General features: G+C 47.9%; 2 protein-coding genes across 5 annotated transcripts; one reads left to right on the top strand and one right to left on the bottom strand.

Annotated features, from left to right (window-relative positions):
• Positions 1 to 44,780: 44,780 nt before the first annotated feature.
• On the bottom strand, positions 44,781 to 109,096 carry HSF2BP (heat shock transcription factor 2 binding protein). Its single transcript, XM_081138040.1, has 8 exons — positions 109,009 to 109,096; positions 107,868 to 108,018; positions 101,499 to 101,602; positions 94,653 to 94,802; positions 92,789 to 92,921; positions 84,908 to 85,025; positions 79,168 to 79,271; positions 44,781 to 45,615 (listed from the first exon to the last, which is right to left on the bottom strand). The coding sequence occupies exons 1-8, from the start codon at positions 109,027 to 109,029 to the stop codon at positions 45,407 to 45,409; spliced, it is 990 nt and encodes a 329-aa protein (XP_080994166.1). The 5' UTR covers positions 109,030 to 109,096; the 3' UTR covers positions 44,781 to 45,406.
• A 1,090-nt stretch (positions 109,097 to 110,186) lies between these two features.
• On the top strand, positions 110,187 to 136,365 carry RRP1B (ribosomal RNA processing 1B). 4 transcript variants are annotated; one of them, XM_081138417.1, is made up of 16 exons: positions 110,187 to 110,437; positions 117,731 to 117,813; positions 119,414 to 119,471; positions 120,681 to 120,766; positions 121,387 to 121,448; positions 121,822 to 121,951; positions 122,804 to 122,868; positions 123,329 to 123,510; positions 125,045 to 125,139; positions 125,751 to 125,848; positions 126,788 to 126,807; positions 127,628 to 127,756; positions 128,323 to 129,026; positions 131,362 to 131,511; positions 132,813 to 132,876; positions 134,451 to 136,365. In XM_081138417.1, the coding sequence occupies exons 1-16, from the start codon at positions 110,320 to 110,322 to the stop codon at positions 134,627 to 134,629; spliced, it is 2,223 nt and encodes a 740-aa protein (XP_080994543.1). In that variant the 5' UTR covers positions 110,187 to 110,319; the 3' UTR covers positions 134,630 to 136,365. The 4 variants fall into 4 exon arrangements, with proteins under 4 accessions (XP_080994543.1, XP_080994542.1, XP_080994544.1 ...); XM_081138416.1 differs by having other exon boundaries at positions 133,676 to 136,365; XM_081138419.1 differs by lacking the exon at positions 119,414 to 119,471 and having other exon boundaries at positions 110,356 to 110,437; positions 133,676 to 136,365.
• Positions 136,366 to 144,179: the final 7,814 nt, after the last annotated feature.

Below are 144,179 nucleotides of genomic sequence, written 5' to 3'. Positions count from 1 at the left end.
CCCGCAAACAATGTGTTAAATGCACAGGGTCTTAGGAAAACTCGAGGGGTTTTCCACACAGGTTTTGCAGGGTGGGGCAGGGGGGCAGGGAAATGTGGTCAGTTTGTCCCATAACTCTGGGAAGATGTCAGGCTGGGTGACACTTCCGTCTGTCCCTGAACACTGGATCCTTATTGGAGCGTCGCCCCGTGAGCCTCACAGCACTGGCTGGGTGGTGGGGGCAGGGGCTCAAATTCCAGCTTTCTGCCAACTGGCCGACCCAGAGCAGGTCAGGCAACCTCGGGGGACCCAGGTGCTCTCCTCCGGGCGGTCCTCTCTCCCAGCTCCAACGCCCACAGACTGGGTGATCAACGGGAAGAAGGCAGCAGGGAGGGAGGCAGAGCACAAGGGGGTCCCCAGGCCAAAAAGCATCACTTCGTGTTAAAGCTTAGGTTGCGCAGGCTCTCGGGCTCAGCAGAGCCCCGGGGGGCCTCGGAAGCAATCACAGGCCGGCTCCGCTCCTCGGTTTCATATGCAAAGGCCTGTCCCGCGATCAGATCTTTGCTGCCAAGTTTAAGTTGTTTCATTTTTTCACATGCAGTAAGTTTTGTGGTCTCTGTGGTGTGTGTGTGTGTGTGTGTGTAGAAGATTATTTCTTCTACATGAGTTTCAATCTAAAGTTCGTGCACATTAATAATTTGGAGCTTTAAAACTTTTTTCCTGATGATAAAGTTAAATCTATGACTTCTGTACTAAATATATATAAGAATAAGAATCTATAAGAAATAATAAACGATAAAGTTAAGATGATCCATAATTCTACCACCCAGACACCACTACTGTTATTATTTTGGTATATTTTTTCCTAGTAATATAAATATATGTAGTAAATCTTTTAAAAATAAAGTTGTATTATATGCCATGAATATGAACAGTTTTATATCTTGTTTTCCTATTTATATAAAGGGAACTTCCTTGTATCATATTTTATTTAAAGACATTGTTATAAATGTTTAATATTCCATTGTCTAACATTTATTTAACATTTCCATTTATTTGACATTTCTGCTATTTTTAGACATTTGTTGTTTTTATACATTTTTATAAACAATGCTGCCATGAGCATCTTTTCCAAATCTCTTCATTCCTATGTGAAATTTTTTGTTAGGATAAAGCCTTAAAAATAAAACTGACAAATGGATAAATCCTCTTATAGCCCTGGATACATGTTGCCAAACGCTAGGAGACTCCTGCCTTTAAACCTTGCCAGCATTTAAGAATTCTCATTTAAAAAGTAATTTGCTAATTGCAGAAGTGGAAATAGTGTCTGCTTTAGTTTCCTGGGGCTGCTACAGCGAAGGTCCACAAAGCAGACGTTCATTCTCCCAGCTCTGCAGGCCAGAAGCCTGAGGTCAAGGCTCCAGGGGAGAGTCCTCCCTGCCTCTTCCAGCTCCTGTCTGTTCTCAGCAATAATTGTCATTCCTTGGCTTAGAGACCCATCACTCCAATCTCTGTCTCCATCACCCCTGGCCATCTTTTCCCTGTGTGTCCCTTCTTCTTACAAGGACACCAATCAGATTGGATAAGGGTCATCCTACTCCAGTTTGGCCTTATCTTAGCTAATTATATCTGCAATGACCCTATTTCCAAGTACAGTCACATTCCAAGGTTCTGGGGTTAGGACTTCAACATAGCTTTGGGGGGACACCATTCATCCCATAACAGTATGTGTTCATTTTACTGTGTGTGTGTGTGTGTGTGTATAGATATATAGATAGATAGATAGATAGATAGATAGATAGATAGATAGATAGATAGATAGATAGATATAGATATATAGATATATATCTTTTTATTGATTTCAGAGAGAGGAAGGGAGAGGGAGAGAGAGAAATATCAATGATGAGAGAGTCATTGATCGGCTGTCTCCTGCACGGCCCCTACTGGGGATCAAGTCCACAACCCGGGCATGTGCCCTGACTAAGCATCGAACTGCGATCTCCTGGATCCTAGGTCAATGCTCAACCACTGAGCCACGCCAGCTGGGTTTACTGTGTAATTCTTGAATGTCCCCACTGAGATTGATCCTTGCTTCTATGTTCATTAGCCATTTGTATTTCTTTTTAGTCCTATTATGCGTGAGTGGGTCTTAGCCAAGGCTCCCTTGGTTGTGAATGACAGAAATGCAGCTGAAAGTGCTTTAAGCTAAAACGGAAAGTTAGTGGTTCAGAGTCCATCAGGCTTGAGGCTGAGCTAGACCTGGGTCCCCAGTGTTTCTCTGTTCTCTTTCATCTTTTCACCAACATTGCTCAGCTCAACTTCCCATGTTGACTTGGTTCTTATGCAGCACATTCCATGTTGCAATAATGATTGCTAATATCTTCCCAGGGTAGCAACCCATGGGAAACGCATGTCTTTTCCCCAGTAGTTCCAGCCAGAGACTCAGGGAGGCCCTTCACTGACCAGGTGTGTGCCACGCGTTTGACCTCTGGAGGTAAACCATTCAAATCTCATGGGCTAAGGGTGGAAGGGGGTGGTTCCTGAGACCCGTGACCAGAGGAAGGCTGAGCCACAGACTCCTCTGGGTAAGTAAAATCAAAAGATGCCTCCTAGTAGGGTAAATGCTTTTCTTATTTATTCTGAGAACTCTTTATATATTAAGGATATTAGTTCCTTACATCTTCCTTACACATATTTTCCTTACGTTTGTCTGTGGGTATGTTTTACCCAGATGCCAAATGCTGCCTTGTGGGCTGTGTCAGTACTGTGTCACCCTTACTATACAGCATGATTGCGTAAGTCAGAGGATTTTTTCAGGCCACATTTTCTGGGTGTGAGCAATGCCATCAAACAGGAGAGGAAAAAAGCTGTGTCTCATACTTCAGTGAACGAATTGGCCTTTAAAAGCTTATCTTCAGTACCACAGACGTCACGGCTGAGTGCGAAGCAAAGCGACTGTTGCTGCGCCTAATAAAAGTGTGACTGTGCCCATAAAAGTCGCTGTGGTTTCGCAATAACCCAGGCTGCCAGGGCTCCTTCTGTACAAGTAGGTCTCAAGTCCTCCCTCAGTCTCAAAACTGTGATAAGGAGTGTAACTTTGAACTCGTTAAGCTGAACTAAAGGTAAATAGGACGGTGGCCTGACCCTCCCCGTGGCTGGCACCGCTTGCCTAGGAGGAGCTCTCAGGCGGGCCCAGGACCGGGCGAGACCCAAGATCGGACTCCTGGCACTTTGTGGCCCTGGCCTGCCCCCTCTCCTCTCCCCGCCCTTCTCCCTTTTCCTGTCCAAGGGGCAGATTCTAAAACTCCAAGGGAGGGTGTCCCTGTTCATCCTTTCGCCGTCAGGACCCCAAGTCACGTCACTGTGCTTAAAGTCACGGGTAACAGCATCTCAGAGGCTCCTGATCATGGGGCTGCAGTCCTGTGGGCCCGGGAGGACGCGTTGCTTTCGCACAGCTGGCAGGAATGAGCGTGCTGGGGGGGCCTGCGGCAGGGAGAGCAGTGAGGGGCTGGGACCCTCACAGGGGGATCTGTGGCCCAAGTTACTGCATGGATCATGCCCCCTCCCCTGCCCAGGAGGAGGTGTCATCAGGGCCACAGAGCAGTACATGGGAGGGGACTTGGAGGGGCAGGGGTGGGGAACAAGGCGTCACCAACTGGGATAGGGTCATGTTAGATGGAAGCACACCTCCCCCCCAAAGCAGGCACTGTATTAGTCAGGGTTTCCAGAGAAACAGAACCAACAGAACCAATTGATAGGAGGGAGGGAGAGAGGGAAGGTTGGATAGATGAGAGCGAGAGAGGTACTGAGATCTGTTGTGAGGAATTGGCTCACATGATTTTGGAGGCTACCAAGTCCTGAAATCTGCTGTCTACAATCTGGAAACTAGGGGGAGTGGGTGGTGGGTTCAGTCCAGGTGTGAGGGCCTGAGACCCAGGAGCGCCCACGTTCTAAGTCCTGGTCTGAGTCCAAGGAGAAGACAGATGTCCCAGCTCAGCCATCAGACAAAGAGCCACTTCCCCCTGCTTACATCTGCAGGGAGGGAGCCCAGCCGGAGCACCCAGCACGGCTTCATCCCACAAAGCCTCCCCTGCTGACCTCAGAGCTGGGGCAGGGCCGGAGAGCAGGGGTCCCTCAGGGGCTGTGCCCCGCCACGCACCCTCCTGCTGCCCCTCCAGGGCTGCTTTGCAGAGTCACCAATTTCTTAGGGGTCTCGGCGTTGACGGGGAGCGTGATGTCTCCCCACTACACCTGTGGTTGTCCTGGGTCCTGCATACCCAGGGAGGGACGCGGCCTGAGCTGTCACAGAGCAGCAGTGCGGGTCTTCACGTTTGTGATTTGGGGACAACTCTACCTTCATGTAATTTCAGTGCATTCAGTACACGTGATTGAATTTTCTTCCTTTATAAACTTCAAATAACTCCACAAATCAGGAAAAGCTTGTAAGCCCTTCAAGGTCATAGGGACCCAGATATGCTCCCAGCACAGACTCCCACTCTCTCCTGCTCACTCACATCCTCACATGTGAACACACAGCTCCCCCGACACACAGAGCCCCCTCCCCCCAGCATCCTTTCCCACTTCCCTTCCCAAACACCTGGCACTGCTGCAGCCTCGAGGCGGCGTGACAGAAGTCGTGCCAGCGTGGGCTTGGCTAACCCGTGTAAACATGCCTGTTGCAATATGGACAGGAGCTGCCTCTCGGGCCTGCTGGACGTGCTTCCTGCCGGGAAGACCGTGGTCCTGGGGCCCATTAGGACAAGTCAATGGCCGTCTGCTGGCTGGCCTGGCATGGTCCCTGGGCTGCAGGAAGCGGGCTGGGGCTGGGGCTGGGGCTGGGGCTGGGGCTGGGGCTGGGGCTGGGGCTGGGGCTGTGCCTGGCGGCCTGCAGGGTGGGGTCTTGGCCATGTAGGTCCCAAAAGGCCAGCAAGGAGCACAGAGGCGTATGTCCAGGCAAAGGCGCCCCACTAGGGATCCAAGGGACCTGAGTGCCCAGGAGGGAGGCACTGGGAGGCCTTAACAGGAAGGCCAAGTCCAGGTCTGGAGGTGAGAAGAGAAACAGGGCTGAGACTGAGCAAGAGCCTACAAAAAGACGGTCGGAGGGAGCTGTAGGAGCTCATGACTCCAGCCCAGGCCTCTCCCTGTCGTGGGCTCTGAGGGCACCTGAGACAGACCCTCAGCCTGACTGACTCCCTGGCCTGACAGATGTAACTGCGGCACAGACAGACTCGTGTGGCAAGTGCCAATTTCTTTTAAACTGACTGGTGTCCTGGGGGGCTGAGGGGAGGGCAGGGCCAGGTCCTTGTGAGGACACTCATCTGCAGGGCAGCCACTGAGGCTGAGGGCTTTGATCCCTTTGTCCAGGCTCCCAGCAGGTGACCAGCCCTCCCCAGGTCCCGGTCTCAGAACCCCAGCTGTGCTCTCCCAGTGCCCCCCTGTGACCGCCACTGCTCAGGTTCCTGCAGGAGCCGTGGAGCAGCAGCTTCTGCAGGGGCCATTTGATCTGTGCTCCTTTCGCACAGGGACAGCCTGTCTCTGGCCTTGTCCCCATTCTGGAGGCACTCACCACACCCTCCCGAATGCCAGCCTTGAACCTGAGTCATAAAAAGCGTGTGTCCAGGGCCCTCCTGTCCCCTGCTCCCAGGTCATGGGCAGGCGGCAGCTACCATGGGCAATAGGTTCACACGTTGGGGTGCCATGAGGTTATTCCCTTTGTGTGTTTTTTTGTTTTTTTAATCTTCACCTGAGGATATTTTTCCATTGCTTTTCAGAGAGTAGAAGGGAGAGAGAGAGAGAAACATCAATGTGAGAGAGACACATCGACTGGTTGCCTCCCACATGCCCCAAATGGAGCCAGGGATCAAGCCTGCAACCAAGGTACATGCCCTTGGCAGGAATCGAACCCAGGACGCTCTAAGCACTGAGCCGAACAAGCCAGGGCGAGGTCCTCCTCTTTGGTCTGTGCCTCCACCCCTGCCTGGGGGCTGTTCAGGGCCAGTCCAAAACCCTAAGAGCAAAGTCTGATGACAGAGGGGAGAGAGGTCGTCATAGAGGCACAGTGAGCCCTTTGTCACAAGGTCCCCACGGGCGTCATAGCACAGGCTCAGCCATCCTTTGACGTCTCCCAGAGTTTATTCCCTCGGGCTCCCACCTTATGTAGATCAGGCTGGAAACAACCTCAGCTGCAACTAATGGCTGATTTAATCAGAGAAAACTGTGGAAGGCGTTGGAACTCCACTGCTGATGCTCTTACTCGCTGCCTGCCCTTGAAAAGCTCAGCAGGGCGGCCCTGCAGGGCCGCAGGGAAACTCCCCACAACTGTGCCTGCCCCTCCCCCAGTGGGACTTTCTGGTGGCTTCCTGGGATCCTTCCTTCAGGAAACCTGATATATTAAAATCCAAACTTAAATAAAATGCAAGTTACTGAGGACTTACTTTCTTTGCAGAGTGGTTCCCAAAGGATTCCTTTAAGTTGGACCTGACCAGCAAATACTCCTTCCAATGCAGCTTTCCCAGAAACAAGTCAGGGCAAGTGGGGGTCCAGGAACATGCCACGTGCCTGCAGGAGAGGAACAGGGCTGGGTGTAGACTGTGTCCTCATGTAGCCATCCCTGTGTGTCACATCTCCCTGTGTCCTCATGTAGCCATCCCTCTGTGTCTGAGGGACACCAGTCCTATCGCGTCAGAGCCACCCTAATGGCCTCACTGTCAAGTAACCATCTCTGCAAAGACCCGTCGCCAAACACAGTCACATTCTGAGGGGCTGGGGGATCAGGGCTTCAACATAGGAATTTAGGGGGACACATAACCCATGACAACATGAAGGACAGATGGACTTCGATAGGGCTGCTGTAGGCGGTGGGAATGGCACCAGGTATTTGTCTGGCGGGGTCACACTGGACCTGGGTTCAGCAACCTCGGTACTTGAGTTCTGGCTAAGAAAGAATTCAGAGCAAAGACTCCAACTATAAAAGAACATTTATTTGTAAAAATCCAGAGATAGAAGAAGTAATTCCTAGAAGAAATGGGCTTAGGAAACAAGTTATAGAGGCAAAGGAAGGGCCTTGAGCTTCAGTGAGGAAGCCAATGTTAAGTCCGGGGGGGGGGGGGGGGGGGGCACAGGCGTTGCTCCTGGAGGGAGAGCGATGGGTCCTCCTAAGGGTTTAAGGGTGGAGCTTTTAGGGGAGGTGCCGGGAGAAGCTCATTATAATTCTCAGCAGCTTCCCAGCTGTGTCCTGTCAGGGCTGTGGTCCCCACTGATTGACTGGTCGGCGCCAGGGCAGGGGGTCATTATCGAAGGCAGCTAGTCCTGAGGTCAGCTGTGGCTGGTTTCTTTGCTTTTCTGGGCCTAGAGCTGAGCTACACCTGAGGCCTAGATGTTATCTCTAGGGAGGAAATGTCAGGGGGTCCAAACCGCATGACAAGTGACGTCCTAGGGGAGGAAAGTTTACCCTGGGGGCGAGGTCCCACCCTACAATTGTCCTTTGCTAGGCACCCAGGGCTTTCCACCCTGGTGACCTTCTGTAAGCGGCAGTCCTCCTTGCTCTGCTCCTGTCTAACTGCCCATCACAGCCCCTCAGAGTATAATCACACATGGACACCCCATCCTGGCGGTCTGCTTGCAGGTTTTGTCATGCAGTAACACCTGTAGACGACAGCACCCAGGGCATCCCCGTGAGCCAGTCAGTTGCCATTGCCCTGGTTCCTGGCAAGGAGAGTAGGTGCCACGGGCCCAAGGGGCAGGGGCTGGACCCCCACGAAGAGCAGAGAGCCTGCACCCCCGCCCCCCAGCCACCTCCCAGGGGTGTGCTTCATCTTCTCTTTGAAAGTGCCTTCTCTGATCATCACGGCAGAACCCATCCCTCTGGGTACAGAGCACTGACTAGGAGTCCTGCCAGGCCTGTGTGCATGTCTTCACATCGAAATTAAAAATACAGTGCAGCCTCTTACCTACCAGCCAGCAGCACCTCTCAGGTTTCCCGCCCTTCCCCGGCTCCCCAGACCTTCCCTCTGAGAAGGGAGGACTTCCTCAGACCTCCAGTCCTCCAGGCCCCATGAGTGAGGGACCATCTGCTTGGGCTTCGTCTGCCAGCACGTCCACTGGACGTCTCTGCTGTCCCAGGGAAGGAGCTCTAGAGTTTTTCAGGGCTCCTGTGACAGTAAGTCTGTGTCTCTATTTTGAAAGCTATTCTTCTGCAGCAGCTTCTTTGAAAATCAATTTGAATGCGACAGTGTGTCAACAGAAGACAGAACTAGGTTGGGCTTGCTGGGGCTGGTGGTGACCATGCCATTGCCAGGCAGGGGGCCAGAGGGGCAGGGCCCTCGCTCCCCAGCTCTGAGGCAGAGCCTGGGAGTGCTCCCAGCTTCCTGTGGACCCCTCCCTGCCCTCCTCCCCACACCCCAGGCCAGTTCCTTGTGCACAGGGGCGAGGAGAAGTACCCAGGGACACAGACAGGCAAGAGTGGGAGGATGAGCTGCGTTTCCGGAAAGTTCTTTCCGAGTGCAGAGTGATATGTGAACCCTGGGGATTTCTCATTGATCACCCTGCTGTCCAGGGCTGATGTCAGCAAGGCCCCTCAGGTTCAGGAGGAGGAATTCAGGCCACCCCTTCCTTTTGGGCTGTTTCTACCAGATTTGAAAAATGACAGAGAAAACCAGTCCCGGGTTTGCATGCACGTCTTCACGAAGGCCCCACCGCAGCTGTGCTGCATGAGCCCGAGGCCTCCAGGCTGGCCCCACCCTCGGTCCTGCCCAGCTCCTGCTGCGTTTCTGCATCTCAGGCTTTGACCTCTGGGCCCCTCCTAGGACTAGCTGATCCCTAGAGAGAGACTCACCCCCTGACCGACCTGCCTTCCATATGCACCAGGGCCAGGTGCCAGACAACCAAAATTGCCCCCTATGCCCCAGTCTGCCAAAATTATGCAAACCAGCCAATCCTAAGCCTGCTGACCCTGCCCTCTTCCTCTGCTCCTAGAAAACACCTAGAAGGCCACCTCGAAGGCTCTGGACCTGGTTCCCCTCTCCTCCTGCCCTGCCCAGGTGCCTCCCCAGCAGGTCCCCTTGAGATCTGCGAGAACCCGGGTCTTTTCAGTGGCAGTTGCCCCCTGATCTGTTGGTCTAACCACACTGGATAATAATAAAACCCACATTTTAAAACACTGCACACACAGGAAGCAGAAGGCCTGGGAATCCCTCACCCCTCACCAAGGGGCAGCCTTCACCTCATTGATGTCCTCGGGAGTGTAGATCCTCTAGTCCCCTTGGTCCCCAATGGACACCGAGGTGTAAGCTACAGAGCCCAGAGGCCACTGCAGACGGGGCAGCATTTCCATCCACGGGGCTTTGTGGGACCTCGTGCCCTTGCTGGGTCCCCTTGCCCTCCCCATCTTCTCATGGGGGGGGGGTGTCAGCCACTATGCAGCAGCCGTCCCCAGAGAGCAGTCAGCTGGGGCCGTGTCATAAACCTCCCTGGGTCTGAGTGCCCCAGATGCCTGCAGAGGGAAGGGGTGTCCAGGGCCCGCCCCCGGACCGGGGACACCGAGTGGCATCCTCTGGGCCGGCCCAGCCCTTCCACCCTCAGCGTCAGAGCCTGAGCCAGGGATGGGCCACTCCACCCTCCCCCCCGCGTGACGCCTCCGCTCCTGCACATTCTGGTGCCTCGGCTGCCGGGGCCACTCAGCCCACGCTTCCGTCCCGCAGGATCCTATGATCCCACCGCATTCCCCTCCACTGCACACCGCCCCTGACCGAGCGCCCTCACCTGTCGTCCTTTCCTGTCACCTCCACCCCCGCGGGCTGTGACTCAGCCGGCTAATCCCCCAGCCCTGCCCCCGGGAGCACGCGGTTCTCCGCGGAGCTGGATCCTCGCGCCTTAGGCGATTCCACTGCGGCTGCTCCTCGCCTCCCACCTCCTGGTCCATGCCCCAGCCAGGGACACTCTGCTGCCTCCAGGAATCCCCAGGGTCTGAAGACGATTCGGCCCCTCTCCTCTCATCCTGCCCTGGCATGCTGGCCCCCCAAGTTGCCCAGCTGCACTCAGGGGCATCTCCAGAACGTGCGAGAGCAGGGAAGGCAGGGGGCACACGTGGAGGCAACAGGAGACCCAAGCGAGGCTGCTCCGGGGGTGGGTGGACGTGGGCATTGAGAACCCACAGCTCAGGCCTCTCAGGGGCAGGGCAAGGACGGGCTGTCTCCCTTCCGGAGGGGCAGACCTAGGGACACCCCTTTCGAAGGATCTTCCAAAGTCCTCCAGAGCAAAGAAGGCCCCTGCCCTGGAGGCGAGGGCTCCGCTGGGAGGGGTCATGTTCTTAGCTGGAGTCACAATTGGGTGAGGAAGGTGCCCACAGTCAGCTGGAGCATGTCCTCCCACCCCCACCCCTCGCTCCTTCCCCAGCCCTCCCTCCGGCCTCCCAGAGGCAGCCTCTACCCTGCAGCTGATGCTTCTCACAGCCCAGCTTTTTACCACGTGTGTACGAACCTCACAATGTCCTGTTCCGTTTTGCTTGATGTGGGCCTTTATACAAGTTGAAGCATGTGGCACGAAGTCTCCTGCAATCAGCTTTTTCACTCAATATTGTTTCTAAGATGACCCATGCTGTCACCTGTAATTACAGGTTACTCTTTTTCACTGCTGTATACTATTCCACACGTGCCTATTGCACAATTACATAGGAAGTTGCTAGTTATGAGCAGAGCATCTGGAACTTTCTTGTCTGTGTGTCCTGGTACCTGTGGGAGGTTTCTCGAGGCTGTAAAGACATCTCTCTCCTGCTTTCACCATTCAACCAAGTGGGCAGAGCCGGTGCCAGGGACAGAGGAGGTAGGGTGTGCTGTGCCTGGCAGGGCACTCCCGGGGGCAACAGGTGGCCATCTCGATGAGTGTTCATACCCCTCGATTATTTATTGGTTTCTCGATTATTATAGCTGCATTCTTAAGACACTGGGCCCTTCCAGGTAGAAGACACCTGTGCTTTGACCGTCTCTCTGAGGCCTGGGGGGCGGGGAGGAGCGCGGTCAAGGACACCGGCAGGGCAGCAAGGCCGGTGGGGCCAGGCGCTCCGCCTCCCCCAGTGTTGAATGGGCGTGGGGACTGGAACTTGGGCACAGGCCCGGTACGTGAGACTCCAGCCGTGCAGGGAAGGGCTCCCTGTGGTTTATCAACCCATTGCAGACCAAGCATCTGCAAAATAAAATAAAAAGAAACAACTAGAAAAATGTAATGAAAAAGCAAAGGAATACAAAATGCAAGGCCAGCGTTTTTACCGCTGCATCCACAAGGAGTCACCTGTCAGATGGCCATCAGTGTCTGATGCCCTGGGTGGCCGTGTTTGTCCTGCCAGGGGCAGTGACAAGCCATTCTGCCTCCGGGCCGCTCGGAGGCCACCTTTGCATAGCTGTGCTGCGCAGGCAGCTGGGAGAATAGGAAGTGCCAAGTGGGCCAGGTGACAGGGACAACCAGGAGTTAAGGGGCAGAGCAGTGGAGGGAGGTGGGGACCGATGACTCAGAGACAGGGAGGTCATGGGATGCTGGAGGGATTATGGGGGAGAGACAGGGCCAGGTGTGAAGGGCCCACCCCCGTGGACGTGTCGCCTCCCCTCAGTAGGCCCAGCTCACCCAGAAACTCTGCTGGGCGACTACCAGCTGAGAACCTGGCACAGTCCTCACCCCTGAGACTCAGTTTCCCCACATGCATGACTGGGGAACAAGGTCCCTGCCTCCGAGTTGTAGTGACAATGAAATGAGCAGGCCCGCTGAGCATTCGCACAGTGCCTGCTTTTACAACAGGGAAGCGACCCAGGCCTGTGGAAGGCCCCTGGGGAGCGGGGCCTGGGCCGGCGGGGGGGGGGGGTTCTGGGGGGGGGGGGGTTCTGTGGGTGGGTCCCCAGCCCAGGTGCAGCCGCGGGCCTTAGAGTCTGCCTGTGATAACCGGCCCGACCCCGACCCGGGGAGCCGGCGCCGCAGCAGCCCCTTATCTCCCGGCCGGATGCCTTTCTAATTCAGGGCTTTCCAAGCAGCCTGGGGCCCTGAAATGGTCAAACGTGGCCTGATTGCGCCAGCCTGGCCGGCAGCTCTGGGTTCAATCGCCTGCCACATGCCGCAGTCCCCCTGGAGCCACCCACAGGTGGGGAGAGTCGCCCCCAGCCCGGGAAGGAAGCTGCTCTCAACCACCCCCGCCAGGGGCCCACACAGCGCCCGCCCGCTGCAGCCATTTGCCCAGCGAGCTTCCCTTTCCGTTTAAAAATCACCTCCACTCCCTGGAAAAGAAGAAACATTTCCGAAATTAAGGAAGATTCTAATTGGAAAAGGCAGGTGATTAATCTCAAGGGCTCCAAGCACAGTGGCGGCAGGTGTTGCCGGTCTGAGGGCGAGGGCCTCGGTCTCGCCCATCGCCCTTGATGCCACCCCGCGTGGCAGCCCTGATTGCAGAAGGGGGAAGGGGCTGGATGCCGCCAGCCAGCGCCCCTCTGTAGGAGCTCAGTCAGTGCCAGCTTCCAGGCAGCTATTTCAGGAGCCTCGGGCTCTGCCACCCGCAGCCCCTCAGTGTGAGGTCTGGGCTGCTGTGGGGACTTGCCCAGCTCCTGCATTCTCCACCCATCAGAGGGGACCTGGGGGGTTCCTTGTGGTGCCGCCGTGGGGATTTGGGGTCCGTTGCTAACTCTGAGTCCCTGTGCTGTGAGTGCCAATCAAGGGTACAACATAGAAGTTTGGGGAGGGCACACAATATTCAGTCCATAATAATCACAAACGCTTGGGGACCACCCTTCCTGAGAACTCACCCTGCAGAGCGGCACCCAAAGTCCTGCCCTCACTGGCCCAAGGCCATCCTGTCCTGACGCAGTCATTAAGCTTCAACATGGCTGGCAGTCCCGTCACAGTGAGCAGACGGCTGCTGTGCACCCATGAGGCACCTTCGGTCCCCAGCCAGCTCTGACCCTCTGCCTACCACTGTCACCCTGATGTTCTCCCACAAGTCACAGTCTTCCCAGGAGCTGCTGGTGTGGCCCTGGAGCCTGGGGACTTTGTCCCCAGTAGGATAGAAATACCCAGGCTACGTGTCCAGAAATTACCTGCCAACAGAGAGTTGGGGACTAATGCCCTCTGACACCCCATCCAAACAAGCCGCCAAGGGAAACCACAAGGGTGACAAGTGTCACAAGGTGTCCCACACACCCTCTTATCTCCCCATAGAGTCCTGGGTTCCCTTCTAATTTCTCCCTCAGACTTGCAAGAAACTCCCCCAAAGGGCATTCCCATGCTGCAGAGGCCTCAAGGGAGTATCCTACAGTCATTTTTCAGAACTGAAAACTCAAGGTCCTAGGAATGCCAGGAATCCCAGATTTTACCCAAAGGGCACACTTCTCACATGTCATTTCAGATCACAAAGCAGAGTCCACGCACGTTGATTTTTGGAAACGCCCGAACACTTGAAGAATGCTGACTGGTGGGTTGCATGAATGTGACCTCAGAGTCCGTAAATCACTCGGTCCCTTGGCGCCTTTGGCAGGCGACTCTGGAAGCAGCCAGGCTGAGGCGATGCGTGACCAGTGGTTTCACCCTGATGGCTTCGGCATTGCGTCTCCATCAGGCTCCAGGGCCAGGGTTTGGTTTCATCGAATCCACCCCAGGTGAGAACACAGTGGGGAGATGACTTCAGGATCCCAGAGAAAGGCCTCCTGGCCCCGCAGCAGCCTGGAAACACAGCAAATCCTCTGGAGCTCCCCTCCCCTGCTCCAGGGCCACCTCCAGCACCTTGAGCCTGCAGAGCTCAGAGTGAGGAACACAGCCCTGTGGTCCCAACCCCTGTTGCAAAGTTTGTCAAATCAGGGTCAGATCACCCAGGGGCCTTAGAGAGTGAGGCCCGCTGAATCAGAGCAAGGTGTTGGGATCTGCACCCGCCAAGCTCCCTGGGACCCTGCTGGGTGACCAGGCCCATCTGTCAATGGACATTATTTGGAAGCAGCTGGACTCCAAGGGAGAGGGCGATCGGGGGACCCCTGTGCTCTGGGAACACTTGGCTCACAGTGGCAATGACCCCTTGGTGCCTACATCTAAGCTGGTGGACAGTGTGTCCACCAAGACCCTGACCACGGGGTGGCTGTGCTCATCGAGGGCCAAGTGGTGCGGCTGGATTTTCAGGCCCTGTTTCAGCTCAGAGTCAGCTTGGTCCCTGGTCAACGATCACAGATCACCATTCAAACAGTGGAGACACCAGGACAAGGTGTGAAAAGTCGGTGACTGCAGGGCCCTGGCAGGAACAGGCGCAACAAGGGGTGGCCCAGTCGAGGGAGGGGTGTCGGGGACCTGGAGGATAGATGTGCCATCTAAACTGAAGCCACATGGGAAGGTGGGCCCAGTGCAGACTGGCTTTTGGGAATGCTGTATTTTTAGGTGATGTTTCCTCTACCTATTTATTTATTTTATTCCTGCATCATTTCTTTTTCCTAGAATCTGAATACAGTTCACTGCAAAAGACAGTGCTCGATACTATTTAAGCCTCACTTTAGGTTCTTAAACTACCTCAGTACTTGTAAACGTGAATTCACATTCGAGTAAGACTGGGAAACTAAAATTTGACATACCAACAAATCGATTCAATTACAAAATTTTATATGTGGCACGTGAACTTTAATATAACAGAATTTGGCCTTTATAAACTAGCTTACACGTAAACAAAGCTACTCTTTGCTTATCTGTCCTAATCTATTTTGTGTTGCACCAACAGACCCCCTCCCATAGCTTTTACTATGTAAACAGACGATGCCTCCCCTTAAGACAAAGTGGAAAAAAACTGAAGTTCCTACTCAGAAAAAACGTCAACAGAATTATCCAAGTCATACTCTTTTTAAATGTAAGCAGTTCATTTCTAAAAGCATTTAAGTGCTGCTGGTTCCCAGCATCAGTGGTGATGCGGCACCAGCCATGTCGGGTCCCGAGTTCTGGTCTCATGCAACTCCCTGGACTTACAGATGAGGAAACTGAGGCTGGGGGGGGGGAGCATGCTCACAGTCACATGGCTGCTTCTGGCAAAGCTGGGCCTGAGGCCCAGGCTGTGCACATCTATGGTCCCACGTCCTCTCCATGACGCTGGTCACCTATGGATTTTAGGAGACAAAATTGAGGGCTGTCTTGCCACACGTTTGTTCAGAACATTAATTTTTTCCCCTAGGAAAGTTAAGGAAACAGGTTTCCTCCCATTGTGCTGGCAATTGGCAGCTCTGCCAAGAGGAAAGCTTGAGTCCGTGCCCAGATCAAGGCCCCCAACCTCAGAGGTTTCCCATGGACGCCATGCCCTTGCCACCCATCTCTAAACGTTTCCATGGTCAGGGAAGGACCCAGTGTGGCTCAGCCAGACCTGCACACACCACCCTCTTGGGCAGCAGAGCAGTACTCTGGTGACAATCCGCTGGGCCACGGCCACGGCCACACCTGAACCCCCCTCCTCCCCAGGTTTATGTGTTTCCCAGTCACATCCCAGGGTCCACGCCTTACCACCCTCTGGAGCTCTGCTTCTGAGTCCCCATCAACACCCCCAACATCTGTTTAGTGTCCCCGATGACAAAGACATCCCAGAGGCTCCCAATAGACCAGCTGGCCGGAGCACAGGGCTTAAGGGCCCGGGTCGCGGGTCCAGACCCCCGTGGACCCACAATGCCAGGCACGCACGAAGCCGTGCAGATGTGACCCGTCTTCCTGCGGCCCCCACCGTGTGGGAAGACTGGCAGGAGTGGGGGGTGGCCACGTAACCTCCAAGCGATTTAGAGTAAAACATACAAAGCCCTGGCCTGTGGCTCAGTGGTTAGAGCCTCAGCCTTCACACCAAAGGGCCTCAGGTTCGATTCCCAGTCAAGGGCACATACCTGGGTCGTGGGTTCGCTCCCCGCCACCCCGGTTGGGGCGCATGCGGGCGGGTTCGCTGTGTTGATTTGTGTCTCACGTGGGTGTTTCTCTCTCTCTCTCTTCTCTCTCCCACACTCCCCTCCTTCCACTCTCTCTGAAAAGCAATGGAAAAAAATTTCCTCAGGTGAGGGTTAGCCAAAAAAACAAAAAGAAAGGAAGGAAGAAAGGAGGGAAGGGAAGAGGGAGGGAGGGAAGGGACTCTCTGGTTCTCTGGCTTCTGGTTTTACGTAAAGTGCAAAATATGGGCTCTAAGGAGACAGTGAGAGGTTGGGGTCAGTAGATTATAGTCACAAAGCAACCACTAAAAAATCCAGAGATGGAGCCAATAGCCAGCAGACTGGTTAGAATGGAACAGGACAAAACACTGAAATACAAAAGCAGGAACAGGGACCGGAGGGACAGAAACCAGAGGGACAAAGGGAAGAGTGACGTGACGGCCAAACCCAGGCGCATCGAGGACACGTTCACGGAAAGCGGCGTGAAATCGCCGCGGCACGTGCAGGGCAGTCTCCGCGGGCGCTAATGGGGGACCCCCGTCTGTGGCGACCCGGCGGCCACGCTACCGGGACGGCGTGAGGCAGAGGCGAGGACAGGTCCCGGCAGGAGCAGGGCCAGAGCGCCAGGGGTGAACTCCGAACGTTAAATCAGGGGACCCGCATGACCTTGGAGCCTCCATCCCGAGACGAGGGTCACGGTGGGCTTCCGGGCCCCCCGAAGACTGGCGGGAGGTGCCGCTCAAACGCCAGTGGGTCTGCTGGCCACCCTCCCCGGGTGCCCCATGGCTCCAGGAGGGCTCCTTCTCACTGTCCTGAGGAGCAGCGTCCTGGGCCCACGTCCCTCTGTGATGGGCAGTTAGACAGGAGCAGAGCAAGGACCAAGGGGCAGGTACTGAAGGTCATCTGGGAGGAAAGCCCCGGGTGCCTAGCAACAGACAATTGTAGGGTGGGACCTGCCCCGCAGGGTGGCCTTTCCTCCCCTAGCATACAGCTGGTCGTGCAGCTTGGACCCCCTGACCTTTCCTCCCCAGAGATAACATCTAGGCCTCAGCCGTATTTCAGCTCCAGGCCCAGAAGAGCAGCAAAACCAGACGAGCGACACCGCGGGCTGACCTCAGGTCCAGCTGCGTTGGATAATGACCCCCGTCCGGGTGCGGAGCAGTCAATCAGTGGAGACCACAGCCCTGAACGGACACACCTGGAAAACTGCTGAATATTCTGTTAAGATCTCCCCTTGGGACCTCCCGTAAAAACTCCACCCTTAAAAGCCTTCGGCCTGAGGACCCAGTGGGCTCTCGCTCCGGGGAACAAGCCCCAGCCCTGCCCTTCCCCCTTCCCCCTTCCCCTCCCCTCCCCCCAGGCGTGTCGGCATTAGCTTCCACTCCCAAGCACCAAGGGCCCTTCCTTTGCCTCTATAACTTGTTTCTAAGCCCATTTCTTCTAGGAATTGCTTCTTCCACCTCTGTGATTTACCAAATAAATGTGCTCTTACAGTTCGGGTCGTGGCTCTGAATTCTTTCTGAGCCAGAACCCAAGTACCGAGGTTGCTGAACCCAAGTCCCGTGTGACCCCTCCCATCTAACACTTGGTGCCGTTCCCACCGCCTACAACACCTCCACTGTGGGGGGACAGGAGTGGGTTCCCACCCACAGGGCTGGAAATCACAGGTGGCGTAGTCTGCTCCGCTGGCCCCAGAGCTTTGTGAGCACCCTCATTTTCTATTCTGAATCATTTTTGGGTCCCCAGAGAAGATTCCTTGTCTGGCCACTCACTGGGGATAAAAATATCCAGACTCCCAGCCACAGAAAGAAAATGGGCTGAGAGGCCCCTGGGGGGTGGGGAGGTCCCTGCCCGCTGCCCCCAGGCTGCCACTTCAGGGCCTCTCAGTGAGCAGGGCTGGATGACCCTTGGCACCACCCTGGGTAAAAATACTGCTCTAAAAAGGGACCACCGGAGACCAGTGGAGCACACACTCCACACCCCACCGGGTCCCCAGAGAGGGGCCAGAAGGGTCAGTGGCCTCACAGGGACACGCAGCAGCTGAGGGCAGGGCGGGGCCGGCTCAGGCAGCCAGGCTGTGCCCCAGGAAGCCAGAAGAGGGGCCCCACTTCCCAGAAAAGAGCCTGTGGCTTAGCAAGATGGAGCTATTTTTATGCATCTGCCTTCCCAGGACAGCCACAGAGGCAAGGGGGTGGGGAAGGAGGGGGCACCATTCAGGTGAAGGCAGAAGGAACAAGGCCAGGGCAGCTCCCCTTAGAGGAACAGAGAACAAAACCAAGCACCGTCCTCCAGGCTCAGTTTCCCCAAAAACTGTGGGGCTCGGGCAGGGTTCTCTGGGGTCTCTGAAAGTGGCAAGGGGGAGAGATGGCCTCGAATGCTCTAGTGTCAGGGGTCTGCGTGGGCGTGGGCGGTGGGCTGCCTGAGTCTGAGGATGCTGTGGGGCTGACACTGGGGTGGGAACAGGTACCACCTGGGTTAAACCCTAGGGTTTCTGGTGGCATCTGAGCCCCCTTCTCCCCTTTTTCTTCCCCCTTTTCTGTCCCCCGCACTCCACTGTCACCGCCTCTGAGGCTCACAGCTGGCCTAGGTACCCCCTGCTCTCCCACCCCGGGTACCAGGGCCAGGGGAGGTGGGCTCAGCTCTGTCCAGAGGAGTTGGGAGATGAGATGGGGGTCTCCGTGAGGCTCTGCGCCCCAGGGTGGGAAACACTATGGAGACTCTTCTGAGATAAGCGGCAGAGGTGGCCTGGGGGATGGGGGGACAGAGAAGGAGGGAGTAGGGGTGGAGACGACCTAACTCCAGAAGGGGCTCCCCGCGGTGGTGGGGCGTGTGTGGGACGGGGTTCTGAGGGCTGCGGCTGTGCTAGGGAGGCCGCGCCCCAGGCCTCCAGCTCTGCCTGAACCGTGCTCGCTCCAACAAGCCCTGGCACCTCCAGGAGCCTCCCTGTGCTCACGGTGGAGCTTGACGAGTAGGGGACCTTCCCGTGGCAACTGCAGTGAGGTGGGTGACGGCTCCCAACACATGCCCACGTCCTGATCCCGGCACCTGTGCAGGTGACCTTATTTGGAAGTAAGTTCTTTGCAGATGTGACTGAATCAGGATCTTGTTGAGATCATCCTGGATTATCGAGAGGCCCCCTAAATCCAGGTGTGAAGTGAGGGGCCAGACGAGGGGCAGGTCCTAGGCCTGCGGGGAGAATGCGCTGATTACCAATATTGATGAAAATAACAATAACAGCTGACACTCATCAAGGGCCTACTGTGTATACCAGTCACTCTACATATTACAATACTTTTATTCTGTAGAAGATTCCTGAAAAATAGAGATAATCTTTACAATTTTACAGGTGAGAAAAGTGATGCACAGAGAACTAAGTGCCAGATCCAGAATTCAAGTCAAAACCTATGCTTGCTCCTGTCTGCCCTTGTAACAGTGGTAACCGTGTGACGATCTACTCGTGACTGTAGCCGGACCAAAGGGGCTGTGGCTGGAGTCTCGGGACGGCGAGTGCTGGTCAGTCACTGGACCACAGTGTGTATCCGAAGGCCGGGTGTCCCCTGCTGTCTCAATCTCTTTGGCTCCTGCGCTCGGGCAGAGAAAGTTCTGATAGCAATCGCTGTAGCAAGGGATCCCACATCATCGGGCCCTTACGTCTGGGACGGACGAAAGCAACAGTGACCGCTGAAGGATTCGCTCCAAAATGATCAGAATGTCCCAGCTCCCGAGTTCAGCCCGCTAGAGGCCAGGCGACGGGAGATACCATCGGCTCGGTTTGCTGGTAGGCCCGCCGCGGGCCCCGCAGGCAATTCAGTGCAGATCGAGGCGGCTCAGCCTGATTCTGACTCACCAGGCGTGCCAGGCTTCGGGAGAAACGCCTGTCACACCTGTGTGTCTGTAAATACACGTTCTGTAAAGTCTGGTGTGTGGAGTAAAAGCTAAAGCAAGGGGTATACAGAGCAATATGTTTTCAAAGATTGATAAAGGCAAGAACCATCACAAAAGCATAAGCCGGGGTAAGACGCAGGAGGAAGGGAAGGATTGGCAGGACCTGGGCATCCGGAAAAGGGGATCGCCAGCCAAGGGGGAAAAGACACCGGTGCGTGCGCGGTGTGTGAGCAGCGAGGGAGGACAGCAGAGCCGGCCCGGCCGTGGGGCTGCTGGGCCAGAGGAGCAGGGCTGGGGCTGGGGGCGAGGGGGGACCTGGAACCTGGAGGCTCGGACACAAGGCCAGCTGCACTGCACGGCTTGGCCTGCCCGGCCGTGGGAGCCCGCGCGGCCTCCGTCTCTGTCCCAGCACTTTCTCTTCTGGGCGGCCCCACCCAGAGTCCCCTTCCTGCTGGAGCCTGGGGCTTTCCGACGGTTACTCACCGCTCTCCCGGCGTTTGTCCCCCAGCCTCCCCCGCCCCGCTACGTTGTTTTGACTTGCCCAGCTTTTCATGTATCTTCATGCCGGTTATATAAGGAGCGCTTTACGTAACCAGCGGCCCCATTGTCCCAGGCCTGGGGGCTGCTCCAGCAACCTCACGCTGGCTGAGGTCCCCAGCACCCAGTAGATACAGTGAGAGCCCAGCCTGCTTACGCCCCCTGATGTCCCCTCTCCCAGCTCTGCCTTCCCACCCCCTGCCTGCAACCCCTAAATCAGAGAGCAAGCAGAGGCTTGGCCAAAAGGCAGGCTCACCTTCTGTCCTGGACAATGATGCTTTGGGGAAAGAAAGAAAGAAAAGAAAGAGAGAAAGAGAGAGAGAAAGAGAGAAAGGAAAGAGAGAAAGGAAAGAGAGAAAAGAAAGAAGAAAGAAAGAAAAAGAAAGAAAGAAAGAAAGAAAGAAAGAAAGAAAGAAAGAAAGAGAGAGAGAGAAAGAAAGAGAAAAGAAAAGAAAGGAAAGAAAGGAAAGAAAGAAAGAGAAAGAGAGAAAGAAAGAGTGAGGGGACCGCTGAGAAGCCAACCAGGGGATGGTGAGGCAAGAGCAGGGGGCTTACTTGGGTGGGTCCCCCAGAAGCAGATGCTGAGACAGGATTCTAGTACAGTTTGCGTGGGAGGTGACCCCTGACACGCCGAGACAGTGCTGGGGGAAGGCAGGAGCCAGCGCAGCCCTGGGGCCTCGGGGACACTGTAGATACACCTCAGGGCTCCCCTCCCCGCTGCAGCCCAGGGAGGAGGGGAGCTGGCCACATCCCCCAGGTGCTCCTGAGCCCTCACCCTCCAGGCATGTCTGGTTCCTATGGCCAGAGGGAGCCTCAGGCAACATCAGTACAAGCCATCAGCCTCGGTGGGACACTGGGTGCCCGGGACCCTGCTGCAGTGTTGGCAACAGGCTGCTTCTGCCCCAAGTGGGAGGGATGGAGGAGGAGAGGGTGTTCCCAGCACCCAAGGCCCAGGGTCACACTGCAGAAGCTCCAGCTGCAGAGAGAGGCAGCGAGAGAGAGGAATTCCCCCGCTTCCCCCTGCCGTCACCCCTAGGCTCCCACCCGAGCATGACATTGGCCAAACATTGAACATGGCATTGGCAAGGCAGGGGAGCTTGGGACCCACAGTCTCCAGGGTCAGGCCTGCCCCAAGAGCCGAGCTCAACAAGGGGGTGTCTAAGGGCTCACGTGCCCAGCAGCCCGTGTGTCTCAAATGAGATGTCAGACAGGAGGCCATGGCCAAGGCCACAGCAGGGAGTGTCAGGCTGACTTGCAGAGCAGGGAGCAGCTAGACACGCTGGGTGGTGGTGGGGACCCTTTGTCAGGGCGAGGCTTCCCAAGCAGCCCCGTGGGAAAGCCTTGCCTGTTCTTCGGGGCCAGGACATCAGCACCGGGGGTGGGAGGCCCTGGCCCCCTGGGTCAGGCCCTGGATGACTTGCTTTCACGGGGGGGGGGGTGTTGCACTCTTATGTGTACACCCAGCTGTGTTCAGGAGCTGTGTCCCCCGTTTGTCTTCTTCTTGGCCGCACCGGAAGCCAGGGCTTTCCCCTTCCTGACCCCTTGGGAGGCTGCATTCTTTCTATTCCCCACACAGGAAGCCTGCAGCCCTCTGGCCCAATACGTGGGGAGCTGACTTCACTTCGGCTGAGCTTAACGGGCAGGAAGTGTCATTATCTAAACGGACCAATGAGCCCAAGGAGAAGGCCACCCACAGGCCTTCCAGAGAACCAGCAGGGAAACAGCATGTGTGGCCGCCAGTAGGGAAGACAGACCACGGGCTCAGTCCCTTCCTGCTGCCCAGCGGCTCTTGTTTCCCTGCCCCCTGCATGTCACTTCTCCAACCTCCTCAGGGCTCCTGGACACACTTCCAAATCTACAAGGGCAGAGAAGTCCCCAGATGTCAGAACAGGGGCCCCTCCCAAAATATTTCCACTTAAAAGCATTAGGGTTGAGCCCAGCGGGTGTGGCTCAGCTGGTTGAAGCGTCGAACCAATGACCTAGGAGGTCAGGGTTCGATTCCTGGTCAGGGCACATGCCCGGGTTTCGGGCTTGAACCCCAGTGGGGGGCATGCAAGAGGCAGCCGATCAATGACTCTCGTTGACCTTTCTCTCCCTCTCCCTCCAACTTGAGGTTCAAGCCCAAGGGGACCTCTGATGGCATTAGTCACACACTGAGACCCTGGCCCCAAGCTCTGGCTGAGCCCAAGGCAGCATCATGTCACATTACTCAGCCTCCTCAGGGCACCAAAGGTAGGTCCCTGGGACACAAGGTGGGGCTGGGGAGCTGGCTCCAGGCCCAGGTCTGCACCAGCCATCCTGTGAACTGTCACCTGCAGGGCCCAGGGCCCTGAGCTGGGGGGCCAGGTGCAGACACTGGTGGTCCTCAGCTCGCATGTCTGAGTGCAGGGCCAGCAGTGTGACCTCGTAGGTCACCCTCTCCAGGGTCAGGCCTGCCACTGTCCCAGCCTAGATTACAAGAGGTGACACAGCTTGCAAGGAGAAAGGACCAGCCTCTGAGCTGGAGCCACCCATACCCAGGCCACTGTGTGCAGGCTCCTCACCCAGGACAGGCCCTGGCCTGCAGAGGGAGGCCCTTCTGCCTCAGGTCTGGGTGGCTTGGGCAACGGGTTTCCCTGGATTAGTCCCACCCTGAGGCTGCCAGTGCTCTGCCGAGGGAGCAGAGGTGAGTTTTTTTGGAGGATTCCCACCCATGCTGCATGCATCACACCCATCACACACATCGGCAGTCTGCCCCCCCCCCCCCCCCCCCCGGCTGCCTGGCAGCAGTCCCTTCCTTTCTTCCTTTGTAGTAGTGAATTCTCTAAAGCAGCCACCCTTCCTCTCATTTCCACCCCCACCCCTGTCTCCTGGCTGACCAGTGCCACCTTCAGTCTACCATGTCCCACTTCCAGAGCCCCTCTGAGCCCTCAGAGCACTTATCTGCCAGGACCAGGGCACTGAGAATCTACACAGATAGGGGCTGGAAGGGGGTGGGCCCTGAATCCTCCCTGCCTCCCCTCCAGAACATAGACTTTCCTGGGGTCGCCTTTGGGTTGGGGGTCCTACCACCAATACTCATGGTTGCCAAAGGGGAGGCAGCTCCAGACCAGCTGCCACTGGAGACACGTGGGGACCAAGTCAGCTTGGTACTAGACTCTCAGGAGTCACCACTGCACAATTCCGGGCATCAGGCAAGCTCCTGCTATATGCCTGCTCCCACTGTGTGCCCCTGCTGTGCACACGCCTCTTCCGTCTGCATGTCCCTGCTGTGTGTGAGCTCCCACTGTGTGCGTGCCCCTGCTATGTGCATGCCCTATTGTGCAGTTGCCCCTCCTGGGTTGTATACTTGCTCCTACTGTGCACATACTCCTGCATGTGTGGTCTGACCATGTGCATGCTTGCTCCTACTGTGCAGGTGGACCCTGAACCCCACACTCTCGAGGCCACACTATACACTCATTTTGGGGCTTTTGCACATGCAGAGGCTAAGAGCTGTGCTCCTCACTGCTGGGCAGAGTGTGACTTGGGCCATCTCATGGATGGCCCCCAGCAGCATCCCATCAACCCGCCTCCCCATGAGAGCCCATGGCATGTGAGAGCGCCCTGTGATGGCCCCTCACCTGAAGGCCTGGAGCCTGCCTCCTCCCTGGGAGGGCCCTGCCCTTCACCACCTACAACCACACTCAGAGAAACACTTCCATCTGCTTCAGTTGGAGACACCCAAAGGCGAGCAGCAGAACTGGAGCCCACGGGGCATTTCATAGGCGCCTCCACACTGTCCTGCCTCGTCCCTCTTGGGGGAGCGGAGGCCTTCCGAGAGGGGCACATTCTGTTCCCTGCAGCCCTGGCTAGAGAACAACCAGCCCAGTGCCTGCTGATTCCGCCCAGAGGGGGACCTAACAGGATGCCTGAGGTCCCCAGCATCTCCAAAGGCCCTTTGGCTGAGCCCAGTGGCCCTGCCTCTTCTGAGACAGACACATTTGCCCCGAGAGGGTTGGGCCCAAGGTGATGGCACACAGGCAGGTGCTGGCAGGCAGTGAGTTTGCCCTGAAGTGATCCCAGGTGTGGCCACCGCTGGGTGGGACATAGGCCCATGCTCACCAGGGGGGTGTCGGTGTGGGGTGAGCCGCTAAGCCTCGGGCCTCAGTTTTCTCTCCTATAAAACAGGGCTGACAATGGTCCTGGGGTCGCAGCTGAGCAGGAGCTGTTATAACAGGAGTGTTTTTCTTTTGGTTTAGGGAATTGTCTCCAGAAAGATCCTGTTAAAATGCAAATGCTGGTTTTAACACCCCACCTCATGTCTATAATTTAAAGAAAAAGCATAAATTGCTGAGTGTCCAGCATTTTGTACTGAAGCGGGTGCATGAGCAAAGCATTGGGTGGCTTCTGGGCCAGAAGACTAGGCCTCAGAGGGGAGGGTGGGGCTGCAATGACCCCAGTATTTTTAGCTCCAGCTGGAGGAGTGGGCAGGACAGAAGGTCCTTCCTTAAAAAGGACCCAGAAAAGGACTTGGGACAAATGGCCAGCCGCCCACAGAGGGCCCGGAAGGGCCAGCCGCCAGTCCAGAGGAGGTACCAGGTGCTCTTCTTGGTGGGCCATGTGCTCACCCTGTAGGTCTCCTGTCCGTAGAGCCCCAGGGGCAGCTCTGGACATGGCCAGGCGAGACAGATGCCACTGGCTAGGACTGACACAGAGTGAGTCGGCTGAGACAGGTGGCCCAGCCTCCTCACCAGACAGTGACCCTCCCATTCTGCCCACTAAACCACAGGAATGTGCTGCCTGCAGCTTCCTTCCGGAGCCACCAAGGCCTCCTCCCTCCCCTGCGGCTGGGACCTCCCCAGGCACTGGCACCGCCTGTCTGGTGCCCCAGGAGACCCAGCCCTCCAAAGGGCCTGCCCCACCACGGAGCCTCCCACGCTTGCCTCCTCGCATTCCTGAGTTTTCTAGGAATGCAGAACCAACAGAGGTTAGTGCAGTTTCACCCCAAGTTCATTACTTTTCCCCGAACTGGCTCTGCAGATTGGTATCTGCACTTCATTGGAGGTCAGTCATGAAGGCATCAGCTTTCTCAACCCACCACCTGCTCTGCCCACCACACCACTCACAGAGCTGAGCTTCTGCTCCCACCCTGCCACGCGTGCACACGCACACACACACACCACATGCACACTCACACATATATACCACACACTCACATACATCACACACACCACACACCACGTGCCACCCAGCAGCCACTCCACACACGCACCACATAGCGTATGCACACACTCTTACAGGGACACACACTCGCACACTCACCCCACCCCCAGGCCCACCGGTTGTGGCCCTGCCCAGCACCCCCACCCCGGGTTTACCCACAGGGCCGCACCTCCAGCCTGGCCCCTGACCCTGTGCCCAGTGATGGGCAGGGGCGGGGCGGGGGGCAGGCGGCACAGAGGGCTCTGCCCTGCGTCTCCTGCTGTCAGCCCAAAAGCATGGAAGGAAGGCCCGAGCAATGCGACAAAATGCGCACGCTGCTCACTCCCGGTGGTAGAAAGGTGGGAGCTGCTACTGTCTTCACTGGACTTCTCTGACTTTACAAACTTCTCAAAATAAACATAAGGAAAGAGCCCAGCTGGCGTGGCTCAGCGGTTCACCGTTGACCTATGATCCAGGAGATCGAGGCTCGATTCCTGGTCAGGGCACATGCCCGGGTTGTGGGCTTGTGCAGGAGGCAGCCGCTCAGTGACTCTCATCATTGATGTTTCTATATCTCTCCCTCTCCCTTCCTCTCTCTGAAATCAATAAAGACATATATATATGTATATAGACAAAGGCAGGGACAAGAATAACAGGCAGGTGCTGGGAGCCCAGGATGGGTGGGAGGTTCAGCCAGGCGCCAGGTGGAGGCCACCTGAAGGACAGACGTGTGTGGGAGCTGGGCCCCGGGGAGGAGGCCACAGCGAGGGAGCATCTAGCCGAGGCTAGGGACTCTTCCTGCCCCTGACCACAATGGCAGGGCTGACTCTGTGACAGTGTGGAAGGTCCTTTGGTCCCCAGTGCCACTGTTCATTGCCTCAGAACCCACTGCCACAATCCCCTCCCCATGTATGTAAACATGATGTATGCACATACATATGTCCAAGCAGGCAAGTACATGGTGCACATGTATGGGCACAGCCTAAATGTGTGCACAGCATGTATGTGCACACGATGCATGCATGTGTGTGTGCAATGCCTGCAAGTTTGCGGCTCTGGGGCCAGAGAATATGGTGGAGGTGGGGGTGGGGAGGTGGGGGTGGGCAGGGGCTGGTGGGATTTTATGGGCAAGGAACCCAGGCCTGGGTCCCCTGCAGGCTCAGAACCCAGACACCAGGGATAGGAGAGAGAGGAACAGGACCTGCCTTTACTGATGAGAAGGGGCCTCAGAAATGGGGGCACACAGCCCAGAGGACTTTGGTGACAGTTACAAAGCCCCCTGAGGTTGGGAGCAGCTGATCGACTCCTGGACCGGCCAGGGGATTAGAGGGCTGGGTGGGAGGCACCCACTGCAAGTCACCTGCACACAGCAAGTCACCTGCACACACGCAGCTCTGTGGCCAGAGAACAGGCCGGCTCTGATGGCAGTGATGTGCATGAAAGCTGCCGGAACACGGTCCCTGAGCATCCACACAAGACATCTGCCAGCTTGAGCATGACGGGCAGCAGGCCAGGGCCTCTGAGGGAGGGATGGCACCTGGGCTGAGTAGCGCTATGCTGGATCCCTGGGCAGGAGCTCACCTGGGCTTCCCTTCCATCTCCTCCGTGTGCAACTAAGGATCAGAGACATTGCAGCTCTAGCCGGGCCAGCAGGAACCCCCCGCAGGCACGACGGGGACCCTGGATCTGTCTGTGCCCACGTGCCATAACTCTGAAGGGCTCCGTACAGGTGGCCAGGCTAGGACACCCAGTATCCCCATTGCCAGGGCTCTGCCCTCTCCGCTGAGCCAGATACAAGTAAGTGCCAGCTTCTTCCTGCAGGCACCCTTTTTCCATAGGGCCCACACCTGGTTCTGCTGGGAGCTCAGAGGACGGCTCAGCAGGTCGCCCTCCTGCTGCCTAGCAGCATGTGACTGGTCAGGGTTCAGGAATTTGCGACGGTCAGTGGGGAGTGTAGTGGAGCCTGGTGCTAGATCATCAGACCTCCTGGGGCAAACAAATCACTCATCCTGCTCCCCTGAATTCCCACCTCTGTCTTGAGTGCTTCTGGAGTGCAGGGGGCTGGGATGGGGAGGACCGGCTGATTCCGGAACCTTCCAAGGGTGTGACCCTGGAACCAAGATATTTTCAAAGAGCAGGAAAACCTTTGCCCGAGGGTGGGGCTTTCCTTGTGGCTGCAAAGGCCTGCTGGCGATGGCGAGGCCAGCCTCAGGACTTATTTGGATGTTCAACGGGGCCTGAGCCTCCTGAGTGGCCAGCACAGCCGCCTGGCTCCTTCCCTTCACAGCCAGAGGCGGGAGGCGCAGGCCTCTGTTCAAGGAACAGCACAAGCAGGTGGCTGTTCCTGACCCCAGAGCCTGTGGGGGGCACATATGCCGGTCAGAGCGACTCAAAATGATTGGCAGTGCCCCTCGGGATGCCCGCCAGGGCCCATCCACCTGAGCTCGTCTGCCAGCTGGCCCACACCACTGTCCAGTGTCCAGACCCCACACTGCCCTTGGCAGACGGCAGGTGGTCTGACTTAAATGCTTCCCTGGTTGAAGCTTCCAGACTTTTCCATGTACCCACAGCACCCCCAACCCGAGCGCCATGTGCCACATACAGAGTTTCAACCCCATTTCCCAGCCGGGCCCACCCCTTGAATGGTTGTTTTACAACAGTCTGGCTGACCCTCAGCAGAGTGACCCTGAGGACAAGGCCCCGTCGACATGACCTGAGCCACAAAATCTCAACCACGCACCCACTCACGAGCACCCCCCCCCCCCCCACACACACAAGCTGAATGCCAGGCAGGTGAGGGCAGAACAGCCCCCATCCCGGCAGCTCCTCCATGGGGGGCAACCTCCTCCCAGCTTAGGACTCACTGGCCCCGGGGATGTCGGGTAGCAACCCACAGCCCCGCCCTGGGGAAACAGTAGCTAGCTGTGTTTTCACCGGAGCAGCTTTCGAATCAGTGGCACGTTTCCTGAGGCAGAGGTGGTCCAACAGGTGAACTCAGGTCTCTGCTAACAGACCCTTCCTCCCGCGGCCTCTGCCCTCTGCCTCCAGGCTATGGATGCGGGGAGGGGTCCTGGGTTGTAAGCTCATTAGGGTGTGAATTCGGCTTCCCCTCCTGGTGTCCAAAGGAGGCGGCGGCAGAACCCAGGACAGCTCCTCCAGGCTCCATGAGCACCAGGAGCTCCGTCAGCAGCAGCAAGCCCTTCCTCAGTATACTGTTGAGGACCTACTGTGCGCAGGGCGCCTGGGCCTGTCTCCAGTGAGCAGCCAGCCAGGGGAGCAGACCTCTGAGGGAAGCGGTGGTTGTGATGCAGAGGCAACGGGCACGGAGGGAGCCTGGGGGAGCCCAAGCTGCCAGCTCCAGGGTTGAGAGCCTGCCCTACCTGGTACAAAGGTGTCTGAGGAAACTGCCTGCCTGGGTGGCTCAGTAGCCAGCCTGGAGAGTGTCCCCTGGTGCCCCAGCTATGAGGCCCCCTGCCGTGGCTAGGGGCCCCCTTCCCCGACTCCAGTGGGGCCTGGCTCAGCGATGCCCTGGGGAGGGGGGGTTGGGCACATGGAATGATTTTCCAGGCTTCCTGAGACCTTACCTCAGCTCATCCCACCCAGCCCTCACCCACACAAACCTGACAAAAGGCTCTGGGTGGTTCCCGTGAGGGTCACCGCAAACTCCCTCCTGCCTTAGGGCCTCCTGCAGGGACAAGCACTGCCGGCTTTGAAAGTAGCCCAAATCCAGGCAAGGGAGGGGAGCTGGGACATTCTGAATCTAACCAGGGACAGCACATCGCACTGAGAGTCCTGATGCCCTGACCACACATCCTCAGGTCTCCAGACAGGCACCCCCACTGTCCGCCAGAAGCACAGGCTCCTCCAGGCGTTTCCCTGGCTGTGACCAACCCCCAACACTGGGTGAGCAGCTCCAGGTCGAGTCCTGTGTGTCTCCTCCCCATCCAGACTGAGGTGGCACATGGGGAGGACATGGAGACAGGATGGGCAGTGTGGCGTCTGCAGGCCGGGAAGAGCGTCCCGCCTGGTGAGAGTGGGTCCAGCGAGATCGCATTTCAGCCTGAGCAGTGGCAATAATGGAGGTGCTGGCCCAGAAATGCCCTTAGAAGGCCAAGGTCTGTTCCCAGGAAGGGGTGGGGGCTGCTCGGCACCAATCAAGGCTGCCTCAGAGGCAGCTGCACTGGTCACTGTGGTGACAGTGTCCATTTATAACTCCTGCCAGGAGCTCCCAGCCCCTAGATGGCAGAGAGCACCACTCTCCCCCACCCTGTCCTCCTACTCTTGGGAGGCTGTGAGGGGGGGAGGGGGGCCTGCGTGTTACAGGACCCTTTTCCCAGGTTCCCCAGTCCAGAACAGACACCTTCACCTGCCACTGACCATACTCCAGGTCACCACTGCCAATCTTGTACCTGAGAGAGGTCACTGCCCTTCCCCATCACTGACCATCTGCTAACAGAGAAATGCGGGCAGTGGTGAGCTCCAACCCCTGTACCAGACCAGGTCCCTTCCAGCCCTGTTGGCCTCTCCAGCTTGTCCCAATGCACCTGGCTTCCTCCTGCCTCAGGGCCTTTGCACTTTCTGTGCCCATTGTCCCAGCTGGCGGGCTCTCTCTCCCCCGTTCTTGCTGGCTGTCCTGTCCCTTGTGACTTTCACCTGGTGACAGTATCTTATTTAGTGACTTGTTCACTTGTTATCTCTATCCCCGTTGGAATCTGCACATACCGGCTCAGGACATGACAGTGTCCACCACGGTTGCCAGGCAGTGACAGGATGGGAGGGGAGAGAGAGAGGGGTTGAAGCAATAGGAAGGCTCCTGCGGAACCAGAGTTCCTGGCTGCTTCATGGAGAGGTGAAGTCTCCCATCCTGACATAGCAGCACCACCACCAAGGGGCAGGGTCGGGGCTGCTTCTTGCATCAGAAAATTCAGATGGGGCAGCACTGCACTCCTGGGGCACCCCTCCCCTCCTCCACCCAGCTCCACCCAGCTCCCTTTCTGTGTAACCTGCACCTATCCTGGGCTGCCCTCAACCTTCATCCAAGTCTAGCTCTCTCCTAAGCCTCAGGCAGGTGGAAACCACCAACCACCAGGCACCCCTCACCTCGCCGCAAGGTCCCACCAACAATGACCAAAAGAGTGTCCACCCGGGGACAACAGGCACCACAGCAAGGACCAAGCTCAGGGTAAATATCTCAAAGCTACCCCTGCACAGCCCCACGCAGGCTGGTGCTATAGGGACCCGCACTACCTCCTGTGCAGGAAGCCTGGGTGCAGCTCCTTTTACACCCACAGCCTGGCTGCCCTGGGGTCCCAGAGCAAGGTGGGATGTGGCTTGGCCTCATCTCACCATGGGTGACAGGCCTGCTGGGGCTGCAGGTCCAGCCTGAGGGTTCTGGCCAGGGGCAGTTGTTCTGACACCCCCCTCCCTTCCTGGGAGAGGATACATCTATCGATCGACCTGCGGCCAGCAGGAGCCTGAATCTGATCCTTCCTTTTGAAACCAACAGATCAGCAAACCATCATGAGCTGGCAATTTCTAAAGAGCTCAGCTTGGCCCCAGGCTAGGCCAATTCCAGGGAGCCTGGTGGTCCCAAGTGGCTCAGTCTTGTCCTGGCATGGAGCGTGGACAGAAACTGCCCTGGGTTGTCGCTCCCCACCACCTGTCCCTGCTCCCATCGCCTCTACTCTGCAAGGCCACAGCCCAGGCTCCCCCAGGTTTGCTTCCAGCCTTGGATCTGGGCTCCCCGGGGCTCAGTGTGTTTCCTGAAGAAGCTTCCTCAGGAAGCAGAGAGCTTCCCCCATTTCCTGTGTTCCCAGAACTGGCAGGGAGCACAGACGAAGTCACAGGCCGTCCAAGCAGCCTGGGCCTCAGGGAGGGCGCAGGGCCCACTGTGACCCTGGGCAAACCCCAGCCCTGCCACACCTCAGTTTCTCCAACCACAAACTGGGATGTTTGTCTCCCTTCCCCTCCTGGACCCTGCCAAGGACCCAAGAACCAGCCTCCACCCCCCACGCCCCTGCCAGCATCCTTCCCTCCCTTGGTCCTAGAACCTTCCAGAGGGAAGAGCTAGCAGAACCTGTGTGGCCCCATAACTCACCACTCTTTTTTTTGGCATATATATATATATAAAATTATTATTATTATTATTATTATTACTATTGATTTCAGAGAGAGGAAGGGAGAGGGAGAGAAACATCCGCTGCCTCCTGCAGGGCCCCGACTGGGGATCTAGCCTGCAACCTGGGCATGTGCCCTGACCAGGAATCGAACTATATGTCCTGGATCCTAGGTCGATGCTCAACCGCTGAGCCACGCCGGCCAGGCCCGCTGCTCTTGTCACAGAGGTTGAGGCGGGTGCCCAGACTGGACTAGGGAAGGAGTAAGTGCAGGGAGCAGGAGGAGGGAGCAGCCTTTCACGGGGGGGTGGGGGGGTGGGGGGGGTGCTGATGCTCCCATGCTGCCAGCTGGCCCTGCAGCTCCCACTGGAAGCATGGGCCCCTGAGAGCATCACCCAGCTGCTAAGAGGACAGAGGATACTTGGTCTGAAGCCTCCTCAGTGCCTGGCTCTGTGGAGATGCTCAGGACTCACAGGCATGGCCACTTACCCCAGGCTACACACCCAGCCGACAGGCTCCAGCCAGAGCCGGGCGCCCACTCCCATCAGGAGTCCCCGGGGGTGGAGGGTGGACAGGACTGTAGGGCCCAGTGTGCCCCTGGGAGATGGAGGCTGGGACTGTGGCATTAAGCAGGCTGTCTGCCCTCACACCTGCAATGGCAGATAAGGGGGAGCTGTGAGGATAGAGGGACAGTGCAGGAAGGCTGCCGGGTCTATGGGGAGCTGTCCTCCCCCCATACCCCCCTTCTCGTCTCTCCCTTTCCCGTGGAACCTAGGGGCACAGACCCTTGCTTCAAGGCACACATTCGCCATTTGTCCATGTAAGGCCGTTACATGGACAGTATTTAATACCTTCCACTTTTGTGAACTAATTTTTAATGATGCGACGAGCACTGTGGATCTCCCCCCAGTGCAAGGACAGAGCAGTAGCTGCCTCCACTCCCACCCCACCGCCTGGCAACCTCTGCCCAGAACGGTGTTCCTCAGCCCCTTTTCTGAGAGCTCGGTCCCATGGCCATTTATGCCGCACAACCTGCGCGAGGCGCTGGAAAGGGGCCCCCTGCGCGGCCTCGGGGCTGCTCTCTCCCTTCAGCCTCCCGCTCCTGAGATGCATCGGTGTGCTGGGCCTGGCTATGGCTCGGTCCCACCCTGTCACTCCCCGGTCTCGCTGGTGGGAGCCCTTGCTCTCCATCCAGCACCGAACAAGGGGCCCAGAGCCCTCACCCAACTGTTGGGTGTCCTGAACCCACAAGCTGGTGGATGCAATGGGCTTTCTCTGTGCAGGAATGAGGGTGACTGTCTTTTCCTAGGTTTATTGGCCAGATGACTGCAAAGTGCCAGCTCGTGACGGGAGCCCATTTTCCATCGGCAGTTGGCCTTTTCCCCTCCGTGTGCAGTTCTTTACTTTTTAGGTTCTGACCCTGTTGCTGTACTGCAAACCCTTCTCCCCAGGGTGCCTCCTATATTTCTTTAAGGTGGTTTTGATAAACATTTTCTTGGCAAACTTTCAGAACGTGTCCATCCTTCCTCTGTGGTTACGGCTCTCCCCCTTGTTGAAGCTCACTGCCTATTTTCTCCGGGAGCCTCGAGAGCAACAGGGCAGCACCTTCTCCTAGGCCTGCAGCTTGGTGGCTTTTCCTTCAGGGCAGAGGGCCACTGGTTCCACTGCTGGCTTCAGGACAGACGAGTTCCATGGGACCCTCCCACCTGGTGACACCACCACCCTGGAAAGGACACCTCTTTGGGTCATCTCACAAAGAGGAGGGGGCCTCAAGGGACCCCAAAACAAATCAAACAAATGTGAGCTGGGCCCCACATGTCCAGGGTTCCCTGGGTGGCCCAGGCTGGACAGTAGCACCCAGGAATTGGGGCCAGTGTACACCAAAGCCTGGTGGTCTGAGGACAGAGGGTGCTATGGCAGGGCCAGAGCTGACCAGCCAGCCACAGCACCCTCAAGGCCAGCTGGCCAAGGTGAATACTGGTCCTGTCTCAGCTCCGACCTGCCTCAGAGGTCAGAGCTGCTTGGAGGTAGGAGATGGCCCCACCTTGTCCTCATAGGCAGGGAAATCACAACCGGAGGAGCAAGGGACCACCCAGAGTGGAGCCTTGAGCCCAGCCTCAGGCACAGCCTGTCTCAGCAGAGGCAGCTGATAAAGCCGGGTAGGGTAGGGTAGGGTAGGGTAGGGTAGGGTAGGGTGGGGTGGGGTGGGGTGGGGAGGGCAGGGCAGGGCCGGGCAGGGCATTTGGCTCTGGGACTCCTAAATGCTGAACAGAGTGATTGGTGCTGCAACTTTAGCTGGGCTCATGGATGGAAATGTGGAATGACCATGGTGTGGCAGGCATGCACAGTTGTACACATTCAGAACAGCAAACATGACTGCAGGAGAGGGTGTCTCTAGGTGCTGCTACCAAAAGACCATGGCTGGTCCCATCCTGGCACACCCGGAGCATGGACAGAAGGTGCCGGAAAATGAGGCAGGCATGCACATAGCCAGTGGGCCTTCCTCCCTCAGCTCCCAGCTGTCCCCACTATAGCCCAGATTGGTCAGACTAGAGGGGCTGACGGGCTGAGTTCCTGGATGGCCGGAGCCCTGCTATGCAGTGATCTGCCCCAGTATTCAGTGTGTGGATGTGTGCCAGGCGCTGTCCTAAGCCAGCACTGTCCTGGGCCAGGACCACAAGTCAGGCCCCCCATGGCCTCCCTCAGCCTCCATCCCAGACGCTCTGAAGGGCCAGGCAGATCTGGACCAGGGAACAGAGGGGGGGCGGGTCAGGATGTGAGCCCTGAAATGCGGCAATAGCTCTTCACTGCCAACTCAGAATGGGTCTGTAAGCCCAGATGTAGAGCCAGATGCCAGGACTGAGTAAACATTTGTGCACACACCCAGGCCTCCTAATGGTTTCCCAAGAAGGGATCTAGCCTGTAGGAAAATTCTAGTAACCAGCCTTCTAGGAAGAGCGGCCTTGGTGACATTAGACTCCAGGAAGGCAGAGCTCAGGGGAAGGTTGGTGGAGGGTAGTGTGGTGCCAGGACCTTCTGCTGCCAGTGAGCGGGCAGATCCGGTGTCTGATAAGGACCCATGTCCTGGTTCATAGATGGCCACATCCTTCTGGCTGTGTCTGCACATGGGAGAGGTGAACATCTCTGTCTTGTCTCTTCTTATAAGGCCACTGCCATTACCAGGGCGTCATCCTCATGACCTCTCACCTTCCACAGGCCACACCCCACCTCCTTACAGGGAATCCATAGCAGCAACTGAGGCTCAGTGCCCTGGGGACCCTCTGAGGACCTGGGGAGAATGCATCCCAGGGTCTTCTGCCCCAGGCTAGAAGTAGGGAGCATGTGCCCTGCCCAGGGGAGTGCTGGCCAGGCAGGCCCAGCAACCCGCTGCCCTGTCCAGGAGACCCGGCGGAGGGTAAAGGACAGGCCACACCAGTAGTCGCTGAAGTGAAGATGAGCAGAGTCCAGGGCTAGACCCTCGCCTCACAAGAGAAAGAGCTGCTCAGGTCACATGGAAAAAGGCTCTGGGCTATAAGGCTCTCCAATTCGAAGCTAGAGACTGCGAAACCCCTGCTGGCCTTTCACCTAATTGGCACCCTCTAGAAGACTGAAGGGCAGGTGGTGGAGCTATCAGAGGGAGGGGCTTGAGGGAGGGGCTTGTGAGATGCTGGGCCGCCATGGAGAGCCAGGTGAATCTCAGATGAGACTATACCACCTGGCACACGCCCAAGGCCAACAGCATGGCCCGGGGGCGGAGGGGGAAACACGATCCTGTCCAGCCTCCTCGGGGACCCTGCCTCAGGACAGGTTCACCCTGGCAGCATCACCTGCCCCCAAGGGTGCACTGTCTGCAGGTCACCTGGAACCCTGGCTGGAGTCTCCTGCCCACCTCGTGTGCTTGGGACATGCTTAGAAAATGCAGACAGATTTTATTGGGAGCTCAAACTCGGTGCAATCAGGGAGAACATGCCAACTGGGGCCAAAACACAGGACCTGTTCCAAAGTCAGAGTGAAAGCTGATTCGGATCGAACTCCCAGTTCACCTCTTCCCCGTGGCCTGCCCCACTCTCGCACTTGAGTGGCTGTCTAAGAATGAGAACTGCCAAGTCATGGATGGAGGAAGGCCCAGGGAGGTCAGTTACTGTGGGACCATGCTCTCTTCTGAGATGAGAGACCAACCCAATACCCCACTTTTCCTGCACGGGTTTGCTCCAGATAGGGCTCTGGGACAGGTAGGAGCCTGGCGAGACTGGTCTGCTTCTGGCCCTGAGGTGAGCTGTGGGGCACTGGCCTGGTCAGCAGCAGCCACTCTGGAGCCACGAGAAAGGCCTTGTTCAGAGACTGTGATAGGTAATTGATCCCTTGGCCTCAAAGACAGTCCATGCAGATTAGCAAAGAACTAGCTGAACTTTGGTTGGTTTACTTTTCTTGATGTGGACTTTCTTTAGGCCCCCAAAGCACGAATGTGGCCCCTTTGCCCAGCCAGGCACCCAGGCCAGGCCCTCCCTCTGGGCACAGGAATGAGCTTCCTTCTGTGACAAAGGCTGCCTCCCCCGAGCAGGGCAGAGCATGGCCCAGCCCAGTGTTCCAGAGACCTTGGAACAGAGGAAGCATGTGCCGAGTAGGGCAGGGGTTGCAAATTACAGGGAAAAGAAGCCACCAGCCGCGTGAGTGCCCGTTGTGCAAGCGCCATCAGCCGGTGGCCTGGGGTTAATATGAGAGGGACAACATCTCTTGGCCCAGGATCAGTGTGACTTAACAGCAGGACAAACAGGAAGGCCGCTCACCTGCCCAGAGCTCGGTCAGGGTTTCCTACGGATAGCATCGGCGGCCCCAGAGTACAAGCAGTTTTGTTCCTGGCTTTGAGTCTCTTATGCTGATGACGTCAACGGGGCATGAGGCAGTGTCCGATCTGGACGGGACCAGGGGAGGAAGCTGGTCAGCAGGCATCAGAGCCTCTGAGGCAGGGAGCCCTCATCCCAAAGCCAGGTCTCTGGCCGGGGACCAAAACTATTCATTTCCCTTGCGATTCCTGCTCCTTTGACCTTAAGATAGTGCTTGTCTCCTGGCCACTTCCAGGAATGAGATCTCTTCCAGCATAGCAGAGAAAGCAAGATTAAGAAAGGGGCCTTAGGTAATAGGAAAGGGAGCTTCTGGTTTGTCCTGCAAGGCTCAGAGATGGCCTCTGTCACCTGCCGCCACCTCCTTAGGCCTGACCAGGTGTCTGAGCACAGTACACTTGGTCTACAGCCAAAACCAGTTAAACAGATATACATCCCCAAATAGAAAATAATCTTCCCAGAAAGGGGAACCCTAGTACACTGCTGGTGGGAATGCAGACTGGTGCAATCACTATGGAAAACAGTATGGAGGTTCCTCAAAAAATTAAAAATGGAGCTGCCTTTTGACCTAGTGATTCCACTCCTAGGAATGTATCCTAAGAATCCTGAAACACTAATCAGAAAGAATATATGTACCCCGATGTTCATAGCAGCACAGTTTACAATAGTTAAGATATGGAAACAGCCCAAGTGCCCATCAGTAGATGAGTGGATAAAAAAGCTGTTGGACATTCACACCATGGAATACTACACAGCTGTAAAGAAGGATCTCGTACCCTTTGGGACAGTATGGATGGACCTGGAGAAAATTATGCTAAGTCAAATAAGCCAGGCAGCGAAAGACAAACATCACATGATCTCACTTATATGTGGAATCTAAAGAACTTAATAAACTCATGAACAGAATAGATTCAATGACATGGAAGCAGAGATCAGACTGACGAATGTCAGAGGGATGGAGGAGGGCGGGTGAGTGGAGGGGGTGAGAGTAACCAAAGAATGTATATGCATATATGCACAACCCAAGGACACAGACAATGGTGGGGAGAGGGACTGCGGAGGGGAATGGGATGGGGTCGAATGGGTCTTGAGGAGAAAAAGGGACATCTATAATATTTTAAACAAAAATAAAATTTAAAAATTAATTAATTAAAAAAGAAAGAAAAAGAAAATAATCTTCCCATTGTGACCATTCAGTCAGGACACAGGTAATGAAGGGCCATCCTCTCGTGTGATGCTCTGCGACCAGCCCTCTTCTGCTCTGTCTGCTTGAGAACATGACTGAGGCCTCTCCCTGGAGGACATTCTCCCAGGACACTGCTGCCTCAGACTTATTCTTTGATGTGCTTCCCTTCTAATCCTGAGAAGAAATCTATACACGGAGACTTGGGTTTTCTTATTTGTGGCCAAATTCCCACCAAGATTTCATGGGCTTGGAGACCAGACATACAGGGTAAGCTGGCTGAACTAGAGCCCAGACACAGGCTTAGCACTGAAGGAAAGTAGGACAGGGCCTCCGAGCAGGCACACAGCCACACCATGCATACATACAGGCACACTCATGCTCACGCACACACAGAGCAGACAAGATCTGTGACTGTACCCACTCACTGTCCTGTCAGGGACATTGTTACAAAGACCTGCACTATGTCCACACCTGATTCAAGCAGAAAGTGTTTGGGGTAGGGGAAGGGTTGTGGGAAACCCTGTGGTAATGCATATGTGCAGAGGGAGGGAAAGAAGAGAGGGGCAGCTCAGCAGCAAACACAGATGCTACAGGAAAGTGTCAGTTGTGGCTTTAGCAAAGGTGCTCTGGCCACCCAGGAACACAGGAACTCCAGAGAAGAAAAAAACCCAGAGCGTAAGGACACCAAGAGCCCAGGGCCTCACCATCAGGCAGGATGGTGCCTGGAAAAAGCCTTTCCCTCCACTCCCAGGGAGCCAGGGCCCTGAAGGAGTCAAGATGGGTGAGAAGTGAGACAGATGGGAGAGAATCAAGGGAGTGCTGGGCCCAGTCAGGGAGGCTAGGGGGCTCCAACAGCTGGCCTGGGTGCTGGTGTCTCTTTAATCCAAGGAAGCCACCAGGGCAGGGCTCCCCCAGAAGCAAGTAGTGTAGGCAGGGGCTCAGCCCTGCTCCCACAGGACCCTCAAGGAGTCCCACGTGGCCACACACACAGTGCGCGCGCGCGCGTGCACACACACACACACACACACACACACACCACCACCCCCCACCCCCCAACCCCCCCTAGCCGCATTGGGCAGGATCATAGCTCAGCTGGGGCATAAAAGCCTCACCACTCCCGCTGCAGGGGCAGAACCAAGCCTGAACCACCTCTGACCAACAGGGACCTGGGCCAACACATGGGCTCCTGTCCCTGTAAACAGGAGGCACACGGAGGCGAGAAACTCATCCCGACAGAGGAACAGCCTCCTCCTCTCATCCTGGAGGAAGTGTGTTCAAATGCCAAAGTGTAGCACCAAGACTCTGGAAAACTCACTTCCCTGATGGGTGGGGGAGGACACTGATTCATCAGGAAGAGACCAATGTGCCAAGTACAGCGCATAAAGGCAGCAAGCACGAGTTTTAGACAGACTGCCGAGGGCACCGATCACCTCAGAAGCAGCTCCGATGCTCGAGGCCAGCTTGAGGGGGTCATCTTTTTGTGACTTTCATGACAAGTCAGGGACTTGCTCCACTCTGCCTTTTGTGACAGCCTCCAAGCTTTAGCTGCCCTACATTTCTCCTCTGTTAGCATTTAAACACCAAAAAGAAAAAGCATGTCCATTCCTGCAGGGGTTGCCTGGGGAGGCTCCTCTCCCTCTGCTCCTCCCTAGAGCCAGCGACTAAGCCAGTTGTCTCTCTCCAGTCCTGCCTGGCCTGGAGCTGGCTTTCTGATCAATAGCAGGTCAGAGAATCTGTCTGCTCCTGGCTATGTTTGTCTAAACGCTTTGGGATCTTAAAGAAAGACTGAAAAAATTATTCCAGGCAAAGGTAAGACAGGTCCTAGTGACCCTGTCAATTAGTTCCCTGAGACAGCAGTAATATTAATTTTGCAAGTTGATCTGCAGATATTGAACAGACCTTTTAAACATCAATATTTTAAATATTATGCATCTCCTCTAAGTGTTATCATATAATCAGGCAGCCACAGAAGTCTGTCATGATCAACACCTGCAGTCTAAATACCACTTGGGGTGGATGTCTGGCCACTGTCCTCTGCCTCCCTGACCTTCCTCTATGACCCCATTGATCTGCTGGTGGCACCCAGGGACATGCTGGCCAAAGAGCGTGCCAGAGGAATTGAAACCACTTGTCACCAGAACTATGAAGACCCAAGAGCAGGACAGACCCTAGTCTGGAGAACAAGTACCCACAGGTGAGGATGGACATGTACCCAGGAGGCGGAGGTGACGCCACACTGTGATTAAGGGCTACTAAAGAGGGACAAGAGTTTGAATCGCAGCTCTGCCACTTGGGTGGGCAGCCTAACATCTCTGGGCTCTTTTGCTCACCTGCAGAAAGTGGCTGTAAGGACTGAGCTGGTACAAAGGCCCTGACCCCTACCAGGCCACCAAACGCTTCCTGTCCAGCTGCAGGGCTGACATTAATGTGGGAGACTGTCCAATGTCATAGAAATCCCAACACCACTAAATGCCTTTCCTGCCAAAACGCCTCTCTATGTGCCTGGCACTGTACCAGGCCATAAGAATTCAGCAAGTGTGATGCTCACATCCAGGGCAAGGAATCCTCACCCCACAATCTCCTAGAAATTGGATAGGAAATGGCGCGTGTGCTTATGTGCATTAAAAAATATATACATTTTGTTTATCCTCACTGGAGATATTTTTTCCATTGTTTGGTTTTTTTTTAGAGAGAGTAAAAGGTGGGGGTTGAGACAGAGAGAAACGTCAATGTGAGAGACTGGTTGCCTCCCGCGTGCACCTAGAACAGGGCTGGGGACCAAACCTGCAACCCAAGTATGTGCCCTTGACCAGTAATCGAACCTGTGACCTTTTGGTGTGCAGCCGATGCTCTATCCACTGAGCCACACCAGCCAGGGCTTATGCGCAGAGAAGTTTATAGGGTTGTCCAAGTGCTCCATGACTGTGCAAGAGCTCAGAACCACTGTTCTCAGGGTTTGCGATCAAGCAAAGAGCAAGGGATTCCAGGATGGCAGCAGAGTAGGTGGAAGCTGCACTCACCTGCTTCCAGTGTTAAACTGGAATCACAGCTGAGTTACAAAGCAATCAGCCTGAATAATCAACTGAAAGCTAGCTGGACTGAAATGCTGTAACCACTTACAGAAGGGTTTACAGAAGCCACATAGAGACTGGTAAGAAGGCTGGTGACGCGGAAAGGGGTGGCCCTGGCTGATAAGCTGGAAGGACATCTTGGCTACAAAACTCCCTCCCCCGAGGAGCATGAGGTGTCAACCCCATGCAAGGATGCCCAGCCCACGGCAATAGAAACGGAAAGGGAGGCCGCATAGCATCTGGTGCTGAAATTCAGTGGGGATTCAGTCCACCTGGGAGAGAATAGTCTGCTAGAGACCCAGATATTACCTTCCCTGGGTCAAGCACTCCTATCGTTACAGCACCAGCCAGGAGAGTGCACTGCATGGTCCTCCAACTACTGATGACACCACTCTACCATGCTAGGGTCCTGCAGAGGGGTCTGCTGTCTGCACCCAGCAGGGACCTATGAGGGCTCTTTTGCTGAAGAAGCTCTTGACGGAGCCTAAGGCAGTGAATGAACTGTGTAGCTTTGGAAAGGGGATCATTCATCCCCACCTCGAGGGCACAGAGTGTGCTGCACCCCCACACACACCTGTTGAATCACTTGGCTTGCCCTTCCACTGCCCATGGCCCTACCCTGCTGAGTTCAGTCCCACAGGGGGATCAGGGTGCCACACAGAACTGGGACTTTTAGAGCATATCATCCAGGGAGGCTTTTGTCTGCAACTCAGAGGGGCTGGTGCTGGGTTGTGTGGCTAGATTGCTGGGGTGGTGGTAGGGGAGGCACCCCTATCTCCAGTGCAAGCTCAGCTGGTGCTATCGGAGGAAGGGTAAGAAGTACCCGCCCCCCTCCTACAGGCTTGCTGGCAACACCCCCAACAGGAGATTGTTTGGATCTGCCCTCAACTCCTGGTAGCCCAGCCCTGCTGAGCTGTTCCGTGGCATGGGGCGGGGAGAGTGTGCTGCTCAGAGCTGGGACATTCAGAGTGTGTCTCCCATGGAGGCTACTGTCAGGGACTGGGATGAAGTGCTTGGCCCCTCTCCTGCAGGCTCAGCCAGCACCGCCTTCAATGGGAGACTCTTTTGATCTGTCCTCTGCAATCCTGGTGGCTCTGCAATGCAAACCTTGCTCCTGTAGAGGGGCTGGCTGGCTGAATGTGCAGTACACACCTCCTGGGGGAGCTAGAGTTGTAGCCACTTTTCCCTCACTGAGTGCCTGACCACGTGGCCCCCAAGTAGGGGACTCACCAGCCCTGCCTCCCGACCCTGGTCACCCTGCCCTAGAGCTCATGACCTGTGGAAGGGTCTGCGGCTCATGGACAGTCTGGGCCAACTCTACAGTCTTTCTCTGGAAGGCTGTGGAGGAAGACAGGCAACCTCAGGGGGAAGTGGAGTAGCTGACAGGTGGAGGCGGACCTCAGGGAGCCTCAGACCTTCTATAGATCTGCCCCTGGATCTAAGCTGGAGGAAGCCAACCCTTGTACACTGACTGGCCCCTCCCATGCACCCAGGCCCAGGAGACACAGCCACAAATAGTGAACAGGTGATAGCTCCAGAGAGGTAGCCCAAGGCCGATTATACACAATGTCTGGCATTGACCTGCACCTGAACCCAGTCCAAGTGGACTCAGAACCAACACAACCAGTGGTGAGCTTCAGAACACACCAGAGCTTGACCCAACTAGCCACACAAGCAGCATACCCAAAAGGGGATTCTGGCAGGTACCAGACACTGCTGGAAACAACTCCGCTTCAGGGGGCAGCCCCTGCACAGCAGCTCATACACAGTGACCAAGGTTTATGCGCACAGTCAGTCAGCCTGATGGATTAACTCTACCCACAAAAGGGCAACAGCATTCAAGATGTGCCCTGTGAAGACGGAGGTATACCAGTCGTCTCTTGCCCTCCCCACCTGAGCCTGGACTTGGAAAGTATCCAAACACTTTTTAAAGGTTTATTCACTCCACCTTCTGAGCTTACACATACCCTACAGGATGCTGTATGCTACACTGTGTCCTATACTATGCCAGGGCTGCCAAGACCCAACACTGGTCAGAGAAGTCCTTCCCCAGTAATCTAAGCACATAAATCAATCTCAATCTCTCTCTCTCTCTCTCTCTCTCATCACACACACACACACACACACACACACACACATGCAAATTCACCTTCAGGGCTTCTTAGGAAATTAGTTAAGTCTATGGAAGTATTTATCAACCATTTCCATTCATATTAATGTCATGGCAACACAGCTACTGGCAGGTCTGGCAGAATCAGTGTAAAGGGCACATTCACACTCATACTGAAACCCTTCCTTGCCCATGGTCTGGCTGCCAGACTCGGGTGCCAATTTTCTCAGGTCCCAGCCTTGCGATGCTTGTTTGGTACTCTAATTGTAAAATTGTCTGGAATAAGTGAAAGACATAAGGGCTATATAAGAATCTGGGATGAGAAGAACTCCTTACAACATTAGGAGTCTCCCAATTCATATCAGCAGCAGACAGGACCAAAGCCACCCACAGTGTCAGCTTCTCCAGACCTCATAGGGAACAGACTCAATGGGGAATAAGAGGCCTGCTCAGGTCACCTGTGAGGGGCAGAGCTAGGAGGGAGTAAAGTCTTGCTGTAGGCCTGGCAGGTCTCATCCCTTTACATAAAACTGAGAGCACCAAGGAGAGAAGAGTTCCTTAACTTAAATATATGAGCAATTCTTTAAAAATTAAATTTTAAAAATACATGGACCATTTTGCTACTTTTGTTTCTGATTTTAAAATTCACCAGAGACCTCAAACACTGTCAAGTACCTGCTTTCATGCATACTTTTTATTTTATTTATTATTATTTTTTAAATATATCTTTATTGATTTCAGAGAAAGGAGAGGGAGAGAGAGAGAGAGAAACATCAATGATGACAGTCATTGATCGGCTGCCTCCTGCATGCCCCCTACTAGGGATCAAGCCCGCAACTGGGCACGTGCCCTGACTGGGAATCGAACCCCGATCACCTGGATCCTAGGTAGATAGATGCTCAACTGCTGAGCCACGCCCAGCAGGGCCATGCATACTTTTTAAACTGCATTTCTTTAGACCTCTAGATGCAAAAAAATTTAAAGAACACATGTTCTCTCCTTGACCTTCACACTAAAACAGGATATTAGAAAGGCTAGGCACTCCTTAAAATTGGCCTTAAGTACTTTTCCTGCGATATACATTCAAACATGTATTCGTCATGTTCCTTCCTGAAGTTTTCAGTAAGAACTCTTGCTGTCCTTGGCACTTCAAAATTAGGAGAGAAAACTCATCCCTCTTAATCATACCCATCCACTAATTAGCTAGACTAGAAACATTCACAGGTTTGGCCCAGTATCATTTCTCTCTATAGCCACTGATCCCACCCTACGTGTCTAGAGGCGGCACAAACTAATTACATTAAGTTAGCTCCTATTAAATTATCAAACAACCAAAACAGAAATCATACCACACTAGGAAAAGTACAAAAACACATCCTCAGTTTCACTTACCAATAATCAGGCCCTCCAGAAGCATGCAGCACAGATGGACCAATTTCTGCCTCCATGAATTTTAGATTGCTTTTTACAACTTTTCTCTGGCTCTGATGAGCTCGTGTTTCACAATATGCTGGCTCGTGAAGTTCAAGCAACTGTGCCTTCCCCTAAGCTCCTTCATTCAGCCTCAGCCACAAACTGCACATTGCCTACAAAAGTCTACTTAAAAGAAAAATGAAGTTATTCTAAAATGCCACACAGCAGAAACCTCCTATCAACATACCTGAGGCTGCCACTGTAAGGGACACCTTCATGCTCTTGCTCTCACGGGAGGCCTGGAGCCCATGGGCCACGGAGTCATGCTGAAGGAGGCAGTGCCAGAAGAAGGGAGCGTATGGGTTCCCTGGTGCTACCTTAGGGGTGATTCAGAGGCACTTCCACTCTCACACCTGGGTGTATGGGAAGTGAAGTGTACTCTCCTCTGTGCTGGCCAGTGGCCTGGATGCAGGTGAGAAGATCTGTGGGGAGGGGACACTGGTACACACCTGTGTACATCATTTAAAGAACTTTAATCCACTACAGGTGCTCTAATCCATGAGGCCCTTTTCATAACATTTGTTCTATGAAAAAGTGGACTTTATTCTGAGTTTATAAAAGGCCCAGAACAATGTGAGTTTTTCTACCAATCATTGTCATGTATAGCTTCCTAATACAAGTTTGCAATATTACAGAAAACAATAGTTGGAGCACATCAATGACTCTTCTGACTTTCTTTATTCAAAAATAAAAGAGGCACAAAAATATAGAACTAAAATGTCCAATGGCATCTGAACTAGCAGGTTCACCAAAAGGTTTAAAGGTAAACTTGCACTTGGGGGATTAATTATAATTACTAGAGAGAATGAATTGTTTTTCAAAGAAATGTACCTTAGGAAAATGCTGACCAATGGGGTAGGTGGTTATTTAATCTCCCATTTTTTGGGGGGAATCCATAGGTCTCAGAAAATCTCCTGAGCAGCAGGAGCTACTCAGCCAGGCCCAGCTGACATGGCCATTGCGACAGGATGGATTCTTTCTCAGGCTCCCCATGGCTTGCAAGATTAATCAACCACCCACGGTACCTTCACTTCCAGGAGGAAGCTGTGTGGATACATATTAATTCATGTCCATCTCTAGTCAAGAACATCTGGCCATCAGTGATGGCTTCAAAACACAGTGTGGGGACCTAGGGAGGGGGGAGGGACATGCCTACGCATCACACTCCAGAGCACGAAGGTCTTCCAGGAGCTCCTGGGCCACGGTCTGCAGGTGGGTGTTGCGGCTCTTGGACATGGCCAGGATGCGCTGCAGGGGCAGGGAGCTCCGGAACTCAGAGGCCGACTTGGAGAAGACTTCTGGTTCCAGAACCACTGACTGGACAAGTCGCAAAACATGAAGACACACCTCTGCGTCGGGATCTGGGGGAAAGAAGTAACACTGGTTAGAATAAACCTCCTACAGGAATCTTGGGGTAGAATCTAACCCTCAAGGGTTTTTTAATTTTCTGAATGACAGATTTGCCAGTTTTGAAGATGACGATGAGTTGACCCAGAAACAGCATCACTCTTTGATGTAAAAGCTTAGCTTATAAGAATAGCAAGACAAAATGCAATCATCATCTATTTAGTAACACCCCGTCTTCAAATATTACTCACAATCACAAAACTTTAAAACACTGAACTAGCCCCACTGGCGTAGCTCAGGGGTTGAGCATCGATCTATGATCCAGGAGATTGAGGTTCGATTCCTGGTCAGGGCACATGCCCGGGTTTCGGGCTCGATCCTCAGCAGGGGGCGTGCAGGAGGCAGCCAATCAATGACTCTCTCTCATCATGTTTCTATCTCTCTCTCCCTCTCCCTTCCTTTCTCTGAAATCAATAAAAATATATTTAATTAAGTAAATAAAAAATAAAATAAAATGCTGAACTGAAGATACGAGGGCTTTTCATGCTGTTGACTGTAATCCTGTACACCTGCAAGACCACCTTCAAAGGTACTCACTTTCACTCTGGCTGCAGCAAATCCCTCAGAAACCACATATGGATGTGGCATCTGTTCGGGACACTGAGTCCCAGAGGCGCAGGCTGCAGCATTCACACCATGTGAGGTACAGAACCTGGTAACCCTGCATATATTGTAGCAACCATTAAAAACAGCTAGACTGAAACAACAGCCAAACACAAAGCTCTACCCTTTAACCAGGTGGGTCCGGCTCTCCTTACCATCTCTCCCTACAAGGAGCATTTAACATAACTTCTTGATTGGATATTGTAACTGGAATCGGGCTCAGAATCAGTACCTCTTTCTTAGCACTATACCTAAGTGAACTGAAAGAGTGGACTGAACAAACCTTCAGTGGGAACTGCCACAATACAAGGTCCACCTGGAGCGTTCCCTGCTGACTCAGAGCCCCCAAGGCATTGTGAGGACTGCTGGCTGGGGCAGGAGAAAAAGAGAACCCTGCTGTACCCTGGGCAGGGGCAGGGATGTCTGGGCCCAGAGCCTTAGAGTCCTCCTGCTCTGGGGGAGGGAAGGAAACTGTCTCTAGTACGATACCTGCCAAAGGCACTGGGGCAGATTGTGGCAGCGACAGGGAGGACAGGACGACTAAAAAGGCCCCACAACCCCGACACAAGCGGACAGGGGTTGACCAGAACAACAGAGATCTGCCCCCATCCTCCACCAGGAGCCCAGCAAACACCCAGCAGCCAGGAAAGCAGTCTACAGCTGGGGGAGGGGGGGGGGGCAAGAGAAGGGAGGCACCCTCTGAGGCACAGACCCAAAGGGAAGGCCAACTGCTGGGGGGCAGCAGGGCAGAGAGAGGCACCAGATCTGGCAACTCAGCCTCCAACCTCAGCACAGGGAAAAGTAGAGGAATTTGTGTTTTTTACAGTAATACCCTAGCTTTATTTTTCTTTATCAAATTTGTTTTATCTATTCTAATTCCTTTGCTTTTTCATATAAATTCTAGAATAACCGTCTCCCACTATTAAAAATTTTCTGGGGATCTGGACTGAAACTGCAGTAAACCAGGACACTAGTTTGGAAAAGAACTGACATCTTCACTATGCTGAGTTTTCCTTTTTTGGTCTATATGTATATTGTTCGTAATGAGCAGTTTTCACTCAACATTATGCTTTAGAGATTCATCTGAATTGATAACAAAGACTGTAGTTCATCCATTTCCCATCCATTCCATTGCATGAATTGATTACAAATTATTGCCCATTCTTCTATTAATGAATATTATTGGGTTTTCTTGACTTATGCTATTATAAATAATGCTTCCATAAAAAATTTTAAAGTACCAACACTGAGATTTTTTTTGACCCACAAATCCCTAGTCTATATATTCTTAATAATGCCTTTAGAAATTATAAAATAAGGCATACACAAAAATAGAGAGAATAATGTAACTGATCTCTATGTGCTCGTTACCCAGCTTCATCATATCTTAGTATTTTTTTCACCCATCCCACCACCACCCTCCCCTTTGGCAACCATCAGCTTGTTCTTTGTATCTATGGGTCTGTTTCTATTATATTTTGTTTATACATTTGGGTTGTTTTTTTTAGATTTCACATATAAGTGAAATCACATGGTGTTTGTCTTCCTCTGACTTACTTCACTTAGCACAATGCCCTCTAGGTCCAACCATGTTGTCATAAATGGCAAAATGTTCTTTTTATTACTAATATTCCATATATATAGAACATACCATTTCATCTTTACCCGTTTATCTATTGATGGGCACTTCGGCTGTTTTCATATCTTGGCTATTGTAAATAATGCCGCAATGAACATAGGGGTGCGTATAGCTTTTCAAAATAGTGTTTTTGTTTTCTTTTTTTTTAAAATATATTTTTATTGATTTCAGAGAGAGGAAAGGAGAGGGAGAGAGAGATAGAAACATCAATGATGAGAGAGTCACTGATCAAGCCCGCAACCAGGCATGTGCCCTGACCGGGAATCGAACCTCGATCACCTGGATCCTAGGCCGAGGCTCAACCGCTGAGCAACACCTGGCTGGGCAGTGTTTTTGTTTTCTTTGAATAAATACCCAGAAATGGAATTGCTGGGTTTATGGCAGTTCTATTTTTAATTTTTTGAGGAACCTCCATACTGTTTTCCACAGTGGCTGCACCAGTCTGCATTCCCACCAGCAGTGCACAAGGTTCCCCTTTCTCCACATCCTTGCCCCCACTTGTTTGATTTTCTGATGACAGCCATTCTGACAGGTATGAGGTGATATTTTATTGTGGTTTTGATTTGCATTTCCCTGATGACTAGTGACATTGAGCATCTTGTCATATGTCTATTATGCATCTGTTATGTCCTCTTTGGGGAAGGGTCTATTCAGGTCCTCTGTCCATCTTTTAATTGGATTTTTTTGGTGTTAAGTTGTATGAGTTCCTAATATCTTGTGGATATTAACCCCTTATTGGATGTATCAATGGAGAATATCTTCTCTCACTGAATAGTTTTTATTTTCAGTTTGTTGATGGCTTCCTTTGCTGTGCAAAAATTTTTTAATTTAATGTAGTCCCATTTAAAAAAAATTTTCTTTTGTTGCCCTTGCCCAAGGACATATATCCAAAAAGATATTACTAAGACTGATATCAAAAAGTTTACTGCCTGTTTCCTTCAAGGAGTTTTATGGCTTCAGGTCTTATATTTAATTCTTTTATCTATTTTGTGTTTATTTTTGTATATGGTGTAAGAAAGTGGTCCAATTTCTTCCTTTTTTTTTTTGCATGATCTGCACCCTCAGCACAAGGAAAGGTTAGAGGAATCTGAATCCAGTGGTACACAGAAGGTAACCACTGCAACAACAAAACCCAAAACCAGCCTAACACCCCAACATACCAACAAGAGGTGTGGCTTTTCCAGGAGTAAACACTGTTTACCTCATTCTCTTCTGCAGAGGTTGGTATGCTATGGATGGCCATGGCCAAATGCAGCCCATGACCTGTTTCTGTACAGGTATGAGCTAAGAGTGATATTTACACTTTAAAAGGTTACTTAAAAAGAAAAACAAACAGGCTAATGTGAAATAAGATAAAATACACATGTGGCCCTCAAAGCTAAAAATATTTACTACCTGGCCCATTACAGGAGAAGTCTGCTGGACACCTACCCACACATACTCTACGACCCTATACACAATGTCCAACATTCAATCAGAAATTACAATGACAAAGCCAGGGAAACAAAAAGCCCACAGTGAAGTGATAAAGTAATCAACAGAGACAGACTGACATGCCCAGATACAGGAACAATCAGAAAAGGAATTTGAAATTAAAATGATAATAACTAGAAAAATACTGTTTTGGGTTCTTATAGTACACCTGAAGCAGTATAATATTAGTTAAAGATTTTTCATTTTTTAGTTAGAAATCTTTAATTAACTGTGATTAATTAAGGACTATAATGTAAACCCTAGGGCAAATACTAAAAAAAATTTCTTAAAGTATAAATGCTAAGCCAACAGTGCAGATAAAATAGAATATTGAAATAATCCAACAGCAGGCAAAAACTAGGAAAAAGGAAACTAGAAATATTTCTATATTTCTTTCTATACACATTAAATGAAAACACACTGATAAAAGACAGAGAAGGCATAAAACAGCAAGACCCAAACTATACATTGTCTACAAGATACCCAAGATAAATGTAGCTTCTTCCTCAGCGCTGCCTACAGAGGTGCCCTCAGACCCCTCCCGTTGCTAGCTATGCCTAAGTCCTTTTGTCCTAGATGTCCACTCTTCCCAGAATGCCCTTCCCCCAATCTTTTTTTTTTTTTTTAAATATATCTTTATTGATTTCAGAGAGAGGAAGGGAGAGAGAGAAAGATAGAAACATCAATGATGAGAGTCATTGATCAGCTGCCTTCTGCATGCCCCTGACTAGGGATCGAGCCAGCAACCTGGTCATGTGCCCTGACAGAGAATCGAACCAAGATCTCCTGGATCTTAGGCTAACGCTCAACCACTGAGCCACTCTGGCCCGGCTTCCCCCAATCTTCATATGCCTTGATCCTTTCAAATTTCAGCTTAGCAGTTTCAACTCCAACATGTAAAGAGCTTGGAAATTGTCACTCCCACTCTTATAACAAGAAGAACAAACTGGAAATCAAAGACTTTTCTTGGACCTATCATTGAAATGAGGTTGGGGAGTAATGACAGGCAAACCTAGAGAGTGACAGCCAAGATCAGTATTCCTGGAACAGAAGCCGCTGGAGCCTAAACTGATAGGAACATGTAAATGATCATTTTGACAAATTGCTGGAAGCTGGGTGTGGACTACCATGAAAGTAAGAAACTCCCGGGGGTGCGGCAATCTTAGGGGGACCCCCACATTCTTGTGGATTTGATCTCCAAGAACCCCACTAGGTTCTCACATGGTCTGGCAGAGGGAGAGGAAGAGTACCCATTTGGAAATACACCTAGGGTGTCTCCCAGGACAAACGCTTTCCTCCAGAAGAGATTTTACAAAGCCTTACCCCACCCTAGGGGAAGGGTACTTCTCTCACTGCAGCCACTTCTTCCATCCCCCTCACTTAAAGAAAGGATGGGGGACTAAAAAACACTTGTGAGGGTCACAGCCCAGGGACACAGGCCACTAAAAGACTAAGATTTAATGATAAGATGATAGAACACTCCTCTTCCTCTCACATACCTTAAATCACACCAATAGGGATTACAATACACAACACACAACAGGAACTACAAACACAAAGGGTCATAGCTGGAAGACTGCAAGACACAGGCTCTATCTATGGAGGAGTTCTTAGAGAAACCCAAAGGTGACAGGGGAAACACTAAGAACAATAGGAATATGAAGCCTCTGGAACCTGCATAGAACACAGCCAAACCCTAGCTCAATTAACATAAAACCACACGCCGAAGCCCTATTTACCCAGTAAATAACATCTGTCCTTCAACCAAAAGTTACAGGGCACACTAAAAGGAAAAATGCACAGCCTGAGGAGACAAACCGAGCATCAAAACCACACTCAGTATGACAGAGATTTCTGAATATCAGACAGGGAATTTTAAATAACTATGATTAAGATGCTAAGGGCTCTGTATTAGTCAGCTCAGGCTGCCAAAACAAAATAGTACAGACGGGGTGGCTTACACCACAGAGATGTATTTTCTCACAATTCTGAAGGCTGACAGTTCAAGATCAGGTGTCAACAGGGTGAGTTTCCCTGAGGCCTTGTCCTGCAGATGGCCTTTTCTCTGTGCTCACACAGGCCTGGTGTCTCTCCTATGTGCTAATCTCTTCTTGTAAGAACACCTGTCAGACTGGATTAGGAGCCACCCTAATGGCCTCATTTTGACTTAATTACTTCTTTAGAGTCCCTATTTCCAAATATAACCACTGAGATACTGGGTAGGTTAGGGCTTTAACATATGAATTTTCAAAAATTCAGCCCATAACAGGCTCTAATGAGAGAACAGAAGGGCAATGTAAACAGAGAGGTAGAAACTGCAAAAAAGAATCCATTTCAGCTTAAATATTCTCTCCTCAGAGAGTCATTCCCTTACCACCAATGTAATTACTCACTCACCCTGTCACCCATCACCCTGTTTTAATTCTCTGAATACCAATTATTCTATGGAGTTATATTCTCTCCTCTCCCATTGAGGAGCTTCAGGAAAGCAAGAACCTTGTCTGTCTTGCCCATCACTGTATCTCCAATACAATAAATATTTGCTGAATGAATGAGAAGACTGTATTTTATGTGGCTAAGGCTGATGTAATACAAGTGCTAAGGAAATTTCAGAACAAATAAAATAACTAGGCAAGCTGCAGAGACAGCAGTGCAGCCCTCAAACAAGAGCAAAGTAGAACAAGCTTCTGGAGGTTATAAGTGAGACACACAGGCAAGTGCAGCCCAACAGGCACAATTTCACGGTGACATCATCATAAAAAAACAGTCAGCTCAGGGACAGTACTGGAAGGGAACACAGACTAAGGGAAAGGCAAATGGCGTATGAGCACCCAAACTGTTCATGGGGGAGAATATCATGGAACTCAGGTCGGTCTGGGCCACAGATAAGCAAATTCTGAGTTATAACTACACAACTTATCTTTTAAAACAATCATAGAAAACCTAATTACTTGATACTGAGAACATCCCCATAGATGGCTCAATTTGGGGTTTAGAAATGGGTGAAGCAACTTGTCTAAGAAAAGGCATTCATTCCCCAACACAGACATGATACAGATGCCAGGGTTACTTGATAGTTTCTAAGCAGCCACCACAAAAGTTAACATGCTGGAAACAAATGAAAAAATAGAAAGTCTCAGCAAAGAAATGGAAGATATGAAGAACAAAATGGAAACATTATAACTGAAAAATACAATAACTGAAATTTAAAACTTGATAGACACAGGATGGAGGGGCCAGAAGAAAGAATCAGGGAAATGGAAGATAGGACAATAGAAATTACCCAACCTGAGTGATGGGAAAAACAGTCTCTGCATCCAGTGTGACTATAACAAAGATCTAACATTCATGTCATTGCAATTTTGGAAAGAGAAGGAAAGTCAGCAAGGCTGGAAAATACTCCAAGAAATAATAGCTGAGATTTTACTCTATTTGGCAAAGACACAAACCTACAGATCCAAGAAGCTGAACAAATGCCAAACAGAGTAGACCTCAAGAAATCTGTGCCAAGACACATCACAGCCAAACTCTGAAAACTAAAGACAAAGACAAAGTCCTGAAAGCAGCAACAGAGAAGTGACACCTCACCTATGGGAAGAAAACAATTCAATGATACTGGATTTCTCATCAGAAACCATGGAGGCCAGAAGGGAGTGACACAGTATTTCCCACATGTTGAAACAAAAGAACTGTCAACTCAGAAACCTTTACCCAGGCAACACGTCCTTCACAAATGAAGGGGAATTCAAGACATTCTCAGTTTAAGGAAAACTAGGAGGAGCTGTAGCAGACCTCCTCTAAAAGAATAGCTAGATCACACAAAAACTTGTACAGGAATGTTCATAAGTGCACTCATTAATCAGTAACAGCCTGCTGTGAGTGTAGCTCAGCTACTCTGTGTTACTGCTGCCTCACGTTCCATTTTGTTTGGCCCAGTGGAGCCCTAAACACTAGCCCATCATGCAAGTCATGGCCTAGATAACAGCCTGGAGTCACAAGTAAATGTAAGTCCTGACACAATTTCTCCAATACTCTGAGATCAGCAGTTTCCCCCTGCCTCCCAGCGCCTTCCCCTATATGCCCCTTAGGTAAGACCCCCTGTGGGGCTTACTCAACCCCCCTCTTCTGGTTGGAACTGACAAATCCAGCCCTAGTCCAGGAACCTCAAAGCACTCTACCCATGGACCCTAATAAAGGCAATGAGCCCCAGGTCCTGTCTCTGTCTGCACTCTACCTTGACTTCCCCGTGTGGCCCTCCTGGGACTGTGAATAATAAATTCTCTATTTCAATTACCCTTGTGGTCTATTGTTGAACCGCAACTCACCATCTAGTCACCTACATTTACCCAAAAGTGGAAACACAAATGTCCAAGTTATGAATGAATAAATAAAACGTGGTATATGCAATGAGAAGGAATGAACGATTCTTGAAAACATGCTGAATGAAAGAAGTCAGACACAAAAAGCTATATATTATAAAACTCCAATTTTATGAATTGCCCAAAATAGGTAAACCCATAGAGGCAGGAAGCAGATTAGTGGTTGCCAGAGGCTGGGAGGAAAGAATGATGACTGAGTGCTAATGGTGTGGGGGTTTCTATGGTAGAGATGAAAATATTCTTAAATTAGATGGTGGCGATGGTTGCACAACTCTGTGAATACACCAAAAACTACTGAGCCGTGTACTGTAAGTAGTTGAATTTTATGGCATTTGTGTTATATCTCAACAAAGCCATTTTTAGACAAAGGAGATCAGTGGGAAAACCGACAACCTTTTCATTAGGGCTGAAGATCCGGTAGTAAGAGTGTGCCGATGTTAATTTCCTACTTCGCTAACTACTCTAGGGTCATGGAAGATGTTAGCAGCGGAAACTAGGTGAGGGGTCCTCTCTGTACAATTGTTGCAACCTTTCTGTAAATCTAAAAGAAGAAACAGAGAGCAGAGCTGGAGAAGTTCTCTAAACAGAAAGGACATGATAAAAGAGTAAGTCTCAGAACATCAAGGAGGAAGGAAGAACAATGGAAAGAATGAAACAAGGGCACACACCAGGCTCTGCCCCTCTCGGCTCTGCACGTTATGCTTGTTGGCTGAGCCAAAGTCAGCCCGGCACCTGGTGTGGTTCTCAGTGTACACGGGGAGCGCTAAGACAGTGTGGGCACAGGGAAAGATAGGGGAGGTGAAGCTGCCACACTGCCCGCGAACTGGAAAAAGGCTGACCAGTAGGCAGGGATTAGTTACTACACAAGGTAAAATTACATGAATACATTTTTCTTGGATGGTTCTTGTCAAAATTAGGTTAAACTTTACATAACCTGCACAAATCTTACATACAATTCAGAAAGTTCTGACAGATGCACAAATGCCTGTAAAACAATCCTAACGAGACAGAGAACACTCCCAGCAGCACAAAGCTCCTCCCGCACCTTCCTGCCAGCCAGTCCTTACCCACAAGCAACTGATGTCCTGATTTCTATCACCACAGATTAGTTCTGCCAGTTCTTTAAAAACATATACATGGAACCACATTTTTTAAAAAAGCACAATTTCACTATTAAAATTCAGGCAAATCAAACCAAATAAAATAATGTTCTGCTTGGTTTTTTCCTACATCCTTACAAATTTAGTCCCCTCTTGACATTTGGGGCTATTCTCACAAAGTGCTGCCAAAAGTCTGCATGGACACAAATCACTGCATCATGTATGTCTCTTCCTAAGTGGCAAACAGATTCCCCTGTGAATGTTTTTATATGTAAGTCATTTGGGAGTGGGGAGAAGATGTGTGGGGAAAAGCTATGTTAGCAGGGCATCTACAATTATAAACCAGTAGTGCAATTTGAACAAGCTCATCAAAGAACTTCTCTGGGTGACATCCTCCATGGCTGTGCACTCTCAGTCACTGGTGTCTATCACGGACAAGCAGGCAGCTCACGTGTCACACTTGTCACAGGCAGCAGCACCTGGAAGGAACCGTGCCTGCAGCTCGGCCTAAATCACTGGACTACGTCCATGCTGAGCAGCCGAGGAGCCACTGGCTCTGCCAGTTGTGCCAGCTCAGTTCACATGTGCCCACAGCAGGCCAGGTGCCAGGATGAAGGGTTTACTGCTGGCTAAGGGCTAGGGCTCACCATCGTTAGTGGCAGGCAACATCTGCTCCCATACTATCTGCAGAGATTTGGGGAAATCCAGATGGGAAGGTTAGGGTAACCATATTTCAATAAAATGATTAGAAACTGGATTAGGCAGTATTTCTTTGAACACAGCAGAACTGAACTATTTTACTGGAAAGCTGGTGTACTCCGACCTAGGTTCCCTAGAAAGAACCTTGACATGCACAGCTCTCCCCCTATGACAAGGAGACAGGTCTAAGGACTCCCTCACCCACCTTCCCTCCCTGCTTCCTATTCTCCAGACACACATTCTTCACCGCCATCGACTTAGCTCCATAGGTCCCAAACTGGGTTCTTGGACACGAGTTCCCAAGATGGTGACAGGTGTTTCCATCTACCCCATATCTCCCCCACTGGGGAGGGGGACAAAGGACAGGAAAAAAAAGGGCCATCTTGGAATTAAGCTGTGGTTAACTAAGGACTAGAAGACAAGGAGATGGCACTGAGTCGTTCCTAACACCACGTACCTGTGACAGCCCTTGTCACAGGCACTGACTCCCCATGCCACATTCTCAAACAGGCACTCACACTGACACAAAGAAAACCTGACAAAGCCCGGCGGATTTCCTGACAGCTGACCTGGCTCCCTAAGGCACAGCTCAGGCACACACTCACACACGCTCACACATGGTCACAGGGCCTTTCTGTTCTCAGTCATGCTTAAAATTAAACAAACAGTCTATCCTTTACTTATCTGGTAACTACCCTTATTTTTCAAAATTCATGCATCAAATGCATGAGCTGAAAAGTGAAGTGACCTGTGAGTTCACCTGGATGACAGAGTATCATACCAGGGTGAAGTGTGTAACCTGAAGTCTCCCCCGTCGCCGTGGCAAAGCCAACCTTTCTCTCTCACCTGTAGACTGGAGGTCTAGTCACCTACATGGTGACTGTGGACTGAATATGGAGACACATGGAAATGCCTCTCAAGACACTTGGTACACGGCTGGCATTCCATGAACAGCAATTTCCAAACCACGCGAAACAAACCGCACCCCGCTCTCTCCACCAGCAGCCCACTCTCACTACACAGACCTTTGCTGCTATTTCTACAGAGCAATCCCCCACCTTGGAATTCTCGCATTGCCCATCCCTCGGGGAAACACACTTCCCCAGAAATCCTGGAGCCAAGGTTCCACTTCCTTCAGTCTTTGTGTGGAGGTCAGCTGCTCAGAGCCTTCCATGAGCACCTTAAAATCAAAACAAAGGCCCGGCTGGCATAGCTCAGAGGTTGAGCATCGACCTATGATCCAGGAGATCACAGTTCGATTCCCAGTAAGGGCACATGCCCGGGTTGCGGGCTCGATCCCCAGCAGGCAGTGTGCAGGAGGCAACCAAACAACGACTCTCTCATCATTGATGTTTCTATCGCACTCTCTCTCTCTCTCCCTTCCTCTCTCTAAAATTAATAAAAACATTTTTTTTTTTTAAATCAAAACAAGGGCAAACACTGCCCTCCTATTCCCCTTCCCTGCCTTTTATCTCAGGGGCACTAAATGTCATAAAACACGCCATATAATTTTGCTCATTTGTTTTCTCTACCATCTCTCTTCAGGCACCAGCTCCATGAAGGTAAGGACCTGGGACTGTTTAGCTCACTGCTGTGTCCCCAATACCAAGAACGGTGTCTGTACGTAGTAGGGGCAAATCAATAAAGAGTTACTGAGTGAATTAACAGTGTCCAGTGACAGAGGACAAAGAAATTACATCATTCAAAAGAAGAAAACACTGCTACCAGGAGTAAATCGAATGAAAGATATTCAAGATCTCTGACCAGAAACAATATATTATTGAGAGAAAGATCTGAACAGTGGAGAGATATATCATGTCATGTACTGAAGTCTCAACACAGTGAAGATGTCAGTTTTCCAAAACTGATTTACAGATTCAATGCAATTTCAATCAAAATCAAACCAGCTTCCTGTGTGGAGTTTCATATACAGATTCTAAAAATCACATGGAAATGAGCCAAGGACAGCAAAGGCATCCTTGACGAAAATAAGACAGGAGGAAGTGTCTGCACTGCAGAGTGACGGAGATAGGCTGGAGAGGCCGGAGCACGTGTGGAATGCTATTCAAGGCCAAAGGCCACTCTGTGGAGCTGTGGGGAAAGGACAGTCCTGCCAATAAATGTTGGCCTGAGGATATCCACATGGAAAGGAAATTAAACTTGATCCCCACCACACAGCATACATACACATCAGGGAGATGGGGTGACTAAATGCGAACAGCAGAAAGAGAAGGCTCCTATATGACAGAGGAGAACATCTGATTTATCAAGACACCATTAAGAGAAATGTAGCAAGACATGAAGTGGTACAATATATGTGCAACTTTTACAAAACGAAGATTGTTTCCAGAATGTAAAAATTAACAAGACCACAGGCAACCTAACAGAAAAATAGGTAGGAGACTAGAATAGGACTTGACAAAAGAGGATATCCAAAAGGCCAAGTAAATACAGGAACTCACCAGAAAATACATGTAAACCACAATGAGGTAACACCCCACGCCAGGGGCTGCTGAGGAAGGAGGCCCACAGCAGCAGAGGTTTATGGGGATGGAAAGTGACCAGAACGCTCCCCTGCTGCTGGTAAAATTTGCGCCTGGTACAACCACTTTGGGAACAGCCCAGCATACGCTACTAGAGTTGAAGACATGCACTTCCATTGATCCCAAACTTCCATTTCTAGTTGGTGTCCCCGAAAACAAAAATACGCACGTTTACCACAGGCAGGCACCAGCCTTTTGGAGCAGCATTATCTGTAAAAGCCAAACTCCAGAAACAATCCAAATCAAATGTGTGATGGGAATGGTAAGTGGTCCAGCTGACATAGTGGAATCCTGTGCAGCAGTGAGTCTCAACTGTGGATGGGCATTTGCCCTCCAGGGGGCATTCTGAATGGGGGAGACATTTCTGGTTGTCATAACTGAGGGGTGCTACTGGCACTAGTGAGTAGAGGCCAGGGCTGCTGCTTACCATCTTGTAGTCCACGTGACAGCCCCACCACAGAGAATGACGCTGCCTGAGTGTCCGCAGCGCTGAGAAAGCCTGCAGTGCAGGAATGAATGCATCTACAGGGACCACAGCATATGAGGAGCCTTGCAAACAAAATGTGAATGAGAAGCATGATTCCACTTATATAACATTCAAGATGGGAAACGGAAGCAATAAGAGGTGATTAGGAGGGTGCAAAGGGTTTCCAGGGTGCTAGCAACTCACCATTTCTCAGTCTAGGTGGTGTTAATAAGTATTCCTTTGTGATAGTTCTCTAGCCTTCACATTTATGTTTTGTATACTTTAAATATGTGCACTCATTAAATTAATTTTTATAACAAAAGGAAGGGGAAAAGGAAGACAGGGGAGAAGGCAGGGAGAGGACAGAAAGAAAAATAACAATTTGCCAAAGCCATTCCAGAGAAGCCCTTCCCACATCTCCAGGCCAACAGAACTCCTGCCGTCCCCAGGCCCGATAGCCTGGCATGGGGGTCAGTCCTCCCAGAGCAACACTGAGAAATCTGGGTCATCATCATGTCATCAAGTCCTGTGTACTGTCTCAAACTAGTTCATTAAGTCTTGCCTTCTGTGATGGTTAATTTCATGTGTCAACTGGATTGGGCTAAGTACAGGGCTGGAAAAACATTATTTCTGGGTGTGTCTGTGAAGGAGAATCCACAGACTGAGTGAAGGTCACCCTCACCAGTGTGGATGACATCATCCAGTCCTTAGAAGCCTGAACAGAACAAGAAGGCAGAGGAAGGGCGCATTGGCTTTCTCTGAGTACAATGTCATCTCCTGCTTCCAGGCACCAGCTCTCCTGGTGCTCAGGCGTTTGGAGTGCGACTGAATGATACCACTGGCTTCCCTGCCTCTCCAGCTTGTAGAAAGCAGACCTGGGGATTTCCTGGCCTTCATAATCACAAGCCAGTTCCTATAATACATCTCCTCTTATATCTGGATGGATGATGGATGGATAGATAGTTAAAGGTAGATAGACAGACAGATCTTATTGGTTCCATTTCTCTGGGGAACTCTGACTAATGTATCTTCCCTGAAAACTTCAAGTTCTTTAACACAGACTACAAGGCAGTAACCTCACAGACCCAGATCAGCACTGTGCACGCACCTGATGCTCAGGTCTTTGCAGAATGCTGATACTGTACCTGTGTCACAGGAAGGTCCACTGTACACAATGTGCATCTGGTCTCCCAGGAAGGCAGGAGAGCTGCTGTTCACATCCTGCAGCAGGAACCTCTGCTCACTCCTGGGGTGTGTCAGACCCAGCTGACTGTCATCTGAGTCTGACCTTGGACAAATTCTGGAAATAATGCCCAACATGCTTTCAAAATAAGCCACACATCACTGCAGCAGCTCACCCAGACATGAAATGAAATATTTACTTGGTTTTCCCTTGTTGCCTGCAGGTCTTTTTTTCTTTAGGTTAAAGAAATAAGTGCCTTGAACATCAAACCATAATGTACAAACATCTCTAAAGTCACCAGAGTGTCCTCAATTAAAATCTAAGTCATCCAGATCCTGCCATGTACACTATTTGTTCCTAGTGACAAGCAAGCATTGAGAAAATCTCCTACTTGGTCATGTTCTTTATGAATCTCTTTAGCTCTCACTGCATTGTCTTCCAGGTGGCAACTGTTCTTGCCTCTATAACGGCATCTGATCGTTTCTCTCAGGTTATTTCCATACCCACCAGCCCCTATGTATAAATGAAATGCATGTTACTCCTGAGAGAAACAACACAAAGTAATTGTCATAGGCAATTACTTCCCCATGACAAAGGAGGAAAAATTCATTAGATCAAGAAAAAAATCCCATTAAAATAAGAACAAAATCCATTTCACAAATCAACCAAAATTGCTGTTCTAAGTGTCTAACCAGGAGATAGTTACTGAGCCGTAAGCATGAAGACAGATCAGTTCACGATATTTTATACTGTCACAGGAGCCCACATGTGAGAGCAGCAGTTTGAGTTAATTCAGCACTAACACAGTTGACAGTGAGCAAATACTTTGTGAGTGCTGCTTAATCCTGCCTGACAATCTCATCCTTTTATGCATGGCCCCTGCAGTGCTCTTGTTGTGCAGGATGCCTGCCCCTGGGGCACCAGCTCTGTACAGTCCAACGCAGTGCCCTGACCTCTCTCAGAGCACACGCTCTCTACACGTCCTTTGAATTGGAACAGGGGTCTCAAACTTCACATGCACCAAACTAAACTCGATCCCTTTATTGCTCCTCCCCAGTATTCCCAACAGCACCTGTCACCCTGGACCTCCTTCCCTCATATGCCTCTCCATAAATCTGGTCACCTTGATCATTGCTGCTACCACCCTGGTCACACTGCCACCACCTTCTCACTTAACCTCCTACAATGGCCTCTGACTCTTCTTGGCCTCCTCACAGCAGCCAGAATGAGCTCAGTAAACAGTCCATCAGCCCACGCCTGCCCCGCTCAGAGCTCTGTCCAGTTTTCTCAGCTGTACACCAGCCCTAAGGGATCCAGGCCTTACTGACTCCTCTCCTGCCACTGCCCACATCCTCCAGCACACTGGCCTTTCCGCTCCCACACTCTCACTGCCCATGGGTGCTGCAGGGTCCTCCCACTGCCTGTCCTTGACCCATGATGCTCTGCTCACAGATCTTTCCATGCTGTCCTTCGCTTCACTCAGGTCTCCACTCAAATACCTAAGGATCAGACTCTAAAGAGTGGTCATTCTTGAGCCCTCATGCCACTCCATCTTTATTTGTATTATATGATATACATCATTCTACCTGTTCACTAGCAAGTCTCTCCACCTGAATATAAGTTCCACAAAGGAAGGACTCTTGCTCACATCTGAACCTCTAGTTCCTAAGACAGGGCTCAGATATCAATGAATACTTGTAATAAATGAGCTGCCCAAGTGCACCCCAAGCCACAGCACATCCTACCTATATCACCAACCACATGGGGAACAGGTAGAGCCTCCCGCTGTCATGGGGACAGGTAAGGCCCCCACAGCTATGGAGTCAGGTAGACTCTCCCTCCATGGGGGGGCGGGGCGGCAAAGAGAACCCACCGCTGCCACAAGGGCAGGTAGAGCCCTCAGCTCAGCAGATTTGTGGAGGGGATGTCAAGCCCCTGCAGTGTACTCTGTGGAAGATAAAAGAAATTCAACATCTAGTCTCTTACCTAGTTAGGGATTTTAAAATAAAATAAAATAGTTCCAGCCATTAACAAGCAACAGATCAGAGAGTGCAAAGATGAGTCAGTTTGCACACTCACCATGGGGCCCTGGAAAGGGATGATCAGACTTGGGGACAGGATGTCTGGAAAGGCTCTAGAGAGAGGTTCCAAGTGGATTCTAAAGGTCTGGGAACATCATGCAGCCAACCATTAGATGACTGTGAGGTGGACTAGTGACACTCTATGGAGTAGTCTATTTTAGGTTTCTAACTTTTTCTTTCCAAAATCCAAAGAGATGTTATTACTCCAACCATTACACATTAAAACTCCCTCGTCTTGGCTTCCTGCATTAGCTCATGTGTTTCTGAATTACACGTTAGCAACAGATTCCTCACTTGCTTCCTTCCAAAATCACTTCTCAACTTTTCAACGCCATACTTAAGACAACAGATCAGACACAGAGGGAAGTGGAAAAGGTGCCACTTAGCCTAGCAAGGAATTTGCTCCTTTTCTGAAATACACTCGTGTGGCAGATGGGTCGGCTCTGGTGTCTGTGCAGAGCCTGAATCACAACCAAACTGGTCCCACTTCAACACATGTCAAAATACATTAAAATAAGCAGATGTCAGTAACCGTACCAGAAATACCACTGGCAGACACAGAATCCTCAGGGTGGTGCATCATGTATTAAATGGAAGCAACGCAAAGCTTTTACATTTCAGATTAAATGTAGGTTTTTTGTTTTTTTAAAAAACATCTTTATTGAGTTCAGAGAGAGGGAGAGGGAGAGAGAAAGAAACATCGATAAGAGGGTCACTGATCAGCTGCCTCCTGCATGTCCCCTACTGAGGATCGAGCCGAAACCTGGGCATGTGCCCTGACTGGGAATCGAACCGCCATCTCCTGGATCCTAGGTCAATGCTCAACCGCTGAATCACGCCAGGCAGACTGTAGGTTTAATTTATAAGTTCAGCATGGCCCAGGAGAAAACACATAAGCTCAGGCGTAGGGCCAGGATATGAACACCAGTTACAGGACTTCTAACTGACTGGCCTTGACAAGTGCAGTGCTCATGTCCTCTGAGGCTCGGTTTCCTCAATAAGCTGGAAGTACACCCATCTGAGAGTCTTGGAGCCTCACAGAGCTTTATCCTAGGTGACGTGTAAGCTTGTGCCAGGAAGAGCTGGTACTCAATAAGTACAGCTATTAGGATTCCTTCAGCCACGAGGATTATCACATACCCATGGCCTGACAATTTAGACATCTGAAAGATCGTTCTAAGAATTTTCTTTTCATTTGGTTTTCTGGAAAGTTTAGTCTATGGGTAGTAAATTTTAAATATGAGAGTTTGTGCCAGCAAACGTTTTTATTTACTGTGATGGGACAATGTGGGGAGAGGCAGGGGAGGGTTGCGAGGAAGGTGATGGGCACATACAATCTGCTCCTAAATGCTTCCTGAGGAGGAGGAGGGCCAGAACCCCATGGAAAGCATGAAACTACCAAATTTCCCCATTCTGTCATTTTCTTCGCTGGACTTTTGCCCTCACAAGAAGAGGAAAAGATTGAAAGAAAAACAGAAAAGCAGAAAGCACCAGTAATCCGTGGTATAATATCAAGCATGTCACTGGAGTCCTAGAAGGAGAGGGGAGAAGACATAAATACATTTTGAAGTAGTAATGGGCATAAATGAGTGACTCTGTGAGTGAGTGAATGCAGGAGGAAACATATCCACCAGACGCCACCTGCTACATCCCTGCATGGGTGAGCACAGCAGGGTGTGATCCCGGCTCCCCCACTTTCTAGCACTGTGACTCCACTTTCTGAGAGCCACTGCTCAACCTGGCAGATTCGGTGAACATGACACATTTCAGCATGCACTGGAAGGGTGAGCCCCATGTGCGGTGGCCAAGGACAGTGAGCAGTCCAGGGGACAAGGGTTCCCCCAGGACCTTGTAAATACCACCACCTTCTCTGAGTGATATGAGGAAATCGCCACTTAGAATGTATAAATTAGGAACCTAAGTGAAAATACAAGTAGAGTTGTGGACCATGATGCAATATCCAGAGACCAGACCTAAGTTCCTTTGTTCATCTGATAAGCCTCAAACTCCAGGTCTTGGCTGAGTATAAACAGGAATTGGTGTCTGCCCTTACAGGGTGTGACTAATGGTGGGCACCCTGGTGAGGCAGGTCATTCAAAAATGGAGAAGCTGGTCAGGCTCCAGCATAGCCTAAGGTCACGCAGAGGCAGTACTGGGGCCCGTCACTGGAGCCAAGCTCCATGCTTAGGGACTGGTGTGACTCCCCAGGCTTCTGGGCACATCTGCCTCTCCATGATCCTTGGAATTTGGATGAACCTACTTAGCTCATGTGTCCACCTCCAGACCAGTGACTGTGGGCAGAAGGATGTCATGAACTGACTGGCTGAAGCCTTGATATGGAAACCAGTCACTGGCACAATGTTAGGATTACCATGACTGCCTCAGCTCCATGTCACACTTGAGAGTCACCTGAAGAGGTGTGAAAACCCCAATGCCTGGGCCCCGCTCCCAATCAATTAGATTACAACCTCTAGAGATGGAGACCCATGCTGGACTATCAGGGCACGTCTTCCCTTCCCTTCCCCTTCCCCTTCCCCTTCCCCTTCCCCTTCCCCTTCCCCTTCCCCTCCCTTCCCTTCCCTCCCTCCCTCCCTGCCTCCCTCCCCTTTCTTTCTTTCTTTCTTTCTTTCTTTCTTTCTTTCTTTCTTTCTTTCTTTCTTTCTTTCTTCTTCTTTCTTTCTCTCTCTCTCTCTCTCTCTCTCTCTCTCTTTCTTTCTTTCTCCTTCCTTCCTCCCTCCCTCCCTTTTCTTCTTTCTTTCTTTTCTTTCTTTCTTTCTTTCTTTCTTTCTTTCTTTCTTTCTTTCTCTCTCTCTCTCTCTCTCTCTCTCTCTCTCTCTCTCTCTCTCTTTCTTTCTCCTTCCTTCCTTCCTCCCTCCCTTTTCTTCTTTCTTTCTTTCTTTCTTTCTTTCTTTCTTTCTTTCTTTCTTTCTTTCTTTCTTTCCCTCCCTCCCTCCCTCCCTTCTTTCTTTCTTTCTTTTTCTTTCTTTCTCTTCACAAAGCCCCCACTAGAGTTTAGAATCTCTTTCCTCAAGTCATATGGTCCATAAAAGGAAGAGTACAGCCCTGAATAGTTAGATACAAGGAAAAGACACAGGGGCTATCCACAGTGTCCAATATACACAGACACAACCAAATAAGTCATGGAAGAAAGGCAGTGTGGTTCCTCATCCAAGCCTCAAAGGGCTTAGGAACTGTATTACCTTCAGCACTGTCTACAGCACAGTTTTGTATCCTGCAAAACAGGAATAGTAATCTCAGAGTGCTATGATCGGATACAACTGTAACAGATGACTCTGAAGAATCATGTAAACTGCACAGAGCTAAGCAGAACTCTAATGGCACCTTCCCAGATTAAATGGGGTGGGGGATGGGGGTCCCTGCCTTCTGCACTGCTCCCAGGTTAAGTCACGGTGGCTGCCTGGTAACTTGGCAATGTCACTGCTCTGCACAAGTCTCTGTGGCCTGGGGGGACCTTCTGGCTGGGAGGGTGATGCAGGCTGTGTATCTTCCAGGTCCAGCTAGGACCTCTTCTGGAAGCATAAGACCTTGGGACATGAAAGTTTTTTTTCTACAGTTTTAGCACTTAAAATTTTCTATTTGTGTCCAAGAAATTAACAACAAATACTTAATAAACACTAACTCCTCAATTTTCACCTTCTAAAGGGTTTCTTTTGACTTCTGTAACTAATGTCATCGACAGAATGTGTTCACAGCTAGAAGGCTTACAAATCCCATGGGAAATTTTATTATCTGAGGCTTAATAGCCTTATAAAGAACAGTAAGCCTAAGCCCCGGATCTTTCATCAGTGAGTTAATGAAAAATACAACCCTTTTTTAAAGAATGCAGAATTTGTAGAGAAAGAATTACTATAACAATTATTCTAATATTAGTGGCCTATATTAAAACAACTACCAGAAATAAAGCGAATACCACATTTTAGTAACTTGGTTTTATGCCAGAAAAAAAGTCACCATTTAAAGATGAACTATGGAGGACATCTGTAATACTTTCAACAATAAAGATAAAATTTTAAAAATAAATAAATAAATGAAATGAAATTAAGATGAACTAGATGCCCTGGCTGGTGTGGCTTAGTAGATAGAACATCAGCCCAAGCACCTAAGGGTGGTGGGTTCGATTCCTGGTCAAGGGCACCTACCTGGGTTGCAGGTTCAGTCCCCAGCCCCTGTAAGGGCAGGTATGGGAGGCAACCAATAGGTGTTTCTCTCTCACATCGATGTTTCTCTCTCTCCCCTCACTCCTTTCCACTTTCTCTAAAAGTCAATGGAAAAAATACCCTCAGGCGACGATAACAACAAAGAAGAACTAGAAGAGAAAATAAATAACTCCTAGTCCAAAACAATTTTAAGGTCACGGTGTATTCTGAAGTAAGGTATATTAATTCTTATTTTCAATTATTTCATTTCAACTTGAAATTGAAAACCTAATAATTAAAATCTGATCAGTGTCTTTTGTTGCTGTTGTTAATCATCACCCGAGGATATTTTTTTCCATTGCTTTTTCAGAGAGTAGAAGGGAGTGAGGGAGGGGGAGAGAAACATCAATGTGAGAGAGACACATCAACCAGCTGCCTCCCCTAGTGGCCCAAATCAGGGGCGGAAAGTGAACCCACAACCCATGTATATGCCCTTGACTAGGAATCGAACCCGCAACCCTTTGGTGTACAGACAATGCTCCAACCACTAAGCAACACCAGCCAGGGCAAGATCTGATTAGTCTTAAACACAAACACACAAGACTCTTTCATTTAAACCCCCGCCTGGGCACCACCCTCACTACTTCTCTCCCATTCCCTCATGAAACCTCCATTGTTCTTAACTCTCTATTCTACCGAAAGTCTTCTCAAAGATCACTGATGATTCTGTTGTCAAAGCCTTTCTTCCATTGCTGTTTTCTTTTCTTTTTTTGAATCCCCACCCGAGGATATTTTTTCCATTGCTCTTCAGAGAGTGGAACCGGGGGGTGAGGGGAAGATGTGAGAGAGACACATCGATTTGTTGCTTCCCGCAGGCACCCCAACCAGGGCTGGGGATCGAGCTGGCAACCTAGGTATGTGCCCTTGGTCGGAACTGAACTTGGGACCCTTCAGTCTGTGGGCTGACACTCTAACCACTGAGTCAAACCAGCCAGGGCCATTCCTGTTTTCTTGATCTTCAAATTCTATCTGACACTGTTAGACTCTCTTCTTCTCAAAGAACTGTTCTCTTATTTTTTTTTTTTAAAAATTATAGGCCGGCCGGGCGTGGCTCAGCGGTTAAGCGTTGACCTAGGATCCAGGCAATCGGGGTTCGGTTCCCGGTCAGGGCACAAGCCCGGGTTGCGGGCTGCAGCCGATCAATGACTCTCTCATCATTGATGTTTCTATCTCTCTCTCTCCCTCTCCCTTCCTCTCTCTGAAATCAATAAAGATTTTTTTTTTTTTAAATTTTAAAAAATTATAAATCACTTTCATTTACCTTTCTATTCAATTCTCATGGCCTCCCTTTGAGGTAGACAGAGACAGTATTTGTATTTCTATTTTGTGGATGGCAAGCCCAAGTACTACAGAATTTAAGGGACTTACCCAGAGCCACAAACTAGGAAACTGCAGGAAAAAGTCCTGCTTCTCGAACTCAGGGTTCCTAGAGACCCCACTCCTCTGCTCAGGCCTCTGTCTCTGGCCCCAGGCAAGCCAGCCTCAGCTGAGTTGCCACTCGAGAAGTTTCCAGTCAGTCACTCTGCTTTGCCCCATCTTTAAGGGTGAGCCCAAACCCATGATTCTGGGCTATCACATGAACTCCAAGTTCCCCGTCTCCAGTAGCCTTTTTGGATAGTTCCTTTTTACTGTCACCACACACTGAGCATGTCCCACACTAAACTCACCTTCTATATAAACTAACTCCCCTTCCTAAACTGTGGTGATGAGTTAATTACACCTGGATTAGACCACAGTAAATCTTATATTGTTGGGGTCCACATATGTAAACCAAATATTTTCTGACATCCTTTAAGATATGAAGTGGTCATTTGACCGCTCAGTTCTATGAACAGCTGAAAACCACCTACTTAGATTATGTTTCTTGTTAAAGTTGTTATGTGAGCCTTTACTGCTTAGAGAGAACAGTCCTACCGCTCCCTGAGGAAAGGCTGGCTTCTTTGTCCTACTGGACCTTCTGAAGGGCAAGTTTCAAGGCAATAACGTTGGAGTTTTTGTTTTCTTATAAGACAAAGACGACATTGTTGTACTAACAGTCTGAACACTGGGCTAGTCTTTGTAAATAAAGACCTTATGTTAAATATTTTGCGTTTTGATCAAGTAGTTATCGTTGTTATTTATGTAATTAGACACAGCTTACAAGAATCATAACACATCTAGTACTCTTTCAATGCCACATATTTGGTAGGAATGCTAAAGTCGTTACTAAGCTTAAAAGCTTTCACCAACAACCAAACCTCTCATCCTTTCTATGCATATAACACAAATATATGTAATCAAATACCATTCATGATAGAACCAAATGCCAAATAATGCTTTTCCTCGCTGTCTGAGATGTGTATAGTTGAACACAAACTGGTCTTCCATTCACTCATTTGAAATGTATTCTGAGCACCTCCGTGTATTAACAGGTTTTTGCGATCCATCCATGAACCAAAGGGTCCTGCCTCCTGGAGCTTTCCTTCTAATATGGAAGACAGAATAAACACCCAATGGGACAAATGGGGAAACTCGGAGTATGTCAGGAGGGGACTGGCGGGTGAAGTGGAACCAATCGTGGGCAGGAGAGGGAGGTACACAGCCTTAACGGAAAAGAAAACGATGCTTAAACTAACTTAAGAAAAACAAGAGGAATTATTCATTAAAGGTGCTAGAGTAACACCTAATTTGAGAAAAAGCTAAATAGCCACGCCCAGGAAGGGACAAGGTGAAGGCCACTGTAAGCGGTAGGATTCCTTTCTGCATCTCGCGTCAGCACTTTCTGACTGGCTCGGTGACTGATACTTCAGAGGCTCTCTGAACACAGTGAGTTTTCCCTGGGCAGCCCTGGAGTCACACCTGATCGTTCTGGCCCAGAGAAGGAGAAAATTCTCTTGTCCACCAGGTCAGAAAACTCCCAGAGGAAGAAGCCTCTGGTCAGGCTCAGCTCCCACGACCCTCACTAGACCAGATTATCGCACACCGACCAGTGGTCGTGGGAGAAGGCCTGCTCCAGGGAAGGAGAGGAGCACGCTGAGTAGGCTGGGGCAACAGCCCCACGGACACTAAGTCAGAGCTAACTTTCCCAGCCGAGTCCAACTCGGGGACTCAAGCTCAGTCTCAGGCAGGTGATCGACCTGAGGCTTCCACCTGGGGAGTGCGTAAAACAGGAAAAGTCTTCAGACAATGTTGGCTAGAGGTGGGGAGCCACTAGCTGTTCGCAGGCTTTGGCAGAGAGACCTGGAGGCTGGGGAAAGGTGCGTGGACTCAGAAGAAGACCCTCAAAGATCCCGTGAGTGTTCAGCTCAGTGAAGAGTGAGGCCGGAGACCCAGAGGAAAGCTAGATGAATGCTGCCCTCAGGGTATCTGTGTCTGAGGGACCCCAGACACTGCCTCCTTCAGGGTGCTAAGTTGCACAGGGCTTGTACACTGAGACTGCAGCAGAGGGGAGCTGGGAGAGGCAGTCTTCTGACAACAGGAATTTCAAAGAAACCTAGGATGTGGTTCCTACCGAAAAAAATATGCAGTCTAGTTGGAGATAACTGGCATTTATGAAACAAGATAACAAAACAAAAAAAAAGTTACATCAAATTGTCTCTAAGTAAAATAGGAAACAAAGGAGAGAGAACTCAATGTGGGCGAGAGCGGCAGAAGTCTTCAAAGATAAGCAGGAACAGGAGAGATGGACAGGCGATGGGGGTATTCACAGTTGTCAAGGTGGGGGCAGAGGCGAAGGGAGCAAAGACATGGGAAGCTGTGAAAATATCTGAGAAAGAGGGGGTGCCCATTAACCCAGTGGCGGCTGCATGCCCACCAGGCCCATACAGGGCACCCTACAGATGAGGGCAGAGAGCTTGACAGTATCTCGCTAAAAGTCCCACAGCTATTAAAGAGCAGGATTCAGATCTGACTGCAGGGCTGCCAGGGCTCATGCCTAAGATCGCACAGTACTGGTCCGGGACTAAGTAGAATGTGTAGCATGGCAAGTCTGACAGCGGGTGCTGGGAGTCAGACAAGCACTGAGATGGGAGTGAGAACAGAAACAGGGGAGGTCAGCTAAGAAGCTGATTTGGTGATCTAGGTACAAGGTGTCAAGGGAGGACAGATCAACACAAGATCTTTCGTTCTATTTTTTTTAATTGTGGTAAAAACACACACACATAATTTACCCTCTTAATTTTTACGTGTACAGTACAGTATTAGTAACCATACGCACACTGCTGTACAACAGATCTCTAGAACTTTCTCATTCTGTATGACTGAAATGCTATATCCATTGAACAACTACTCCCATTTCTCCCTGCCCCAGCCACTGGCAACCACCATTCCATTCTGTTTCTGAGTCTAATTACTTTAGATAAGTGAAACAAATTTGCTGGAAACAAATATAGTTGGAGTGTCCTCTGCACTAAGTAGGACAAACTGGCTAGCTGTGTTTCACAAATCACGCATATCCTTACCAAGACTCCGTGTTTTTTACTTCCCCCTTTATTCCTTTAAATGCTTTAAACATCCCTGTTGTATGTGGTCTGACAGTTATTCTGATGATGAGTGTCTGATGATGGAAAGCTGTTATTCCTTTAGTAATGTTTCCCTTGCATGCTTTTTGTGATTTTTAGCATGTGAGCTCATGTTCTTGGAACCTTACCTGCAAGAATTCTTTAAGATCTTGGTTGAAGTCAAAGAATCCTCCAGAAAGGATTAGCATGGTTCTCTAAATGGGGATAACCCTGGTGGTTTAAATTAAGGCTTCAAAGATGCATGAAAACCAGCCTATGATGATTGATTCTCAAAGATTTTTCCTCCACCCTGCTTGGCTCCAAAGACGAAAACAGGTGATTTTCCAGCAGTCCTCGAGGGTTGGAGGAGTATCTTCAGTTATCTTTACACCGTTGTAAATACCTTTGGGAGTCCTCTATTAGGCTATTCAGCTGGGGTGGAACCTGGGCTTTGCTTCCTGTCCTCACTCCTTGTGAGGCCATGGAAACAAAGTCAGGTCTGATAAATGCCCTCAAAGCAGGAATTAGCTCAATTCTTTGTTAATCTCTCTGGCATCCCACTTTCACTCTGCTTTTATGATCAAGGTACTGCTACTGTTGTAATCAACCTAGTTATTAATAACAGAAGAGGAGCAAAGGGAAGGCCAAATATTATAAGCATGTCCACTGGGCAGCCTCACCAAGAAGCAAAACCTTTACACTCCCCAGGGAGCCACCGGTCTGTTTCCCACAGATCGCTGGGGCCTTTAAGGGACTGGACAGGAAGGAGAATAGACACATGCCCAGTATAGGTGGGGTGATGTCAGGAAGGCACTTGCCTGTCAGTTACACCTGAGAACAAGTCATTGGCCAGAATGGGCGTGGCCACTGTATGGGTACGAAATTTGGGATGTTTAATCCCCTAAACCAAGTTCACTCACTTGGCTGCTCTGAGTTCCTCTTGCCTTGCTGTGCTTGACTCCTGGCTTGTGGGGCTCTCGGGCTCCTGCTCCTGGCACTTGCCCCCACACTAAGGACTAATGGACTGCAGCTGGCCTGATGCTGAACAGGGCCTGGCTGCAACATGGAATGGAAACCTGGACACTGGCTTTGCCTCCAGCGGCACTGAAACCCAGCTACACTTCTGTAACCGGACTGAGGGAGATGGGGCGTTAGAAATGCACAGGTGTCATTCCATGCAAATAAAAATCACTCATCCTCCCACGTGAGTCTCAGAAAATTCTTTTTCTCAAGATGCCGTAAGGACCCCACCCCGGCATCCAGTGGGGAAGAGGACCCCCAATTTCCCAGACAACAGTACAACTTCCTTTCTTTAACCCTCATCCGAGGATATTTTTCCCTTCCTTTTCAGAGAGAGTGGAGGGGGGAAGAGAGAAACATCAACGTGAGCGGGTCACATCGACTGGTACCTCCCACACTCACCCCGACCAGGGCAGGGACGGAGCCTGCAGCCAAGGTATGTGTCATTGGCCGGAATCAAACCCAGGACCGTTCAGTTCATGAGCAGACATTCAACCACTGAGCCAAAGAGGCTAGGGAACAACTACTTTTTTCCTAGCTCAGAGGAACATTTCTTTAGATCTCACCCAGCATGTGGAATGGAGAAGAAACTCCATTTCTTTAACATGACCCTCTCCTTTCTGTCCTTCCACTCCCTTTCTTACTCATTAAGCCCTTAGGACATCAGATTCTGGTCTGCATTGAACTGTCTTAAGAACAAAGCCTCAGGCCTGTTGACTGCAGAAACAGTTTTGGTCAAACTGAAGATAACACCTTGACCTCAGTTGTGTTTCAGCCCCGGGCCCATGAAAACAGAACAACTCTACTGACCACATTCTCACGAAATTAGGCAGGGTGATGCCCATGGCTGACATCATGACCTGATACATTGATCAACTACTCTCCAGCCTGGCCCCAACCAATCAGTAGAGCCCACGACCCCAACTCCCTTCTCATCACCATAATCATTTTTCCTATATATAATCTGTCCCTGTGCAGGCCCTCAGGGAGCCAGGTTTTAGAATACTAGTTCACTTGTGTCTCTGGTTTAGCGCCATTTCCTTAAATAAACCTCTAGTTTCTTTGCTGCAAACTCCAGTTCCATTTTATTGGGTTGTTGTTGGGTTTTTAAAATATATTTTATTGATTTCAGAGAGAGAAAGGGAGAGGGAGAGAGATAGAAACACCAATGATGAGAGTCATTGATGGGCTGCCTCCTGCACGCCCCCTGCTGGGGATTGAGCCCACAACCTAGGCATGTGCCCTGACTGGTGAATCGAACCGCCATCTCCTGCATCATAGGTCGATGCTCAACTGCTGAGCTACGCCAGCCAGGCTTATTGGGCTTTGATGTGCGCAGGGAAACGGACCCCTAGAGTCATACACGTTGGCTGTTTTCAGTAAGGAGAGTTGGTCTGGGATCTATCCCATCATACCCTTGGCTCCCAATTCCTGCCTGCAAGGGTAGACTGTGGGGAGAGCTGTAGGAGGCTCTGAAGTTCTCTGACCAAAGGATAATAGATGGCTCAAAACCAGGTGGCAATGGTGTATGGTGGTCAGATTCTGGATATAACAACAGAGCTGTCAGGATTTTCCAACAGATTGGACGTGTGAGAGAAAAGGAGACAAGAATCACTCCAAGGTTTTTTAAAGGCCTGAGAAATTAGAATAGATTTGCTATCACCTGAGGTTTGGAAAGCTATAGGTAGAGTTTAATGTGGTGCAAGATTAGGAATTTAGTCTAAACACATTGAATTGGAAGGTCTATTAGATAGATGCCCATGTGGAGATGTCAAGTACAGAGTTGGATATGAGTCTAGAGTCCAGGAGAGAAGTCTGGGCTGGAGATACAAATCTGGCAGAACTGATCACTGTTTCATATTACTTAGACAAGCCAAATAAGTGTAAGATGGGATGCAAATGCCTCTGTGCCTAGTTTACACTGTAATCATGGGTAGGAAATGGATCACTACTGTTAAAAGAGTCACGTAACACTGGCTTGCATTAGCAGTTACACAACATGTGGTCATCATCCCAATACACTCTGTCCTCAACAGCTATTTGCTGGAGCTCTTTGCCAGGCATGCGGCTTAAAAGGAATGTGAAGAATTTGGAGAACGCCTGGGAAAGAGCCAGCCACAGAGTTGAATAAAGGGAAGGAAAATTATATCCAGCAAAGGTTAAAAGAAATGAGATTAGTCAGAAATGATTAACAGCAGAGAAGTCCGGATGCTTGAAAGCAACTTGCCACCTTTAGGTCAAATTAAATAAAAGGAAGTGAGCTTTCATTTTGAAATAAAAAACTCTGATTAGAAATAAAAAGGGAAACTAACACTTATTTAACACCTACTACATTAAGTGTTGGCCCAGGTGCTACTGCATTTTAATAAACGTGAAGACTCTTAAGGTAGAAATCTCCACTTACATACACATCAGAAAAGAAGGATCCTAAATGGTTAGGTAAGTTCCAAGGAGAACAGCTGCAGTTTCAGTCTGGGTCTAATAAATCCAAAGTCCAAGCTCTTTAAAATACATCAAATTTCCTAAAGGGAAATTTGATAAAAGTACAAGCTGATTACTGAGAGAAAAAAACTACATCAAATTTCCTAATGGGAAAATTGATAAAAGTAGAAGCTGATTACTGAGAGAAGTAATAAAATCGTTTTTCCTAGATCTTTGTAAATTAGAAGAGATTATTTGTTTAGAATAAGCCAGTTTTCTAATTCTCTCCTAGTCCTAAACAGTTATTATAATCTAAAATTCTAAGATAATCACACCACTGGCACCAAGCAGTACATATTATTTTTCAGGTAACTATTTTTGTTCCTACTTTCCTCTTCTATAGTAAAATACATATTCACCTTCCTAAAATATACACCAAATTCTAAAACAAATTTCAATTTTAAGTTAAGGTAATTCCATACACAATTCAAGGACCAGACATCCTGGACTTAATAGACCTTGTTTTTGTTTGACTGTGAGAATAAATAACTCTAAAGATAACAAGTAACGTGACCTTGAAAAAGATTTATGAGGGTTTGAGCTATGCTCACTATGTCAAAAAACAAAAACAAAAAAACAACAACCAGTCATTGTCTTCATGGACAAGAAAGCCTGATGCCCCAGTGGCAAAATCTGCGCCACCCCCTACTGTACATGATGACCAAGGTTTAATTAGCAGCAATCCAGCTGGTTAGAGAGCACCAGATTAGGTGAGTGTGATGGACACTTGGGATGCTTGCTCCCTAGGGAATGCTGCACAAATTACAATGAAACTCGTAACATTTTTCACTCAGCCTAGGAAAATTTCTAGAGTACAAGAGCTAGAAAGGGCCCTAAGAATATTTAGCCTAAGGCCCTCATGTTTGTTTGTTTTTACTTCATTTTTATTGATGACACTACTACAGATGTCCCCATTCCCTATCCCCTTTGCCTATCCCCTTTGCCCACCTCCACCCAGCACTAGTCCCCCCTTCCCTCTGGCCATCATTACACTGTTGTCTGTGTCTATAGGTTATGCATGTATGTTCTTTGGCTAAGGCCCTCCATTTATGAGAAGGTAAACAACTTGCAGAAGGCAATGAGGACCACTTGGGCTGCAAGCTAGCTGAAAGACAGGGGGATATGGTCTCAGGACATCTATCTCAGAGGCCAAGCCAAGCTGGACCTAGAGGCAAATACAGCTGAGAAATCACCCAGAACTAAGGCTCCCATCTCTGAGGCACTTCCTGCAGAGAAGCAGCCCAGTACTGTGGCTAGAAGATGGGGGCTTCCACCTAGCAGCTGTATAACCTTAAGCAAGTTACAGCACCTCCATGTACTTCAGTTTCTTCATATGTAAAACAGAAATCCTATGTACTCCATAGGGTATTACAGAAGTAAATCTGTGAATATATGCAAAATACTTAAAACAGTGACTGGCACTCAGAAAGTAGATATTCAGGGTGTGGGGGAAGGGGCATAACAGGAAAAGGGGGTTAAAAAGTACAAACTTCCACTTATAAAATAAGTCATGGGGATGTAAGGTACAGAACAAGGAACAGAATCAGCAACATCATGTTAACGAAGTAGTGTATAGTGGCAGGTGGGTACTAGACTTATTGTAGTGATCACTTTATAAGGTACATAAACGTTGAATCACTACGTTGTACACCTGAAACTACTATAAAACTGCATGTCATTTATAATTTAAAATAAATTAATTTTTTTAAAAAGCAGTGTGTATTCTTAATTAATTACTCCCTCCCTCTTATCAGTCCTGTGCCCCCTCCAACTGGTATCGTCTGCTTGCACGTGGCCCATAAGAACCAGCCTGGAAAGTTACCTTATAGGTCAATATGGGTCTCTTAGTTTACATTCTCAAAAGAAATAAGCTGTTTGGTCAAATATTCAACCCTAGTGGTTAGGGGTTACCATGCAATGTAAACACAGCCCCCTCAACCTGCCCTTAAACTATGAAAGGTCTGGGGTTTTACCCTACTTGCAAGCTAACAAGCAAGCATGCTAGTTTCATGGATGCTGGCATAGGACATGAAAGAAAAACTTGATTACTCAACAGCAACAGCCATCTCCAGAGGATCAGCCTTTGTATTGGTTTAACAAGACCCAATTCTACAGGGCCGTGCACATACCATGGGCTGTGTCACAGAAGAGGAACCCCAAGCTCAGGGAGCTCAAATCTTTCATAATGGGTAGTAAATCTGCCTGACCTTTGTCCTGGAGAGGAGCATTATCCTTACTGATGGATGTGAACAAACCCACCCTTTGCTCTGGAGAGAAACAGTATCTTGATCTTCTAAGAGTGTTCACCATACAAGTATCCTTGAAAGGACAGCTGGGAACAAAGGAGGGCAGTTCTTCTGCTCTTAAGAAGTAAAATACATGGCCCGGCCGGGTGTGGCTCAGCGGTTGAGCGTGGACCTAGGATCCAGGCGATCGGGGTTCGATTCCCAGTCAGGGCACATGCCCAGGTTGCGGGCACGATCCCCAGTCGGGACCGTGCAGGAGGCAGCCGATCAATGACTCTCATCATTGATGTTTCTCTCTCTCTCTCTCTCTCCCCCCTCTCCTTTCCTCTCTCTCAAATCAATGAAGATATATTAAAAAAAAAGAAAAAAAAAGAAATAAAATACATGACATCCATCTTCCAAAACATCTAAATATATGGACATATATGCTGTGTTCATGGATTGGATAAGTCATTGTTGCTAAGATGTCAATCCTCCCCAAAATGCACTATTGATTCAACACAATCCCAATAAAAATCCCGAGGAAATTTTTTTGGTAGAAAGTGACAAGTTGATTCTCATATTCATATAAAACTGCAAAAGACTTAGAAACAGCCCAAATAAGTTGAAAAATAAGAACAAGTTGGAAGATTTACACTACCTGACTTTAAGATTTATTATAAAGTATGGTATTGGCATAACAATACAAAAATAGATCAGTGGAACAGACTAGAGTCCTAAAACTACACCCTTACATATGTTGTCATCTGATTTTCAACCAAGGCAATTCAGTGGAGAAAGACTTCATCAAAACAAACAGTGTTAGATCCACTAGAGAGCCATATGCAAAAAAAGAAAAGCAGCTTAGACTCATACCTCTCGCTACATACAAATGTTAACTTGAAATGGGTGATAGACTTAAATGTAAAATGCAAAACAATAAAACTAATGTAAGAAAATGCATTAAAAAAATCTTTATGACTCTGAGTTAGGCAAAGATTTCTACACCAAGCCTGGCCAGGCGTGGCTCAGCGGTTGAGCATCAACCTAGGATCCAGGCGGTCAGGGTTCGAATCCCGGTCAGGGCACATGCCCAGGTTGTGGGCTAGCCGGTCAATGACTCTCTCATCATTGATGTTTCTCTCTCTCTCCCTCTCCTTTCCTCTCTCTGAGATCAATAAAGATATGTTTTTTTAAAAATTTAAAAAAAAAAAAGATTTCTACACCAAAAACATGATTCATAAAACAGGAAGAACAATAAATTAAACTTCATTATCAAAATTTAGAACTTCTTTTCTTCAAAGATGCTCTTAAGAGAAGGAAAAGACAAGCAACAGACGGAGAAAACATTTGCAAACTACACAGAATATAAAAAAAACTCCTTAATGCTCAATAATAAGAAAAAAACCTTTTTTTTAAATGGGCAAAAGAACGGACACTTCATCAGAGAAGACATATGGATGGCAAATAAGCACATGAAAAGATGCTCAACATCATTTATTAGTCATAACAAAAATGCAAATTATGATCACAGTGAAGTACCAATACGGCCCTATTGGAAAGTCTAAAATTAAACAGAATGACCATACCACAGATGATGAGGATATGGAGCAGCCAAAAAAACTAACACACTGCTACGGGGAGAGTGAAATGGTACAACCACTTTCGAAAACTGTTGAACGGGTTCATAAAAACTAACATATACCTACTACATGACCTAGATATTCCACTCCTAGGTATCTACCCAAGAGAAATAAAAACACATGTCCATGCAAAGAAAGACTTATACAAAATGTTCATTTGAAATTTTCTTCTGAAGAAATGGCAAAATGTTCACAGCAGCTTTATTTATAATAGCTAAAATCTGGAGACAACACAAATGCCCATCAATAGCTGACTAAGTAACCAATTGTGGTATATCCGCATAAGAGAATACTATTTAGCATGGACAGATCTCCAAATAATTCTCCTGAGTGAAAGAAACTAGGCAAAAAAAGAATATGAAATGTATGAATCTATTTATGTGAAACTGTAGAAAATAGAAACCAATCAAGAGTACAGAAAGGGGGAAGTGGTTGGGAGCAGGGAGCACAAGGTACCTTTGCGGGGGATGGGTATGCTCACTGTCTTGATTGCAGTGATAATTTTACAGGTGTATATTTATGTCAGAACCTATCAGTTGTTTGCAGTAAATGTGTGCAGTTCACTGCACATCAATTACACCTGAAAACACCTATAACAAAAAATGAATATTTGCTACCAAGTAGAACTGAAGCTCAAATATAAAGATTTATCTAATTAGAAAAAATAAGTATCATCAATTATTTTGCAAACTTCAGTGAAATATGTACCTACTAAATACAGAGTGTTAAAAATTATGATGAACAGATTGCTACAAAAATGTAGGTTAATCAGTGGTGAAGAAGAGGAAGAGAAACAGTAGGGATAGCTTTTATTTCAAAGAAAACAAAAAGAACACATATACATTACCTATAACTATATATTATAGTATGTACATTATGTATGTATATAAGATCTTCAGAGTTGTAGTATCTCTCAGATTTCCTTTTCCCCACATTCCTTTAACACTAGGACTTCTCCTTTACCTGATATTCAGAGTCACAAACACCTATAGCGCTGGACTGTTCTCAGGGGAAGGGACAGGTTAATGACATCTATCAGCTGTTTCATAATTTTTCTTTGTGTCACAGAATCATAAATTAAAAGCAACACTTCAGAATCAGAACTAAACACAGCCTGGCACACACTAACTTTTCTGTCATTTGAAATCTTCTTCTGAAGAAATGGCAATACCTTGGGATGGTCTTTCCTAATTTCTAATAGGTGACAACCTCCCTCAGCCACAGAGGACAAGTATGCAAACTTTACAGGCAGACGTGCAGGTAACCCCCTCCTTACCACTCAGAAGCCACCACAGCAAAGGGATGAACCCTGGGCTCTCGCTGATGTACTTCAAGCCTTTCAAATTGATGCTCACGTTGTACAGGGACATCAGCATCAGCCTGAAATGCAAAGAGAAGGTGGTGAAGTACTGGCCCCTCCACACTGCACTTGAGCATATTTAGGGATTCCTTACATATCAGGTGTCCAACTCTAAAATCTGGACAACAGGAAGAGTAAATGGAAGGCATGAGAAATGGTATTTGTCTCTGGAGGCTACAGAAAAATGGGAGGCTACAGAAAAAGTGCCTATACCACCACCTCTTACAGCTCACAGAACCAAGAGATACAAATGCAGAGAAAACCTGACAAACCACATGTATGGAGTCATCTCTTTTTACCTATCCTGCATTTATATACAGGTAACCCTCAATTCATAAGTATACTGTACTCTGAAAGTTCAATTTCGCTGTCTAAAATTCAATCCTATCTTTTCATTCAGTAATTATCTGTGACCTCTAGGCAGCCAGGCCAGGCCGTACAAGCCTGTTTAACCCACAGTCCCCGGGATGAGGAGTGCCACAACCCAACCATTCCTACCAGCCAACCAAACAGTAAGCAGAGTTAAACAGGATTTTACAAGTGGTCTTGGGAACTGGCCTCAACTGGTAATATAGAGTCTAATGGAAATTAGAAAACTACAAGACTGGTTTCTGACAATACTGCAAAATACAGAGATCCCAAAAACCTCACATGCAAAGCAATAAAAAAAGCTACATTGCCCGGCCGGGCGTGGCTCAGCAGTTGAGCGTCGACCTAGGATCTGGGCGATTGGGGTTCGATTCCCGGTCAGGGCACATGCCCGGTTGCGGGCTTGATCAATGACTCTCTCATCATTGATGTTTCTATTTCTCTCTCCCTCTCCTTTCCTCTCTCTGAAATCAATAAGGATATATTTGGGGGAAAAAAAAGCTACATGGCCCTAGCCAGTTTTGCTCAGTGGTTAGGGCATCGGCTCTTGGCCTGAAGGGTCCTGGGTTCGATTCCAGCTAAGGGCATGTACCTCTGTTGCAGGCTCGATCACATCGATGTTTATCTCTCTCTCTCTCTCTCTCCCTCTCTCACCCCCCTCTCTGAAAAGCAATGGAAAAAATATCCTCTGGTGAGGATTTATAAAAGTAAATTAAAAAAAAGGCTACACAAATATTTCACAAACCCTTAAAAGAATGGATGAGCTTGCAAGAAATGAAGGGAAAACATTTCTGGTCAGGAACTAAGTGAAAACACAAATTTAGGGAGGCAAGTGCTGAAAAGGATGGATTTCGGAAGCACAGAGCTCGAGTATTTCAGTAGTTCATGCCGACCGACAGTCTCAGACGAACTCAAGACAGATTCCGAATACAGGCTCCTGCAGAAAGCCAGGAAGAAATTAACTTGGCATAAGTCCATACATGTTGTATGGTCTGAAAATCCACAAGCCAGTAATTTTAACACAAAGAAATCAGGGATAGGAGTTCCTTCAGCTGCCTGGTCAAAGTAAACCAACATTCTCTTAAAGGACCCTCAACCTAGTCTTCAAAGAATTCCCACAAATACAGCACTAACAAATGTGAGTTCATAACAGAAATCAAAACTGCATGAAAAACAAGGTATTATAAGTAACAGCACAAAGAACGAATGAGAGCCAGAATTTTTTTTTAAAGGCCATATACTAGAAGTATCAATTGCAGAATAAAAAACAATTATGTTTAATAGGTATAAATAATTCAAAAAGAAATTAAAAACATGACCAAGGATCTACTGAGTATTAGAAATGACCAGGCACTTCAAAAGAGAACCTAGTAGAACTTACAAAAATGAGAACTATAATAATCAAACTGTAAAACTCAAGGGCAACTGACACATGGGAAAGGAGAAATACCACACAGAAAACAGAGCTAAGAAATGGCAGCAAACAGCAAAGCTAGGAAGGAGGAAGCCCCACAAGGCCATCCCAGAACAAGGGAAGCACAAAACACAAATCCACCTGGGGCCATGGCCAGCTCCCAACTGCGCCAGCACGAGGCTGACAGCAGGAGCCCAGTGGAGAGGACAGCTGGCACCCCCAGCAACGAGGTGAGGGTTTAGCTGTTGACCACCTCAGGGGAGCCACAGTTGAGAACGGTCCAGCACTATAGGTGTTTGTGGCTCTGAATATCAGGTAAAGGAGAAGTCCTAGTGTTAAAGGAATGTGGGGAAAAGGAAATCTGAGAGATACTACAACCCTGAAGGTCTTAAATACATATGTAATGTGTATACTCTAACATATAGTTATAGGTAACATGTATGTGTTCTTTCTGTGAATGGACAGATGGTGGTACATCCAGACAATGAGATCTTATTCAGAGCTAAAAGATATGATCTATATCAAGCAAATATACAAACATATATGGAGGAACCTTAAATGCATATTACTAAGTGAAAGAAGTCAATCTGAGAAGGCTACATATTCTGTGATTCCAACTATATGACATTCTGGAAAAGGCAAAACTATAGCATGTGGAGGGGTATAGGGGTAGGGGAAATCTCTGTATCTTCCTCTCAATTTGTGAAACTAGAACTGCTCTAAAAAAAACTAAGTCTTTTTTTTTTTTTTAATCCCATCTCTGGGTCTGAGGTACCCAAGCTGCTGAAATGAGTCACCTTTGATCATGGAGGCAACAAAGAAAGCAAAACCCCCAGGAAAGACACACGTTACAGTCAAGAAATGAAGAGGCCAAAAAGAAAAAGAAGCTTACTTATAGTATAAGAAAGGTGCTGGGTCCAGGGGACTCTCAGTTAGGGGCTGGCAGTGAAGAAGAAAGCGAGCCAACGGCAGCCTATAGAAGGCAGCCAAAGACTGTAAAGTGAGAAGACCCGCTTCCTTCTGGTGCATACTGAGATCCCAAGTGGGTCTGAGGCCAGCAGTCTGTACATGGGCTCTGCTCAGTGGTCAGATGGAAGACTGCCAAGAAAGTAAGCAAATCTCTCTGAAGGCAATTCTGACCTCCCAATGCAATGAACAAGAGCTCATTAGGACACAAAGACACGAGCTCCCTGTAGTGGAACCAGAGAGGCCAGAAGAAACCCAGTCCTCACACAAAGCTTTGCCTTGGAAATTGGAGGAGGGGGTTAGATGGGCCCATAAACACTAACCTTATACAGACTACAGAAGCAAAAGAGACAATGGTTTAGTATCCAGAAGACATAAGGAACAACAGCACATCATTAAGAAAAATATAACCCAACAGCAATTGAGCAACAGACATGAACAGATAAATCACCAAAAAAAACCCTCAAATGTTTTGGGCATGAGAAAAGAGTCTCAAATCACTGGTAACCTAAATGTGAAGACGCACAGGCAGACAGATACCAGTAGATAGTGCAGAATCTTTGTAGGGACAGAATAATGAGGTGTTGAGGGTGTGAAAGCGCAGAACACTGTGAACATGTATGCTTCAGTGACCAACTTGGTAGTATCTTATAAAACTGAAAATGCGCATGTCCCACTTCTCAAATATTCCCCTTCTAGGAAAACTCCTAGGGGAAATCTCACTCAAGGTAGCAGGAGATATTTGCTGAAGATGTTTACTGCAGCATTATGTTCGCAGAGTAAAACCTAAAATAACCTAAATGGCCGTAAGTCAGGGAATAAAGTTAACCCAATGTCCCATCCTCTTTGATATAAGATACTTAAAAAGAATTAACTAGATCCATAAACAACTTGTAAAGTCTATACAAAACTATATAACTCATGTTATACAGTTACATGTATTGCTCATGCACACATATTTGTTAGTACAAACACCAAAATGGACTAAAGTCTGGTTCCAGATATGATGGAGTAAACACACCCACTCTCTGGCTTCCACTGAATGTAGCTGAAACACTGAACAGAATACATGGAGCAGCTATGAGAAGCCCTGGAAAGTAAACAGCAGCAGGCAGATTGGGAAGAAGACCAGAAGCATAAGAACCACTGAACTAGCAGTGAGTCGAACGCTCGGCCCCCAAACCCAGGAGTGGCATTGATCCCCACAGAGAAGGGTACCCAAAGACTCTAGTTCAGACTAGAGGAGTAGAAAAGGGGTCTCCTGGCAGTGACCATGCTGGCAGTGGGGGCCCCTGGGCAACTCAAACTCCCTGGGAGGGAAATCTTCCTCACCACGGGAAGGACTGTGATCCTCTGAGCTCCTGCTGCTTGGCCCTGGGCATGAGCACAGCTGCAGAAACATATGACACAGCAGGGCATACAAAACCCCAGCAATCCAGGTAAAGGACTGAAAAGGGAGCCCTGGGGAACCAACAAGTACCAGGGACATCGTGAAGAGTTAAAGCATAGGAAAGTGACCACACAAGATTGTTATTAACTCCTCGCCTCACCCAAACTATGCATGCATTGATCTGATCATAAACAGCACATCCAACATTCTGAGAAGTCAAATGTAAACTGTTATCCAGGTCTTACACTGGCCACAGTTGGTACACACAAGAATCAGACCCAATAGCATTGCAAAGGCTTTTTGAAAATGGAACTGACATTGAAACCACAACACAGAAAAGGCTGGTCAGAACTTGCAACCTGAACTCAAGCAGGTTGACTGCCTGCTAAAAAAAAAAAAAATCAACATTTTCCATAGGATTCCATAAGACCCAGGTTCTCAAAACACAATATTCAAATGTCCAGGAAGCAACCCAAAATTACTCAACATAAAGAAACAGGAAAAATACCAACACATGTGGGAAAAGACAACCAAGAGACATCAAGGCCAAGATGACACAGATATTGGAAATATCTGACAAAGACTGTAAAGAGGCTGTTATAAAAACTACTCCAAGAAAAGCGAACACTCGAAATGAATAGCGCGGTGGGCAGAATCTTACAATGGCCCATGATTTCCTGCTCTAATCCCTGGCACTGTGCACAGACTATCACACTCTGGTAAATTACATGACAGAGCAGCTCTGGATATGCTTAAATTACTAACCTGCTGACTCTGAATTAATCAAAGGGCGTCTATCCAGTTATGCCTAATCTAAACCCATCAAAATCTAAGAAGGATTCAGTGAGCTACTGTGACTTGAAGGTAAGGTGGGGTCATGTGCTAAGGAATTCAGTCAGCTCTGGAAGCTGAAAGTGGCCCCCACCTGACAGCCAGCAAGGAAACAAGGACCTCAGTCCTACAAAGGCAAAAAACTGGATCCCACCAGCAATCTGAATGCACCTGGAAGCATTCTGGCCCTGAGCCTCTAGAACAAAGCCCAGCCCTGGACAATGCCTTGATTTTGGCCCTGTGAGACCCTGACTGGAGACCCAGTCAAGTCCACTCAGACTTCTGACCTACAGAACTGTAAAGGAGATGTTGTTTCAGCCACTAAGTTGGCAGTATTTTGTTACACAACAATAGTAAATGAATACTGATTTTGGTAGCTGGAGGTAAAGTGCTTCCATAACAATTACTTATTTAAGTTCATTTTGAGGTCACTATTATAACCCTCAAGTATCACATGATAGCATTTGGGACTCACTGATTACTCTGACAACATTCCCTTTTATATTATTTTTCTGAAACAGCATTGAATAGACAGCAACCCTGAATTCTCCAGGCAATTTGTTCCTTCTGTATTTTTAGAAATATTGCCAAATTAATTGCGTTTATCTGAAAAAGAGGCCCAACCAACCAGCAAATTCTGACTAATTTGTAAATAAACATTAACTTTTTAATACTGTACACCGTACACTTTGAGTTTGGTGCACTGTCCTGGCTTCAAGTCTCCCAGAAGCTGTAGTATGGTGTCCAAGAGCACCCGGCTGGAGTTAACCAGGAATTCACGACCGCACGCTATGGCAGCAACATCTGCAACAGAAAGACAAAACCAAGTTCAAACTCTCTATAACGTCAACTCTAGAAAAGTTTGTCCATGACAGAGTATTCGTTGCTGTTTTTCTCCTAACACACCTAACGAAAACAAAACAGCCCGAGAGGCATAAAAAAATGGTGTTGTCCACAGTGCTGACAGTCCAGAAAGAAGAACTGACAACCACAACAGTTACTCAGACAGTGAGTAACGTGCTTCGTGATTAGCAAACACCTCAACAGTGGAACAGAGCACTGGAATCTCAGTATGACTGCAGCTGGCCACAGAACAGCAAGTGGACACCATGCTCCAGAACCCTGGGTTGACAGCTCTGGGCAGTCAGGCTCCACACAGAAGCTGAGGCTGATTACTTTATGTGGGACCAAGGACACTAAAATCCACTTTCAATCCTGGGAGTGAAACCCTAATGACTTTGAACCACAACGCCAAAACCAAATCATGAGGTCAAAGAGAGGAGGAAAACTAATTCTGAAAAAAACCTTTTTTCAAACTTTTATATCCTATTGTGGATCAGCACCTATCATGTTTCTTCATGCCTAAGGCCCTGCAGACACCAGACCAAGTGACTCCATGGCTCCCAATGAATACCCCTGCAGCTGATACTGGCTCTTCAACATTCCCCAAACCCCTGGGAGGGCAGATCAACAATCCAAGTATGTGTATGTGCCTGCTGGTGATATTTTTCTTAGCTAAGTCAAACAAGAAATTGTGATTCAAAGTGACCAAAGTTCCTAAATGAAGAGCAGGGAAGCAGCACCCGTTCTCTGACTTGAACGGCAAACTCCCAAGTTATCACAGCTAAGTGTGGCGTCTGATACAGGATTCTGATAGACACCTTTACCAGTTCCAGGATGTTTTCTTCTGTTTTCACTCTGCTCAGAATTATCAAGAATCAAGGATGGACTTTATGGATTACTTGCTCTTTGACAACTGTTCTCAATGGCAGAATATAAAGCTCCATTATGCTACTACATCAGCCTCAGGGAACGAAGCCCTGGATATTCCTACTGACGTTCGCTCCTGACTGAGGAGGATCGCGAGGCAGAAGGCCCCCAACCCTAACCGACCCCCACTTCTGCTTATCTTTCCAGGAGTGTTCGCCTCGTAAGCTGGTGCTGTGTCACCTGGTACGTAATTCACGGCAGCTATGACTTTACTGAAGACAGGACCCTTCACTGACAGGACTCTTCTCCGTTCAATGAATCGAACCTGACAACTGTATTTTCTAGCACAAGACACTCTCTGGTTCTAATAAAAAATATTTGGAGGGGAAATGAAGCTCTAAGCATTTGGCATCATAAACTCATAAAAAGTCATCTTAAAATAGTTTTTCAGGGGAAAACACTCTTCATGTAACTAGAGTTAACCACATACTGGAACCCCGCAGGAAAACACACGCTCTAGCTATGAACTTTGGTAGCTAGTTTGCAGAAATGACTTTCCAACCATGCCTCCAATGAAGACCCCTGGGCTGTCCCTGCCCTGTGACTCAGGTGTAATGAGCAGAATGCAGCGGAACCGATGCTGCGTGACTTTCAAGGCAAGGTAGGAAGGAGCCTGACGGCTTCCACCCTGGTCTCTTGCCACTTGACCTAGGATCCCTGAGTCACCAGGAAAGAACCCTGAAGCTGAGGTGATGCAGAGACCACAGAAAGAGCACACAGTGGAGAAACCCTGGGACTATATGAGGAGGGAGAGACAGATACCCTCTTGCCCCAGTTGTTCTGTCCCTCCGTAATATAAGTCACCCCACCCAAGGCCCTGGATATTGCAGAGCAGCAGCAAGCCAGCCCTGCCCACCCTAAGCAAACTCCAGATTCGTAATCAAAATAAATGAGGCTGCTGTTTAAAGGCTGGAAGTTTGGGGGTGGTCTGTTCCACAGTCATAGATAACAGGAACATCACTAAGACATCACTGAAGAAAAATATCAGAGCAAGGGCTCACTGTATCACAGCCCACAACACCCCACAAAGTACAACCAATGGACTGGTAAATGAAGTCCCACATCATGTATCTGGATTATAACAGCAAATGGCAATACTGCATTCATGGAATATCAATGACTAAACAACAAACTAGGAAATAAAATAAATGTGAAGAAATTCCTACATGGATAGCTCCAGTATTTGTCCATCTGTCTGGGATGCTTATGTGTCAACTCTAGGACTACAAAGGATGGCCAGTGTATTTTCTGTTAAAATGTACTTATTTTTTCTAGGTTCATTTTTCATTAAAATTATTTCTAAAAATTACCACAGTAAGTATATAATTTAAGCAATGAGTCTGGTGTCAATTATGTGTGCTGATAAAAATATAGAGTTGAGATGTATTATGTCTGATACTTTTGCTTTAGGTTGTGATAATTTTGTCTAATTTTCAGCAGTAGAAATAATAACAGGGTACTAACATAATGATACATCAATGGAAGAACAGAGAGTCCAGAAGCAAATCCTCACATTTATAATCAACTGATCTTCAACAAGGGTGTCAAGACAACTGAATGGAGAAAAGATAAGAGAATAATATTTTCAACAAATAGTGCTGGGACAACTGAATATCCACATACAAAGAAATAGATGGACCCCTAAACCCCACACCACATACAAAAACTAACTCAAAATGGATCAAAGACCTAAATGTAAGGGATAAAACTATAAAACTTTAGGAAAAAATATAAAAGTAAATCATGATGTTGGATTAAACAATAGTTTCTTAGATATTACACCAAAAACAAAAGGAACTAAAGAAAAAATATACTGGATATCATCAAAATTTAAAACTTTTGTGCTTCAATGTATGCTATCAAGAAAGTGAAAAGACAGGTGAAAGAAGAAGAGAAGACTTTTGCAGATCATGTATCTGATAAGGGACTGGTATCTAGATTATATACAAAGGACTCTTACAACTCAATAATAAGACAAATAATTTTAAAATGGACAAAGGACTTGAATATACATTTCTCCAAAGAAGATATATAAATGGCCAATAAGCACACACAAAAATGCCATAATTAGTCATCAATTACCAAATATATACTATTTATGCAAACAAAAACCAAGATGAGATGCCACTTCACACCCACTAGGATGGATATAATAGAAAAGACAATTAAAAGGTGTTGCCAAGGAGATGGAGGGGAATGACAGGGTTGGGGAATGACAGCTAAGGTTAGGAGGGTTTGGGGGGAGATGATGAAAATGTTTAAAATTGATTGTGGGGATGAACAACTGTGTAAGTATGCTAAAGCCATTGAATTATATACTTTAAATTGGTGAACTGTATGCTCTATTATATCTCAATAAAACTGTTAGTAAGTTAATAACTAAACTAATAATAGGGTTTCAATTTCCATGTCTAATGGATAACTTAGTTGCTACTGCTCATCCTGAACCTGTTTTCTATAAACCTCTTATCTGCAACACTAACACTGCACCATATATTTTTTAAAGAAACATAAGCAAGTTTCCTCTGATATTAATATTGTGACTGTTTTGTTGTTTGGTTTTTGTTTCTTTGCGTTTGCTGTGGTAGTTTCTCAATTTAACTATTCAGCTGTCAAATATACACTATTTGTGGACCACCCCCCCTTTACAGTTGGAGGGAACGCCCAGTCCCACTGAGAAGTGGTTCCTAGAATTCAGTTTCTCTTCTACTTTGGGTGATATGGCTTCTGCAGTGAGAAGTCAGATTAGAGAGCAGCATCCTGTAACCTGAGGGCTAGCTGAGGGAGATGAGCCTACTGCCCTTCTCTGATTGCCGCTATTAGTCCACACTGTCCAAGTGACTCCTGGGACATGTGCCCATATCGCTTATAATCTGCAGGTGCCTTCGCCTGCAAAATCTGCCTCTACCAGGTTAGATGAGTTTCCACTGTGGAGTGAGCACTGTTAGGAAGCCCAGTCATAGAAAAATCAATGGCCAGACATGGTGACACTGTTTCACTTCCACCCAAATGCTATCACCTGCTGATCCACCATGAAGAAAACAGCTCCAAGCAAAAGTCCCCAGCTTACCTATAGCTCATGCAAAAGGATAGTTCCTGTACTTTCAGCTTGTTCAGAATTTCTGCCTTAGCACTCACTCTATTGCACTCACTCTACTGCAATCTCGGGAAACAAAGACTCCCAGGGTCTTTCATTCCTCCCAGCCTGTAACTGTTACTCTGGGACCATTATCAGAAAGACTTCCTCCTCCTCTGGCACACAACCCCTGCAAAGTTTAATGGATAGAGGTTTATTTTGCAAATGGAACTGAAAATAAAAGGCTCTACAAAAGAGTAATTTTTATGTCCCAGAAAATTCTAAATACAAATTATAGCCAATCTGAATATTAATTTGCCCATACTATGTATGACTCAAGAAATAACCAAAAATTAACCATGGTCCCAGAATCCCTAAGGGAAAAGATTCTATGGACAGAGTCAAATAATTAAAGCAAAAGCCAAAGAGTCCAGATGATTCTCCTAAATCTTTACCCAAACTTCTTCAATATTCTCTAAGCTAAAACACAGGAAGCTGTAGGCCAACTGTGACCAATTTAGTAGAAAAAGGACCAATAATTCCTTGTACCAGTCCCTGCAATCACCTGACATTAGCTGTTAGAGGATATGGAACTTGTCCAAGATCTGTAAACAAGTAACAAATAATTAATCCATTTTTCTGCAGTGTCCAACACAAACATCATCCTCTCTTCATCCCACCTGAAGCCAAAGCCAAATTCCTCACAGGAACAGATTAAGGCTCAGATGTCTTTAGTGTCCCATTCTGTAGGGTTCACCAATTCACTTGCCTTCACCTAGAAAAGTCAACAATTCACCCAGAAAGTTATGTCCCCAGGGATTCACTGAAGTTCCATCCTACTCCTCTCAAGCTTTACTCCCAGATCTTAAGAACGCATGGAGCCTCGTGGGGTCCTTCTGGCCCAATATATACATAACCTCCTCTTATGTTCCATTAATCCGGAAAACTCTAAGGCTGATTATGCTTACTCCTCACCATGCTAAAAAGGACCATGAGCTTCTAAGTTAACACTCCAGTTCATTATCTAGGCCACAATGTCAACTGAAGGAAGGGCAGCATCTAAGGAAAGATTACAAATTATCCAAAATTATCCAAGACCAATCACTGAAAGACAGTTAAGAGAATTTCTGTGATTAACTGAGGCCTCAATTCCCACCCTGTCTTCTTTCCCAAGATCACACTTCTTCCTTGTGTTAGTGGGAATATGTGGAGGAAGGGAACAGGTGGTAGAAGCATTGAGGAGCCAGGAGAAGTGACAATCATGGACACGAGGGTAGTCTATTGACTTTGTGGAACGATTACATCCATGAAAGATAAGCTGGATCCAGTCCTGCTCATACATTATCAACAGTCAAAAAGTAATTTTTATTCTGAAATCATTATCTAATATTGTTTGAATAAACAGACCCAGAATAAAGAGGCAAGCAATGTAATTATGACTTTCAAGTAATCAAAACACAGGAGCAGCAGTTAGAAAAATCAGTTTTCCACGTGCAAGGTAAGCAAGTTAATCTTCCCAGGACTGTGATAATAATTTGCCATCTTCTTTTACATTCTTCATTTTTCCCCTTATACAAATTACTGAAAACAATCACTTCCTTATGTTGAAGAGCAGCTTGGTTTATAATGTGCTATCACCTCCGCAGTTCAGCAGAATATTCACAACAGTGTAAGATCATTAGAGCAGGAGTTACTGTTCCACTTTGCAGATGAGGAGCAGAAATCTGGAGAATTTTCATGCTGGGAAGTGGATTAGTTGTGCCTGAACATCCAGATCCTTCACTATACTAACCTATTACTAAGGACAGTGACTGTGGATGAGTAAGAAATCTAACAACTTCAATGTTTAAACAAACCTTGACTTTCAGTTTTTGTGTAGGATACAGCAAACTGGAAAGAGCTACACCTTGATTCTGTAAAAGGTGGGGGCAGTAATTTGTAAAATCACGACTTCCCTTCAACACATCAGAGAGCTAAGGTCAAAGATCAACCAACTAACCTGAGAAATAAAAAAAGGCAGAGGCTCCATGAAGAGATGTGAAGCAGGCACTTGCTTACCTGGGGCAGACGCTGGATACCAGATAAGCCAGCAAGAAAAATCCAGCTGAGAGTTTTAAGGAAGTGCCAGGTCAGCAGCTGCCTGGGGCTGATGGAAGACAGAGTGGTCAACAACAGAAGGAAGAGATGGGAGATAGGGAGGCGGTTCCAGGAGGTAATGGGGCTATTTCACATCCTAACTGTGGTGGTTACATGACTATATGAATTTGCCAAAACTCAGGAACTGCAAAAAGGCAAGAGGAAAAAGTGTAAAGGATAAGTTTATTGTATGTAAATTTTTTAAAAGAATCCATGTTTTAGAAGGCAGGGATCCATGGGGCAGGGATCTCTGCTGTACTGCCTACTCCCCAAGGAATAGTGTCTTAGTATTTGAGATGCATAAGCCCCCAAGGCTTCTGCAAAACAGCACTTTAATAAAACCACCACAGTAATACTCCCAGTAAAATTCATCAGTGTGGAAGCAAAAAAACATGTAAGTGTCTACTGTACAAACTCTGTGAGGCTTCCTGTGTGAGTCACTCCAAGCAGGGAAAAACAAAGCCAAGTGAGCTCATATGCTGGGCAACAGGCTGGCTCTGCCCACTGGCCAACTGCCTCACCACTACACACCAGCTGGCAATTCAAACAGCTCAAACACACAACTCAGCAGAATGACAAATCACATATGCCATGGACCTTTGGTGTCACTTGCAAATAAAAAAATCTAGTCATCAAATTTACAAATGTCTTCTGTTAAACAAAAAAAATCCCACACAAAACCTTAAAACAATTTTAAAAGATACAGCAATGCTAGCCTCTTCCAGCAGAGGTGCGAGGGTGAGAGTGCGTGATGTCTGTGGTCCTGCAGAGGATGAGGGTGCTGGGTAAACGAGGACTGGCCTACAGACCATGAGCCTCAACATCTCCCCAGAAGGAGCATGAGGAATCATGAAGGGACAACGTCTACACAAGACCTGCCTCATCAGTATTTCAGTAGGTGAAGGATATTGCAGAGAGGAAGAATAAAATGTCCTCGCTCCTTAACGGCAAAGAATTCCCCTAAGATACACAGCAGAGATGAAGAGTAACGTAAAAAATAAGTCCCAGCAATCTATTCACAACTGTTAAACTGACTCCAGAGCAGAGCGCCTCGGTCCTCACTAGTCCACACGCTGAGAGATCGGCTATTGTTGGCTTTCTCCTTCACAGCAATTTTGCCACAGAATTCTGTCATAACTATACTACAATCTTGGGGACAAACTTACTAAAGAGACAGTTTAGGTTTTGGAGTTCCTTAATTACTGTACCACAACAATAGCAATAGTTTAGGCTTTTACTTTACTAAACATTAATAAAGTGAGAATGACTCCAAATAACAAGCAGCTCAACGTACAGTTTTGTTCTGACTTCTGTAGACACACAGACTGAGCATGCAGTGTCATCCATGCTTCCTAAGACCAGTCATGCTTACTCAACAATTCTGTACTTACCGGAATGACCTGCATGATGCGTCACAATTCACACACCTGGTATCTATCCCAGGTCACTGAGCCAGAGTCTCCAGGGTGAAAACAACATGGCGCTTGAAAAAGTTCCTGAGAGATGTTTATGTTCACATCCTTGACTGTAATCATTGCTCGAGGACACACTTAAAATAGTCACTACACTTAAAAGAATTACTTACTTGTCACAATTCCAGCCAAAGCAAAAACAAACTGATTTTCATCAGAATCGAGTTCCTTGACATCCCCATCCAGTGACTTCACAAAACTCTCCATTGTCTGACCGGTGATGTTGAAAAACTTCAAAGCTTTATCCTGAAAGTTTGGAAATGAGAATATCACACCCTTTCACAAACACCAGTATGAAAACATTTTAAAAGTGCAGGATACACAAGAAAGATCTTGGTGTTAATCACAGAGGCAATGTTTTAAAATCTATTCCTCATTAAAACTTTCTATTAAAAAGATGAGGGAAAAAGGCTTGACTTTACTATACAATAGAATTATTCGTAGAAAAATTACCCTGAAGACTAATGCAGAGAGTAAAATAAAAAAACATATGGGAAACAGCTCAAAAATTACACAATGACGGAAGTACTGGGATGAATTCACCCAAAAGTATTCTAGAAAAATATGTCCTGTTTGTTCTACACATGAAATCAGAGGTTTCCAAACCTTTGGCAAAACGGCTTTCCAAATAAAATCTTAACTGAAATCTCAACATGGAAAAAAGATGAAGACGGTGAATAGGCTTATCTGGCAGTTCGTGACTTGACAAAAGTATTCAAAGTTTGCACAGCCTTTGCAGCACTTCTCTGAGGAATCGTTTGAAAGCCAGGGCATGAGGGAGCTCCGAGGATGACATGAATGTTCTAAGACTGCACTGTGGGGACGTTGCACAACTCTGGAAATCAGCTAAACTCCATTGAGTGGTATACTTACAGATGGGTGAACTTTATGGTATATAAATTATATCTCAATAAAACTCAGTAAACTTTTAAAAATATATTTACTCACTCCCCTGAAAGTCAAACACAACTTTAATTTTTATAAATGATGAGTAATTCATTACTGGCCTCCTACTAAACACCCCCTTCCTGACTTTTATTTCCATTCACGACACTCCATTCTCCCAGGGTCACACCTGTCTTCCTTGGTTCCTTTCATTCTGTCAGCTGTGGAGTACACACCATCACCACACCAGCCTCAGTACAGGCTCTTCTTCCCTTCCACCTCCCTACAGAGAGCAGCTCACTCCCACCTGAGCCATTGAAACTCTAATTTGTCTTCCTGTCCTGTCTACAGACCTCAACTCCCTCCCCAACCCACCCTCACTTTGTCAGGTTAACCTTCCCCAAACTCTCCTCTTGACCCATCCTCTTTTATTCAGCACTCAGGAATACAGTCCTCCCGCCTCCTGGACTGCATTATCAACCTGCATTGATGGTCTTCCCAAATCACACTCCACCCGACCTTGTAAGCCTTCTCCTCCCACAACTTTACCACGCAACCCTCCGCTGTGTCAACCAAGCCACGCACTGTCCCTAAACAAACTTCAGACTTTGCCCTATGACTTTGATACGCTGCTTCTCTCCTCGTAAGCCAACCTCCCCATTCTCTACCAATACTGCCTGTTCAAGTTAATCAAGGCCAATCTCAAATCTCTCTTCCTCTGTGGTTCCTTGATGCATGTGCTATTAACATGTATATTTTAAATCACATATAACATTCAACAGATTAAAATTACATCACCCAATGGATAACATATGTAAAAGCACTTTAAATTTTGTTAAACGTATACAAATGCCAAGTAATAATACTGAAGTGGTACTATCGCCACAAACACCATACAGCTTCTGGGATCTTACTACATTCATTTTACATACCCCCAGAGCACCAGGTTACAGAGGACCCACACAGCTGGCATTCCAAAACTATTTGATGAATGAAAGAAAGAAATGGATGGAGTCTGTAAGCCTAAAAGACATGCTGTACCCTCCCGGTCACATAAGCACTCATCAGCAAAGTCCAGCTGGTCATTCTTACTCCTCCCAGAATGGCTTTGACGACCTCCTCACTGCTGGAGACGCTCCAGAGCAAGGTGCAGGCTGCTGCCCCCATCTCTGTACAATACTCCGCCTGCTGTAGGAGTTGCTGCTTCGCTTCATTCAGCTCCTGACGAAGAGCCAGTTTCTCCTAAAATCAAAATGAAATCAGAAAAATGAATAGCATGCAACTTCAAAATATCTCATGTTTTCTCTTTTGAAGATATTTTAAAGGGAAGAAATACACACAGAATTATAGAAAACAGTTGATAAATGAAAACTAGTCCTTAGAGAGCCATAATCCATAATTTAAAAATAAACTTCAGAGGCAAAATTAACACTCTTAGAAAAGAATATCCTATTGCATTAGAGTTTAGAAATACTGTCAAAGTCAAGAAGCTTTTTCTCTACGGGAGAAAAGGGAGCACTGGGGCCACAAATTCATCTTTTTTAAGTCAGATGAAAACATCAGGCATCTCAGGTCCCAAGTGGCTATGCCCAGGTCCAGTACCAAATGGGACACCTGAACAAAGTGACAAACTCACACAGCAGTCCACACACAGAGCAACATTGTATTAAAGGAGCCTGCTGCCTCCAAATGGCTCACTCCATTGTAAACACACCACAGGACACAGCTAAGATCAGGTAGGAAAGATGGGCATAGAGGAGGGAGAGGAGTGCGAAGGAAGGGCCTCCTGGGCGTGCACTGGCACAGCAAGGTAAGTGCCAGTATAACAGGAAAATGAAGGCTAGGGAAGATTTCTCACCCTCCCACCAGCAGCCTCTGAGGAAACCTAGGCTGCAAGTCTGAGCTACGGCTCTCACCAAGGACAAAGACAGTGCACTGCCCTCCTGATGTCCCCTCCGACCACGAAGCACTCCTAAATGTTCACCTCTAGGTGGGTCTTAGGTGATCTGGGGATTCCTGCCCTCCCTAACCACCCCCACCAGTTTCACTATTCCTTGTTACCTGAAATTCCCTTAGAGGGTGACAGTATTTCCTTACTTAATAAGATATAAACTTAAAAATATAAAATATAGTTAAATTAATATATTCCAAAGTATAATTAGCTCAATAGCCCACAAAATATATCTTAGAGGTGAGAGTACAGGACAAAATCAAGGTGTTTTTCATCTAGGGGACAAGAGAGAGCAGTGGGGCCACAGGTCAAACTCTGTTGACCTCATAACTTGGCCTAGGGTGGCCCATTCATACCCACCAGGAAAGGATGCATTTGGCATACAGAGCTTCATTCATATATACAGGGTGGGCAAAACTACATTTAGAGTTGTGAGTACACAAAACACAGTTAATAAAGCTATTATCATAACCTATGTGTCTTGTTCCATACAAACAAGTGTGAACCTACTTTTGCCCACCCCTGAATATTCATACTTAGTTTAGGAGAAAAGTGGTCATTGAGCTGATGACACATGCTAATACTGCTTATGTGATTTTTGAACTCTGACATCTTAAGGTCAGACTTCATCATAACAGTAATCTGGAATCCTATGTTCGTTCTTCAGGTGTCTATAGCTGAAGCCACCCAAACTGCGACGACATATGCAAAAAACTGCATCACAGCCTTATTGCTGATATGGAGAAAGTTTTGGGGTTCCGGATATAAAATCAAACCAGCCACAACATTCCCTTAGGCTAAAGCCTAATCCAGAGCAAGGCCAACTCTCTTCAATTCTATTACATAAAAGTGGAAGACGCAGCTGCAAGTGCCGATGTAGAAGCTGTAGCAAGTGATCCATAAAATCTAGCTCAGATAATTAATGACGGTGGCTGCACTAAACAATAGGTTCTTATTGTAGATGAAAAAGCCTTATATTGGAAGATGCCACCTTGGGCTTTCCTAGCTAGAGAGAAGTCAATGCCTGGCTTCAAGTTTCAAAGAACAGGCTGACTCTCTTGCTAAAAGCTAATATAGCAGTGACTTTAAGTTGAAGGCAATGCTACTTACCATTTAGAAAATCGTAGGGCCCTAAAGAATATGTTAAATCTGCTCTGCCAGTGCTTTAATAAATGGAACAACAAAGGATGGACGACAGCACACCTATTTACAATATGGTTTAATGAATGAATATTTTAAACTCACTGTTGAGACCTACTGCTCAGAAAAAAGATTCCTTTCAAAATATTACTGCTCATTGACAGTTCACTGGTCACTCATAAGCTCTGATAAGGACGTACAATGAGATTAATGTTTTTGTGCCTGCTAACACAATATCCATTCTGTAGCCCAAGAATCAAGAAGTAACTTAGACTTTCAAGTCTTCTGATTTAAGAAACATGTTTCATAAGGCTCTAGCTGCCATCGATAATGATTCTGCTGATGGATCTGGGCAAAGGAAACTGAAAACCTTCTGAAAGGGATTCACCATTCTAGATACCATTAAGAACATATGTGGGGGGCATGGGAGGAGATCAAAATATCAACATTAAAGGGGACTTGGAAATTTATTCCAACCCTCACTGGTGACTTTAAGGGGTTCAAGGCTTCAGGGGAGGAACTAACTGCAGATATGGTGGAAAAAGCAAGAGAACTAGAATTAGATCCTGAAGATGTGACTGAATTACCACAATCTGATAATAAAACTTAAACAAATGAGGACCTGCTTCTTATGGACGAGAAAATGAAATGGTTTCTTGAGATGGAATCCACTTCTGGTGAAGATGTGAAGACTGTTGAACGTCAACAAAGGATTTAGAATATTACATAAACTTAGTTGATAAGGCAGTGGCAGAGTTTGAAAGACCTGACTTCCATTTTGAGAGAAGTTCTACTATGGGTAAAATGCTATCAAACAGCATCACATGCTACAGAGAAATCATCTGTGAAAGGAAGAGTCAATCAACACAGCAAACTCCACTGTTGTCTTAGTTTCAGAAACTGTCACACTCACCCTGATCAGTCGGCAGCAACACAAGGTAAGATCCTCCACCAGCAAAAAGATTACAACTTAACTAAAGGTTCAGATGATACATTTTTTAGCAATAAAGTACTTTTAGTTAAGGTCCATCAATTTTTTTTTATTTTAAAATTTTTAATCCTCACCTGAGGATATTTTTTTCATTGCTTTTCATAGAGAGTGGAAGGGAGGGAGAGAGGGACAGAGAGAAACATCGATGTGAGAGAGACACATTCATTGGTTGCCTCCCTCATGTACCCCGACTGGGGCTGGGGATCAAGCCTACAACTGAGGTACATGCCCTTGGCCAGGATCAAACCTGGGACCCCTCAGTCCACAGGCAGATGCTCTAACCACTGAGCCAAACCAGCTAAGGCAGTACATCAATTTTTTTAGACATAATGCTCTTTATTGCACACTTAAGAGACTACAGTATTGTGTAAACTTTTATATGCACTGTAAAACCAAAATAATTGTGACTAGCTTTATTGAGGTGGTCTAGAATGGAACCCACAAAATCTCTGAGGTAAGCCTGAAAATGGAAAGGCATACCATATTCATGGATTGGAAGACGTGAGATTGGTAAATTGGCAATTCTCTCCAAAACTGATTTACAGACTCAACATAATCCCTATCACAATTTCAGCAGGGTTTTTTTTGTGTGTGTGTTTTTTTTACAAAGTGATAATCTGATTCCAAAATTTATATGGAAATGCAAAAACAAAAAAATTGAAAAAGAAAAACTGTTAGAGAACTAACACTGATTTCAAAAACAAAAACTTACCATAAAGCTATAATAATCAAACCAGTGTGGTATTGGCATAAGAATGAACATAGATCAGTAAAACACTGACTTTTATGGCAACCAATTTTAACAAAGGTGTTAAGGTAATTCAATGGAAAAATTATTGCCTTTTCAAAAATTGATACTAAAGCAACTAGATATTCATATGTAAAAAAAAAATTACGTGATAAAACTGCCTAGAACTATGGGCACACACACAAATGAGTGCATATAAAACTGGTGAAATACAAACAAGTCCAGGTAATGCTGATGAAACCTACATAAACTTGGGATTATATCAAGGTGAATTTCCTGGCTTTTACTTTGTCCTGTAGTTATGTAAGATGTTACCACTGGGAGAAACTGTATGAAGGTATAGGGGACGTCTCCGGGTTTTTTGCAACTTCTTGTGAATCTATAATTATTTCCAAATAATTTCTTACCAAAAAACAAAATGGATAGGAGTGATAGTTTTACAACTACATAAATTTACTAAAAATCACCAAACTATAATTGTACAACAGATAAATTTTGTGGTGTATAAAATATATCTCAATAAAGCTGTTTCAAAATAAACAATAATCAAACCCTGATATATTTACCTACTTAAAGTGAATATTGATACACAACAGGGTATCCAGCACAATACTTTGAAGACTCCTTCAAAATCTGTATTTATCTCTGATTGTAACTAACTATACTATCAGTTAATTTTTTTAAAAGTTTTCTGAAATAATGTACAAAGTATGCAACAACTTCCTTTTTATCACCATAAAAGTAGTAACTCTTTCCTACCAATTTAAAAACATAGATAACAAAAAATTGGCAGTCCCTACTTTAGTTAGCTTACTGACTGTGAAAGGTGCAAACCAGAAGAGAGCAACACAGCAAGAAGACGAAACCACAGGTCAACCACTGACAGGCCTGCTCCTCGAGAACACAGGGGAACTGTACATTGTCTATGATCACTCCAAACGCAGAAAAGCCAGCCAGGTACTAAAAAAGGGCCGCCAGCAGGTCCTCTGTGGAAAGCTTCCTCTACCCTTACAGTGACAGCACAGTCTTTCAAAAAGTCACCCAGCTACCCTCCGACAGTTTCACCTACACCGTAAAAGCTGGGCTCTTTCTTCTCTAGAGTTCAAAGGCTTCTTCGCCAGGACTTTCCGGGCCAGCTCCATAGATCACATCAAGGCCCATCTGGCCTCCTCCACGGATCTGACTCAATCACTACCAAGAGACATCTCAACTGAGGTCAGGAACCAAGTTTTCCTTGTTCCAGTCACCATTCTAGGGCAGTTGGGCACTGCTGCTTTATGAATTTGAGTCTATTCTTTATCTGATATTTTCTTTCATACTGGATTCAGTAACTTCTGCCTTTCCCTAACGACTTTCACCCACACTGAAGTACTTACTAGCAATACACTAATTTAGAATCTAGCCTCTGGATTCTTTCCTGGCTCCTCAACATTAAGATAAGCTTCCATAGTCTGGCACATGATCTGTGCAGACCTGGACAGACATCACAGAAAAGGCAGCTGCCAGTTCTCACAGCTAGAAGAGACATAGCCGTGTTACAAAAACTCGTATTTTATTGGAAGGACAACTAAACAGCAAACTTAATTGGAAACAGTTTAACCTAAAACATTCCCACTTTAACTAAGGTCAATGTAAGGGCAACAACATGCTGGTGATGTGACCCTGCATTACCATGGCCATTTCACCCTCTATACTGACACTTTAGCAGAATGGATTGTTTTGGTTTTTTTAAATATATCTTTATTGATTTCAGAGAGAGGAAGGAAGAGGGAGAGAGAGAGAGAAACATCAATGATGAGAGAGTCATTGATCGGCTGCCTCCTGCACACCCCCGACTAGGGATCAAGCCCATGACCAGGGAATGTACCCTGACTGGGAATCAAACCGCGATCTCCTGGATCATAGGTCGATGCTCAACCACTGAGCCATGCCCAGCTGGGTGGAATGGGTTTTTTAAAGCGCTACAACTAACATGTCAGCAAAACATGCATTCTTCCTATGCTTTCAATTTTTAAAAAAATACACACAGGAAACCTAAGATTCTGCTCTATTTAAGCTTCAACCTTAACAAGGAAGTCTCAACAATTTAAGAAAGAACTGAACCAATAGATTGCATTGTTAACATTGATCAAATTCCTTCTTGCCTATTGGTCGACTTCTTTTTGGCATGATACTTTTAGGCCCAGACAAATTCACCACACTGCCATTTTAGTTTATCACGATCTAAGCAGAATATGGCAAAGCTAAAATCTCACCTTTCAATATGTGATGTTCCACCCAACTCAGTTTTGAGACTAGAACTCTTTCCCTAACCTTTTCTACTTGCTCAGTATTAAAGTCTATAAAAAATTCCCCATTTTGGAAAACCTCTTTGCAGCCACATTCAGAATTCCTTCACATTAGAAGACGGTATGAAGCAAAACTTAGTACACAGGCAGGGGACATTCCTGTAAGTCAAGTAGTACATGCTGCACCAGCTGCGCTGGGAGAAGCCAGTGAGGTGCATGGACAGCTGCTAACCACCTGCCAGCATGCAGTAAACAATACACACTAGCTAGTTATTACCAGTACAATTACTGTTTTACCATTCAAAAATAAAAATACATTCAAGCTTCAAATTTTATCAGAAGTGGCAGAAGAGTTTGTTTTACAGAAGAAATAATTTCTTCCACATAAAAAGTAAAAATTAATGTGTAATTTTAAAGAAATATTATTAGTCTTCCCTAATATTAAAATTAGTTGTTTATAAAATATCAGTAAATGATCCCCTAATTACAAATATTTATGATTTAATATATCTATCTCTGATTATAAATTATGTGCACAATACTTTTTTCAAGAATTTTATTATGAATTTTTATGTTTTGGAATGGCCTTTTAAACATAAAAATTTACAGTAAATGACTATTAAAAGGCACCAAGTAAATAATCTTCACAATAAATGATTATAAAATCCAAGTGTTCAACAATTTTCCAACCCATTCAGAATACATAGATTTAAAAATACAATCTCCTGAGGCTTAAAGGCTAGACAGACTGTCGCCAACGCCACTTGGTGGACACAGCCGAAATGCTGGCATTTTAAGCAGGGGTCTGTGAGTGTCTTACCTTCCTCTCTTTCATGCTGTCGGCTTGCACAGTTTCCAGGCGTGCTTTAAAGTGCTCACAATCCATTCTCAGTTGCTCTAATTCTTGCTCCTTCCTTTCCAGGTCTAGAAGAAAGAGACATAAATACTTAGTATTTCGAATCAGTAATCTCTCTTATCCATTTTGCCTGATCTCTTAGGAAAACCTATACTGATTTCTTAGATAGTAGTATTTGCATAACCAGTCCTTGAATAACCAATATTCTAAAAGTCCTGCTTTTTAAGTTTATCGGTTTTTAGCTCATAGTAAAAAGCACTTTTTTGTTGTTTTCTGTTTTGTGTTTTTAAGACCTCACTTTACTGCCAAACTTGTACTCAGGCTCTAAGAAAGTGTGTATTTAAAGGACTGGAGGCAGGGCTAGAAGCCTGTCTCATGGCACAAACTTGTATCTGTTCCAGAAAAAGCAGAAGGCTGCTCTGTGAGTAGACAGTGCCAGCCAGGGCTGATTCACAAAGCTGGCCTCACCAACGGGCAGAGTGACTCAATGGGATAGCTGCAGTCGTAGTCAATGGAGGGGTGAGAATATGGTGATTGGGACAAGAAAAGGCCATAGTGAAAGCTGGAGACTATGGAATACTCCCTCTATACCACAGTCATTTAGATCAGGGATAGGGAATGTCCGGCCCGGGGGCCAACATCATTTGGTCTGGTCCTGCCAAGGCACCACAGGCATGACTTGAAATTCAAATCTAGGAGCTTTATCATAGCTAATTTTTAAGTTGACAATTCTGTATGGCCCTTGAAAGATGTTATAAATATTCAAATGGCCCTTGGCAGAAAAAAGGTTCCCCACCCAATTTAGATGATTCAAATGGCCAAAAAAAATCCCAAAAGACATCCATGTTAATAAATTTGAAATAAAAAACATTATCACTTTAGATAAAAAGTATTACGCAGCAGAAATACTTGTGTTCAAAAATCAAAGAAATACATAATTTAAAAATTTAAGTGCCTTGATTTCAACGGCTGAGAAATCATCAGTTTTTATACTGACATATACCAAGATTGGGAGGGCACATGTACTCAGAGCTACTTCTCTGATAAAAGTAGCGATAGCTGAGGACAGTGGATTCTCAGACTTTAGAGGACTTCTTCAAACACAGGCTGCTAGACCCAATCCTCAGATTCTGATTCAGTAGGATTGAATTAGGCTAAGACTGCATTCCTTATTATTATTATTTTTTCAATCATATCTTTATTGATTTCAGGGAGAGGAAGGGAGAAGGAGGGAGATAGAAACATCAACGATGAGAGAGTCATCGTTGGTCAGCTGCCTCCTGCACACCCTTGACTGGGGATCCAGCCCACAACCCAGGCATGTGCCCTGACCAGGAACTGAACCTCTATCTCTTCCGGATCCTAGGTCTATGCTCAACCGCTGAGCCACGCCCGGACGGCCTCACAAGTTACCAGGTGAGGTTAATGCTGCTGGTCTGGGAACATACTTTGAGGACAACCACCTGGCCTCTCTCATCACTAACTAAATGAAATCAACACACAACCAGTGACAGCAATCGAGGGAACCCTGCCGTAGGAATGCTAAAGGGCAGAAAAAGAGAGGGTGGTGAGAGAGCCTCAGAGAGCAGACCCCTAAAAAATGGAACATTACTCCACTAGAGAGGAGAAATGTCACCTACAGACGCTTCCTACAATGATGTGCAAACCAAAGAGAAGGGGTATGGCTTTGTAACCTTGGGGTCTCAGAGAGAAAGCAAGGGAAAGCCCAAACAAGAAGCTCAGGGGGCCTGCCAAGAACAACACAGGCATCCTAAAAGCTCTGGAGAATCAACGGAGTCTGCATTTCATACAGACCCTTTGCCCTGGAAGGAAGATTAAAACCTAAAGCTAAATATTCAGACAGAGAATATGAAACTGGCTGGCAAAGCTTCTTTTAAAAGGTTTTTCTTAGAAACTAGGTTGAAGTAACATGAGACTATTTCTTCTCCTTTAAATTGGTTTCTTTTCTGCCCTTTTATGATGTATTATGCCACAACATGACTTTCACTGGAATTCTTTCTTTTGTTGCGTTAATCCTAGCCACACAAGAACACAACTATCAATCAAGTGTGCTAAATGAAAATATATATATTTATATGTATGAAATAATTATGTATGAAATATGAACTGGTCACAGGCAAAGAAAATGAAAAAAGGAACAAAGACAAAATTATTGATGGTGTAAACTTTTTGCAGTTAACTCTTAAATGTTTCCTCTATTAAACCGTATGTTACTCAAACATAGTAAAGATGATGGGAAATTACAACTCTATAAGCCTTATCATGTGTAAAAATCTGTAGGAATTAATTCTGACCACCCAAAAGACTCTTTAACTAAGGTAATTTCATAACCTCTCACTCTATGTAGCTGTATGCCACCTCACTGCATTTTCAACTTGGCCCACAGCACGCCTGCCACCTAAAACACCATGAGGGCACAGATTTTCATGCTTTGTTTTCTCTTTTAACATAGCAAAGGGACAAGGTTAAACATCCCACTCTACCACAGACCACCCCACAGAATTCAGTACCAGGGATGCCACGCCCACCCACTGCTGGCTCTCCAGGAGGAAGCAGGGGCCTTTCGCAAGTATGAGGCCCCCACCTTGTGGCCAGATGGGAGCACTGCTGCCGCTACAACTGCCGCCTCCGGACAAAACTCCCACCTTGCATTTTCTTTTTTTATTTATTTGACTTAAACAAGAAAATTTTTGTCTCACAATTCTACAGGCCTGTGTCCAAAATTCCCCTTTTTATAAAAACATGCATCACATGTTAGATTACAGTTCATCCTAATTACCTCACTTCAACTTAATTATCTCTGTAAAGACCCAGTCTCCAAATAAGGTCACATTCTGAGATACTGGAGGTTAGAACTTCAACATATGAATGTGGACCGCCTTGAGCATTTTCAACTTGGCCCACAGCACGCCTGCCACCTAAAACACCATGAGGGCACAGATTTTCATGCTTTGTTTTCTCTTTTTTTTTTAATATATCTTTATTGATTTCAGAGAGGGGAAAGGCGAGCGAGAGAGATAGAAACATCAATGATGAGAGTGTCATTGATCGAGCCCGCAACCCGGGCATGTGCCCTGACCGGGAACCAAACCCTGACCGCCTGGATCCTAGGTCGACGCTCAACCGCTGAGCCATGCCTGGCCGAGCTTCATGCTTTGTTTTCTAATACATCCCAAATGCCTAAGATAGTACATGGCATATAGTAGGCACTTTACAAATATTTGTCACAAAAATAAACTTTTCTTTATACATTCCTTCTGCTAATCCTTGAATAAAAAATACTACTTTGATTATATGTCTCATTCTTCTATAATAATATATTATTTTGCAATTTTTTTAAAAAACCACACAGAAATAATATGAACAGTGAATGATATACTATATATAGTCAAGACATTATCTTACCCAGCCTCAATATTAGAACAGGGAAGGGACTGCTACTGAGCCTACACTGTATTTCAACAGTTAATCTTTAGCATTCAAATAAGGAGAAATCTCCATTTAACTATTAACTGAAGGAAGGGTGGCCTAGACTGACTACAAATATACAGAAATAATCGAAATCACAGGCCATTTTAACATCTACATATCTTCTGAATTTTACAATACTTTTTGATAGTTTTAATAACATGAGAATGACTGTATTTCTTAATGTTCAACTGATTCACAGGAAAGGTATAGAGAACTATATATAGGCAGGATAAGAGAGCTATAAAGGAAAACACTAACCAAAGAAATTTGGTTGCTATACAACAGGGATCAATTTCTCCTACCCTTCTTTATCACCTGGAATGTTTATAATAAATTAGCAGTTGTTTCACATTAATATGAAAATACATTTTTGATCAAAATAACTAAGGAAAGAGTCTCAAATCCAAAATAAAGGCTTTTTAACAGCCATTAACTTTTACCTTATCACTCTCTAATGGGTTTAGCAGAGAACTTAGAATTAGTTACTGATGGATTCCATCTTTACTCGAGCTGAGATTTAGAGGGATCATTCATTTACTAGTGCTGCCAGCACAAAGCACAGGCTTCCCCGCTATCCAAAAGCACAGCATTCCTATTCAACCTTCACAAGACCAAATGGCATAAAGTGAAGAAGCAATTACCTGAAGATACATCTTCTAACAGATGCACAAAATAAATGGATATAAAGCCCAGATGCTCACAGACACAGCTGAAAGCTCTGGCAGCTTGATGCTGAGATGCTGAGTGTAGTTCCCAGCAAACGAGCTTGGCGGGGCCCCTCTCCCTGCTCTGGGTGTGAGCTGCCTCTACAATGGCTTGCTGCAAAGCAAACACTGAACACTATTTACACTTTGGGCCTTTTTCTGTAAAAGCAAACATTGTCTTCGGATTTCTTTCAATTAGCAAAAACAGGTACTAACTAATGTACGACTTTCATGAAGTTAAGTGTTGGAATGCAAACCTTCATAAAGTGAGGGATACCTGTACCACAAACTGGGTGGTTTAGAACATGTGACAAGAAATACCATATAGCAGTTAAATGCAGGGCCCTGAGCCTGGAGGAGAGGTCTGAACTAGAGATAAATCCAGGAGCCACTGTCACTAAGGTGGTAACTGAAGCTATCTGTGTACATAGACTCGCAACAGAGAGGCCATGGAGTGAGGACAGAGTGGGCCCAGGCCGGAACCTCAAGAAACTCCACTGGCTGACAGGCTGCTGCCAAGGATGAATCAGCAAAAGAGACTGAGAAGAAATGGCTCAAGAGATCAGTGAGGGAAGAGGTGACTACATGGCCTGGGGAAGGCCAGGGACTTCGGGGCAAGATCTCCTAAAGTCTAACTTTGATCACATTGTCACAGATTCATGTGTGGCCCTTGCTTTTGTAAGCACAATTTGTTTTAGGTAGAGGACTGATGTCCAAAGCCTGACTCATGCTAGTCTATTCATGAGACCCTGATGCAATTCTTTAGAATGCCAGTTTACTAATTTGCAGTGAGAACATAACCATCGAGCAGACTGACATACTCTGCTACCAATTAGCACTTTCCTTCCCTGAAGATAAATGTGCTCAAGATGACTAACTGTTCTTAGAAGGTTGCTGGATGAGCATGGCATCAGAACTGGGAAGTTTAAGAAGCCAATGACCTGAAGCTATGGTAACCAGTGACATGGACATATCCAGCAGGGTCCTAATGGGAAACAAATCAACCCAGAAGATGAAACTTTATGGGAGAGCAAGGATAAGAGACCCAACAGGGATGGTGAAGCACGCAGGGACTGGCAATGGCCCTCAGCTGAAGGAACAAGGGGAGGAAACAGTGTTACTGGAGGCCAGTGAGAGCTGAGACTGTGGAGGAGGCCTTAGTGGGAGTCCCAGCTGTACAGAGAGGAGGAAGAAACACCCCAACCCCTCTCTCTGCCCACTGACGCCTTCCACTGGTGAGCCCTACCGGTAGCCAGAGGCAAGCATTCTGCAGGAGTCCACGACACAGGAGGAGAGTTGATCTGAGGATTCCAAAGAAAGAATAAGCAGGACAGGGAGCTATGGTAACCACGAGCATTCTCCCATCTAACTGGATGTGGCTGCGCCCTTGACCAAACACATTTGCACAAACCAGAAATGTACTATTAAGATACCTTGTCTGGACTTTGTGCTAGAAACACAGCCTGGATCCCCTACATGCACCTTTTTCTACAGGTGATGGCAAATGGTCAGATGCACTATGGTGAGTTAACCTTAACCACTGAAAGTTGATTTAATTGTAATTCAGCCTCAATTAGGCAAATGCCAAATCAATCCTAGAGTATCTCCAAGAACTCCCAGATTGATATCTGACATAACAGCTCAGCTCAAATCTCAAAATCTAAATGGACAAGTCCTAGCAAGGTGGAACTTAAACCAGTGCGGGAAACTGACCAATCCGTCAACCCAGAGACAAGTAAGCACATATCCAGCCATCTCGACAGACAGACACATTTAACTCCATGGCAAGATCCTTAACTTTCACTGGTAAGAACTTAATTTTTAGAGCAGAGCTTATAAATTATAAAAGTATAAAATTCTGCCAAGGAAGAGAGGTGGAGAGAAAGAGAAGCTGGTAATAAGATACCTCAGAAAGCTAGCAACCCTTCCTCCAACACAAACTTAACACACTTCCCAGTTACTCTTTCAAGCCCCTCCCTTTTCTTATGTCTTATCTGACTCTCCCAAATGTAATCCAGGACTATAACTGTACCCTCAAGTTTATTTATAATTACATTACCATTATCTACGTCAGGTAAACATAACGGAACCGACTGCCGTCACCAACAGCGACCGCTAGAGATGAAGTAAGACTCACTTTTCTCTACAATCTTTAACTTCTGGAAGCTTTCCAGCACTTCCCCGTTTAGTATTCTGGGTAAGAAGTCCCGTATTTGCATCACTTCAGTTGTCAGCCGTTCCAGGTCCTTCTTTCGGACTTTGACAAATTCTTCTTTCGTTCCCATGAGCTAAAAGAACAAACAGATCTCCGGGTTATTATATTACATTTCTCTTCAGATGACTAAAGCCAGCAGCCCCTCGGCTCGTTTCCTTGTCAATGCCTTTTATGTTCAGTTTTGAATGCATGTCTTCACCTAATGTGCCCTCTGCTGTATATATTACATCCTAGAGCCGAAGCCCCAGCCTTTACACTGGGAGCCCTTTCCTTAAGTGCACACGAGGCCCTGTGCCTCAAAGGCCAAGACAACGCCAACAACTCTTCCTTAACGTTTCAGTGCCAAGCTAATCAGGAGGAGGGGGAGTTTACTAGATGCCCACTGGGTGCCCGAGCCCCTGGCGGGCCGCCTCACTCAGGGTTCACCGCAACCCTTCGAGGTTGTCCAGGTCAGAATCAGGAAGCCCGGAGACTTCCTCCAAGTACCGCCATGAACAGGGGACAGGACCGAGATCCTTCTCCTGCATCGCGCGCAGCGGGAGAGACATCGCTGAACCTACACTAAGCCCTGACACAAGCGTCTCAGCCTCGCAGGGAGAGTCGGCTCCGGGTGTCAGAGGGGCACCGCCATCATCTCCCGTTCGCGCGCCCACCGCCCCACCGCGCAGCCTCCTGGACCCGCGTCCACAGTTTCAGAGGCGGGGTCGCTCGGCCCGCACCCCAGGCCCAGGGCACGCTGTCAGCCAGAGGGGCCCAGAGCCTTTCCCAAGCGCGCTGGGCGAGGCCCTCACAGGCCGCAGGACAGCGCCAGCTAGCACACGGTGGCAGCTGAAACACGCGGGCGGCTGCCCAGGGCCTCCTCACTGACCCCGCAGGCCTCCTCAGCGCCGCCCGCCTCGCCCATGGCCGCCGCGGCCCCGGGTCCCCGCGCCTGCGCCCGCGCCTGCGCCTGCGCGGCGGTGCGCCCTCTGACCCCTCGCGCCAGAAAGCGCGGGAACTGTCCCGAGAGCGAGTCCAAGACCGGAGGGGGAGGGGCGGGTATGGAGAGCAGCAAGGTTCAAACCTCGTAGAGTTTGCGCAGCATTCTCGGCCCAGCCGACGAGGGGTGGGCTCTGCGAGATCCCGCGTCTGCTCTTCTGGCTTAGCTGGGGTTTTTTTTAACGTGTTAACCGCAAAGTGGAAGAACAGTAAGACCCAGGTGTGAGTGTCAGGTTAACTAAATAGAATCGGGCCTTTCCTGTCCGGTGAGCGAGGCTGGACTACGGGGCGATGCGTTCAAGGGTACTGCCACCCGCGCCGGGTCTAAGTTCCTTTACTTAGCAAGGGCGGGAAGCATCTAACGACAGGTTCCTCGAGTCAGCCCCTGATAGCGTCAGTCCAGCCACCTGGCTATAACTGAGGGGACAACCATACACTTGGAGACGTCGCCAAGTCCATTCGCTTGCCCCAGTGGGCCCACTGAGTTCGCAAAATATGGTGCAGCCTATGGGTTGAAATATACCAGGTGAATGCACAACCGGACTTGGTCTGTCTCTGAAACCCGCGGGAAGCTGACATGGCCGAGTCCCCCGAGTGCACGCTCTCCAGGCCTGAGGGCGGTCTCGCGAGATCGTGGTCTAAATCCCTGCCCCTGCCCTGGGACGGGCCTGCACTTGCCCTTCCCCTGCCCCAGGACCTACCTCGGCACAGGGACCTGCTCTTTGCCCCAGCACCTGCCATCGCCTGCCCTTGGCTCTGTCCCGCTGACGTTCTGGCACCTGCCCCGGCACCGTGAACTACCCCTGCACCGGGACCAAGTCACTGGAAGACGCTGGAGGGACGCTGTCTACGCAGGCCGCAGAGGCCTCTCAATGGGGCTGCCCCCAGCATCCCGCCAGGAAACCGAAGAACGGCCCTTCTTCCCAGTCTACACCCGCCGAGACGGTCCAAGAAATCTAATACAATCTAAAACTCCGTGCCGTGTATTTTGTAGGACAGCTGCCAACCAAATGAGGGGTTTTTTTGTGAGTGGACTTAAAGATTCTAGACCATTTACAATTGGCCATGCGACTCTTCCTGGCCAAGATCCAGCCCTGGCTAACCTCGCCGTCAACGGCCCCGCGCTTTGGCTACCGAAAGACGGCGAAGGCGCGAAGCCAACCATCGCTGGGTGGTTAGGCCAGGTGCCAGGGCCCGCCGCGCACTCTCCCAGAACGCGCTGCGGGCGGCAGCGGGCGCCTTTGTGACGCCATCAGCCCGCGCGCCGCCGCCGCCGCCGTGTTCTGCGCAGTCGCCACCGGAGCGGCGCGGCGACAGTAGCTCGGCGGCAGCGGCGGGAGGCGGAGGGTGGCGGGCTGCGGCCGGGGATGCTCCAGCAGGCGCGAGGGCCCCCGCCATGCAGCCGGCAGAGATCCAGTTCGCCCAGCGCCTGGCGTCCCACGAGAAAGGCATCCGGGACCGGGCGGTGAAGAAGCTGCGCCAGTACATCAGCGTGAAGACGCAGAGGGAGACAGGTGGGCGCCCGGCGGGCAGCGGCGCCACATGGCGGCCGGGCCGCGGGCGGAGCGCGGACTCGCACTCCTGCCGCGTGCTTCTGTGTGTTCGTGGGAAGCGCTTCCTGCTGGGTCTAGTCTGGTTTTACGTTTGAGAGACAGAGGCCGACGAGGGTTAGGGAGTCTGCTGAAAGTCACAGGGAGTGAGGAAGCTGAGAATAGATCCAGTCTGTCCGGCACCGAGCCTGTACCTTAAATTACGAGGATCAGCCTGACTTATCCTGCTGTGCTTTTCATTGATTCACGCCATCCTTAGACCAGTACCTTTAGGAGCTGGGGTTACAGCCCTACGCTAGAGGAACTTGTGCTCCTAAAGCTGGGGCGGGAAGATCACTAAAGCAGAGTTTTTATAGTGTAGTAACGGAAATGGAGATCGCGGGGAGGAGGGAGCGCCTCCCGCTATGTAGATAGGCTTGGTCCTGGAAGGCCACTCTGGGGTGATGTCCGAACAGAGGCGGGAGGAAGAGCGGAGCATGCCCGAGCGGCGGCTGGAAGAGACCAGTAAATCAGGGAGGGTGAGGCCGGATCACATTGGGAGTTGTAGTTGGGTTTTTAACTGCAGTGGGTGCCATTGAAGGATTTCGTTTACCTGATGCAAACTATGTTCTGTACACCCTTCTGCTCCCTGAGGTGTGAACTACATCACGAAATGGAGGTTTTCTCTTGCAGTAAGATAAAGTTTGGTTTATTTACCAGCACACTTAGAGTCTACTTGAAAGAATAGATATTACCTCCCCCTGTACTGATGTCAGCTTGTTTTATTTAGAAATCACAAAAGGCCACCTGGAAAAAAGAAAATAAAACTTTATGGGAAGTGTGCTAGAAAGAGGAGTGAAGACCAAAATTTCTGACTTCAGTTTTGCTAGGATCTCTCTGACAGATTTAATTTACTCTTAAACCTAAATTTCTAGCCCAGACCTTTGTTATTTTCAGCTCATCTATGTCCTACTAACCTGGCATCTCCACCCGGATATCTGAGAGGCATCTCAGACTCAGAATGCCTAAAAATGACTCATTTTCTTCCCCCCCAAAACCTGTTCTCTTCTGCTGCCCATCTGCCACCTGTGCTTTCTTAGTTTGTTCCCACCATCCACTCAGACTCTAGCTGCATACAGGATTATTGCCCTGGACTCCTCTCTCCCTCATTCTCTCCAACCCCCTCTTCCCCCACCCCCGCATTCAGTGTCACTTGGTCCTGCCTGGTTCATCTTCTGAATTACCCTTTTCTGTTCCATCTTCTTTATCTCACCTAGGTTTTTATACTTGGTTGTTTTCTAACTGATCTTGACCCCCATTTGTGCCCCCTTAAACCCATTCTCCATAAACCAGCTCAGAGTCATCTTCCTAAAACAGCTCTAATCACACCTCTGCCTTCCTGGAATTACAGGTCTGCAGATCATCTGTCCTTCCCTTTTCTTTCCACTTCATCCCCTACATGACTGCTTCCTGCTCCATCAACAGCAGACCATTCTTGGGTCCTGGTGTACGATATCCTATTTCTCACCTCTCTGCCTTTGTTTCTCCTGTGCACGCTGAAAAGATTCCCACCCTTGTTCCACTCCCAGTATTCATTATCACTTTTCTTATCCTCTCACTGCCACTCCTCTAGGATTCTGAAATACCCCGTTTGTCTATTGTAGCACTTAGCTACATTGCTTCTTAATTATCTGTTAATGTGTCACTTCCCCCAAAACACTGTAAGCTTCCATCTGTTTTCTGAACTGGAAGTGGGAGCACATCCAGGCATACAAGGGCCTGGCTGTATACAAGAACAGAAGAAAGGCCAGATGCAATGCTTATGGGGCTGAGACGGCCAGAAAGAACCTGTTGCTCAAACCCCTTTGGTGAGCGGGTCTGGGATCTGAAATGCTGAGGCAGGGGCATGAGGCAGTGGGTTTATACCAGTGTCCCAGGGTTGGCACCCATCACACCTAGAGCTACTTGTCTGGTACCTTTTGTTCAACACTATATCCACATTGCACAGAGCATAGTGGGCCTTCAAAAAACTAACTGCGAAGTGAGTGTCATAGACAGTGATGGTGGGACAAAATAAACAGGGTCTTTGCCACAGCTGTGCTCCGTCAAAATAGAAACAAGTCTGGAAATAACTTGGCCTGACATTTGAACCCCATTGACAGACTCAAATTTTTTGGTATGTTGTCTGAGGCATAGGTAAAGAAAATCTGAGATTTCACTCTTACAGATACATGTAACTCTCCCCAGCAGCATAGCTTTGTGATTTTAAAGACAAATTAGAAATCCTTATACTGCTTGAAGCAACTAAATGTTGCCCTAGTGCTCTAAGTGTTGGTATTGAGTATTCCCAGTCATAGAGTGATCACTATTGTAGAGTTACTCATTAGGGCTCAGTTGTCCTTATTTGTTCATTCTTGTATGTAGTAAACATGAATGGAGTGCCTACTGCGTGGTTTTATTACTATGTACACTGTTCTTGGTACTGGTAATACAGCCATGAACAAAACAGACAAAAACCCCTGCCTGTTTTATCAATTCTGCAACTTTAATTTGCATTCTTGCCCCTTTTTTGGTGGCACATAAAGTGACAGTACATGTTACAGTTGGTGGGTATTATATTTGTGGGGGAAATAAGTTTTTTCATACTGACAGTGTTGGGGGGGGGGTCTCTCGACCCAGTGGTGGTGAGGACCAGGAGCTGTGCCTATTCTGACACAGACATGGATTCCAGTACAACACTTGACCACCCAAAATGGCTCCTGTGCTCATTCGTGGTGAGAGAGGCTGTTGGATTTTCTCATTTCAAGGCTTGGTATTTTTTACGTCCATGTCTCACTTTCATTTCCCCTCAGTTGTTTGAAACTAACTAAGCCTATAATGTCAGAAACTTAGTAGTGTTAAGTTTAAGAGACTCCACCCCTGAAAGAAGAGACAGGTCAAGAAGCAGTAACAGAAGGAAACTGCTTTGGACATGTACTTCACCTTTGTGGTTTTGAAAGAAAGTAAATAATCAACTTTTCTCTGTTTTGCTTTAAATGCTTCAAAAGTCAGTACCTTGTTTTTACCAGCTAAATTCCTGGGTGAAAACAAGTGGTTTTCATACTTATGTTGAAAATAGGTATTTTAAACAGGAGAAGAGCTTCAACAGCTTGTGGGTAGAGAACATGAGACACTCATAATACCCACACATTGGACAGTGCTTTGCTTTTAACAAAGTGCTTCTCACACTTGCTCTTAATTTTGTCCTGAACCATAAACATTACATATATTGCAGGCGAGGAAACGGGCCAGCTGTTAGCGACAGGTCTGTAACACTGCACTGCTAGTAGTAAGTAGCAAGCTGAAGCCTCACCAAGGGTTGGTTTCCACTGTACTTGGTTGCCTCACGTAGGATGAAACAAATCAAAATACGCTTTCACATCCAGCTCCCTTTCCTGCCCACTGTCCAGGATCTGCTCGTCATAGTTATTTTGTTGAAATCTGTTTTCAATTACAGAAGCATCTGGCACAACTTTGCCCATTGCCATTATGGGTTGTCCAAAGAGACAGATTATCACTTAGAGTTAGTTGGACATCTTGTTGCACTTGAAAGAGCCATCTGGAGATATACAATGTGCTATTTTTAAGTGAAAAGGGCCAGAATACAGAATACGCGAAACACGTGATGCTATTTAGGTCACACACACACAACTGTGCATTTCTGTATCACATGTAAGTAAATGCATAGGGAGTGCATCTGGAAAGATACACATCGGCAGATAACAGTGATCCCCCTGGGAGGAGACTGGGGTTGAGGAGGCGGTGATCAAGTACTTTTGATTGTGTAACTTGATAATAGTATATTAATTTTTTGCCATGAAAATGTGTTTTGATTGGTTAAGACTCTCTTGATTGCAACTAGACAAAATTTTAAAGCTACCCTAGTTTTAAGTGGGGGGGGACCCCAGAAACACAGCTTTACTCAGAGCTCAACTAAGGTCACCAGTTTTTCTCGACAGCAAACTGCTATCGCCAGATTGGTTTCATTCTCAGACAGGTTCCCCATCATGTGGCAAGGTTTCTGAGCGCAGGTCCAAACTGTGTCTTCTCTCCAAGTCTGGGAGAGAACTGGAGATTTTCCTAAAGCCTGAGCAAGGGGATCTTTATCTGTGAGGGGATCCATTCTTGAACCAGCCCTGTGGCCAAGAGAATTCATGCTGATTTGGCTAGCATAAGCTCACCTCACTGATTTGCCGCCATGTGGACCAATCCAGCCCAGTCCACTGCCTCCTTCCACAGGCCCTGCCTTCATAGTGACAGCCCTGAAGGGGGGAAAGATGTAACTGCTCGGCAAAAAACAATGCCCAATACCAAACCTCATGCAGAAACCAGTCTCGCTTAAATCCTGTTCAGTAGTGTTCATGCATTTCTAATTGCATTATGAAGAATTTTCTAAACAAGAAGACAAGAGCCCACAATAACACTTCGGTAATGTGTAGTTTGGGTTTGTTTTTTCCTTTTGTTAAGGAAACTTTCAAATCTAGTCAGCTTTAGCCTTTATCAGTACCTGGCCGGTTTGTCTGATCTGCCCACTTCCTCCTTCCCACTAAATCCTTAGACAAATCCCAGAGGTCTCATTTCATTTCCAGGTACTCAGTATGTATCTGTAAAAGATAGGGACTCTGTAACATAACCACAGTACCGTTCTCACACCTTTTTATTAAAAAAAATTTCTTAATAAATATTCAAGCTGTTGAGTTTTTCCCATCATTTCATAATTTTTTTATGAGCAATCATAATTCAAACAAGACCCACCCATTGCATTTGGTTGATAGTCTGCTCAGACTCTTCAGTTCTGTTTTTATCCATCTTATTTACCTTTGCAGTTTACTTTTTGGAGGAACTGGGTCATTTGTCTTGTAGAGTTTCCCACATTTAAGGTTTTGCCCTCTGTATCCCATAGTCTCATTTGACATGTTTCTCTGTCCCCTGCATTTCCTGCAAACTGGTATTAATACTTAGATCTGACGAGATGTAGGTTAGTGTGGGGAAGGAAGAAACTTCCTCTACCCTTCAGTGTTCTTCGAGCTGGTCTAATTAAGTCAAAGTGCAACAGATTAATGAGAAAAGAACCAAATTTCATTACATATGTTCATACGGGGACCCCACATACATTAGAGAGTCAGAAACCCTGCATACAAGAGAGAGTCAGAGACAAAGTTAAAATGAGTGATATGTGACATTCTGAGCTAAGGATGAGGTAAGGCACCTGGGGCTTCAGAGGGGAGGAGGGTCATTGTAGAACAGTAAGAAGAGCAGATGTCAGTAATTAGTAGTTTGTCCTGCCTTATAGATGGGTAAAAAAAAAAAAAGTTATTTCTGGTGATGTCTTATGGGCCAGGCCCCTAATTTAAATTCGTTAAGGGAGAGGTAAGAGTTTCCCTTGAGCCTGCAGGGTCTCGGTTGCCTTCAGCTCAGAATAATCCACATATCACAGAAGCACATCTCAGGTGACTCATTCTGAACCCCCACAACAGCCTTTTCGGTTTTGTGAAATTACTTAGCAGATGGTGCTGTTTTCTCCCTCTTTGCACCATATCCAGCATCGAATGAATAGTTGCTGATCTTTGTGAGTTGAGATGGACCAGTGGGTGTGTGTGTTGTTGGTCTCATTTATCCATTTGAAAGTTTCTAAGTAATTTTCAATCTAACATTTTAGCAGCCATTGGTGATCCTTGCCCAGATCCACTAGTTCAGTAGTCTTTTTTTTTATATATATATATAAATATATCTTTATTGATTTCAGAGAGAGGAAAGGAGAGGGAGAGAAAGAGATAGAAACATCAATGATGAGGAGTCGTCATTGATCAGCTGCCTCCTGCATGCCCCTGACTGGGGATCAAGCCCACAACCTGTGCATGTGCCCTGACCAGGAATCGAACTGTGATCTCCTGGATCCTAGGTTGATGCTCAACTGCTGAGCCACTCCCAGCTGGGCTAGTTCAGTAGTCTTAACATGAATAAATGTAAGCACAGGTACCTATGGCAAGGTTACTACGATCAGGGCTGCAGTTGGCTTGGTTCTGTGGAATTTATCACTCACACCATGGTTGTACTGTGTTCTCGATAGGCAGACCCCCAGGTGTGGCTTGTTTATAACACGAGAAGATGAAAACAATTGACATGTCATTTGCCCAACCTCTAAAGGAAATGCACTTTAATAAACTAATTTTACTATGGTTTCTGGTATATTAGTTTTAAGTGAGAACATCACAGAGTCAAAATGGACTGTAATAAAATTTTTGATGTAAGAAAAGTCTTTAGTAACTTTAAATACCCATAACAGCATAAAGCTCACTCTGAATGCACTAATTAAACTTCATTCCATCAAAAGGATGCTGGTCACTTGGTAATTACCTTTTGGAGTATTGAGATCACATTGATCCCAGATATATACTTGTTTACATTTACCCAATCATCGTTTGCTGCTCCAAAAGACTTCCTAGTACCTGTTAGTGAAATTACTAAAGACCATGTGTAAGATGCATTAAGACTTGAGGGTTCTGTTTATTCTCTACAGGCTTGGAAACTCCAAGAATGTACATTTTCCTGATTTTATAATTTCTTATGTCACTTAGCAGTTATTCCTGACACCTGGGGTCAATCCAGCAGATAGAAGACTGCTTGTCTTGTGGCTTTGTCGTGGGTGGTGCAGGTGGAAGTAGAGGGCTTAAATAATGAGAACAAGGCTGAAATCGCCCAGTAAATGAAAACCATAGCTGGGAAGAGGGAGATCGGGATACAGCCAAATGTGATCTCAAAGCAGGAACCTTAAAAGGGTCATCTTAGCAAAAAGATCCCAAAGCTTTGCCAGTTTCCCTGGGACCAGTTGTACGGGACTTGAGCAAATCCTGCATCTTTTGTAGGATTTGCATTTTTACTTTGCAAGACCAACGAAAGTGTTGGTGTGCCGAGTGAGATGCTAGTTGAAGCAGAGGGGCATTTAGGGGAGCTCATTTTATAAATGGGCACTCCATTAATTTTTTGTTGTGATTCCATTTGCTTCCTTACATTACTCGGGTAATGAGGACACACCACCGCTACCATCCTACTCATAAAACTGCAAAATTTATATGTTTGTTTAGTAACAGTGAGGAAGTGTATGCTTCAAATAAAAAAAGACCTTTGCAGATGAAAATGTATGCGGTGTTATTCTCACTGCTTGTGTAACAGTTCTAAACTTTAAGAAGGGAATTGTGAGGCTCTGAAATAAGATTCTTGTGCTGTTTTGCCCTCTAGGAGGCTTCAGTCAAGAAGAACTTCTAAAAATATGGAAAGGGCTCTTCTATTGCATGTGGGTGCAGGACGAACCCCTTCTGCAGGTAACACACTTCCCTTTGTCATGTCACTGGGTCTTTGGCTAGAGGGATAAAAGAAACTTGCTGGGTCAGTCCCCTAAGGTGCCAAACGAACTGAAAAGCATTGCTTGAGGGATTCTCTGTCATCTCTTATCCCTCAAAAAGGGATGCAGTGTCCAAGTGTTGAGGTTAATACCTTTTCAGATAATAAAGAATACACATAAATTAAAGATTTATTACTTCTCTGCCACGGTTTCATAGTTCCATGGTAGGTTTTACCTTATTTTAAAGTTTGTTTTCTCTTGTTTGTGGTCAAAAATGTCATGGCACTAGTCTAGAACCTGTGAGCAGCCCTGGCTGCAGACCGACCTCTGCCCCAGTTTAAGTAGGCACCCAGACTGGGCAGCCACCTCACTGGGGTCAGGGTCTGCGTAGAACCATTAGTAGCCCCATCTGATGCCCTACCTGTAAAGTTAGCAGGGACTTACACAGATGTGCACGTGCATCTGGCCCCGTCCGCCGAGCACGCTGGGCACCCCACCACCAGCACTACCACCATTTAGAAAAATGGTTTTCACTGTTTGAAGAGCTTGATTTGATGTGTAAAAGCCAAGTGGAGGGATAAGCCTTGAAGTGCCATTCAAACCCTCTAATGGAAAACACGGGTAGATTTTACTTGTCTAGGTTTCAAGGCACACAACTTGGCCACATCCCCCAAGCCATGTAGTAACTCACTCTGATTATTGCCTTTACTCCTCTGAGCACATTTTGAGTAGTAGAGCAAGGCAAATATTTTTAAATTACATTCACAAGTAACAGCCAACAGCTTTAGTGCAGAAAGAGAATGTGACAAGAGCATCACTTTCAGGTCCGGGAGTCACTTGAAATGGGTGAGGGAGACCTGAGACCAGGGAGATACAGGTAATATGGGGATCTGTCTTTTCTTACAAAACTCAAACAGAATTCCTTTGTTGATGCTCCCCAAGCAGGTGCCCCATAGACCAGACCAGCAAATTCTCTGCAAACAAGCTTGCTGCCTCTGAGTAGGACTTGCGCTTCCCGTGGCACTTTTGCCCAGGACAGAGCCTGGGAGAGTGCTGTTCTCTGTGCTTCCCACCACCTTGCCGCTTGCTGGAGCCTGTCTCTGAGCAGCCAAGGTGGGATTTTCTGATTCCACACACTGAGCTCCTGGAGTGAGAGCCCTGGGGTCTAACTGCAGCTACTCCCCCAATGGGGCATCTGTGTTTCCATTACTAGGGGATTAGGATAAAAATCTCAATTTAAGTTTTAATCTATTTTTAAAGCCAGGAATTGACAGCTAATTTATTTCTTCTGTAGGTCATTTGAACAGATAACTAGAGATACTTTTTTATGCATGCAGCTTAAACAGACCTCAGAGGTATATGGAGTTGGCACAATATTCCATTGAAATTGGGGGTTTCGCATTTGATAAAATTCAGATATCCACATACACACTTCTTAGTGGAAGTGACATTGGAAACAGTTAACAGATTCCCACTCACCCACCTACCCCAAAGGTGTGGAAGGAGGTGCCGGCCATGGTGCTGTCATCTCAGTGTTGCCACATAATAACCCCGATGTTTTCCCCAACCCGCCTTTGCAGGAGGAGCTAGCAAACACGATTTCCCAGCTCATCCATGCTGTTAACAACTCAGAGGCGCGTAAGTCCTGATGTTTCCGTGACTTTCAGAAGAGCCTTGTTTTTCAGATTTGATAACTTGCCTAGGATAACAAGTCCATATTCTTTCTTCTCCTTCCTTCCACGTTTCCATTTCCCAGTGGTCTAATTTACCATGAAGCTGGGGCTTCCAGTGTGTAGATGTCAGGTGAAAAACTGTTCCCATGGGAGGAAACTAGGATAAACTTAGATGTTGACTATGAAGGATGTGCCTTGTGGATATCATACTGGACATCTCAAAGATTTCCCAAAAATATTTTAAATACTAATCCTTCAGGTTCTCCAAATTCTGAGTTACTTTAACACTCCTAGAAGCTGTCTCTGCATATGCCAGTGTGTGTAGTAACCTCTGGTTGCCAGGTTTATCTTCAAACCTAGAGCCTTTTGAGGTTGTCACTGGTGATAAACTGTAAAGTAGCCTCCCTTATCAAAAAGAATAAATGGGGGAGACATTTCTGGGATGTTCAGACTTTGATTACTTACAGAGGATGAGAGACAGCAGAATGAGTTTGTTCAGCTCCCCACTCCTGAGAATGAAACTATCCCAATGGCCTTCAGAGCCCTCAGTGGTTCTCTGAACTTTAGCAGAGCCCTAGCTGACATATAACGAACAAAGTTCTACACATGGAATATAGTACATGAAATCTTTCATGTATCAAGAAAGATGTGTGCAAAAAGAAGTGAAGCAAAAAGTCAAAAAGTTTTTTGAACAAAAAAGTGCTAGTTTCATGGCTCAGAAGAGAAAATTAGAATGTTTCGTTATAGTTCACCCAGCTGGAACTGAACAAGAAACAAAAAGCTGAGTTTCTATATGAGTCGTCCAAGTGTCTATCAATAGGGCTATCTTTGGATTGTTAGGTATAGGTGGGTGGGAAGGACCAGTAGATATGGCTCAGAAAATCTTTTAATGTAGAAACATGCCTCTTAGTGGATAAAGAAAAATACTCCAGAGAGCATTGTAGTTAGGCACTAAGATATTACCAGCCCTCCTGTTACTATGACGTGCTTTTACTTAAATGTAAAAGAAAGCTTTGAGCATATTTAATGATTGACAAAATTTTCTAGCAACCCAAGAATTCTTGAAAAAAGTAAATAATGAATAATCCTAGTTTGTTTCTCTTCACTACTTTTGTGCTGTCTGGTAATCTGTTAACCCTAAAACCAAGCATTCAGAGCTTTCTGTTCACTGCAGAGCACCTCTTCATTCAGACCTTCTGGCAAACCATGAACCGAGAGTGGAAGGGGATCGACAGGCTGCGCCTGGACAAGTACTACATGGTGAGATCTGCAGGCCTTTGTCCCGTCACTGCAAAGGCGCGTGTGAGGGAGGAGACGACATTCAGCATCTGAAGAACAGTGGGGAGGTTTGATTGTGAAGCAAAGTTAAGTTCTAGGCTTACTGAGATGATAGGCAGTGTGGCATTAGACAGCCTTGGAAACTGCACTCAGAGGCCTCTCTGTTTTTTGTTTTGTTTTTAAATATGTTTTACTGATTTTTAGAGAAAGAGGAAGGGAGAGGGATAGAGAAATAGAAACATCGATGAGAGAAACATCATCATCAATTGGCTGCCTCCTGCACCCCCCCTACTGGGGATGGAGCCTGCAACCCCGAGCATGTGCCCTGACCAGGAATCGAACCACGACTGCTTGGTTCCTGGGTCAATGCTCAACCACTGAGCCACACCCGGCTGGGCAGGAGGCCTCTGTTTTGTCCCTTTCAGCTGTTAGGGACTAGTTTGGAGATCTTTAGTTAGCATTTTATGACCCAGAAGTAAACATGATCACTGTGGATATCTTTTCATTTGGAGATCCAGGCTACACCTGTGTCATTAGCCTCACTCTACTAAGCTGATCGATCATTCTTATTTCCTTTTGTAACACAAGTTGTCTGTCTTTAGCTGATCCGCCTGGTCCTGAGGGAGTCCTTTGAGGTTCTGAAGCGGAATGGCTGGGAAGAAAGGTTGGTAAACTGTTTGGGTTAGCATTTGGTGGTCTGAAAACTTCTAAGGTAATAGCGTGTTTTTGAGGCCTTTCAGTTAATCGCCGAGTATGAATTGCCTGATCTGTGTCTTCCACTCTGTTGTGCGCTATGAGAGGCAAAACCCCTTTCGCATAAAGAACTTAAAACTCAGCAGAGGAATATGAAAGAGTTGAGTATACATGCAGTCAGCTTTTTATACTGATTTCAGTAGTTGCTTTTTCCCTGGTAAAACTTTCTCAAACCTCTCATGGCTTCTGTGCAGTATAGCATGAGCCTGAATATTACGTCTTCTCTGGGGGCAGAGGTGTTGGTGCACTATAGTTGATAGACCCGTATGTGTTGTTTTCTTTAGCCGAATCAAGCTTTTTCTCGATGTCTTGATGAAGGAAGTCCTGCACCCTGAGAGCCAGTCTCCCAATGGAGTAAAATTCCACTTCATTGATATTTATCTGGATGAACTGTCCAAAGTGGGAGGGAAAGAGGTAAGAAACAGTCCGACACCTGCCAGCAGTGTGGTGAGACCACAGCCAACCTGAACAGGGCTTTGACTCCTCTTCAGATGCTCCATGAGCTGGGAACGGAGTGCGGTTATGACACTGTGCCATACCAGTGACAGAGTGAATCGGTTCAGCCCGTCTTTTGACACATTTTTTCCCCATCTAAGAATGTGTCCTAAGCAGCTAATGGGACATGTGGGCTCAATTCATGCACTAGGAAACAGGACTGAAAGCACCTGCACAGTCCAGTAAGGAATTGGGTGACACGAGGAAATACTCAGGAAACTGAGTTCTTAAAAAGCAGCAAGAGAGAAAGACCGCAGACAAAGCTCTGGCTCGTTTAGTGAACATTCATATGTGAGCAAAGGCCTGGCAAGGGAACATGCTTTAGCACGCAGGTGATTGTCTGAACTTGGGATTGTGAGCAGTTTTTACTTTTTTCTTTCACAAGTGTTCTGCAGTGGACAGATTTTTTTATTAAGGAAAGTGTACATGTTGTATTAAAAAGAATCCCTCATCTCAGTCTCTGATGGTGTCCATATAGAGCTGCTCCGTAGAGGAGGAAGTGTGGGGCAGCACTGGTCAGACTGGGTGCTCTTCTTCGCTCACGGTGCTGAGATGCCCGAGAGGCTGGAGCACAGCTGTGGCCTTTAGCCTGGCACTGGGCACCTGATGATGCGTGCACAGTGCACTGGAGCATCGTGAGATGAGCATCACTCAGTCTGATCCAACCCATGTGAGAGAACAGTGGTTCCTTTTTCAAGGACATGTCAGAAAGGAGAAAAGACTCTTTCCCTCCTTATTTTTATTTCTTCCTATTTTACTTCTAAATTACAGCTTTTGGCAGATCAGAATCTCAAGTTCATTGATCCATTCTGCAAAATTGCTGCCAAGACTAAGGAGTAAGTAATTCATGTGTTTCTTTTTCTTCAGTTGGTGCTTAATTTGGTGGGGAGGGGATTGTTTTTGTTGTGGAGCATGATGTGAGGTACCTGGGATGGTTGTCCAGAGCTAAGAACAGCCGAATGCTTGATTCCCATTGGCAGGATGTTTGAAGTTTTGAGTCATAATTCGGCTCTTCTAGCTTTGCTGTTGGACCCCAGTCATTCCAAATCACACCCTCCCCGACCCAAAGTTCAGTCAGCTGCCGATCCCACTGCTTCCGGCACAGAGCCTTTGGCAGGCTCCTTGCGGCCACCGGTGCTTAGCACAGAAGTGTAGTTGGGAACACAGGTGCTTGCCGAGCTGCTGGTCGATCACACCGGGTCCTGGGTAGGCTACTTCTCATCCCTCTGTCCTCCAGATGACAAGGTCCAGACCATTTGTTTTAATCACATCCTCTTTGCTGTGCTTCCCCCTCAGCCATACATTGGTGCAGACTATAGCTAGGGGTGTTTTTGAAGTCATTGTAGATCAGTCTCCTTTTGTACCTGAAGAGACAACAGAGGAACAGAAAACTACAGTGGGTGACAGTGGCCTCTCTGAAGAAGAGAGAACTGAAAACGAGATGGTGTGGAGAAAAACATTCAGTAAAAAGAAGACAGGTAAGAGACTTGCCTTGAATAGTCTCTCTCTTTTTAGGTAAAGTCCTCATCAAACAAACACTTTTTTATACATTTGTTGAGATCTCACTGACTATAGCCTAGAGTTTACCAAAGGTGATGGGCGTTGCCTTGGACACCACCTGAGAAAGGAAGCAGATGAGCATTTCACCCCTGTGCCCATGCAGGGTCATCTGGGGAAGGCCCTGTGCCTCACGATTCTGTATCTCCCAGGGTGGCGGACGTTCTCCCAAGGTTTTATCCGTGTTGTTGCTATTGCTTTGGGGTTTTCTCAGGGTGTTTAAATACCCACTGTGGACTCAAACCCTTCTTACTACTGTTTTATGTCTGTGCAGTCATGTAGAGAGAGTGTATTAAGGTTGTGGCCCATCAGAATTGATGGTAGCTCACGGCGTCTGGGCGCACAGCTGTAGTAAATGGTCGGGACATCCCTGCACCTTTGAAAGGTTACAAAGCCATTGAAAAGTAGGGTTTTCAAAAACCAGTGACCAGAAGAAATGTAATCGTGATTTTGAAAGCAAGACACAAAACTCTGTGGAAGGAGCCTGGTTTGTTTTATCATTTGCATGTACCTAAAATAATGTGGGAGGATGTATATCAAAATGCTCATAGTTAGCCCTGGGTGGCAGAGCTATGAGTGACTTTTGTTTGCTTTGTACTTTTGTCTGTTTTTCTAGGTTTTCTACATTAATTGTATATTATTTTTTAATCAGTAAAAAAAATGAAAAGAAGAAACATTTTAATTTTAAATTCCACATAGGTGACAAGTTAACTAGCTGTCCTGAGCAAATTCAGTGTGGCCATGGCAGTTGTCCCTGGGTCCCCCCACTCGCCACGTTTCTGTCTAAACTAGAGGCGTCTCACTCTTCATGGGCACCTGCACTGTGTGGGCCTGCTCTGTGTTCTCTGGCTGTGCCCTGAGGCCCGCCACTCATGAGCTCCTAGGAATCCAGAAATGGCAGAAGTTTGAAAAGTTGAGTTTTCATTAGTAATTTTTATATGCTTTTTCATGGGCTTTAGTGCTTTTTGAATTAGTTATTAAATGTTAAAATTTGCATTGATATATTAACTTGTGTTTCCTGAGGCAGCCCCACGAAGTTAGTGTACCACTATACAGATTTTTACTACAGCCCAAAGCTACCTAAAATTAGGGACAGGCTCCTGAGTCCACACTCCCCCTCACAGGCCAGAGCCACTCTGTGCCTGAGCCCCTGACCTGGCAGCTTCCCGTCCCCTGCTGCTGACAGGGAGACCATGTGTGCTGGGCAGCATTGAGGGCTGTGGAGGCTTGTCTAATGGATTTAAAAGACAGAATTTGCTATTGCTTCCAGATGTTTTTCATGCCCAGCAGCTAAAAAACCAAAACATCCTTGGCAAATTATAAATGTATTTGCAGGGTTTTTCCTCTTTAAAGAAATGTTCTTTTTACTAAGAGACACCTAATTAGATGGTGGCTCCTTCGGAAGTAGTCGTTGCTGTGTAATTGAAGGATTTTGTCTTTGGTGTGTTTTGATAGCACTGGGCAAAAATCACTCCAGAAAAGATGGATTCAGTGATGAAGGTGAGAGAAACAATGGCGGAAGCATGGAGGACACTGGGCCACTTCTCCAGGTTGGTGGCAGTTGTTGTTTTTTATAGAAAATAGATTTACTGTGGATGGCCTGGCTAATTGGGAATTAGAGTCAGAACTAATTAAACTCGAAGGCCTAATGTGTAAAGTCCTTTTCATCACTTCAGTCACTAATGTCTTCTTCCATATAATTAGCTTATTGGAGACAAAGAAATTTAAGATGCTGGAACTTTGAAAGACGGCAGTCTTCACTTTAGCTTGAATTGCTCAGATCTGTTCTGTTCCATTCAGCCAAGTCAGCTCAGTGCTACTTTTCAAATAAAGTTTATTTTACTATGTTTTCAAGTGCAAATTGTGCATCTAGATTAGATTTACAAGGAATTATACACCCAAGTAAATTTTATATAGTGTTTTTACCAGTTTTGGGGTTTTTTTACAAAAGGAAAAAGATTTACAGCTTAGCTTCTTCCAAAAAGAAATAGGAATGTTTCAGATCTTGCTTAAGCCTTTGGTTGCCCAGTCGTAGCACATGCTTGTGCAGACGGGCCCTGAGTGCTTCCAGAGGCCCACACCATGCCTGTCCTGTTACTGGCGGGTGTACATTTCCAAGTCGGGTTACTGTGGGTTTATGTTAGTTTTCCTTCTCACATAGTTTGACTATAAGGCTGTTGCTGACCGACTCCTGGAAATAACCAACAGGAAGAACATCCCTCCCTTCAATAGGAAACGTCTCTCCAGACTAATCAAGAAGTAAGTGGCTGGATGAGAGGGGGTCACTTGGTTCTCATTCACATTCAAGCCCAGCCCTTCCATTTATCTCCTGGCACAGAGCAAGCCATTGCCACACTTACATTTCCATTGGTTGCACATATGTACACACATGAACTGCAGTGTTTAATGACCACAGCCACCTGCCTGCCTCCCTCCTATTCCATTCTGCAAATGCAGCCATACTCTTTTAGCTGTTTCGTCATGATGTAAAGAGAAGTCTATTGATGACACCTAAGATTAGTAGATTGAGAAATTACAGTGTGAATGTACCGCTGCGGTGTTACCTGTTGGTGCACTGTTGAGCTGGGTGGGGGTGTAGCTTTTACTCCACCCTCCCCACTATGGTTATGCTGTAGTTGTCATTGATGTTGTATGGCTGTACCAATAATTCACTGCAGAGCCCTTTGGCGCATTATGATGGATATCATACAGCAGCTGAGTTTAATTACACTCCCACTCCATGTGAGCAGGCGCTATGCTATCACTTAAATTATTTCATGCTAAATAAAGCCCCATGAGCTGGCTTCTGTGATTTCCTCACCCTTACATGGTTAACTCAGGGAAGTTACCGGCTTGCCCAAGGTCGTGTGTGTCAGGCACAGCTGGACTCAGACCTCCTGTCCACTCCCCAGGCTCTGCCCTGAGTCCACACAGCCCTGCACACTTCCTTTGTGTTAAAACAGAGAGCTGAGTAGAGGCAGGTTCTAAGCTGTTTCAGCCTCAGTGAGCTAAGAAACAAGAGAACTGAGGGTGGTCTTGCCCTTCGTTTTAGGCCTTTACCTCACACGTCTCTCTCACCTCCCCTTCTGAGGAAAAAAAAGTGAATCACAAATGTCATGTTTTTAAGTCATGCGCATATGTTTATAGGAGACAGAAAGAAGGGGGTTCTTTATGAACTTCTGTTGTTTTCTCTTTCAGATTCCAAGATCTCTCTGAAGGTGAGGAAGCCAGAGGATTAGAACTGATATTCTTACCTAAATATGGACCGTACTGAGCAATTAGGCGAAATGGCAAAAAGCAAGATTGAGAACAGGAATAGTAGTAGCCTTTATCTTGAAAGGTTGCCCACTTGCTGCTCAGCTGAGAGAAACCCTGAGAAGAACCACATGGAGGAATTTTTTGTTAATTTTGGGAGAGTTGTTTGTTTGTTTCTGCTTTTTGTTTTTGTTTTCAGGTGGGGTGTGGTTTTTTTGTTGGGCTTTTTTTTAATCTTGCCCACCCACTCTTCCATTCCAGGGACCAAGCTGAGCCAGACACAAGGCTGTACCTGTCTCAGGGCAGGGTGGGGTGTTATTTTAACAAGAAGGGATTTTGTTGGTCCACATAGTTTTCAGTTGGACCCTTTATGAAGAACAGTTGGTCTCTCTCTTGGGGTCCCTTTTGTTGACTGTTAAGGTCAGTTGTCCCCTGGGGAAGAGCTGTCATCCATAAACTTGGTTATATTTGTGCGAACTGATGGCCCACAGCCCCCACCCCTTGGGCCCCTAGGGTGCTTAGAAGTGGGTGTTCAGACTGGTTCGCATGATCTGGAGAGGATGTCACCCAGGGTTTATAGTCCTTGCCATGAGTTGTTTCAGGTCTGAAGTTCCTGTGTTAGTAGCTTTGGGGTTTGGATTGGAGAAGTAGTGAGGAGGTGGCAAAAACAGAGGTTAAAGATCTACGTGCATGACCCGGGGGGGGGGGCATGGCTCTCGGGCCCCTGGGTACAGCTGTGAGGGCCTCAGAAAGCTGACTAGATGTGACTTTGGTGTCCAACAGGCAGTATATCTCAACTCAGTTTTGCTGAGGACATTTCTGCTGACGAAGATGACCGGACCCTCAGTCAAGGAAGGCATAAGAAAAAAGGGAATAAACTTTTAGAGAAAACCGACATGGAAAAAAGGAAAGGTGAGGTAAAGGCTTGGGACCAGCGAGGCCTGAGAAGAGAAGGGCAGCCCTTGGGGACAGTGGGCACCTTTGCAGTCCTGGGAACCTCTGGGCCACTGTCATCATAAATCATTACAGAACAGAAGCTTTTGCTTTAATGGCTGAAAAGTAAAGATTGCTTCTGAGTGCTTGGTTTTTTCAGGGCACCCGTTTCCTAAATGAAAGCGCTCACTCACTCCCGGGGCCCTCTTAGGAGAGGCTGGGTGGGGATGTGGACCTGCTGAACACACGCTGGGCTGTGGGGCATGTGTTTTATTACCACCCTGGGGCTGTGGCTTTTACCTTTGGTCTGAAAATTAGTAGCAAATCTGAGTATATTTCAGTTCTACTTATATTAAAGGGCAAGGGAGGAAATGGGACCAAGGGGGAGACCTACTGGAGCTCAAGGGCACCGAGGATCAAAGCCTTTCTGGTGGGAAGACATCCCCAGAGGACTCTGTTGGCCACTCGCATGGCCCCAGAATCCCCTGCGAGACCTGCCATCCACTTGGTGCTGGGCACCCAGTTATTGGCTTATGTCTTTCTAGGAGCCAGGCTCTTTCTTGCTGGGGAGGAGAGTAAAGGCGGTGGTCACAAGAGGAAAAGGAAGAAGAGGAGCCACCTTCAGCCTGAACAGTTAGGGGCAGGACTCAAAGCCATGCCTTCGGGACAGAATGGGGGCAGCCCACCAGAGGCAGGGCCAGGTGTGGAGCTGGCAGCAGGGGTCTCTCCCCGCCCCCAGGGTCAGAGCGGAGCAGAGCTCCCCCCCTCAAGCCCTCCCACACACAGCAGGAGGAAACGGCCCAGGAAGAAGAGCCCAGGGCTCCAGGGACTGCTCTCAGAGTCAGCGGCGTCACCTCTGGACCACCTTTGTCAAGGTGGCCCTGGCACTGGTTGTGCTCTCGTGCCTGTCGCCCAAGCTTCCGCAGCCAACGGGGCCCCAGCCCTGAAGAGGAAGCGGAAAGTCAGAGCTCCCCTGGCCAACGGCAGCCCGCCAGCGCTGGCCTGGCCCCCGCCCCGGGAGGAAGGCCCTGCAGCAAGCGCAGCAGCCAGTGAGGGTGAGGGGTGCCTAGCCACGCTGCCCCAGGGCACGAGACTGAAAAAAAAGAAGGGGGATCCCAGCCATCCTGACCCCTACAACCTGTCCACTCAGAAAACTGCCATCTTCAAAAAGAAGAAAATGAAAGAGATGTTGAACTTGACTGAACCTGGCAGAGCATTGGAATCAGAACTCAAGCTCGTCCAGGCCCTGGTAAGGCATGTGGGTTCCGGGCAGGGCATCCAAGGCTTCCATGCTGAAAGATTGGGAGCCCCTGCCTCCTGGTGCTTCAACTTAGGGGGTGGGGGACAGGTCAGACCTGGACTAAGGAGTTGTCATGGTTCATGACACCCTTTACCAACAGGAAAGGGATGACTGGTTACGGTGGCCGAGATAGTCACCATCCTCCTTACTCCACCCCCATCCCTACCCCCACCACGCTGCCCTGCATGGTAAACAGGCAGATGAGTGCCTCTATCAGATGCTGGTCTTGTTTTTCTTCAACTCACTGCCAGTCCTGGGCCCAAAATCCTCTGTTTTGCCTGTCTTTTTAATGAAAAGACTTTCTGCTTGGATCTCTAAAGCCAGGTATGAATGAGAACCTGGCTCTGGATTTGCTTTTCACACCCTCATTCTGGACACGTGGTGCATCTGCGCCCGTGGTCGGCAAACATAATTTGTTGGCGCACAGCCACACCCTATCGTGCACATTTTTGTGGCTGCTTTCACTCCTTGAGAGCAGGGATGACAGGCACCTTATGGCCTCAAAGCCCTTTACAGACAGGCTTTCTGACCCCTGTCCAGCACTTGTGTATGCACTACTGTGACATCAAGGCCTTTCTAACAATGAGTTTTAGGTGAGTTGGTTTCAAGTCAGTAAAAAGCCTTAGCTGGGGAAAACAACATTCACCTGGACTTCAGGAAGTCTGCTGTATTCCTAGACCTTCCCCTAGTGAGCTGTGTCACCTTCCCTTGGCTCTGCAGCCTCCGCCCTTCACTTACTATTCATGTGATGCACTTTCTTCACTGAGAATATCAGAAAATTCCTTCTTATCTCATTTCTCAGGCCCCTGCACCTTCTCTCAGAGGATTGGAGCAGTTGCTAAATAAGACACATAGTAGAGGGTTTTCCTCCCAAAGGGGGTGATGGGTCTCTATGTCTCTGCCAGCTGGTGGGAAGGTGCATGAGAGAGGACCCCTGGATCTGCCCCCTCATGGCTGCTCAGGGAAGGCAGCAGACTTTCTTTTTTTTTTCTTTTTTTTCTTTTTTAAATCTTTATTGATTTCAGAGAGAGGAAAGGAGAGGGAGAGAGAGAGAAATATCAATGATTAGAGAGTCACTGATCGGCAGGGCAGCAGACTTTCAAGCGAAGGTCACCAAGGACTTGACAAAGCCAGTATCAGTGTGACATCGACCACATTGGGTTTCCCAGATCCTTGGGATCCCAGAACTAGTGCAGGGTCTTTGCTGTGGGTGGTGGTTTGTTGCAGAGCATCCAGTGAACGTGCTTTATCTGCCCTCAGTGGACCTACGGTAAGCTAAGGTTAGTTTAGTGAAGAAAGAAAACTTTTATAAATTTACTGTTTCCGAAGTGTTCTGTGTTACAGTCTGCAGGCGTGTGCAGTAACCTCCTCACCTTCTCACCTCTCACCACTCACCCAGCACACCTTCCATCCTGCAGGCTCCAGTTGTGGAACATGCCCTACACAGGGCCCTATGTCATTTTACTCTGTGGGTTTTGGGGGTGTTTTTTTAATGTCTTTATTGATTTCAGAGAGAGGAAGGGAGAGGGAAAGAAAGATAGAAACATCAATGATGAGAGCCATCACTGATCGGCTGCCTCCTGCACGCCCCCAACTGGGGATCGAGCCCGCAGTCTGGGCATGTGTCCTGACCGGGAATCGAACCACAGTCTCCTGGATCATAGGTCAATGCTCAACCGCTGATCATGCCGGCCAGGCATTTACTCTGTGTTTTCACTGTACCTTTTCTATGTTTAGATACACAAGTGCCTACCACTGTGTTACAGTCGCCTACAGCTTTTAGTGTAGTAACGTGCTGCACAGCTTGTAGCTGGGAGCGTAGGCTGTACCGCAGAGCCCGGATGTGCAGGGGGCTATTACTGTTCAGGTGCATCTCGGTGCCTCGGTGACGTTCACACGACAAAATCACCTAACAACACGTTTCTCAGAACATGTCCCCATCATTAAGCTGTGCGTGACTGTGGGTGGTCTTTGAAAGGCAGAAATCTTCAAAACATGGGCCCTAAGTTTGAAGACAAATAAAAATGATTCTTGTCGCTGAGACGATAGGAAACCTTTGGCCCTGCTGGCCTGGTGCCATTGTGCAGAAGTGGTCATTTTGTTCACAAAATCTGTGCTCTGAGCAAAAAAAAGGTGTTTGCAGATCTGGTTCCAGAAAGAATGGGGTGTAGTATGTCTGAGCCCGTTGTGTCTGCACCCCGGCATCCTGCCTTCGCTTCCTGTGTGTGGGTATGGCACGGTTGACTCCGGGTGTGACCTCCCTCCTCGCGCCTCCCTCACGCAGGGGAGCCATGGGGCTTTCAGCCCTTCAAAGAAGAAGAAGCTGAGGACTGAGAAGGACTTTGTGAAGTTTGACAGTCCCTTCCTCCCAAAGCCCCTGTTCTGCAGAAAAACGAAGAGTGGCATGGCCGCCTCTGTGACCCCTGCTATGCAGGTAAGCACGCTGCGACCGCGCCACGAGGGGCTGTGCGTGCCAGGCCGGGGCTGCTTGGCCTCTGCTGCTGTCCATGGTGCACAGGGTTCCTGTTCCAGGAGCCCAGATCTGCTGTGCAGGCTGTGCTGGGGCTTCAGGGGGCCGTGTTGGTCTGGGGCCAACCTTCAGGGATTAATCAGAGGTGCCTTGTCTTAGAACTCGTGGGAATAGGGGAGATCTAGAGAAACCTGAAGTGAAGGGGGAGAAGGAGACTCCGGAGAGCCCCAGATTTACAAATCGGAGGAGAGGGGCGCCTGCCAAGGACACTGGCGGGTGTTCAGGCTGGTAGAAGAAGCCAGTGCTGTCCCCAGTCTTGGTGGGTGAGGGTGGGCACTGTTCTGGGAAGCCCAGTGCGGGGCCATGAAGGAAAGAGTTGCCTCTGCCAGGTGCCACTAGAAAATGGGAGGCTCGTCGGGGATTACAAGAGATGAAGGTCTTGGTGGAGCTGTGGAGACTGGTGCCTGAGCTGGCCCTGCTGGGGACCCATGATAGGTGGACTTTCTGAGAAAGAAGTAGTTACTGTTTAAATAGCCTTGAACCAGCAGTGATCACTGCCTATGTTAGTTTTTATGCATAAGATACTTTCAGGATATTTGTAAATGACTCTGGGCTTATAGAAGCCAGTTCCTCCCATAAAATGGAAATGTTAACACCAAGTGGTATGAGGCAGAACTGGGGGATTCACACAAAAATACAGAGTTCTAGGAAGGAATTTGAGGGAAGTACTCCATAACGCAAAATGGGTCAGCTTCTGGAAATGTTTCCAATAGGAAACAACCAGTTAATTCTGATGAATTGTTAGAACATTCAAATCAATTTGGGGTCCTATGCACAAAAGGTTAGGAAATGTGAGCCCATTGCCCCCCAAAGTTTGATCCCATTGTAGTTGTACTCTAATCAGTTTCATTTCCAAGTTAGAACTTAAACTCAGATACAGTGAATGGGAGCGCCTTATAATTTTTCATTGTTGAGCTTTTTCCTGAAACTTAGTAGGTTTCAAATGTGGTCATTTTGCTCTGCTGCCTTCCCGGGAAGGCAGAGGCGGGAGTGATGAGGCAGGTGACTGCAGAGTGGTGCTAGCACGGCCACCTCCTAGGTCTGTCATGTGCACCTACGAAAGTGCTGTATGAGACCTGGGCCTGGATGTGCGTGGTGTGTGCTCCGTGGTCTGGCGGGCACCTGTGAGTGCTCAGCGACTCAGACAGACAAGGTGTCTTGACCCTTTGTGCTCCTATTACTCCGTTATGGTTTTCTTTCTTCAGCTCAACAAAACACCGTCCAGCTCCAAGAAGGTCACCTTTGGATTGAACAGAAACATGACTGCGGGTGAGTGTGGGGTTTGCATGCTGTCCTGGTGCGCTCCCAGGGACCTGGGGAGGAGGGCCCTTACCTGTTCAGGGGCAGAGCAGTCCCTGGCTGAGCCCGGGAGGCGGGGGACGGGCAGATTTTCTGGGGCCTTTAGAAGGACGTAACCTGGTAGGAGGTGCTTTGGGGCCGGCCCACCTGCCCAGAATACGTTGGTCGTGTTGCCTGAGACTTAATGTAAGCCTGTCAGCTGTAACTGCCTCTACCTAACTTCAGGACCATCCTATCTGAGAGGAGGGAAACAGAGGGGCATCTTGTCTTTCAGCTTTTAGCATAGGTGTGATTCATCTGTGGTATTTTATCCCAAAGGAAACCAGTGGTTTCAAAAGTATCAGTTTTAGACCTGGCTCTTTTTAGGGACAAGTAACTAACTGTGTGTCTGTGTACACATGTGCATGTACATGAACACATGCATGCAGAGGAGCAGCTATCAGTAGAGACCTGGGCAGCCCCCCCATCTTTACAGCTAGAGGCAGTGGAATAAAGCCCAGAAGGAGGGGCTCCTCCTATCACTAATTGTCCCTGTCCCAGAAACCCCTTCCCTCCTGGTGCTCCCCTCAGGGTCCCTCCAGGTGGCCCTCAGCACTTTTTCTTTGGAGAGTAAATTCATTCTTGCTAGTTACTTTCATTTAGTCAGAAAGCCCTGAGGGCCAGTTCTCTCCAGGGCTGCCGGGAGTCAGTGCCCTGGACACCCACTCGGCGGGTTGGCAGGACAGAGAAATCATACCCATTAACGTGTGGCCTCACTTTCATCGGGCAGAATTCAAGAAGACAGACAAGAGCATCTTAGTCAGTCCCACAGGCCCCTCCCGAGTGGCCTTCAACCCCGAGCAGAGGCCCCTCCACGGAGTGCTGAAGACCCCCACCAGTTCCCCTGCCAGCACCCCACTGGGGACCAAGAAGCCACTGACCACCACCCCAAAGAGAAGGCCAACGGCTATGGACTTCTTCTAGGATAGTAGCAGAGCCCCTTTGTAAAGACTGCTTTTGTACAGAATACTCTATAAATTATAACTTTTAAAAAGTGGGGTGTTTTTTATTGTTTTATAAATTCCCATAAATTGTATATATGAGGGTCCGAGTGTGAGCTGTGGCGCCACTGTGGGCATCTTGGTTGAGGTTTCGATAAAATATGGTTTGTACTGGAGCTCACCAGGATTCCACACGTGTGGGTCACTTCAGTGACTCCCCTAGGGTGGGAGCTGAAAGCATGTTGACCTTCACCACCAGTGGATTCTGCTGGCACAGTGACACCTGGAGTTGGACTCCATCAGCTACCCACACGTGCACAGCTGGGGAACTCGGGTCTGCCTGCTGGGCTGACTTTCCGGTGGTTTTTTTGTGTAATAGTCTTTTTTTAAAAAAGCACAGAGGGCTTTGTTCCCGTGCTCTGTGGGTAGTTGGCAGTTTTTGATCTTGTAATTGAATCCGCAATAGTCATTTTCCACATGTGCTCAGCTGGGGATGAACCTTCAAGTGGGGGCAGGAGAACAGAGCCCAAGGCCTGTGTCCTTCCCTGTGTTCCTACCTCTCAGCCAGCCCAAAGTGTCCTCACCAAGAGAGCAGCACCCCTCGGCTCTCTGTGGACTCCAGTCGGTGCCAAGCACACTCATCCATCATCCCAGTCATCGTGCTCTGGCGGCTCTTTATACATCAGTGTTTGCGCCAGCGGCCACAACGCCTAGTGTCCACAAGAGCCACTTTCCCATCTTAAATGAAAAAGTTTTCAGAGGCGAGGCAGCAGTGCCCGGAGAGCCGAACTCCTGCTGGAAGGTAGACATAAGCAGCTTCCAGAACTGTGTGTGTATGTTGATTTGTTCATAGCTGCTCATATCAGAAATACTGAATCATGCACCTACAGATTTTATAAAGTCCTCATTTTAATTAATTGCACAGAATCCAGGGTGGAAGGCACGCAGACTTTAGTTGGAGAAACAAATGCAACTTGGAGCAGCGATGCCTGTTCCTTGACCTCATTTAGGGAAGCAGGTCTGCCCCAGCTGGAGTCGGGTGATATGCAGACTCGGAAGTCAGGTGTTCGCCTCAGGAAAGCCCCTGGGCCCAGGCCCTTGAGTTTGCATGATAACAAATTGCAGACCTAAAGGAGGAATGTAACTTGGGGGGCACAGTTTTGCCTCAGGTGCCCAGTACTTCCCCAGCCCACTCTCCACTCAGGGATCTCAGGCCTCCTAGAAGTGAAAGCCCCGCCCCCAAGCAGGAGCCACAGGTTCTCACCAAAACCAGGGCCATTCCCCTTTGCTGCTTCCCAGCTGAGGGCCCTGGCCTGTCAGTGGTTAGGGCCGCAGCTCTCTTAGTCACTTGACCAGGGTGGGGTGCTTCTGCAAACTGTGGCTTCCCTATGAAGGCCCTGCTGAGAAGGAAGGGGACTGTTCTCCTGCTCTATAACAAAGTGTTGTCACAATGGGGCCACAGGGAGGTGCTGTTCGCTCCTCCCTGTGATGAGTCTTGCCTGCAAGACAGCTCTGTTGTGGTTGCGTGGGTTTAGTGCGCTGCGTTTGATGTTATACCTGAAATCACTCAGAACCAAAACCGATGTGTGAAAAGATTAGGTTTAAGGAGTCAAATATTTTTTATTTCATTTTTTTAAAAATATCATTGTCATTGGTCAAATTATTTTTCTAACAATTTTTATTTCAGCTTTAAAGATCGGTCTTATAGCCAAATGGACCATATAACTCAACCACATTAGGATGTCTTAGCAAGACGTTCTAGGGCAAAAACAGCTCATTTGTTGAGGTGAGTGTAGGACCTTCTCTCTGTAGCTTCTGTATGTCTCTTCTGGGGCACCAGCGGGTGTCCTGTAAATGCACCTCCCACAATGCCTGCCTGTGAACTTGGGTCCAGAAGTGACAGTGTGTCCTGGATTCCATCTGTCCTCTAAATCTGTCCTAACTTACTCCATTTTGTGGGTAAGTCCAGTAAGTTTACTGTGGCTTATTTTTAATGCCTAAATTTTGGCTACAAAGGAGGAAAAAAAAAACCCAATTTTTTAAAATTCTCATAACATATACATGCAAGAATGTGTCAGATAAAGAAACTATTTAGAATACTGGTTTTCTACTTGCTGCATGCTATTTTCTAGGTAAAGTTCCCACGGGGATTTAGCAGTCCAAAAGAAATAATTTAAATCAATGCTGTGGTCTTACAGTATTTTGTAAAACAATCATCTGTACGATTTGGTATCTCGCTTTACAATGTATTGTTCTTTCTAACTTTTACTGAACCAAAAGCACAAAGGAGTATAAAGCAGTTGTTAGCACTGGAAAAAAATATGAAATTGAGTCCACCTTTTGAGTTTTGTGTGTTTTATCTGAATTTATCTGATTGCTGAAGAGGACTGTTTGTTTACGACCAGTTTGTATCAGTGTCTGCAGGGTTTGTCAGTACTCGTCAAAGCCAAGTTCAATAAAAAATCTGTCTTTGCCCTCAGGTTTGTATTGGATATTGACTGTCAGTGGGCATAAAAATATGCCTCTTTGGGAACTATTCAGGCACCTGTCCTCCCCTTGGGTGTTCACACAGCCACCCAGGGGCTGCTGGGCCAGTCTCCTTAGGATGGGGGAAGCAGACACGCGCTGCCAGGCCTAAAGCACAGGCCTCAGCCTGTGAAGACGAGCGCAGAGGTGCCGTTGGTCTGGGTGTACTTGCCAGCTCATCCCCAGCCACTGCCAGGTGCTGAGGGCACAGTGGTACAGTGAAGACCCCAGTCAGGCCCACCCCTACCATTCATGTGTCCTGACCCCAGCATCACCCTGGGGATGGTCCAGCAGGGGTTGTGACCTTTCCACTTGGTCACAGGGACCCCAGCACAGGGAGCGCTGGCAGTTGGACCCCAGAATGCTGAGCCAGGCCAGGCCTCAGCAAAGGCCTGGTTGCCACGATAGCTTCTACTCTGCTTCTCAACTTTCTCAGGAAGCTGGTACCGGGAGTGGCTTCTTTCAACTCCAGGAAGGGCGGCTCCCCCTCCCAGTGTCAGGGCTGGACCTCCTGAAGTGCAGGCATGTTTTCCCTGAGACCTGGGCCCTGAACAGCCCAGGCCCAGCATAGGCTAGCCTAGTCCTGAGCTGGACTCCGTGGGGACATGGGACCCGACAGGCATCTTCTCCCCAGAGGTTCTGCCTCTTCTCTCACACAGATTATCTAACTTCTGTCCCTAGGCTATGGATCCACCAAGGACCTCGGAGGTCAGTAAGTCCTGGGGTTAGCAGTCAGGCGGCCAATGTGTCAGGCTTATATGGCGCATGGCCAGAACCCTGGGATAAACTTTGTTATTTTACCAATGCCCCAACCAAATATCACTTTTCTATAAATGAAACATAAGCCAAGTCAAAGTTTTGTTTAAAAACGTGAATGCCGGGCTACCCATTTGGGACCCCTCTCTCTGCAGCAAGAGCTTTTGTCTCTTCAATAAACATACTTTTGCTTAAAAAACCCCAAAAACACGAATGCAGAAAAATGACTGGACTTACATTGTTTTCGGAGCCAGCAAACCCTGCGGGCACCAGGTCCACACACTGATTGGAATGTTCCCTGGTGACCTGCTGGGGATTCCGAGGGTGGAGAACACTCAGCTGCCTGCCGAGGCCTCATGCAGCCAGCAGCCGGAATGAGAGAGCCCCACCCGCTCCTGACACCCCCCACTCACTCTCTGGAGAAAGGTGCCCTGGGTGCTCTCTCCTTGGGTACATTTGTGCAGGAAGTGCCAGGCACTGGGGCACAGGCATGAAAGGCAACAGGGTCTGCTCAGCAGCCTGAATGAGAGGCACTGAGAGATGGAGGTAACCAGCACTGCCAGCAGAAAACCAACCCCAACCACAAATTTAGTGAAGGAAAAAGCAGGTGAGATCAATTTTGTTGTTAATTCTCACCTGAGGATATTTTTTCCATTGGTTTTTTAGAGAGAGTGGAAGGGAAGGAGGGGGAAAGAGAGAGAAACATTGATGTGAGAGACATATGGATTGGCTGCCTCCCGCATGGGCCCTGACTGGGGTCAGGGATCGAGCCTGCAACCCAAGTACGTGCCCTTGACCAGGAATCAAACCTGAGACCCTACGGCGTGAAGGCCAGTCCTCTAACCACTTAGCACACCATCCAGGGCCAAGTGAAATCAATTTTATTAATACATTTCATTTACCCCAAATATCATTTCAACGTGTAATCAATCTAGAAGTTATTAGCAAGCTATTTTGCAGACTTTTTTTATAGTGAGTCTGTGAAACCCAGGATGTGTGTCATGCTAAAGGCTCATGTCACTGTGGACCAGCCCCTTCCAATGCCATGCATGTCCCCAGGCCATGGTGGCTCTTCATCCAAAGAGGAGAGGAGTTTGCCTAGAGGACAGGTGGGGGCACCTTACGGCCAAAGGCACTGAGGTGGGGCTAAGTCAGGACTGTGAGGACCTTGAGGAGGGTTTAGACTTTGTCCTGGGGACATTCAAGGATCTCTGAAGGAAGAGCTTCAGGCAGGCTGACCTGAGGGGGGTGGTGGCTCAGGAGCAGACAAAGGATGGGCAGGATGCAGGCCTTGTCCTCACTCCACTTAGGAGTCAGACTGGCCTTCCAGCTGGCCTTCAGCTGCACAGCCTGGCGAAGGAGCAGGAGGACAGGCTTGTGGGACTTCCAGTGGGGGTCCCTCTTGAAGGGCCAGCTTCTTGAGTTCATCACACTGCGGTACCCTCTGACCTTCCTCTGGGAACATTCGCCAGAAGAGGGGTGTCTCGGGGGGGGGGGGGCATGAGGACTGGCCTGGCCTGGGGCCCAAGAGGGCATGGGCCCAGGGCTTCAGGGAGGGGTCAAGGCAGGCCCTTGCTCCCAGTCCTGACAGTGGGGCCCGAGGAGGTATGAGGCTCGTTTATTCCTGGGAAGGCTGTACCCCTTCTCTGTGGGCGGTGGGCACATTTCCCTTTTAGGGAGCAGGTCACATTGGGTTCCTGAATGCAGCCAGCAGGAGCCACGAACTGAGTTCCAGGCACCTGTACTTTGACCGTGGCCCCGCCTCCGTGCTTAGAGGGTGCTGACAGGCCTTTTGTTCGGGCCTCACTGCCTGGCTGAACTCCCTTTAAAAATGCCTGCAGTTCTTCCTGGCATTAGTCACTGCCTGGTGACTAAGCTCTGCTTCGGCAGTCTTTAAATCCTATCATTATTTCTCAACCTAGGGCTTTGAGAAGAAAAGTCGAAAATGCACAGCTCCTGGATTTGCGCCCCATTTTACAGGCACCTTCTTCCTACCGGGCGCCATGGGTTGCTGTCAGAGCGCCACAGATGTCACACTGGCCTTAGCGACTGCAGAGGCAGCAAGCAGGCTCTGAGACTCGTGTGTGCCCCCAGCAACTGACTGTTAGTGAAGGGAGACGTCGCCTTTTCCCCCCACAAGCAATCCTGGCGATGCGATTCGTTTTAACCCCATCGAGCCAGCAACTTTATCTTAAATGAAAGACACTCAATTATGTGCTGAAATCTGCTGATAGATTTGCCACAGAGAACTGGGAATGAGGGGGGAATTCGGGTGCCTTTATGTGATTGAGGAAGGAAAGGGTGTGTAGGCTGCTCCAACTTGACGGGTAACCAAGGAGCAGCCCCTGAGCAAGGCCTTCCGAGGGGACCGCTGTGCGCAGCTCTGTTTCTCTGTCCCCCCGAGGCAAGCATCCCTCGCTCTCCCGAAGTCAGACACTGTTTCAGGCTTCTCAGAGCTCTGCTCTCAGGCACATCCTCGGGTCAAAATAAAATTACTTGTCCTACATTCACACACAGTTTCTTTTCATGGAAATGACAATTTAAAAATACATCTTTATTGATTTCAGAGAGAGGAAGGGAGAGGGAGAGAGAGAGAAACATCAATGATGAGTCATTGATCAGCTGCCTCCTGCACGCCCCCTGCTGGGGATTGAACCTGAAACCCTCACATGTGCCCTGACCCGGAATCGAACCTCGATCTCCTGGATCCTAGGTTGATGCTCAACCCCTGAGCCATTGCCGGCAAGGCAACAATTTTTTAAGGCGTTGGACAGAGCCCCCCTTTTTTGTCTCCCCTCCCTCAGCCCCAGCCTCACCTACCCCATTCTAACTCACCTACACAACTCATCTGTCCCCAATCGGGGCCTGCTCCTCGCACACCCTGTTCACGTGGATCCTTTGGCTGGAAGGCACTTGAAGCTAAATCCCCAGGACGGCATGGGAGGCGCTCTGAGCATCTCTGGAATGTGCCGTGAGCTCGGAGGCACCCCCTGGCTGAGTGGGAATCGGGTGCCATGGGCTTCCGTGAACCGTGTTTGCGTATGTGCTTGTTGTTGACTTCTGTGTGCACAGAGGGCCTACGAAATTAGCACGGGTGTGCGCCCAGGGCTCAAGTCACCCCACTTAATCCCCCATATTGTTAATTGGGTCCTGGTGAGAGTTCATCTCCTGGGCTCTGTCCTCACTCTGGTATCTCATCACATAAGGACACTAATCCCATCGGATGAGGACCCCACCCTTATGACCTCATTTAACCATAATTCCTTGGTCCAAATGCTGCCACACTGAGGGGTTTGGGCCTCAACATATGGATTTGGGGGGACACAATTCAGTCCACAGCAGTGGTTTGGTGTAAAACACCTTAAGTTCTAGATTAGGGTCATCGTTAATAGGTTTCCACCCACCTGAATGAATGCCAGTTCTTTTTGTGGGGGGGTCATTCTGTACTTTGCTGGGTGGGGAGCCTGCCCCACCCGGAATGCAAGCCACTTTATCACCCTAACCCTTGGACAATCAAAAGTGGGCAGAGAGCCTGGCCAGTGTGGCTCAGCGGTTGAGCATCAACCTAGGATCCGGGAGACCGTGGTTCAATTCCTCATCAGGGCACATGCCCGGGTTGTGGGCTCGATCCCCAGTCGGGGGCGTGCAGGAGGCAGCTGATCAATGACTCTCTCATCGTTGATGTTTCTATTTCTCTTTCTGAAATCAATAAAAATACATTTTTTAAAAAAAAGTGGGCAGAGCCCGGCTGGGCGTGGCTCAGCGGTTGAGTGTAGACCTACGATCCAGGCGATCAGGGTTCGATCCCCGGTCAGGGCACATGCCCAGTTGCGGGCTGCAGCCGATCAATGACTCATCATTGATGTTTCTATCTCTCTCTCTCCCCCTTCTTTCCTCTCTCTGAAATCAATAAAGATATATTTAAAAATAAAAAAGTGGGCAGAGACCCAAATCACCCCCAGCTTGGGTCAACCACCTGGGCGCCACTGTCCATGGGAGGTTTCGGGAGACCCTTTGTGGGGACAGCATGTGCTGGAGAGGATTTCAGCAGTTTTTCTAGGATGTCGCTAGAATTAGTTTTCTTTATATTTGTCCTACTTAGCAATCACTCTTCAAATGGTGGGGCCGTGTCTTTCAGAAGATTCTCAGCTACTACTTGTTCAAATACTGTTTCAAGCCCACTCTCTCTCCTCTCCACCTGGGACTCCAACTCCTCATGCGTGAGACCTTCCATTAGGTTCCAGGTGTCGTTTGTGCTCTTTCTGTGATTTTTAAAAATTCTGTTTTCTCTGTGGGCTTTGCTTTGCTACTTCCCAGTAATCTGCCTCCCGGTTCCCTCGTCCTGTCTGTGTCCAGCCTCCCGTCGAATCCGTCACTGGCTGGCTCCTGTCCGCTGTGTTTTTCTCCATAGCCTCACGCAGAGCTGGGAGGCGTTTCCCTGGCACACATTTATACAAGTGCCCCTCAACAGTTGGCACCCAGGTCCCCAGAAACGCTCACGCCTGTTAATCCAAAATTCCCACTACTGGAAACCTGACAGTAGGAGATAATTACGCGAGTGTGTGGGCCGGTGAAGCACGCACTCCAGAGCTGTTCGTGCGCGGGAATCGGGTCCACAGCTCCCTCGGGGAGAACCGGTTGCCAGGGGAGCCCCGGAGGCGCCGTCCAGTCCAGCCACACGACGCCTGCTGCTCTGAGTGAGCGGCGGAGAAAATACCGGCTTGTGTTTAGAGGCCACATTGCTCAAGCAATGTCTGCACATTTGAGGCTCCTCCACGCAACAGCGCTCCTGCTGCAAGCAGGGGGAGAGCTGAGCCGAACGGAGCAGCCAGGTAGCCCCCTTTTCCTGGGAACCCTGATCCCCGACCCAGCCCCACCTGGCCCAGCCCCAGCCCCAGCCGGCGGCGGTTAAATGAGACTCGACTGCAGTGAAACATCCATGAACTGAGACCAGGATTTGCTGAAGAAAAAAGGAAATATCCACGTATTGGAATAATATACTGTCATGGAAAAGGCCAACACAGAACCATTTTGATGGACATGGAAAGATGTGAGCCATCACATGTTAATAAAAAGTAGGTTATAAAGTAGCCTGGTGACCCGATTCTTTTACTCTCATTAAAAAACATAAAAATTCTAGATTTACATCAGAATGTTATCAATGGGTTATACACATGATTTTTATTTATAAACCTGTGTTTTCTAAATTCAAAGATCTTATTTTTTAGAACGGTTTTAAGTTTATTAAAAAAATGAGCAGGGCGCGCTCATCCGGGCGTGGCTCAGCGGTTGAGCATCGACCTAGGATCCTGGCGATCGAGGTTCGATTCCCGGTCGGGGCACATTCTTGGGTCGCGGGCTTGATCCCCAGTAGGGGGTGTGCAGGAGGCAGCTGATCAGTGACTCTTTCATCATTGATGCTTTTCTCTCTCTCTCTCCCTCTCCCTTCCTCTCTCTGAAATCAATAAAGATATATCTTTTTAAAAATCTAAAGATCTAAACTACTCTTTCCCCTGTCATTCCACTTCATTATTTATAGTAAGAAAGTAATAAAAATGCACACCAAGATTGACTTACAAATGACCAATGAAATATTTGTAACAATAAAAGCTGGAAACAATCTACCTATTAATAGGGGATTAGAGAGAGTCATGTAACTCCACATGATGGAAACAATGTAGCCATGAACAACCATTGAGAAATATTGGAGGTTATGTGAAAGTATAAAAATATTATGTATATACACAATATATTACAACCCCAATTTTTAAAAAATCTAACATCAATATGCTTCTTGAGCACTTACCATATATTTTATAAAACCAGATGTACATAGAAAGAAGACCAGAAAGCTATACACCTCAAGACAATGAACTTGGACAGTGAGGGGTTTCATTCTCTTTGTAATGTCTATAACCTTTCCCAGCTTTCTGCAACTAAGTTTCTCCTAGAACTAGAGGGGCAGTGAATGGTGAAGAATCTCTGGGAGTGCACTGTGTAGTAAGGAAAGCAACCATTGCAGCCAAGTTAATCCCACTCCATCGAGGTCAGCAAACTTGCCTCCAGTTAGCCGGGAGGAAAATCCAAGTGCTCGGGTGGAAGAGGGAGGAGCTCCGAGCAAAAGAGAGAATTCCTTCAGTTTTCTTCATCTTTTTCCTTGGTGAATAAGTCATCTTACCAGACCCCCTGAGGATCTAAAATTCTCAGCTATTGGCCCTGATTTTGAATCTTTCTTAAAAAAATGTTTAATATGTTCTTATTGATTTCAGAGAGGAAGGGAGAGGGAGAGAGAGAAACATCAATGATGAGAGAGTCATTGATCCAATGCCTCCAGCACGCCCCCTACTGGGGATTGAGTCTGAAACCCAGGCACGTACCCTGACCTGGAATCGAACCGTGACCTCCTGGTTCATGGGTCGGTGCTCAACCACTGAGCCGCACCAACTGGGCTGAGTCTTTTCTTATGAAGTATCACTAAGGAGGGAGAGAAAGCACTTCCAACAAAGGCTGGTTAGGAATAGAGGGTGAGGTTCAAGGTTATTTCTTTGGGTGCGGGGGCTGTGAGCGGTGACAGCCCCTTGTGGGCTTAGGCAGACACTTATGACGCACTTTTATGAACTCCTGGGAGAAAATTCTCCAGATGGCCTGGAGCTGTGTCAGGCGGAGCCTGCGAGATCAGGAGGCTGTCACAAGGCCAGCTCACTGACCCAAGACTGCGAGGTGAGCTTCAAACCAGACGAGCATGTTTGAGGATTAAAGTTCAATGGCACCTGGACAGCTCAGGAAAGAATCTGGGGACTTCCATAGTGTTTCAGAAGACGCTGGTCCAAAGTGCTTTAAAGGTTAAAAAAATCTTGGCTATTCCCAAGAGGAAAGAAAAAAAAAACCCAATTCTCTAATAAAACTAAAAATCAAAACAAAACAAAAAAACTGTAACCCAGGCTTCTGGTTCAGTTGTTACTGTGAAAAAAGACGTTCTGGAAACGTCCAAAAAAAAAAATTCCCGAAAGG

Source organism: Miniopterus schreibersii (genome assembly GCF_964146895.1).
Source record: "Miniopterus schreibersii genome assembly, chromosome: 5".
Lineage (NCBI taxonomy): Eukaryota > Metazoa > Chordata > Mammalia > Chiroptera > Miniopteridae > Miniopterus > Miniopterus schreibersii.
The sequence above is the reverse complement of the archived record's forward strand: the minus strand, read 5'-3'. Positions and strand labels throughout refer to the sequence as shown.

Coding starts and splice junctions, on each gene's coding strand:
- HSF2BP (XM_081138040.1), bottom strand. CDS start 109,029: ATGCTGCGCAAACTCTACGAG. Junction 101,603..107,867: donor GTTAAAGATTGTAGAGAAAA/GTGAGTCTTACT, acceptor TCTTTCTTCTAG/ACCTGGAAAGGAAGGAGCAA. Junction 94,803..101,498: donor ACAGCATGAAAGAGAGGAAG/GTAAGACACTCA, acceptor TTTTGATTTTAG/GAGAAACTGGCTCTTCGTCA.
- RRP1B (XM_081138416.1), top strand. CDS start 110,320: ATGCAGCCGGCAGAGATCCAGTTCGCCCAGCGCCTGGCGTCCCACGAG. Junction 129,027..131,361: donor TCAAGCTCGTCCAGGCCCTG/GTAAGGCATGTG, acceptor TCCCTCACGCAG/GGGAGCCATGGGGCTTTCAG. Junction 131,512..132,812: donor CTGTGACCCCTGCTATGCAG/GTAAGCACGCTG, acceptor TTCTTTCTTCAG/CTCAACAAAACACCGTCCAG.